We start from the raw sequence: 144,179 nt of genomic DNA, 5'->3' as shown, positions 1-144,179 counted from the left end.
TCATTAAAATGATTATCCAAATACTCATCAGACCAGGGGTTACAAACATGCGGTCGGTGGGCCAAAACTGGCCCGCCAGAGGGTCCAATCTGGTCTGAGGGATGAAATTTACATAGAAGACATTAGACACAGGTTGTAAATAAAAGTAACTCATTCATTAATTCATTTTCCGTAACCGCTACCTTCTTTTAGCTTTAGCTATAAAAGTAACTGATATTCCCATTTTGTCCACTAGGGGTCGCACTGTTTTAAAAAGAGTTGTGGACATAACAGAAGACAGAGGCTCAGAACTACACTGTAGATGGCAACAATGAGCTGAAATTACACTTATTTTACATAAGAAGTTTTACATAATGTTTTGTAAAAGGATATTTTATTAAAAGTGAACATTTCCATAGTGTACTTGTTCTTCTTTGCGCTAAAACGAAGAGAAAAGTTGTTTATAGGTTATTATCTTGTTAAGTTTCTGATTTAGACACTGTGATTTGAGTCAGATATGGAGTCTCACTCAGGTTCAAAGTCATCCTTTTTGGCGTCTTGTTGGAACATTTTCATGGTCTTGGTGCGCGACCAAAATCAGCTACTGTACAACAGATGGAGAGAGAGAGAACGTGCGTTCAAGAGCCTTTCTGGTGCTAAGTTTGCTAAACCCCTGCAACGGACATCTGTGAAGACCAAAAGCTTGTCCCACATGTCCCAAGGAGAGTGTTTGAAGATTGACTATCCAGCATGCAAGATGAATATGATTACATGTCCAGAAGGTCATGCAGAGAGAAAAAAAAAAAAAAGATTGTTTGATTGAATTAATTAAATCAAAGTAATAGCGTTAAACAGCATGTTTGGACATTTAATACAACACAGACCACTCAGCGTGTAGTCCATGAGCTCATGTCGACATTCTTGAGCTAATTGCATAAACATTAATCAAACGTGGATGTGATCGTGCGTGTTTGAATAACGAGGACGGGATGAGCTGAACATTACATCAGCGGCCGATTAGTGAAGTACTGGTTGGATTGGTACTTCAAGCTTTAAAGATGTGTCTTAAACACGAATTATTTGCTTAGAGCAAATAATTATTTCTCAACAGCTGGTGAAGTTCTGTCCAATCGGTTACCACAATATGCCGCGTTTGCTAAATTTGGATATGTCTAATTGTGTTGCTAAACAATTCACAATTCAGTGACAATATGTGAGATGTTTAGTTTGTTGCTTCTCTCAAATGGCCATAAAGTTATCTTAATTATATGTTGTACTACTGGACAGCATTCTATTTGATCCAATTAGACATTAGACTCAACGTGTTTTACCTCAATTTACCTTCCAACAGGTTTTATGCAAGAGGATGCGACAAACAATTCACAATGAGACACAAATGATAACAGAACTCGAGATGCTGGAAATAATAATCACCGAGGAGCAGACGAGGCGGGATTAAAAGGACATTCCACGCGGTAGTCTGATTGAGGTTGTATAGTTACACCCAGTCTTTATTTAATATTTAACAGGGTGTGTGCTGCTGATGTCTGTACTTTGCAAATGTTAACTCAGAAGAAAACATGGGCAGTGACGGCTTCCTCTTGCAGCAGCTCAAACAGACACAGTTACAACTGCGAGAAGCACTAACATTACCTCTAATGCAGGGGTTGTGTTAACCGAATATTTTCCGTCATTGACCGTTTTTTTTTTTTTAAATGTGACGGAAAAATCTGAAGGCCATCCGTCATTTTGACAGATTGCAATTCACACCCCTGACCACTTGGTGGCGAGTGACCTTATTAATTGGCTCTTGTCTCTCATCGCAGTTTTCGTTCCAAACATCACGGAACTTTTGTCGGTGCACGATTTCCTGGTACACCAATTACACACGTCAGAGCTCGGCTAACTATAGACCATAGACATATGTCTATGCAGCTAACGGCTACCAAAATGGAATTTGCATACCACTGAAGCACTTCAACCCTACGGTACCGTCTAAGAGCAGTTTACGCTAGCAGTCCCGTTCTGAGTACGGACAACGTGTCGGGAGCCGAAATTTTTTTTTTTAACCATTTAAAGTCAATATTGTTCTGAAAAAAGTACTTAAAGTTCATGAAACTTTAATGAAAATGAAATGCTATCGAATATGTCTTTATTATCATTTAAAAAAATTAAAGTGACGGGTAAAAATAGTTTTTTATGACCCTGTCAGTCAAAATGACCGACAACGAAAAAGTCTAGGGCAACCTCTGCTCTAATGTAGGTTGACTCCAGGAGGCGATTGCGAATATGCACTGACACAGCAATTTTTAAGTGACATTCATTCATTCATTAATTTTCCTCTGGAGGGTTGCGGGGGTCGGGGGAGGGGCCCGTCTTAGCAGTCATTGGGCAAGAGGCAAAAGTCTAGCCCAAAGCACTAGGTTCAAGATCTCTCCACAAACCGGTGTTCTTCGTGTTGTCCTCCATCGCGCTGTGCTAGAAGGAGCATGAGGTCATGCAGGGCTAACACAGAGAGACAGACAACCATTCACACTCACACCTATGGCCAATTTAGAATCACCAATGAACCCAACGAGCACGTTTTTGGACGGTGGGAGGAAGCTGGAGTACCTGGAGAGAACCCACAAAGAAAGGCCCCAGTCGGCTGATGGACTTAAACCTAGAACCTTAGAAAAAGTCACATTTCCACTGAAAATGTTGGATTTAGAGTTGACAAGTGACACAAACTACATATTTCGGTGGTATATCATAGGTTATCCTCTGCAGTAGGCTTATTTTGAAGGAGCATGCAAGTTATTTTCAAGCGTAGACGGATGACAGAAGAGTTTTCAAAGGTGAACGTGGCGGCATTGGGATGAAAAGCCCTGGGGGGCCAAGTCAACTATAGCTCAGACATGGTCGACAAGGTGTTTTCAAGTTAGACTCAAGCGTTCCTTGCAACGCAACTGGTGCACCAAAAAAATGTCACAGGCCTGGACTTGAGCAAAAACTTCGGAAGACTTCCAGGGAGAAAAGCGTGGCACGGTGGAAGGTAAACAGTGGAGGAAGACACCGTGGAAAAAAGTGTGAGGAGAAAAATGACAGCGATGCAAAGGGAAGGAAACGGTCGGAAAGGCTGAAAGGGAAACGAGAAGAGAGGAGTTGAGCACTCCACGTGATTAATGAAAGGAAGCAGGAGAATTATTAAGATATTAAGGGAGTGGTCTGGGAGGAAACTCAAAATGAGACCGTGTGTCATGTAAACTTGGAGAAAGCGAGAGTGCCGGAGCTTCTGCTGAACTCCAAGAGATGTTCCAGTTGTGCATGGGTGAAATTGCTCATTTACAGGAAATCCCCATGTCTGGAAAGAGACTAGCAGTCAAGAGAGACTGTCCATCATGCTAATTCACTGTTCTCTCTGATCTCACACACTTGAAATCTTCTCACGGGCTTCTACAAATGTCAGATACGCTCTAACTCAAGATACGATTACTCGGTAAGCACTGCCTCAACGATTACGCTTCGTAGGGGACGTTTCCTTTTTCGTCATCTTGACTATTTTGGCACTTTCTAACCCTAAATGGGACTTCTTATGACGACAGACATGCCGGCAGCTGTTTCATGTGGTTGTACAACCACTTGACAAAAACCCAGAATACCTCGTCTGAATGGAATGTCGCACATCCGCCAAGCAGCGTAATGCTCCGAGGGGGGTCGCATTGCCAGCGTCAAATGGGTTCTGGCATTTTGGGCAGCGCAGGTGATGCAGTTCTGTCTTAATTCTGATTCTTTTGGACAACAGCTGCTCGATATTTGTCATGTTTTTCATCACTTGACTTTGGGAGAGATACTTTTAAGAGCCCAGGCCTAGCTGAGTCATGGCATTTCACATGTAGCTCTTGGCCCCCGAAAGGCGGTCAGCTCTCTTCCAGCTGGCCGCGTATAATTCAGCTAATTTGCACCTCCATCATGTGAGAACCTAAACTATACGTATCATGCGGTGCCACGGCTGAAAGAAAAACCAGCATAAAAAAAAAGCACACTTCAGCCTGATCAAAGCCTTTTCTTGCGCAGACATCCATCAGGTTTATTTTCTCATATCACTCCCAATGAGCCTTAATGGCGTCCATGATGGGAGGCGGCAGGGCGAGGGAACTTGATGTATTGCTTTACAGCTCGGTTGCAAGGGAGAAAAAAATATCCCTGCTTTTTCCCATAAGAGGGATGCTAATGCCCATAACTGAAAGCAAATGTGAATTCCCAGAGAATCCGGGGTTTAAGTGTTCCTATGGCTTACGGGAGGGGAAGTCTAGCGCAATGAAATAAGAAGCTGATCTCAAGCTTTTTGGCTGTATCTCGTAATTCTGAAGAGGGCATCCTCCGTGATTTATGGCCAAGAATAAAACCAAGGTTAGCCAGGTCAGTTCTGGTCCCGTGAGTACAATCTAGCCCACGGGGCACAAATCAACGTCAAGGAGCCGGAGAAAACTCGACGGCGCTCACCTGCTTCGGATTTACGGAGGTTAAGGGCTGCAAGAGGCCACCTTCGTGTTAGCATAAGCTGTGAACACAAATGCTGCCGTGCGCGTTGAAGCGATCTGAGGTCATAGCTTGGCAGTAAGCGCGGTGCAGAGGCAGCGGGAGGATCCGAGTGGGTGGGAAGGATGTGCAGTGCGGCCTGGAAACCTTTCCACGGGGAAGCCCCTCTCCCATTTGAAGTTTTCTCAACAATTTCAGTGACTCAGATTGTATCAGAGCCATATGTAAAGCAACAGCAAATATTATGATCCAGGGTACGGCCCATTTGGAAGCAATTTAAGTGCAATTACAATAGCTAATTGTCCTGTAAAAGTACAACAAACGGACTGCTAGCCAAACTCATGAAGAGATCAAGTAGGTCAATATTTTGAGCTCGTTAGTTTGGGTTTGTGCGTTGCTTTAAGGCTTGTAAATGATGTCCACTGCACGAGAATATTTCCATTTCTCTTTCTTTTTTTTTCCGTGAACGTCTTGTACAGTACAATAACTGATGAGGTAGGCAATTTTTAAAGACTGCGAGAAAGGAATTAGGTCTTTATCACCAGTAACTTTACTGTATTTTTCCATGAATAAATGTACTTAGTGGCTGCGTGACAGTTTTGAAATATGAATGTGATGGTAAAACCTTTACAGTTACAAGAGTGCCTCTTGTCATCGGTACGAAAAGCAAAGTCTGGCCATAATAAAAAGCAAACCAGACAGAGGTTGAAAGACTGCGCGAGACAAAGAGCTTTGTGTCTGGGGCCCTTTTATTTCGTCAGTTTGTCTTACATTCAGGTTGGCCTGGTGCCAGACCAGACAACATCTAAAAGAGGAGAACAAAAACTATTATTCTAAAGTTCAGACAGCCTGTGACTATGAAAAAAACAACAACAAAAAAAACAGCGTCCATCAGCTCAGGTGTCACATAAATTCTACATCTGTTTCCACGATACCGCGGCGTTGCAACCGACAACATTATAGAACTATGTCTTACTTAATTTCTCTGTCACCAGAATTTATGGCAGTTGTCAAGGAAGATTTATTCTCTACTCTACGAGAAACACGAATCTATAATTGATGCAAAAGTGACAAGAGTTCAAACATGCAACAGAGCCTAAAAAAATAAACATTCTTTATATGCCCCTAACATTGCTATGAGGTCTTAGTTGTGTCTGAGCATGACAGTAGTGTTTGAACAAGTGATTTTTTCCTTATTCTCTTAAGGCACTCTAAAAGGTCCACTTTTTTTCATACAGTATATTGGAGTTAAGTTAAAACTACCTGGAGCTCAAACACCTGAAAAGACAATCCCTGAAGCAGGATGCGTCAGTCCCTGAGAAAAGTCAACGGAAGGAAGTCTTTCACAAATGTGGCCGGCTACTCGTCTACCCTCCGTTTCATCTTTTTGTTCATTGATTTCTTTTTCCATCTTCTTTTGCCGAGATGGTTGGTGAACAAGTTGTTATATCTCTCATCCTCCTCCTGCTTGTCCTTATCCTCTTTGTACCAGGGTCCCCACACGCCCCCGTTGTACTGAGGGTTGGATCGCAAGTCTATCGCCGGGTAGCGCACCGGCACAGCGGTCCTGTTGTACTGCGCTAGCCGCATTAGCATCTTCTTGACTATATGCGGAAAACGCTGGGACAGGTCCACTCTCTCGTAAGGATCAGCTGTGATGTTGAACAGCCAGATGGACTTGCCCCGGTCCCAGCGGACACGCTCGTTGTGCCAGCGATTGGTTAGCCGCTGGTTGGAGAAGGTCTGCGGGGGCACCCAGTCACTGAAGCCGGGCACACCGGTCAAGAGCTTCCAGTGGCCCACGCGGAGCGCAGCTTGAATTGCTGTGTTCCACAAGCCGTACCCGGCCTTCCACGAACCATTCTTGGCTTTGATGTAAATTGGGTCAATGTTATGAAGGATGTCCTGGCGAGGTGAAGGGCGGCCTTCGCTGATAGCCTCCCAAACATCGTACCCATCCAGATTTAGATCTTCATCTAAAGTTCCTTCTCCTAGGGTCACCAGTGTAGGGAACCAATCAGTAATGTGGACCAAAGATCGACATTTTGTCCCTTTGTTCACCAATAGAGGACTATGGACAAACCCCACTGCCCTGATGCCGCCCTCCCAGTAGGTGGCCTTGCTCCCCCTCAATGGCCAGTTGCTCCCTCCATTATATGGCTGGCCTCCATTGTCTGAGGAGTACACTATGACTGTGTTGTCATAATAACCGTAGCGTTTTAGAGCTACCGTGAGGTTATGGATTGCTTCATCTAGGCAGGAAACCATGGCGGCATATTTGCGGCGGTGCAGGTTCGGTATGCCCTTGTAGCGCTCGAGGTAGCGGGCAGGAACCTGAAGCGGGGAATGAACTGCCTGGTAAGCTAGGTAGAGAAACAAGGGTTGTCTGTGAGGGTCGTGATTGGCTAAAATGCTGATAGCCTTTCGGGTAAACATCACAGTAGAGTAGAGCCCGCGGTCCTGTTCCCAAGCCGCCTCCTCCCCTTCGTACAGGTCATAGCCACACATACCGGGCCCTTCACATTTATAGTGGCTGTAGTAATCCCCACTTCCCAACAGGGATCCAAAGAAAGTGTCAAAGCCACGCTGGGTGGGAAGGCAGCCACGTTTGTAGAAGCCCAGGTGCCACTTCCCCACCATGTGGGTGGAGTAGCCGGCTTGCTTGAGCTTCTGGGGTAGGGTGACGTTGTCCAGGGGGAGGCAGTTGGGTTGGGTGGCTCGGATGATGGAATGTTGAAGGCCTGTATGAATCTGATACCTATAAAAGAAGAGATATGACAGTTATAAGAATGACCCAAAAAAAGGGAACACATAGGAAAACCTGGTGGATTAAACTAGTGCGTCTGTTAAAAAGTCCAAGTGGTGAAAATGACATAATCTTATGCAGAAAATTCTCTGAAAAGCCTGCCTTGGTAGTAATTGCCCAGACTGTCAAAAGTTGCATAACCAGTCCAGAAACTGGGCCAGATGGGATAACAGTCTCTGCTGCATGAATTTACTACTACTACTACAACTACTTCTACTGCTACTGCACAGTCTGACATTTCAATAAGTTAATCTAAACACTGAATATGCTGCCAAGAGAGTATTTGTACTATAAATTGCACACTAATACCTTATTCAGTGCAGGTCTAATTACAGTGGACCCAGTCCAAAGCAAACACATCTGAGGCGACAGAAGGGTGCTTATGGGCTGCCGAGAACTGTGCAGTGTGCAACCAATGACACGCAGTGGAGGTGAGAGGCACAGGATGGTGCAAGTAAAAACAGAGAAGAGACCCGTCACTCAAGGCTCGACAGGAAACGAAGTTGTGACCTGGAGCAAAAGCTGTGGCATTTACAGAAAACTAACATAGGTGTACTAAATGAAAGGCAGAAGCCACAGTACGCACCGGGGACTTTTGATAGGAAGTGAAAATGTAAACACGTGTTTTTGGCACAAAACAACCATATTACATTACATCTGCAGGCATTTAACAGAATTTCTGACTCAGAAGAAACACTCCCCACCCGTTGGAGTTTCAAGACTCTCCCAATCCCAAACCACTACACAATGTCCGTTACTGGGCGATTGAGAACGTCACCAAGGATGAAAGAAATTTACGAAGGAAAGTGACGTAAAGGCTTTCTTAATAAACCCAACAAAGGCAAGTAAAACAATGCCGTTACCGTATTACCATGCATCGATCAAGCATAACATTATGTGCCTCCAAAACTGTTGTGACTCATCAGAGAATGGACATCGGCCTTCTGAGGGTGTCCTGTGATGTCTGGCAACAGAATGTTGTTAGTGGGGGGGCCTTTGAGGGGAGGGGCCTCTGTGGATCATCCCACAGATACTTGATCAGTTTGGGATCTAGTGAATTTGGAGACCAGGTCAACACCTTGTGATGTTCTTCATGCTTTTTTGAGTTGTTCCTAAAGCGTTTTTATGTGTTTGCCTGTGTTAGGCTGCATCCTGCTGGGGATGGATGCTGCCATCAAGGGGTGTTATTGCTAAGGGGTGGGGGTGCCTGGTCTGGTCTAGGTGGGTGGTACATGTCTAAGTAACATCCACATGAATGCCAGATCCAAAAGCTTCCCAGCAGAACATTGAATTGTCACAAGATGGTCATTGTTATTTACTTCTCCTGACAGTGGTTTTAATGTTGTGGCTCATCGGTGTACACTGTAAAACATAACATCTGAAACAGATGATTCCACTCATGAGCAAGGCCAGATATCAAATCCTACACGTTCGGCAAGCATCCAGTCTCTGTATCGTGTCCAGATCTTTTACGCTTGTTTATTGGTTTGGTTTTAGTGGCTTGGTTTATTTTAACTGAGACCTGACCAGAAAACACATTTTTTTGAAAAAATAGGCTTGTTTGCTTTCTTTCTTTCCAAGAGTTAGATGAGAAGGTGGCTCAGTAATTACATATTTTCGTGATTTCTCTGATTCATTATGTTGCCGCCAGTGTTTGGGTTTATCACATTTTGGCTAATTTAATTTAAGGTTTTAAATGTTCAGCTCTGTTTTTGACCAGGGACTCTTCTGAGTTCCTTTTTTGGTGTGACTGGGGAACTGCTTGGAACCGTATCCAAACATTTAGACTAATGCATTGCACATTTTCAAAGGATATACAACCCCCTTTTTTTTGTCAAATAATCAGTTAAAAGCAGTGAGCAGTGGGATCTGACTCTGAAGCAGCCAAGCCAACTTTGTCATTACTGATAACGTTTTTTGGCCCACAAAAAAAGTAGCTCAGCTGGAACTTTGGAAGCGGCTCTTGGAGTACAAAACACAAAAAGCTCTGACTTCATCTCTGTCTCACTCCCCACGTCTGCTTCGAGTGAAAGCAAGACACCCGAGACCCGGGGAACTGACACACCCAGATGCTTCTTCACCTTCTTCCCTCTTCTGAACTTCTCTCGCTCTCTGCTGAGGTTAGGGGGCGTGTAGTCAAACTGTCACCGGGGAGAGGGAGTGAAGATAAGTGTTTGGTTTAGGCTTTCGGCGAGAAGGACTCGGCTGGAGGAGGACCAGAAGGTGGTCAGGCTCGGTGGAACCTCAACCTCCCCGTGGGCAAGATGAAAGTCCTCGAGGGTTTTCACCACCATGTGTTGGGTCGTGTTTCAAACAAAACAATGAACTCGTTGATTTACAGTTCAAATCCTACACTCAATAAAATATGAACCAGACAGGAACATTAACATACAGTATATCCATCTACAACATCCACTCCCCTTACGCCAGCAGCTTGTAACGGAGACATTTTATAAGGGCTTTTATTTCAGTTTGTTGAAATTAACTTGCTCGCCGTGGTTTAAGAATATCCGTGATAAAATAATACTTATGTGAGTGTACATTGATCAGGCATAACATTATGACCACCTTCCTAATATTGTGTAGGTCTGCCTTGTGCCTCCAAAACAGTTGTAACTCATCAGAGAATGGACATGGGCCTTCTGAGGGTGTCCTGTGGTGTCTGGCAACAGGATGCTGTTAGTGGGGGGCCTTTGAGGTGAGGGGCCTCTGTGGATCATCCCACAGATGCTTGATCAGTTTGGGATCTAGCAAATTTGGAGGCCAGGTCAACACCTTGTGTGGTCAACATCCACACCAATGAATGCCAGGTCCAAAAGTTTCCCAGCAGAACATCGTATTGTCACAAGATGGTCAATGTTATTTACGTCACCTGTCAGTAGTCATAATGTTTTGCCTGATTGGTGAAAATCAATCAGCAACATGTGCTTGTAGAGCACCCACACTTTGGCTTCATTACAGTTTTACACGGAAATCAGAAAGACTTGATGTGTAGCAACGCGTCTCCTATGGCGTGTACTGCCAGTAGAACACTAGGTGTTACGTGACCAATCTACACAGCTGGATTTCAAATAGAAGCACATGTGTTTGGTCAGATATGTGTACGTGGACAACTGTAGAAAAGTCAAGACTCCAGCAGCATTTGTAGTACATGGAACAATTTTATTAGACCGACGCGTTTCGGCTCACGGGCTTCATCGCGGTCATCCAGTTCTTCCATATACTTCAAGAGTCTGCTGGAGTCTTGACCTCTCTACAATTTCTTCTTCTCCTCCATGCACCTCGGTAGCAGGTGACGACACAGCAGACATACAGTGCTTTTCTACAGGTCCACGGATGACTGAAAAAGCATCTGAAAAGCCACCTTGCTTTGCAGGTTCTTTGACGGTAAAAACAGACACCACCAGACGCAGCTTTTTGACAAATGCTGAATGCTTCTAAAGTCTAATGAGGTTATGGGAGTTATACATATCCGCCATCTTTATAGTTAAGTTTAATAATCACAGGCTGGATGGGGGGTAGATTCTGCATTTAGCACAGTTCATGATATTTCATCCAACAGCCAATGTACCGACACTACAGATGTTACGGATTTTGTGTAAAGTGTGTCTGCATGAATTTGTCTGACAGCTCACCCCTCACCAATTTCCTCACGGAAACCCTGACCCACGTTATCCCCAGAGTGTTTCAAAGCCAGCTGTAGCTGGTTGGAGGCGCTACGAACGTGCGTCCGGGGCATTTTGTTCCTCTGGAGAAAATTACAACGTCCGTGCCGCATTGTGCTTCGCTAAAACAAAATGCCATCTGGGTTTGATGCGTTCAAAACATTTGGAAAGCAAGTTAGGAAACAGCACTGTTTACAACATGGGCAAACTGATTCCCACAGATCCAAAGCCGGTTCCCAGGACCTTTAACATGTTTAACTTCGCAGCACAATTCTGAATCTGATACCTCTATTCATTGCAAGTCTTTGAGGTCAGGTCAGTGAATTCAGAACGAGACCACACTTGGCCTAATGGGAGCTAAGACAGTCTAGGTTTCATATGGCAATGGGAAGAACTTTTAGTCACTTGGTGGTCTAGGCAGGGGGACCTCTGAAAACCAACTAAAACATTCTGTGGTAGATAAAGAAGGCATTGTTGGTCTGTCATTAGGCACTACAGCGTAGCGTAGCAAACAAAGAAATGGATGGGAGTGAAGGGCATAAGTAAAGACAACATGTGCTTGTGGGTAAGACAACAACATCAACAACAAGATGTTCACAAAGCCTGGCGTAGGAATGTGTTTTGAGAAAAAAAAAATTTGTTTACTCCATCCACCCCTTTGTTAGAACAAAAACACACATAATGTGTAATTTACTCGGTAAAAAAAGAGAGCACTTGTAAAACCCTGTAAAAATCTAACCAGTGTTTCCACAAGATAAATACATGATGAATTTAGCCCTGTTATTTGCCCATAAATGTCTATGAAACGACTTTCTGGATGTGCTATGCTCCATTATCATCCATTTATAGGGAGGGTAATTTCTCCGCTCCTCGCCCTCACTTCATTTCTTTTTATTTGACGCGGAGGTTTCGCGTCAATGCCAAGAAAGCAATGGGAATGAAACGAGCGCTGTGAATCTTAAAAGGGAATAAAAAAAGGAATGAGCAAGCATGGAAAACACACATACGGTACATGTCTGTATGCGCACATTTATTAAGACATGCACAGCACCCTTTAAAAGCCCACTACCACTGCTCATGCAGCTCCTGCACGTTTGTGGTGCACGGTGGTGTTCACATACCAAGAGGTTACAGCCGTGTAATGGTAATGTCATGCTAAGTGCGGCCTGTGATCCCTCCACAAATCAGTCAAAGTAGCCCGAGGTCTGAGGAAAATGCTACAGGGTGGAGAAGAAAGATTTTCAAAGCGTCCCTGTGTTGTGTCTCTTTGACATGTGAAGGGGTTGACAGGGGAACTAGAACTTGATTTTGCAGGTTTTGGGGCACCTGAAGGACACTTCAAGCTCCTTTGTATTTATGAGGCCTTAAAATAATTACTGCACTTAACTATTGCCCTCTGGAGATATCTCCTCCTCCTGATGTCCAACGCGACTGATTTATAAGTTCTTTTAAAACCAAGAATCGTTCGGGCATGAATGGGCAGCCACGGCACAGAGGCCAAAGTTCCGGGGCCAGATATCTCTGCATCCTTTATTTAGCGTGGCGCGAAGCCATGTGCCGATTCTCATAGCAACCTCATTTCCGCATCTTATCACACACCGAACGCCGCTCCCGGAGTGAAACGCAGATTTGTGGGGTCTTAAATGCTGCCACAATCACAATATCTCTCTGGTTTACTTACACAGCCACTGAGCCACAAAGCCAACAAATCACACAAGCCATTAAACTGGAATCACAGAGCGCAGGCAAATCGCCCGAGTCCCACAAGACAAGTGCGTTGGCCCCTGCTCTCAGCCTCTGAGGTTGTGGAGGTTCCCGGGCAGGCCTGCTGCTGCCCAGGCCGGCCGGGGCCTACTAAGTTGTTTCTGTTCCACGTCTTCTTCACATATGGTTCAAATAAGCAGCCTCAACCCGGCGCTCTGCATTTAATCAAAGTCAGCCTTGGAGTAGCCCGTCTTACTTCCCTCTTCCTATCCGGCAGCCTCTTCGTTCACCTTCCTTGCTATCTCTGTAGATTAACTTGTTCCTTGGCCTCTGCGCTCTTAGGTTAGGGTTGTATTTCCATGATGTAACAAATAAATTCTCTCATGTCGGCATCAGCAGCGCCAACATCCACTTGCTCAGACGATCGTTTTGCTCCTAGAGTGCGGAGTGAACAAGGGAAGTGTAGCAGTGACAGGTCATCGAAACGACAAGAAAAGGGTGACTGAGAGGCAATGATGAGTTCAAGATAAGCGTGGATGATAGAGTGGTAGTGACATAAACAATCCTGGCAGTTTAGGCGGATTGAAACCCAGAGGTCTGTAATATAAGTGAGCTGTGTTCAGGGATGTCAGAAGAGCCTTTTGGAATCCAGCTGCTCTCCTTGCTAGAAGTCTGCTCCTCATTGCCCCTGGGCCCCAAAGAGTGTTATTCATCTTTTGTTTGTTGATGGATGGTAGCTCATTCTGTGATGTACGACCTTGATAAAGAAATGTAATTTGGGGGGAAAATCTTGGATCAAGAACATTGACTGCAGCTTTAATACTTAGCTTACAGCCTATTTTACCTTTTAAAGCCAGTTAGAATTTGTTAGCATTACGCCATAACTCACCAAAGGTCAAGTGAAAGGGTGCAAAGTCTTCCGAATTCGGCGACCAATACAAGAGCTGAAACGTTTGTTCATGACGTATGTGACGTGCCAGAGAGTCCACATGCTGGATTTGCCTGGACAGGCAATTTGACATGGCTTGCAAGCTCTGGAACATTCAATCTTTCACGCTCCAGAAGCGTGTTCACTAAATTACAAAGGATCTCCATCATCCCAAGCAAGTGGAAAAGGTTTAAAACTATGGGTTTGACCTTGTCCCGCATACATTTCTGAAAAAAAATCTAACACTTGTTAATTTTAGGTGCTGCCGGGAGGGATCCATGGGAGAGACTGATGGGGCTGGAGAGTCTGGCTCTAAACTTGAAAGGCAGCTCCACCTTTAAGCCTCTAATCTCATCAGTGCAGCTTAAAGAAAGCCAGAGAGGTTGGAATTTTTCTGATGCCATGGGTTTCCCGGGGGCGGACAGCATGGACAGCTGTTGCACCAACAGCTGTACACAACTGCATCTATATATCTGCCCGGTCCCTTTGTCTTCGCCTTCTCGGTTTTCATGATCTCATGTCATGCTGAACAAAGTGCTGTCAACTTACTACGGACTAAATCCTCTACAATATGTTTCGCTGGTGCTTCCAAGGCTGTGAGGCCAGAGCTAGGGAATGACACGAAAATACAATTATCTATGACATCTGCTCACTAGTTCACACTTTACTCTCTGTACACCAACCAGTACAAATATTATGAACATTTACGAATAAATGACTTGGTGCGTCTCTTGAGAATGCCATATGGTTCTTGTAGCTAGCGTGCTAATAGTGTGAGAAATGAGCAGGTGGAAAGAACTGACTGACAAGGGCCGAATCGTTATGCATGGCTGGATCGGAGCTTTTCAAAACCCGCAAGACTCCCCTTGAGCAGTGGCAAGTACCTGCTGATAATGCGTAAGGACAGCAAGCGTCTTCTACAGGATACTGAAATGCTACGTCTAACCCTTTCCTTTGCTAATGCCAGTAGCAGTGTCAGAAAGAGAAGCGAACTAGAGTCAACTTCAAATCAGATCCAACCTGTTGCAATCCATCCCTAATCAGGACTCCCAAAGAGAAAATAAATCTAAAGGGGGGCAAAGGATTGCTTAACAAGTAGTGTGTCAATATTCTCCTAAAAGGTGTCCCAATGCCTGAACCAGAAAAGAAAACAGAACATCACTCTTCAGCTGATCTGCTAGAAATAACGTCATTGTGCACCTTGGTCCAATGTGGTCAAAGGTTCACAGTTAAGCAAATCGTGTTCTACTCTGCTTTAGCCAGAGTCAACAAGTTTTTAAGACATCTTTGGACCAATTTTATCCTACGCGTACATGCCGAACCAAATCCTCAAGTGAGACATGACGAAGGCCTAATCTCTCAGAGGGAGACTGGTGACCCGCTTCTCAGCTGATTCATTCTGTGATACTTTCCAAATGCATAGATCCAGCCCTGTGATACTTGATGGGAAAAGTTGGTGTGAAAGGAGGATGTAGGATTCTTTGAGCATGACTCTGCACTGGCGACTAAGGCTTTCTTTTATGCAGTCTCATTTTGAAACAACAACTTTCCTGCTACAATCACTTTCAGATATCGTAGCGATCAAGGCCATTTATAGTTTAGGAGGGCTGTCAGGAATGGGCTACACTTGCAATAAAAAGGCTTTCAATGGCTGTATGTTCATATTTGATGTGTCGACAGATACAAGGTATTATAGTATCAGACATACTGGAAAGCGGATCAGTCACACCAGCAGAAATCACTGGTTTAGCCCAGGTTTTCCCTGATCCCTTGTTTTCATTCCGCTTTGCATGTGTTGTGTTACAGCTGAGGCGGAGGAGTTAGGGCAAGATACTAATCTGTCTTTCTGGGATTCTGGATTTGAAACAATGCAAATTTGTGGTCTTGCCCCACAAAAATATTCTTGTTAAAATAATCTTAGCGTTACCCCAGAGACAACCGGCCTCGGTAACCTGTCAAGCGAGGAAAACCTGTCGCTCAGGGTGACAGCTGAGCAAAACAGAAAAAAGCAAAGCACTGCAAAGGCAATAAAATTATAATAAAATCTGATTATATGCAGCGAGTGGGCTGTTGAGTTCAGATGTAGGTGGCTGCTATAGTAACCAGTCTAAACAGCATGTAAAAGCTTAATCAGGCTCTAGTGAAGCGCTTATGTTTTGCATTCAGCCCCGCACGGAGTCTGATATTTGTTCCGACAAGCCCGCGCGAGTGCGCCAGGAAGACTTTCAAATAACTTTGTGGGAGCTTTAGCGAGCGTCCAGCTGACAAAGACAGCTGATGTTAACACGCGGACGGATCGCACGCCTTCACTCAAGCCCGACCGCAGACACCAGCGCTCTTTTGCAACCATCCGTCCAGGCCCGAAAGCCTGGAAACTTAATTGAATCTACACCTACATTTCCACATGGATGTCAGCTGAGGGTGGGGGCCCCACTCAGAGAGATGGGAGCAGCTCCGAGAGGCCCGAGGAATGGAGAGGTGGCTGCACTTTTCTCATTATTTTCTCGGACGCCTGCCAAAAAAAATGTGTTGCCCAGCAAGCTTTTCTTTTGCTGAGGAGTGGAACAGATGGTGGAGCTGAGGTGGAAGCCCCGCAGAGCTGCATGTACAGAGAGGGGAAACGACCGATGTGAAACATTCTATAAGCAAACTACAAAGCCAGACCTACACTGACTCCCCGTGATACTGCACGGGTTAACCCTCTAGGGTGAAAACTTAAAATTTTGTATGATTCCTAAGCAGATTTATGGACGTTTATGAAGAACATGCATCTGAAATAGTGGGATCTTCCTGAATCTAAAGTGTATCCGTCAGTCTCCCGTGTCTTGTGAGTTCAGCTTTGAGTTATTACTCCAAAACTGAGTAAACTGCAGCTGTTAACGCCTGTGCAGAAACCCCACAATGCCAATAATCCCTAGCTCCACATGACTTCCATTCAAACAGCTTCTCTCTAGAAATATTTCCCCGTCGGGTCATTATTATGGATGCACCAATCTCACTTTTTGACAAACCAAGTGCATGCAGTTAGGTTTGGGGTAACTGCCAATGCTGAATGTAATATTACAGTTCTAACAATGTCTCTCAGATCAGATGTTGGGGTTTCGTCGATGCCACATGTGTAGGGGTGGCAATGTTTGTGAACTAAAACTGAACGTTTAAAGGGGAATTACCATTTTTTACAACCTGGACCTTATTTCTGGAATAAAATACGATCGTTTACTCACCCATATAACTTTGGTGTCATTTGGAGTCGTTTGGACGATATTTAGATCCGCATATATACATATAGTGGGAGTGAATGGGGCACCGAAACTCCGGACTCAACGGGGAATAGCACTTGCGTATCATAACAAAATATCAGTGAAATGAACGCATTTCGAGGCAGATAATGAGTTATTCAGAGGCTGCATTTCGGTGCCCCATTCACTCCCACTGTATGGATATACGCGGATCTAAATATCGTCTGAACGACAAATAATGAGAAGTTAACATTATGCTGCTGTAAAGTGGTATCGGGTACAGTTCTGTCAGAACGTAAAACCCAGAATCAGACCAGAAGCAGTGTTGGTATCGGTGCCTCCAGAGGCATCATGGTCTTAATCAGTAAGCTGGTGGGGATTTAGGACTTTTGGGATATGCAGGCTTTTTTGAAGGCTTTGCTGTGTGGCCGGTGGTACCAAGCTTTAGCTGTAATTCTGGTCTTCAAACTTTTGAAGAAGCATTGATATGGATTCAAGTCAGCAGGTGACCAATGTCCACTATGCAGCATTAACCACAGCATCACATGACTTGGAAAGTGTTTGTTTTCCAGGTAATTACTGGAAAAAGGTAAACGTATTGCACATTTGAAAAAGCAAAGACAAGTACACTAATGCTAACCAGCCTCCACGGAGAAACCCTGCTTTGATGATACCAAAAAACACTAAAGAAAGGCAACCAGACTTGTAGAGTTTCTCGAATACGCTTCATCCAAGCAGCTTCTTCAGATGAGTGGCGAGACGTCTTCAAGGAACTCCACATCTTGTCTTGTGAGTTTCTGATGGGTAACGCCCACGGGTGTTCCTGCTTGAACCCCCAACTCCTCCATCAGTCCTTTCCTGTAGAACTGAAGACTTGGATGAAACGTCTTCAAGAAACTCCACAAATCCAGTTGCCTCTCTTTAGCGCAGATAATGCGTTATTTAGAGGTTGCGTTTCGGTGCCCCAATCACTCCCACTATATGGATAAATGGTGACGGAACAGAAAATAAGATCATTATTATTATAAACCCCGTCAGGTGGCAGGATTCAGGTGCTCCTAATGCTCACATCATCCACCTGACAGACGTTATCAATCACATCATTCAGTTCCACTTTCTTTTAATGAGTATTACTTTGGAGTTGAATGCATCTAAACTCCAGTCGAATGCATTTAGATTGTTTGAATCCTGCTGAGTGAACTTCCTTGTGGTGCTTTCTATGATGCGCCTCTTTGCTGTCTTTGCACCAAGTATTTGAATGCATCGTGCACATTTTCCTGGCTTGCCCCTTGGACTGGAGTGCAGAAATATGTAGAAGGCTTAGTAACTGTCTCTCTGACAATAATGAACACAACATATATCTAAATGCCTGCACTGTTCCAGCTGATTACAGAGTCGTCTGGGGTTTTCTTTCCATTTCTAATGCAGCTTGACAGAAACGTGGCAGACCACTTGGACCCCTTTAAAAGATCATTTTTAAACTCCATATATGATGGCTGCTTGAGGGCCACAGTAGGGACCCCTAATGCACTTTACCTGCCGGTCATGAGTTGGCTCCTGGACGGGCTGCAGAGGGGCTGCACGTAGTAATTCTCCAGCTTGACTCCCTGCGCTGCCAGCCGGTCCAGCGCCGGGGTTTTGATCTCGGAGCCGTGGTACCCGACGTCCCGGAACCCCTGGTCGTCCACCAGGATGAAAACGATGTGGGGCCGGGAGCTCGCCTTGCCGAACTCGTTCCCTCGGTTGCGCTGCGCGGCGTTCCAGTTTTCCCACGACATCTGAACGCTCCACGTCTTGGAGACGATGAAGCCGAGGAACAGACTCACCGGGACCCACAGCATAAACATGTTTCAGGCGGATCCGGAGCCGGCGGAGGGGTTACTGGCGGAGGTCCGTGTAGCGCGGTGCGTGGTGCACATGTTCAGGGAGAACAGCAACACTTGGAAATCGGGTTCGCATCGCGTTCAGTCTTTTTTTTTTCTTCCAGCAACCGCACAGTCTTCTCTGACAGGAGGAGGAGAAGGGGGGGCAAAAAAAAAAAAAAAAAAAAAAAAGTTAGGACGCAGTCTGTGAATCCACTTGGAGGCGAAATAGCTGCATCTCCCCCAGCTGCTGGTGGATTTTTACGCCACGCACTGCGTCGCCGATCATTCCTCCGGCTGTGTGGTTCCTTGAGTTCCCAGAGCTCCGACGCGCCGTGAAGCAGCTGCTGGGGCCAGTCCACAGCTGATGTCCATCCTGTCACACCGCTTCCAAAAGCGAGACAAGCTCCGAGGACTGAATCCAATCACTGGACGGTGCGTTCCGGAGGAGGCAGGTCCATGTGCGCAGACCCCCGCTCACTGCGCTGCACGGTGCTGCGTTCACAAGCTGCTCGTAACACCCCTCCCCACCTCCCCACTCCCTGCTCCTGGCTTTGGTGGGAGTGATTGATTTCCATTAAAATGTGTTACGCTTGCTTGTCTTGCATGTTCGAGCTTCGCCGTGCAGAGTGATGACTGTATTTCTGGGAAGAACTGCTGTCCTTTGGCTATTTTATTTATCCCGTGAGGAACTCGGTATCCAGTAGCAACCGTACACAGAGACAGAAGGAACTACAGTCAGCAGAAAGAGGCCAATATAATATAAAATGTATAATATCGTGCACAATAAATCAGTTTACAGACAGTATTTGAGTATGTATGACACTATACAAGAGTATACACACCGATCAGCCACAACATTAAGACCACTGACAGGAGAAGTAAATCTCATGGACCATCTTGTGACAATACAATGTTCTGCTGGGAAACTTTTGGACCTGGCATTCATTGGTGTGGATGTTACTTAGACATGTAGCACCCACCTAGACCAGACCAGGCACCCCCACCCCATAGCAATGATACTCCTTGATGGCAGCAGCGTAACGGTTTAGGAACAACTCAAAAAACATGAAGAACATCACAAGGTGTTGACCTGGCCTCCAAATTCACTAGATCCCAAACTGATCAAGTATCTGTGGGATGATCCACAGAGGACCCTCCCCTCAAAGTTCCCCCACTAACAACATTGTGTTGCCAGACACCACAGGACACCCTCAGAAGGCCCATGTCCATTCTCTGATGAGTCGCAACTGTTTTGGAGGCACAAGGGAGGCCTACACAATATTAGAAAGGTGGTCACAATGTTATGCCTGATTGGTGTACATTGTATTAATGCAGTGGAATTAACCATATAGTTGCTCTCATTGATGTTTCTTCTACTATCCAACAGAAGTCTAAAATGTTGGATAAATCAAGACCCGTTCTTTAAGGATGAGACAACCATTTCAAATGCACAACTAATTGATGCAGCCATGCTACTTCCACAGTCACTATCTAGTAAACCAAGTTTATGGCATGTGAAATTCATTTTCCCAACACCTCTTCGAGGCAGCAACCTCAGCTGCTGACTTCTCCATCAGCAGGTTTTCACTGATCACGGGCCGTGTCATTAGATTACAGACGGCGCTGGTTGAATCTCACGACTACCGTCTTTCCACACGCTGTAGTTTTTAGCTGCGACCCCTCAGCGGACAGAGCAATTTGTTTTTCTATTCTGGATTTACACTCATGAAACCGGGCATGTGATTTATGCGCTGGCCCCGGAGAAGAAGAACATAAATTACAAAAACAGAGCAGGAGAGATACATTTCACATCCTTACATGGGGGATGAGGGAAGCTAAGGTTGCATGGACAACCAATACGCAAGGCTTTGGGACAGTTATCCCACGCTGGTCAAAAGAAAGAGTGAATAAAGAGGGAAACAGAGCACAAGTTAGCATGATTCTAAAGGTCAGTTGCATTTTGGCAAATTGGGGAAGTCACATGATAGTTTCCTACATAGCATTGCAGACTTCACTGACCTGTGACATGGTAGCTTTGTGTCAAAGGTCAATTTTATGCAAACGTTCAAAAAGCAAGCTGAAACGAGAGCAACTGGACTTAACAGACATTCCATCCAAGTAGCTTAGTCAGTGAAAGAGGCAAATCCGTGGGTGAAACTCATCAAAAATGAATGAACGAAGGAAGACACCGTAACCGACGTATGTAGCCTACGCCGGTGCAAGACGTTTATACTTGTGCGCTCGTCAGTCTGGCTCGCTCTGTAATACGCCACCCAAACACTAGTCGGCGCTGTGCCTTTTTTTGCCAGTCAGGTTAATTTTTGTTTGTACTTCCTGCTTCACTTTCAACAACGGCGACTGGAACTTTCACTGGAATTTTGCCGAAGTTGGGTTGAACAAATGTTAACCTTTCCTCGATGTGCTCCATCTTTATTGATCCAAAACAATCAATTCGGACAAAGAGGACCAACCAGAGATCTTGCGGTCTGCGTCGCTGTGACGCGTAGTTACATTTCTGAGGAGGTGCACGTCCGGCTGTGGCATTAGGGTCTACGTAGGGTCCGGGCTACGCCATCAAAGAGGTGTAATCCATGCATTATGCATTAGTAGCATGATGCAAATTCCTATGCTAGCTTGGTATGTGATTTGCAAAGAGGAGTATGATCCTTTGCTACCACACTAAAGAAACCAGACTTTAATTAAGAAAAGTTAAAAGCCATGAAAATGAACAATGACTCCAAGTTCCGTACATGCAGACCCAGACCATACGTAAGTCAATTTTAGTTTGCCTTTGCTGTTGTTGGGTTTGATGTTTCCTTACTTTTAATATGGTATCTCTATAATCTCATCTTATCCATCTTATCTCACCCAGGTCACGATGGATGTCAAAAAAGCTAAAACGAAGGAAACTGGACTCAAACAAGTCAAACAAACAAATTCACGTCATCACTAGAAAGTAGTCGCTGACCATGGGCATTTTTAAACCGTGCAGCTCATAAATTAATTCAGGGGAAAACTATTTGAATATATACTCTGTCGGCAAAGGATCATTTTTGAGTCCTGCCGCAGAACAAGTTGAAGAAAGCTCCTCAGAAATGGTAGAGCACCTCCACTAAAGCCCCAGAAAGGTGGCAAGTTTGCAGGTACATGTGCGGCCTGTGTGTAAATATGGAAAAATCTTAAAAGGTAAATTTAGCCCCAAACGCCTTGCAGCCATGAACAGGCCTGAGTGTTTCCAAATTTCTGACTTTATCTCATTCAAGGTGTTTGTTGACTCAAGCGTTTGCCGATGCAGATGCAGCTCCTACCTGGTTATGATCTATCACTGCCCATATTAGGCTGCGACATAAAGAGGCCTGCTGTGAGCCACTGAATTGGGCAGGAGGTGTCTAGAGGGGGTCTGTACAGTGCTGCCGTGAAAGACCCTCACATGCTGTAACTGTCGAGGCATGCATGCACAGCGCGCGCACAAACACACCCAGCAACCCAGCGGCACGAAGACACGAATAAATTTAATGGTTAGAAAACAAAGTTGACAGATCGTTGCGTCCAGAGCAAACAGCATGCAACGAGGGTGTCTCCAGCATGTCTGCGCAGGTCACCAGAACGGGCTCCAGTTTATGAATCATTACGGCGCACGGTGGAATAAGATGCAATCATTTCCTCCTTCTTCTTTCTCCGGGAGAGTAACTGAGTCAAATCCAGTTCACAAAATGAGAACTCTGCACAGTAGGAGAGGTACAGTTCCTTAGTCATGCTATCACAAAGGGCCGGATATCATTCAGAAACAATTTGGCCCACTCCAAGCTGTGACCACAGGCTCTCTGGATGAGCTCATTCTCATCGCCACCCATCGCTGCTCCAAAAGGCTGTAGCACGGCATACAAGGAACCGGGCACGGATTAAGAGTAAGTGAGTACCAACGGAAGCCCGGGCCCCGGCTTTTTCCAAGAAATCCTTTGTTTGGATGGTTGCGTAAAACAGCGGGTAGGTGCCCACATAGGGGCACACCCCTACCCACATTCAACACACAAAGAGTACAAGCTGACACTCGGGAGAGGAAATGCCCTGCTTTCAGTGCATACCTGAGAGTTATCCACCAGGCTTGGTTGGGGGGTGGGGGGGGTGCTTAGCTATAGCTTAATAAAATTCCAGAGAAAAGCAATTAGTTATGCTATGTGAAACTGTGTCAGGGTAATGGAGACAACTCTGCGCCTCCAATGGCTTTTTTCCACATCTGGGGTTTTGCAAGAGTTGCAAGGTTTTTGTGGGATTGAAGTATTCATACCCCCCAGATGGGGTATACTCAATTTGGTGAAACTGACGTTTTTTGGTTGCGATGTCAGATGGTTTAAGCTGTGTTTCCTGCAGATCACAGTTTTCTAACATCCAATATATTGGCCTCAGCCTCAACTGTACTTTGCCTCCATGGTTGTGCTTGTTACTCTATCTCTACTTCATCAGTTCCCTCAATCATATTATGACTGAGCTATAAACCTCATTGGTTTTGTTGCCGTTGAGTTGGTTCTGAGATGTAAATGTCTGTCTACACCGATCAGGCATAACATTACGTCCTTCCTAATATCGTGCAGGTTTCCCTTGTACCTCCAAAACAGTTGTGACTCATCAGAGAATGGACATGGGCCTTCTGAGGGTGTCCTGTGGTGTCTGGGAACAGGATGTTGATAGTGGGGGGCCTTTGAGGGGAGGGGCCTCTGTGGATCATCCCACAGATACTTGATCAGTTTGGGATCTTGTGAATTTGGAGGTCATGTCAACACCTTGTGATGTTCTTCAGGTTTTTCCTAAAGTGTGAGTCGTTCCTAATGCCTTTTGTGTGTGTTCCTGTGTCAGGCTGCATCCTGCTGGGGATGGCTGCTACCATCAAGGAGTGTCATTGCTATGAGGTGGGGGTGCCTGGTCTGGTCCAGGTGGGTGCTACATGTCTAAGTAACATCCACACCAATGAACATTGAATTGTCACAAGATGGTCAATGCTATTTAATTCTCCTGTCAGTGGTTTTAATGTTGTGGCTGACTGGTGTATTCTGTATAGAGCCAAATGCAACACTTCCTCCCACTGTGCAGCGATGAAGCTAAAATATTTATTTACTCCATTCGTTTAAACCAGTGCAGTTAAATGACCCCAGAGTGTACAAAGAGTCAGTACTGAAGTGTTGACATGGGGATTATAGATTATCCACATGATCTGTAGCACTCTCGTGGGTTATTGTGTCAGACATTCCAGAGTAAGATGAGAGGGGCGCAGATAGAGCCTACATAGCTGCAGTACAGTACCTGGTGCCTCAGAGTAGATAACCCCTGATTATCTGATAGAAGGGGAATGTCAGCTATGCTGATGCATTAGTCTTGGGTTTTAGCCCATCTAAAGCCATGTAAGGCACTGTTACTCATCTGAAGACAATCCAGTGTTCAGAAAATATCAACCTGCACTGTGTCTGTCTGTGTGTCTCTCTCTCCAGGAACTCCTTGTTTTAAACCATCTCTAGCCTAACACAAACCATTTGCTTTGCGGAATTTGCTGCAGCACCACCCAGCCTGGAATGATGCCATATTCAAAAGAAGCAAAAAGAGATTGTGGTAAATTAAATCCATCCAGTCAGGGATATAAAGGATGGAAAGTCTTAATGCTCATATACTGTTAGTCATTTAATGCTTTAAGACCCTTGGCTGATCAGCTACTCAGCAATGAGGGTGGACAAAGCGATTATTAAGTGGTACTTAGACTGAAGCTCTCCATAAAGCATGTTAATCTGTACTGGATCCAAAGCTTGGCCGTGTTGAAGACTTGTGGGCCACCAGCAGATCACAATTTTTTAATTTATCTAGCACTGTCTGCCATCGAGTATTTTGTCCTCGACCTCAACTGTACTAGGCTAGTTTGCAAAAGCTAGCAAGCTAGCATGCTCAACCTAGCCGCAGAAAGGGAGTACTTGATAAACAAGAAAGCTAACACGGTGGCCATGCATTACTTTCCCGTTAAACCAGCATGGTTTGTTACTATGATGCGACTTCATACATCAGTTTGTCACAATTTCAATCACAAGACGACTGAGTTACAAAACTGTCGTATTCCAAAATGGATTGAAATCTTGGTCGTGTTGAAGAAGTGACAGAAATTTGCAGGGACGCCTTCCGATTTGGGGTACTGATCTGCTATTGCAGCAGGTATATTGTGCCAGATGATGTAGTAGTCTGTATTTTAAAAACAGTAAAGGTCCATAACTTTCTCCTTGAATATTCAAGCAACGATTGGCCCCATGTTATAATCACCTCTTCTCATTTTTTATTGATTTAATTACTTCATGTACTACTTGGAGTACATGAATCTGGAGACACTGACTGCTTGGACATGCTTGTCGTCTTAACTGACTTTCAGTTATACGTATCACCAAAAGATTGTCGCAACTCATCTTGAATAAATCTGAAATCTTCTCCTACAATTATGCTGAGATTTTAGTTAGAGCACCAAGTTTGAGCATAAATGGAAGTGCTAACTTCTGTTTTTCTTTCGGTAACATGACTGGAACTCAACCATAACTTACTTCTCGTGAAGCATTTGTTGTCTCAGACATTCCTGTGACTGTAAATACCACGATCAGTGAACTCTGAAAGGAAAATCTCTCTTGAGACAAGGGATGTCAGATGGTTTAAGTTGTGTTTCCTGCAGAAATGTAATATCCTATTTGAGATGTTGCAGCTGTATCATCCAAACATTTTAATGGCTATGTTCATCCCTTTGGTATTCCAGGAAACCAGACATACTTCTCAGTGCGTGCCATCTTCAAGCCCTGTTTGATATTAGGCCGAATTCATCGCTGAGTCAATGTCTCCGAGCTGCTCTGTCCATGAACCTAAAGCATCACATTTCCATTGCCGTGTTTCACGATTTGCGTGAGGTCCTGCTACTGAAAAGTTTTGTTTAGCCCGCTCCAAACATGTCTACCGATACCAGCATTACAATCAACTCTGTTTGATCAGTCTGTCAAAAACGCATCATTCCAGCCCTGGGCTTTGTGTATATGCTTATTTGTAATCAGTGATTTTGCTCCGATGTTTGTTTTGGATGACAAAAGGTTTTTCCTTTGCAGTTCAAGTTTGCGCAATCTTTTCCTGATTAGAGACCGGTGCTCCTTGACTCTACGGTTGCAAGAGCGTCCTGCAGAACCTCGGATGATAACTTAAGGTTCTTGGAGACTTCCTTTTGGACAAAACAGCATTGTCTTGCGCTGAACTCGACTTAACAGCTTGTTCCAAAATATGTATCATGTCCCCACGTCATGACACGCACACAACAAACAACTGTTCATGGTAGAGATTAATTAGAGATTAATTAGGGTTTGTCACTTTTTAAAAACAAAAAAAAATACATGGCTATTTAACCACAACTAACTATTACCTAGTTGGTTGTAGATTAATCATTTCGAGGTGCAACAGGAATGAGAAAACTACATGATTCACAGTTTCAGCACCGTGAACCAACTCACTGGTATTTAGAAGATTTATAAAACGTCTGTACTTATCAATTAGGCAAAAAAAATATAGAAACACTGTAAATCTAACTTTTAGATGCAGTGTTGGCTCTCTGCTTCTTCCCCGCTGAGCGCCGTCTCACTCAGAACCACAGCCAGTCTTGCAGACCATCTGGAAACAACTTATTCCTCCCTTACACCCATCTAGTGAGTCAGCCGATGCCCCCCTCTACCACCACCAACTGAAGGCAATGTGATCTCTTGACCTTCAAGCAGATCCACTCCAAATAAAATGTCTGGTGGGTGTTAAAAGTCGTAATGAGCAGCAGGCTGCTCCCAACAAAGAGCGATTAGGAAAAAACAACAGCAAAGCGCTCCACAGCAAATTAGCAGCCAGCTCCGGCTCCTGGCTTTTTATGGGCCTGACTGGGCAGAAACAGGCTGTTTTGCTAACATTTCATGTCTACCGGCAATTTTAGTTGAACAATAACTTACACAGTTTTAGACAAAGGAGAGCATTGTGAAGGAGATTACGAATTTCAGCATGTCTTCAATTTTTTTTTATTAACTGGATACAGTAACGGCAGCGGGTCAGAGGCTGAAGCTAGATGTGGACGGTCAAAGCGATCTCAAAATGATATACCCTTTATCGTCTCCATCGCATCCACAGCCCTAACCTCCTGCCGACTGCTTTGTCTGCATGTCAGACATGCCCCGGCAGAGAAGGCACACGCAGCGGAGAGAATAGACCCTGTTTGTTCCTGCTTGGCTGAGTTCGAGCACGCCGATCTCCCCAGATAGAATCACTGTCTGTTTGACGTTGATTATTCCGCTGAGGTGAATGAGAACAAACATTCTCGCCTGTCACCACATAGTGGATGCCTGAAAAAAAAAACAAGGTTTGGGACAGACTCAGGACGTTCAGACACTCTTTAAAGGTGTTCATGGAGAATAAGGGACGTCCTAGTTAGTAATAACTCACCATGACTTCTTTTCTAAAATGACAAAGTACTCAGTGAGCATGGGACGGTCTTCCCTTTTCTTTCTCTTTTTTTATAATCAAGATTTAGATTTAATTGTCCCTTCATGTTATTGTGAACAAAATATATATTTGAACTCAGGAATGGTGTAGCACAAATTATGGGGCTGAAGACCTCCCAATCTGCTCTCAAAAAGTCACCACTTATTTATCTTTAGCAGTATTTTGATAATTCCCGAATAAGTAATTTGCAATTGGGTAAATAAGCAGAAGGTATCTTAAATATAGTTTAAAGTATAAGTATAAGTTTAAATCCAGGTGTACATTGTAAATTCCTACTGCACTATTGATATCCATTCAATATTGTTATGTTGCTTTAAGATGTCAAAGTCAAGGAAAGGGTAGAATAATATCAACAGGTCCAATTCCATTTATTTCTTAATGGAATTAAATGTTTCAAGGTCCCTCCCGGTGCGAGTAACCTTCACACATTCAAATCAGCGCAATCAAAAGGAAGACGAAAGATCTCTGGACTCCCCTGCGCCCCATGCCTCTGCAAAACCTTGAACTGAAATCGCAAACCACATAAGCAGCAACAAAGACAGCCGTGAGGACAGCCTCCTTGATGGCCGCCTTGACACCTTGAGTGAGTGCAGATGAGTGGGAGATAAGGACAAAGTGTTGAGAAAAGTTGAACCCTCCAGACAAACCGGTCGCCCCTGAGGTTTGTTGAAGGAAAGGTATGCACGCTAAGTGGACACTCTTGATTTTCAGATGCAACACAGCTGGAGCGAGAGAGGACCTGCAGCACGGGGCACCGAGGCCAAGGGCAGAGGCAGACGAAACTCACTGTGAAGCAGATGGAGCATTTCAAAACGAATACCTGAGGTTCATCCAATCGCGGGATGTTACAAGATCATGAGGCAGGTGTCTCTTTTTTTTTTCATTTTTTTTTTCATTTGTCACGTGTGGAAGTAAGCTCTGCAAGAGGGGAGGATTCAAGACTCAACTATCTGTTTTTAACTATCCAGATTTTGAGATCAGTCTTTAGTTTTAGAGTTAACCATTTGCATCTAATGAATGGGACCATGACAATTGTGCAAAGTGTTTTACAGCATCCACCGTGCATCCTACCTACCTACATCTTAGCCTGCCTTAGCCTCACTTTTCATCACTCGAACTCTGAATCTGTGTTCTGCACTTGGGTCCATTTTGCCCTCTCTTGTGACATGTTTTAATGAGCTTGCACAAACATTCATTCATTTTCTGTAACCGCTTGTCCTTTGGAGGATCGCGGGGGAGGGCTGGAGCCTTTCCCAGCTGTCATTGGGCAAGAAGCGGGGTACACCCTGGACAGGTCACTAGTCCATCGCAGGACTAACACAGAAAGACAGACAACCACACTCACACACACAGCCAATTTAGAATCACCAATTAACCTAACAAGCATGTCTTTGGACGGTGGGAGGAAGCCAGAGTACCCAGAGAGAACCCATGCAGGCCTGAATAAACAGATCTCTCAAAAACCTTTGTGGCTATGTAATTCGAAATGAGTGATGTATTGTTTGCATCCACCAACCCTTTAGCATAAATATGAATGAATATGATGGGCAGAAGACGAGGGTGCAAGAGGGGATAGACTGCAAGATGCAGAGTCGTTGGAAGGGGAAGTCAACAGGAGTCTGATTCAAGGACCAACCTAAATCTAACCTTTGACCCCAATATGTCTGGCCAGACATTCACACAGAATAGTCCTCTTGTGTCAAAGAAAAACACAGGTGAGCTAACATTAGCGCCAAACACCTTTCTCACAGCTACATTATGTCATGACAAAGCGGCTGCAACCCAACGCCGCCGAGTTTTGAGCCGAGATGACTGGATAATGAATAGGTTAGTGCCCCGGCCAGGTAAATCACTTCCACGGACGCAACATAATATCTATTAGTGTTAGCTTCTGTTATTAATCCACTGTGGTTTCTGCTGGCCCACGTGCACAGCTGGTCCCCGGTGCAGAGCTCGGCTAGCGTGGACGCAGCCTAATGTGTTATTCAGCTGGCTCAGGTGACTGTATCAACAAGACCTGTTTTTGCTCGGCACACTTTCAGTTAAGCACGACTCGCGCTTTCACCTAAACAGCCCCCCCTGCCCCATCACGCTGGAAAACCATCTGAGAGAGACCCACACTCAAGCGCTCAAGTGCACCTAGGTGGATATCTAACGTCCGTGGGGTATTGTGAAATTTTAGCATCCACCAGAAGAATAAAACCGTGACATAAATTTACAGGTGGAGTTCACTCTTGAGGCTTAACTGATGACTCTGGCATCAGGTCAGTGTTTTTCTTTTGGCCTGAAGCCACATTCCGGTGGCCTCTGCAGAAAACTTTACTGCCCTCTTTTTATCACAGTTTCCCTTAAAATAACATATAAACATGATGTAAAGCCAGTGCTAAAGGGCAAAAACAAAGCAAGATGCTAGGTCCATTCTGAGATTGGGGAATGTGCTGCAGCTCCATGAGGGTCTGGAGGTCCGGTTGAACTCTTGCATGCAGGACAGGCACGTTCTTTTGTGCTCATGCAGAGTCTAAAGTAAAAGTCATGCCGCTGAGTTCAAAGTAGAATCTGTTCAATGCACAACAAGTTTATTTCTTAATGTCCGCATAGGTGCAGGACTTACTTCAGGAGTAAACATTCATTGTCAGTGTAGGAAGTTGCTGAACTTCAAGCATGTCGTATCAGGTGCGCCGGAGAGATTGCAGCCGACATCAAGCCACAAGAACAGCTTCTTCCTTTCCGTGACTGGACAAGCATCCCATCAGAACACCTCTAGACGCCACTCGAAGTAAAACCACACGCATTTTGTCACTTAATTAAGACTTTTTCTGCACATCCATGAATAATCCTTGCAGTTCCATAAACATTTAGGTCTGCCACAGATCAGGTTTGTCTCTGCACATATCACCGCTTCATGGTGAGTGCCAACGTATCTCTTTATTCCAGACACTGATCCATGCTGTTGCTATAAGCTAATCAGCACTGTTCACTTTGTCTGTGGTCATAATGTTCTGGCACATTTGTGTAATATACCAAGCCACAGAAGCAGCAACAAAGAGAGCCATGATGACAGACATACAGATCCAGGGTATTGCATCCCAAATTGACTTGCTGGTTCAGCGATAGGGTTGCAAGTCCCCATCTTGTTCTGCACACTCCCTTGCACTTACTCAGAATTCTCCATTGTACATACAAATATGACACAAACCAGAACCAAAGAGAGACAGCAGAGAAATGAAAAACAAAGAATAAAATAACGCAATCTCAGCAACAGCGACAACAACAACAAAGAAAAACTTATTAGAAGCATTCTCAGGAAGTGATGAATGCTCGTAACACCATAAGCGTGTGAACGGCTGCGTGTGCGTGGGGATGACACAAGGAAAGATGAGTCAACGGGGATGATCAGAAAAACCTCTGCGACATCTGCTTTCGTCACCCTTTAACCTCCCCCACTGAGGAACAATCCGTCTTCTGTCTTGGTTGCTAATCCCGCTCCTTCTCCAGATGCACACCCACAAGGCACACATCCTACCGCATTCTCACCAACACATTGATCTTATTTACTGGGGTGGAGCAGCGGTAAGGAGTAAGGGGTTTCTGTCTGCGCCAAGCTGGTGATCTCAAGCCAGCACACAGCGCTTGGCACATCCTAACGCCCATAACTTCACATGCGAACAATGAGAGTTGCAGAACCATAGGTGTGTTGCCGTCCCTGATGACGTTGTGTGACCTTGCTCATTTCATTTACCCATCAAAATTTTCATTAAGTTTTCTCTTTGTCATTGTTAGTTTTATGGTTAAATGTCACGCTGATTGTATTTGTAAAAGACAAGATTCCAATTCTTTGCCGTCAAGTGAGGTTTCTTCTGCTCCGCCATTGGGGAATTGTTTCTGCAACTACAACCCCCGATCTGCCCCGGTCCCAAAAGCAGAGGTGCATCAGAGTTGGTTTGTGTAAATGCTGTTACCACATAGTAAATTTTTATCATTCCTGTGGCACAGCGTGAAGTGGCTGAGCTGTGCAGCTCTACCGTGATGCATGACTGGGAATGGAGCTTTGAGGCTGTCATCCAGTGTCACTCTCGTTGAAGGTGTTGAGATGTGGGGGCCATATTTCTATTTTTTTTTTTCAAAGCTCCTCAGTTTCCCCTCACAGTTTCCCTCCACACTAGCAGTTCTTTAAATCTCTATGAGTTTCCAGGCTCGACAATACGAGTAACACAAGTAGCTACACGTGTTTTGCAGTTTCCATCGTTAACTCCACACCGTTGACCTCCACACACTTCCTGTTTGCGAACCAGAGTTCCCTCTGTGGGTCAAAGGTTCCACCCCTGGGCAGATGTTGATGGGTTCTCCTGTTGGGTGAGCACGCATTCTTTCTTCATCTCCTCGTAGAGTTCATCCAGGTTCCCCAGCAGCCAGGGAGCCTAAACATAAACCTGGTCTCAAAGGGAGTGGGGTGCAAACGGAAACAAGGGTAGAAGATAATAGCAAAATTTCACCGCTGACTTCACCCAGGACCCTATGAAAACGGATAAACATAAAGGTTGCATTTTTTAAATTTACATTTTCTGATTCAAAGTTTTGTTTAAAAGGAATCGTAATTTTTGAGGAGACTTAGTTATAATGTGACCAGTGATTCAAAATCCATTCATTCATTCATTCATCTTCCGTAACCATTTGTCCTGTGAAGGGTCACGGGATTCAAAATCCAAAGATATTCAATTTACTGTCATGTATGTCAAGGAAGAAGAGAACACAATGACGTGGAACTAGTAAATGTTTTGTTTGACATAAACACTTATTTAATTGTTAAAATGCCCCATTAATCAACTGCTGAATGGAATAAACTGTTCAGACTCCTGTGATGCTGGGAGAAACAAAGCTATGTTGCTTTCTCAATCTACTAGCAATCTTCTAACTAAAATATTTATTTAAAAAAATAAAGTTTGCCGACCACAGTTGGAGCCACAAATTGCCGTATAAACACTGCAGGGAGGCATTCTATCTTGTGCTAACATTTCTTATGCTCACAGATTAGCATCCACAGCTGCAAAACAATGCAAACCGCAGGGTGATCGAGAACCACTTGGTTCCCTTGAGCCTTCTGAGAGTTATGCTATGTTTTGATTTATGTTCTCATTCAAGAAGATGGCACAAGCGCACAGAATTAATGCTTAGACCAAACTCAGCATGTGCAGGCGACATGCACAGATCCTTATAATACAATGTAATTGCGAGGTGTATATGTACGTCTTAGATATACCTGTCCAGAAACAAACAATCAATCAACGTTGGTGATTACCTGGTAAACATTAGGGGCACTTAGGTGTGGTACAGGGAACTTTTTCATGGAACTGCCCGTGTTTCCCCTGGAGGACCATGGGTCTAAATTTAGTTCCTGGAAGTTTAAGGAGGGAGTTGGCTGGTTCTGAATGTCCCTGATTGGTCAGTTTTTCCCTGTAAAATTATTATTTCTGATTTACTGGCAGTCAAGTCAAGACAATGGGCATACGCAATGTTGTGGAAATTTTCACCGGAACAGGCCCCAGGTTGTCACTTTCAGCCTTCCTGGTGGTAACAACTTCGACTACTGAGAACTACAAGTTTAACCAATCTATGTCAAGTCCCGCACAGCAGTGTTTCAGGGCAAAAATACCTACCCCATGGTGGATATGTTTTCATCTACCCTTTAAAAGCCTGTAAGTTTCTGACAGTGGAAAAGGCCCTATTGTGTGGGCCTTTTCCACTGCATTCGGAACTTCAAGGCTCATTGGGCTTTTGGCCTGTTGTGAAAACCCAAATCACAATGTACTGGATGAACTTGTACCCCTGGGAAAAATCTACCCCATATCTAAAGCACTCCCCGATGACAGTGGCCTGTCCCAGCAATACAATGCGCCTCACCATCCCAGGCTCAAGGGACAAAGAGTCCAACGTATTCGTCTGGCCTCCAAAGATCCTAATTTGATCCGCGGGATGCACCGGAATAGGTCCAATCGAGTGAGGACACACCCAGCGACACAGACGACCTAAAGGATTCACTGCCAACATCCGAATGCTAGACTCCACAGGACACCGGAGGTCCGTAGTCCATGCCCCAATGGCTCTGAGCTGTTTTGGCAGCACAAGATGGGCTTACACAATAGTAGGCATGTGGTTTTAATGTGGTAGCTGGGCTGTAGTTACATATCTCATAACTGATACTGCATATTGTCTTTGCTAAGTGGAACGTCAGCTCATCTGACATTAAAAATTGTGTTCAGCGATGCGCGTATACAAAGGTTGGGATGTTTTGCAAGTGTGGGCTAAACCACCAAGCCATTTCATGACATGTAACACATCTCATCCTACCACTAATCACAGATTGGAGTCTGTGATGGAATGTTTTATAGCAATTAGCGTAAGTACAATTAGATTGTGGAGTTAGCAATAAAAAAATACTATAGCATAGTATATCAACTCCAGAGAGAGGGTGTGTCGCTTTTCAGCCTTTCTGGGCTTTCTCACATTCTTTCAAGGATATCAGTCTTTAATTTAAAAGAGCGCTCCCCCCAAACAAATGTGTGGAGTCTAACCTACAAAGCAACAGGTGGATGTGTGCCTAACCATTTTTAATACACACCAGGGGCTGTACAGACCTACTCGTCTAGTCAGCACTTTAAGCGCCATGTCGACTAGTCATGTTGACTGTCACGTGACAATGACAACATGGAAGACAGGTGAGGAGCCCAGTGGGTTATTGCAGGAAACTAGCTGTTCATCAAGTGCGGTTCACTAAAGATGAAGCACATGTTACTGTGACATGTCAGTCCTGAAATACAACAAAAGTACAACTGCAATGGACATTCATCTGAGAAGACATCTGCTAACGCTAGCAGAGGAACGGTCCAAATCCTCTGGACAGAAGTCAGTTAACGACGTCATCAAACACCCTGCGCTAACAGAGAGAAGGAGGCTGCACATCAGCAATATGATGACATCAACCTTTAGCTGCAGAACACGAAGAAGGCTTCAGAGAAATACCAGCTACACTATCCCATCTTCCAAAACATTATGGAGTACTATTAAATACTATTGATGGTGCTGAGTTGCTGCCTGTTCTTATACAGGCTGTACATATCTGCAGCACGCAGTATGTACGTAGCACATGAGCCGTCTGTTCTCAGCATATGTATTCAGGTCAAGAATATAGACTTCATAGTTGCAAAGCATTACTTTCCACTGTGCTTCTATTAGCGACGTCATCAGAGACAAGTTGGTGTCAACTTTCACCACATAACAGTCGACTTAAGTCATCAATGTACATATGTACACTGCAAAGGTTGCTAGAAACGTTATCAGCGAGTCATTCAGTGGCGGCGGGGGCAGACCAGCCTGGTGAACCTCACTGCTGCTGGACCTCAGAGATCGTGGTGTCCACAGCAGCGGCTTGTTCCCTTGGGGCGCATCCATTTTCACCGCCTCCCACCTCCTCCACTCCTGCCAGGGCTGCACAGAGGCTCTGTTGTGTCGCACCAAAACAAGTCATGCAGCTCCAGACTTCAGAGGTGGAGAGTGACCAAAACACAGAAAGCTGAATTTGAGCATGCACTGTAAAAATCAGTCTGCTGTTAAACTATATTCATAGTATGTGACTTTGAATACGGAAATGTGAATCTTGCAAATGAAAAGGTAATGTAAGAAGTTGTAAAATGGATACCAGCATGACTGTACAATGACATTCTTCCTTTGCCGTCCACGCAAACAATACAAAAAAAATCTAAGCTAAATCTAAATGAGTTTAGTCCGTGATTATAGACTCCTGTCAGTCTGATGGCAGTGGGGGAAAAGGAAATGTTCTTACTGCCACTATTAAACATAGCCCTGAGTTCTACTGTTGATTTTCTTTGATTTGATTTCACCAAACGTTTACGTGATCACCGATCAAGATCAATCAGAATTTTTTCCGACCACATTTCTTCCTGTAAGATGCTGGTTCCAGTTTTTAATAATGCGTTGGACAGTAACCCAGTTTTAGTAGTTTCTTCAGTCTCCTTAGATGTTTTCTCTGCTTGGTGCATGCCAATGATTTGACCCTTCTCAAACAGACTAACATCTTTTCCACGACCACGGGATGTGTCTTTAGACATGGTTGTTTAAGAAATGAGAAGCTACTCATTGCATCAGTTGGTGTTCAATAACTTGTTGCCAGCTGAAAGATAATCACCCATGCAGTAATTATCCAATAGGAGGCTCGTACCTATTTGCTTAGTTAAATCCAGGTGGCAACTTTTTTTTTTTTTAGCCAGGCGGTGTATTTGCATCAGAAATTACCCTGTCAGATCTCTATAAAAGTTTTTTTCTGTCGTGTACCGCATGTTAGCCGGTAAAACATGTGACACAAGTACATGTATGTGTCCGTTTGTAATCCTCCCACAAAATAAGTGGGTTAAAGATTTGTTTTTAATTAAAAAAATGATCCGTCTGAACACAACCATATATATATTTTTTGTGTGAATTTACTCAAGAAGTGGGTCAGTCCAGCCTCAGGGTGCGGTGGTGTGGATGACTGATACATCTACGGTTGAGGGTGCAAGGTAGTGGGGGTAATTACACCCCCTAGCCCCCCTCCTCTTTTTAATAACGTCCAAAACCGAGCTCGCACAAAGGAAGCCCACAGAGGACCTGCCGAGCTATTTTTAGCCACCCCGGCGCGCGCTGCTCCACGTTGGGGATGTGTCAGTCGTTTTTTTGCGACTGCAGAGAGTGTGTATGGATATGTATGGATGTGTTGTGTGTGTGTGTGTGTGTCGGCCTGGTCGCTCTGACACAAATAAATGAGCAGTGTTCCAACACTGACTTTCTTTCACCATACATGAACCGTGCTGAAAAGAGCTTTTTCACCGCTGCTCGCTTTCTGGCACTGGATACACAACACTGCAATGATAACATGTGTGCATGTGCCTCAGATTATCATGGACCTATGGATATGTGGTAGAGACGTAGAGACACACACTGGAGGTAAACACCTTCTCGGTTGCGGTACATTTATGTAAACCTTATCTCACACTAGATTTATACCAGTAGAACATTGGCTTACTTTTTAAAACATAAATTCAGTGTATGCTAAGTGTTGTTTCTGGTGGTTTACTTTCCAAGAATAAATGTCTGAGTTTTCGGGAGTATGAGGAAAAATGGCCAATATTATTATTAGGTCAGTTATGATGAAATATGTTTGAGACCCAGGTGTGTTAGGTCCAATAACTGAAGTTGTAAAGGCTCATTTAAGTTACTGCGGGACTAGACGCCGTAACCTACGTACGTAGCCTACGCCTGTGCGAGCCATTTATACTTCTGTAAAAACACCACCCAAATGCTGTCAGCGCTGCGTCTTTTTTGCCAGTCAGGTTAAGTTTTGTTTCTACTTCCTGCTTGACTTTCCACTTCCTGCTTCACTTTCAACAATGGTGAAACTTGTGTTCTATCTTTATTGATTTAAATCAATCAGTTCAAAAATTGCGGAGATGGCTGTTAGAGAATAATTCGACTTCCCTATAGATAGTTTGTGTAGTTAATGTTAGATTACTGCTGGCGTCAGTTATCTGCCCTATTTTCTCTCTGAGGAACATGCCAAGGCCATGGTCCCTCTTTGGCGTCTTCAGTCTCACTCTCTGGCTGTCTACAGACACAGCTGTAGAGTTAGATGATAACGCCCTCCGTCACTGGAGGACACTTTGTATTTCCTAGCTGGTGTGAATGCTTATCTTCCTGTTTATGTACTATAGCCAATTGGACGTTAACACATCTCCCCTTTGCTGCCTCGGCCCACCTTTCTAGTATATGAATCTGAGCTTTACTGTTTGTCCCTCAGAATTGAGGTGGACTCATGCACTTATGTTGTGATGACGAAGCTTCGGTTCTCCTCGATCGAGCCTACTCCTCGATCGAGTATAAATAAACTCCTTCAGCATAAGACATACAGGACTCTGGTACTTCTTCTTCTTAATAGGCATCACCACAAATTCCTCCCTAACAATGGCGAAGCAGTCGGAAATACTAAACCAGAAACACGCTACTACCAAGTGGACCTATCACGACTCTTGCGGTCTGCGTCGCCGTGGCGGGTAGTTATATTTCTGTGGAAACGCACGTCAGGCTATGGCATATAGGGTCTGTATAGGGTCTGGGCTGTCGCCGCAGCTACGGTGTCAAATTGACGGTTGACGGAGGTATAAACCTTGCATAAGACTATCTTTACCCACACTCAGTCACACCTAGGAATTTCCATAGTTACAGTTTCGCATTTGGCCACATTCTCAATCAACCAATCATATCTTTGCTGAAAATCTTTAAAGAAAAGCGCTAATGACCCTTCTTTACCCCTCATTCACCTCCAGGCTTCTCATCCACAGCTTGCGTCAAGCTCATCAGAGTCCACTCCTCGTTTCATCCAGCTCTCCAGTGTTATTATATCAGGATATGGACTTCCATGAGTTTCCGTTTTGGACTTTTATTCAGTTTGGGTTTTCTTGTATGAGTCTTAATGTTGTAATTTATAAAGATCTCTGTACCTGTGTTGTTATTTTTTTCCATCAGTTTTACTTCCCCAATGCTTTCCCACCTGTGTAAATGTTAGCTCCGCCCTTATTGGTCTCACCTGTGTTGTGTTCCCTCATTAGCTCTCTGTATATATATATGGTTCTCTCTCTTCTCTTGGTTAGTTTGCCTCTCTCATACTGTTTGACTGTTTCCCTTAATGTGTTCCTCCAAGATTTCCTTAAGTGCTTTCCTTCCTTTCATGTTTTTCTGATTCTTTTTGGTTTGCGTATTTTTGTATTTACCTTTGTTATCCTCTCTTTAAATATATCCTGCTTTGGCTTTGCTGTGCTCTTTGTTCTTTCTTTTATTTTGGGAACGTGCCTCTTTGTGTATCTTGCATCATGGTCCTTCTGCTTTCTTGCAGCTTCTATCAATCTTTTTTTGTTAGGGAAAGTTTGTCTAGAGCATTATTAAAGATCTGTTGGGCTCATCGAGTCGTTTGGGAGGGCTTTGTGATCTGGTGATGGACAGCCTTGAACATCATCTGAGTGGATTTTGTTTCCAAGAAAACATCTGATTGATTGTAGGACTACTCAATGTGCACAGGGGTATTTTTGGGTTAAACATGACCCACAATGAAATCCAAATGTAGAGTTACCAGGCTCATATTTTGATAAGAACCGAGTCCAGATATACCAGATCAGCAAATGTAAGCAGTTTTATTCATTATTTATTGATTGCTGCATTTGCCCATGCAGCAAATTGCCCACCAATGTATACCAGAAGCAAACAGGGCTTCCATCTGCGGTCTTGGCTGTTTCTTTGCAAATCCTGCTCAAGTCTCAAACCTTGTGTGCTGCTTTTATTGACTGTAAAATGCTACATGTGACTTCGTTAAAACGGAGACAGAGTCATAGCTGAGACTCAGATGTCGCTAATGCTCTATGACAATTTGCAGTCCAGCTCTTCCTCGTGCAGCTAATGCTAAAAGTCTGTGTCATAGTGAACCCAGATGTTGCGCAACATGTCCAAGGGTAAAACGCTTAAAAACTGGGTGCAGGCTGACATGTGACAAGAGGGCAACAGCAGCATTGATTTACTTATAGAGGTGTTTTAATGCTTTGTAGAAAGATCATGGAGGGACTTTTTCTTTAATAAAACAAGCTTCACGTATCCACCAAATGGCATTTATCATGATCTTAAATGCTCTTTTTCTTTCAAAGCATGACTTCACTGGTTGCTGTTAAGGGCCGCACAATGCTGTCTGAAGCTCTGCCACATAAGCATCACTCCATGTTCCACCAAAGCTACTATTAAATGTCAGAGGCTGCAGTAATCCACATGCAGGCAGCGTGGCTAAACAGAGCCAGCTGAGTCTGTTTCTGTGCCCTCGCGGTTGCGTCAGCGCTCCGGGGACGGAAGAAGGACAGATGTGCCAGAAGAGCCCGAGAAACTCCACATTCTCCTGCCTCCAAATTTCCCCCTTCCCTTCGCTTTCCGCATGTGCTCCTTCTTTTGCTCATCCAGTCCGTGCTTCCTCTGGTTTGTCTGTCCATGCCCTCAGAGCTCAACAGATGTCTTTGTCGTGAAACGTTTATCGCAGTCGTTAACAGAACGCCGTGCTGAATGTATAAATCGGCTTCGCTAGCCCCGGGGGGAAAAATGTGCTGATATACTAAACGCATGACCGTGCAAAGGGGGAAATATGATGAGTAGGGATGATGGAAAAGATGCAGTAGATGGTGAAGTAGGAAAAAAACAAAAAAATGCAGCCTTGCAAAAAAAAAAAGTAAAAAAGACAATGCAATTCATTGGATTGGGTATATTACAGATATCCACAGTGGATACCACTCTGTTGCAGCAGCCAAGGCCCTTCATAACACAGTGGAAACTCTTAAAGAGTATAAAAACACTTCACTGCTGCTGGCTGAATATTTTACTGAAGATTATGTAATTTTTAATCAAGCGAAAGAGGAAAAAAATCAGTTTGCACCCAAATAAGTGCCTCTTTTATGGAAAAATAAGCTCTGTGAGATGCTTTGGAAGAAGAAAGATTAAAAAAAACAAAAAAGAAAACACCAGTGAGATGTTTTGGCGTCAAGGAATGTGGGTTGGACCGTAGAACTGTCGCTTCAGTATCATCATCCTCTTCATCACCAGGGAGGAGGAACCTTTCTGACAACATTTAATGTTCAGGCGATGCGCTTGGGTTTCGTAATCAATCCAGACATTCTTGTCAAGTCCACACAAAATGTACCAAATTGATTGGACACATTTTACCACTTAGCTCGGTGTAAGCGTTGATAGCGACATGAGTACTGACAACTCACAGATACTTTGTGAGGATGAGAGAGGCTCTGTTTTCGGCTCTTCCAAGAGTGCTTCATACCAACAATTCCTAATGTCAAGGTTTAGTATAAAATGTGCCAGAAGTGGTGAACAGTAAAAGACGTGGTGCTTTGCGGAAAACATTCAGGGCTTAAGCACCATATGCCCGACCCTGGTTCCACCAGTGATGCAAGGATAAAAAAAAATGTGCAAGTCCTGGAGATTGGTGCATGGCTTGTTAATGGGTGGCCTGCAGGAAAACACAAAACCCCTGCACTGATACTGCACTCAACCACTAACAATGAGTATACAAAGAGAAGCTTTTGTTTGCTCTAATTGTCCACGGCTTTAAAAGTGCCCAGATTTTCTAAAAGGATCAGAATTACCCAACAGCGGAACTGGGAAAGCTGCAAAGTTGCTGAAAGTGTTGTCACCGCCTGGAACGTGCAACTACTTTCGTTACATTTCACAGATTTCAAGAAGACTCTCCAGAGTTTTGTACATTTGTACTTTAGAAGATTTAAAAGGGACAAGTGGTTTCAGGGGCAGTGGAACAAAGCGCGGCAACTTTTCATGCTTCCTTCAACTTTAGATGTGGTCTGTAAGAGCTAAATAGCACGCTGGACCCTCAATCCTTCTAAATATCTAACATTAACCTCTGGCCAAATCCACCCCGATCAGGCATAACATTATGACCTAATATTGTGTAGGTCTCCCTTTTGCCTCCAAAACAGTTGTGACTCATCAGAGAATGGGCCTTCTGAGGGTGTCCTGTGGTGTCTGGCCTTTGAGAGGAGGAGCCTCTGTGGATCATCCCACAGATACTTGATCAGTTTGGGATCTAGTGAATTTAGAGGCCAGGTCAACACCTTGCGGTGTTCTTCATGTGTGCCTGTGTCAGGCTGCATCCTGCTGGGGATGGCTGCTGCCATCAAGGAGTGTCATTACTATTGGGGTGGGGGTGCCTGGTCTGGTCTAGGTGGGTGCTACATGTCTATGTAACATCCACACCAATGAATGCCAGGTCCAAAAGTTTCTCACCAAAACACTGAATTGTCACAAGATGGTAAATGTTATTTACTTCTCCTGTCATAATGTTATGCCTGATCGGTGTAAATCTAATCCTGAAATCTAAATATTCTGTCATCCTCTCTTGACCTTGTTTGTGTCTTTTTTTTTATATGTTTGACCAGATCCCAGCACTAGTTTCCCAATAAAGTTAAAAACTTGTAAAAAGTCCTCAGACATGATTTCATCCTTCAGTCTTTTGCTTGGAAGGGTGCACACACCGAATACACCTTGAATAGACGACAGCTGTCCAATCAATCTGCACGGACTCCTCTTTCCGTTGCCAAAGGAGCAGAGCGGGCGGGCAGGAAAGTTGAGGTCAAGTGTCGGTGGCTGAGGATGAGTTGTTCTGGGAATCTTGCAGTGGAGGGATTGTGTTGCGGGTTGAGAGAGAACGGGGTGAAGAAAAATGTGGGGAAGAAAGAGCAGACGGGTAAATGCTGAACGGACAACATATGAAGACCTTCAGGCTACGAAAAAGCAACTGGTTTCAGATGATTCTCAACTGAAGCTACAAACTGGTAGTTGTCACCTGTGTGACCATAGACTGTATAGATATGGACAATGTGTTGCCACTTCCTTGCATTGGCCAAACTGATGCTATTTTCCCGGGGATACGGGCAGCGCCATCTTGTGAGTTTGGAACCAGAGTTTGATTAGTACAGTCCAAGAGGAGTCACACACGACCACACTTCCAGCAGACTCAGTCTTGTTTTCATTTATTTAATACCACACTCTGCTCTACCTCGACAAGTTACAAAGAAATATTGGATTATACACTGTACTTGTTTGTTTGTTTTACTCTCAACTCTCACAGGACACTTTACAGAGCGGTTGGCATTTTGCAGATTCCCATGACGCACTGCACACTGAGAAGTCGTACCCTATGTAGGAGCGTTGAGGCCCCCAAACCATGAAATTCTTGTGTCTTGACAATTTACTTAATCTGAAATGTTCTTTAAATGTCCTCTCGATTTCTTTTAGTCAAAATGTCGAGCTGTATAAAGGATTATCCAAACCACCAGAAATGGGGCAAAAGCTGTTGTGGAGACTTCTTTGGTAAGCTCCCACGTTCCTGGCTTCATCTGGGCAACGCCTGACTCTGCAAAGCCAAAACTCTGGGAAACAGGTGGAGGATTTGGGGGTGGGGGGGGCTGAGACAGGCTTCAGGACAGAAATGGGCAGCTGGCAACCTGTGTACTCACCTTTAACTCAAGGCAGACGAACCCTGAACTATGTATAACTTTGAACCTTAAAATCCAAATTTAAACTAGTGACAGTGCCGTTTTCATGAATGATGAAACTAGGTGTAGTAGACGAAATAATATGTTTTGTACTTGGCTATTGATATGTTTATATCTGCTGTAAAGTTGGGCATTTTAACATGGAGGTCTATGGAGATTGACTTGCTTTGGGAATCTGTGTTTAAATTGGCCATAGTTTAGTTTTCACCTTTTCAAATGCACAGTAGCTGACTTTGAACTTATTTCTGAACTGTGAATCTGATTTTGCATTTCTTTACCGTCTCATTAACATTTAAACCTCGTTTTGACTTAATGTTTATAGTTCACATCTCTTGGCAGCCATGGTGGTAAACATACTGCCGTTTAGCTGAAACACAGGGCTTCTCATATTTAAAGATGCATATTGTGCAGCTTTACGACTGCCACACTGTTTTTTTGTTTGTTTTTTTAGAGAGCAATAAAACCCACTCCGTCCCTCGGTGGTGACCGTTTCTGAACCCTAACAATCCTTGAAGGGATGTGTACACGCGTAGGGAGGAGTCACTCTACATGGATGTGTTGCAGGTGGCCTGACAACGACTAAGTAACATGTGCTCTCATCCCACCCAACCCTCAATTAGACCTTGTTTACTCTGGAGGGGCTATCTGTCCATGGCTGAGGCCTGCATGTTTAGATAGTCTCTAATGGGGCTGCAAGCTTTCGTATAAACTGACTTGTAAAAGGAAGGAACTCTGTGTATTTATGAGACAAACGCAACCGGGGACTTTACGAGGAAATACTTTTTAGAGGTTCAAAGTGATGAACTTGAGGTGCCTGGAGTAAATACACACGCTGAGAGGTTGAGCTTTACTCTGGCCAGAGAGGAGGACGGTTAATTCTTGAGACGTAAAGTTGTACCAGTTTGTCTCGAGGCTGTAGATGGTCAGAAATCAATTCTAAATACAGTTGGCGCGTTCATCCGCCAGAATGCAGGAATATGTGTGTGCCTGCGTGTGAACGACATGTGAAAAGTCATTTGCAGAGCTCCAGCTGTTGCAGACGAACCGCCAGGGAACGCGAGGCGCGGGGCCAAGACGACTGAGCGCTGCTGCACGCCCTTCGCCCTTCGTTTCCAAGTAGGACAAACTCGGCACCTACGGGACAGGAATGCGTGGCGAACGCCTTGTTACACTGCGGCACTTCATCGCATTCTGCGCCGCGGATGTTTGATAGACAGACATGCACATGAAGCAAACGTCAGTCCGTAAAAACTGCACAAGTCTGCACACATGAGGCTACGAAAGCATTCACGGAGGGAGCACAGAGCTTCTTGATCAACGACTAAAACTCCATCAGCATCGTCGACTTTTTCGTTTTTGCCCTGGAGTTCACCTCTAGGGCAGCGTACAGGCCGGGCTGCCTTCTGATTGATGGAGCTGGTTGGATTACACCTTACCGGTAAAGATCTGCAGGCCAGCTGTAAAAGTACACCGTGATCTCCCCGCTGTGGGATAAATAAATAAAGGATTATCTTAACGAACCAATAAATTGACCTGCAGTCTTTCATTTCAGCCAGAAAATGTGTAAAAAAATGCAGGCTCGGCAAGAGGTTCATTTTTGAAAATTTATAGCTATGTTAAGAGTGAACTAAAACAAGGTATGCTGTAGGAAGTAGTAGTTTCTCGGTCAGATCCACTTCTTGCTCCTCTCTCTTGTCCAAATATGGTAAAAAATAAAAGTTGGCGAGTTCTTAAAACGCCAAAATCTTCAGAAATGCAGTCCAAAAGCAAGGGATGACATCAAAAAAGATGACTTCATGGCATAAATCGGGGTCCACCATCATATTTGGCGCTGGCTTTCCTGAAAACCCAGTGTCTGTTGGTGTGGTGCTGCCGCCAGATTCCTCAGTTCTCCAAGGAAGCCCGCCTTGAGGGTTTGATCCCTTTTTTATATGCGGCGAACCAGCGAAAAGATATTTCATAACGCCAGGCCAATTCTCGAGAGGGCCGGGTGCCAGCGGTGTCTGTTTATGAAGCATAATTGTGGTGCTGTGGTCGTAGAGCTGTTGGCGGAGAGCAGAGTTCTGTTATGTTGACACCAGTCGGGTTTCACGCCGCAGAAATGGGATCACGGCCCACTCTGAGAGAGTCGTAGGCCGTGCCGAAGCTGGTGAGAGGGTTTACAGCTACAGCTTTCTGTAAACTCATTAGATTACTGTTTGCATGTCTGTACATTTACAGCCTGTATGCGCGACTAATTGCTGTAATCGCAGAGTCTGTAATTCAAAGCAGGCGTTTCGTGTTGATTACTCATTGTGTCACGTCTGACTGCAGCAGATTTGAGTCGTTCATTAAAAGTGTCAAATGGGACCTTTTTTGTCCCCCACCGTTGGAAACTGTCATTGGAAACTTAAGTTACGAAAGAGTTTGTAGTTTCGTTTAGGGGCAGCGGCGTACCTAGCCCACGGTCGGAGATTTGCCGGGACATTGCCGTTGGCTGGTGTCTGTGGTTTTGGGGGTGCATCCCACAACATTCCCGCTATGGGACCGTTTTTGGTGGCTTTTCAGCTGAGCTGGCATGTTGAATCCTAATCCTAATTTTGTCAATGTAGAGGCCAATCTTCAGGAAACGAGGCCAGTGTCTCTATCTGGCTGGCCTTAGGCAGATGGGTCCCTCCATATGAGCCGGGTTCTGCTCAAGGTTTCTTCCTCTTAAAAGGTATGAAAACCGTTTCCTGCCACCGTCGCCTTCAGGCTTGCTCTGGGGGTTTCAGGCCGGGTTTTGTAAAGCATCTTGAGACGATTTATATTGTTATTGACGCTATATAAGTAAAATTGAATTGAAGATTGAAGCTCGTCTGGGTTTCTTCTGTAGAAAGGACACCTCTACAGTCGGGTTGAGTTTGTGCATACAGCATACTGTAAACCCAATTTGCTTCCAAAGAACAACTCATTTGAGCTTGAAAATCCCTTTATACACACCAGAAAGTCCTTCTCCTGGGCCGAGCTTTACATTACCCCCCACCCCCCCTTTTTAAACCATCCATTGTCAAAATCTACTGGTGTCAGGCACCAGCAGCCGCCTTCCCGACAGTATGTTTATGCGCGTTTACATTCCTCGAGCCTGACCTCACTATAGATACCATTATGTTTAGATCTTTGCTCAGCTGCTTTTGTTAAAAAAAAAAAGCTTTTTTCCAATTAAGCCTTCTTAAACTTAAAACGTTCTGTGGTTATAGTGCGTATTGAACGTTCAGCCACATAAATCAGCCGTGAAAGAACAAAATGTGGAAAAAAAATGCAATCAAATGTGAAATACAAATTAGATTATTATTTTTTTTTTTTTAAATTAGCATACAAAAACGCAGACTGAAGAATGTGCAGATGTTCACATAAATAAAACGGCTAGTGAACGTGGACGGTTCACAGATGTGCAAAAGGATAACACCTTCTCACAGTGTGATGTGTAGCGTCCGTGGGGAGGATAGAGTGTCGGCGGGAGTCTGGGGGCCTCGCCGGCGAGGCCAGCTGCAGCCGGGAAAGAAACTGTTCTTCACGGGCCGCAGCCTTTTTTCCAAAGGTTTCTAAGGGTTTATGGCCCGTGGTTGGAGTTAAACATCTTTCAGTCTCACCTTAGGGTCCTGGAGGGGTGCAGGTCCTGGATGGGTTGCGGATTGTAGACCGACTGCAGCGGCTGGCACACTTTGCAGCAGCAGAGGTGTTACTAGATGGTGAAGGCGATTCAGGTGATTGGACTCCAGGATTGCCGTGCAGAAGTGTGAAGCATGAAGCCAAGTAGCAACTATCGATTGAGGCAAAACCTAAACTAGAGGCACCTGCAATAAAAGTGAGTCTCTAAATGACTTCCACTCCAAAAGTGTTCTCATCTCCTCTTAATAAATACTAAGTCAATTACCTCATCCATGCCCACAAAAAATACATATTCCTTTGTTATAATGTTATTATTAAAGATAAAATAAATTAGTATGAAGTAGATGATTACCATTGTGTAATCTTGTCAAATTATAGTCCAGGATTTAGTCTTTTAACTTTGTATTAGCAGTTTTATTGTTTGTCAAATTCGGACCTTTATTGTATTTTGTTCTCGTCTTTCCTGTTTCTTTCGTTCTTTTTATGTTCAAACTAAAACTGCAAAACAAAAAGTGTGCCCGAATACTGAGAAAAGAATTCTTCCGCCCTCTGGTGTCGCGAAATGTTAAACGCGGCCTCGCACGTCATCAACTGTGCGCCGAACTCTTTCCCGCATGCGCACAACGGCGCAGCTGACTGAATTTCAAACTGAACGGCGGGTAGTCGTGGAAGCTTGCGGAGAGACAACACAACAGAGGGTTCATTGTCGAGAAGTTGACCGAAAAAGGGGAGCGAAAATGACCAGCACTTTGAAAGGAATTACCCTCAAAGGAAGCGCCGAGCTTGTGGCCGAATTTTTCTGTAAGTATTTACGTTTGTTTTTTGTTTTTTTCTCCTCTTTTGTTAGCCTTTTTGAACTCCCCTCGACGCGCAGTGCTAACATGCTACTGCTGGGCCTCTATCTCTTTCTCTCTGTGTAGCTTGAGTACACACGCGATGACAAGCCGGTGCTTCACTGAAAGAAAATATTTCGTTGAGGGCATTTTAAAGGATTAAAACTAAACATTTTATAACAGCACACAACCTTTCAAACTCAATTTGTTTGGGCGAAAATATTACTTTTTTAAGCGAGAACGTGTTCGCAGTCGAGTGCACCGCCCACCACGGACTGCGCATGCGTAAAATGTAAACCGGAGAAAGAGTTATGTGTACAGTTTAAATTATGTTTTACGTTTGACACTGTCTGTGTATTAAAATGCCACGAATGCCGAATTCACCAGCTGTAGTTTGCAAGTAGTTTGCACATTTATTGTATTAAAATTGGGCTTAAACCGTCTAAGAGTAGCTCATAATACTTTACGATGCTCTGTTCTTCCCTAGTTTCTGCTTTTCCATCTTAACCTGACCCCGTCTGAATCCATCTTTTCCCTCCTCAGCGTTCGGCATCAACAGCATCCTGTACCAGCGGGGCATCTATCCCCCGGAGACGTTCACCAGAGTCACCCACTATGACATGAGCCTCCAGCTCACCACCGACTCCAAGCTGAAGAACTACCTGACCAACGTGGTGACTCAGCTCAAAGGTAGCCTCGAGTTTCCTCCCTTGCGTTTCGAGAGGAGAAAGTGACGGCAACTGAAACAGGAAGCGTTTATGTGGCTGGGGCCGATTTGACATCTGTACCTTTTGTGTTTAAGTCTAGGGATGAAACGATATATAAATTATTTTCTTGCTGCCATCCTACAGTAACAGAACATATGAAAAATGAAAAACTACATCTAGATTCATGGATTTCCTACACTTCAACATCCTCCGTTTATTGTAATCTTCCCCACAGTTGTAATGTTTTGTTTTTCATAAACGCTAATAAATTACCGGTTACTCACCCTAAACCACACAAACATCTTTAGGATGAGAGGTGAAAGGCCTTTAAGAACCACAAAGAAGTTGCTTTCTGTTCAATCACTCAGGATCAACCACAGATTAAGATTCAACTTGACTGACTTGAACCTGTAATGCCAAATATGAAACCTGAAACCACGTTATTGCTGCATTTCATCCAATACTGATGTGTCTACGCTAGGTAGAGGGTGACACGGGAACCAATTGTCGCTCCCATCCCATCCCGAGCCCACAAAAATACGACCGTCGTATCCCAATCACGTGACTGAAAAAATCCTGAGAGAAAGACTCCCAAATCCCGTCCCGCCCCCTATGTTGTCTAAAGTTATCAGGCTCTGTTGCCCAACTCCCAACTTGCCCCCCTGTAGCAAGTTTGGTTAATCGCGATCAAATCACTGAGGTTGCCTCGGAAATTTAGGCTACACTTAGGCTATACATGCGGCATGTTTTAATTTAATCTCCGGCTCCGCCCTGCCCTGCTCCCGTTGATTATTTTCTCTATCACGTTACCAACAGTGAAATTGACTCCCGTACCGCGGGACTCCCGCAGGAATACCGTGACCCGCAGGTGTCTCGAAAAATTGTCACCCTCTAACGCTGGACTGCAGTTTTATATTTTTTTTTTGCACCCTAGGCTGTTTGCTCGGACATATTAGAGTCAGACTGTATACCACTGTATCGTTGTTTATATGCATTAGCCCTCAGTCCCTTGAGACACTCAACGCGTGTTGAGTTGAAGGGCGACGTTGCGTTTGGGGCGCCCTTTCACACCGTCCGCTGTGCGTCTGTTCGCTGCGTTGCAGAGTGGCTGTTTGAGTGCACGGTGCAGAAGCTGGTGTTGGTGATCACGTGTCTGGAAACCAACGAGGTGCTGGAGAGATGGCAGTTTGACATCGAGTGCGACAAGTCGGCCAAGGAGAGCAGGTCAGCTCCTCTACTCTTTGCCAGTCCTGGACCTTAAAAAAGTGCTCGACTGTAAACACCCAGACACACCGCACCTATATTGAAGAACTGGCAGCGACGAAGGCAGACTGTCAAACAACTGCGTGTGTCTTATCCAGTAGCATCAGTACAAAGGGAAAGAAGGAAATCACTAGTCTTTGAATACAAAGTATAATAAAGGTTAAAATAAAAGTCTGCATGCACATACATACTGCACCATGTGACAATAAATAACATCACACCAGCAGGTGGCAGTAGTCTGCATAGTAATTCAACCTAGGAAGAGCTGCAAACTGTTGTAGGGATCAAGCTTCAGCTGAAATATGCTGTTCAGTTGGTCGACACATGAAGGGGCGTGACTAGCACCAACACTGTGGGACACAACGGCCACAGGCGGTCACATCCCAGCCTTGAGCGCTCTTCAGTTCAGATGATTTATGACCGTTTATGATAAACTACAGTATTTGAACCTGTGCAGCAGTTCTCTTATGTTTAAAAGTGTCCCGTTTCCAAAATATATGGACACAACAGTATGTCTTCAGTGAGCCGTTTTCATTCCTGCTGGCCTATGAGTGTTGAATGATATTTTTTTTTCCTGTGCTACCCAGCGCTCCCAGGGAGAAGTCCATTAAGACCATTCAGGATGAGATCCGCTCCGTCATCAGACAGATAACAGCCACAGTTACTTTCCTACCGCTGCTTGAGACGCCATGTGAGTTAACAGTTATTACCGGTTCCCTTTCAAACGACAACCTATAACTGGTTCTGGGTTAGGGGCTGATCATTTATAAACCCCTCCCTTTCCAGGTGCGTTTGACCTCCTGATCTACACGGACAAAGACCTGGTGGTCCCGGACAAGTGGGAGGAGTCTGGGCCGCAGATTATCGACCAGTCGGAGGAGGTGCGCCTACGCTCCTTCACCACCTCCATCCACAAGGTGAACAGCATGGTGGCGTACAAGCGGACCGACTCTGTTTAAACCAAACGAGCTGTGTATAGCAACCAACCACTGCCCCCCCCCCCCCTCCTCCTCGTATATAAACTTGTAGGTTTTACATTGCTCTGTCCTACCTCACAGTCTGCGTCTGATGACCCCTTTTTTTCCTTTCACGACCTTCGCATTGTCCCATTTGTTTATCTGGGATGGATGTGAAGACAACCTGCTCTACACTGATGTAAATATTTCTCCTAAGCAGTATTTGTCTGTTCCTTTAGTGCTTTCCCTTTCTTTCAAGTTGTCAACCTCTGTTTTAGAAGATAGTGGTTTATATGTTCAACTTTTAAAAAAACAAATGTCATAAATGTCTTTTTTTTGCTTTATTCCTGAAAGTTTCCTGTTGTGAATTTACTACGTTTGACCACAAGGTGGCAGCGCAGCACAAACCTGCGCAGTAGCACACACACAAATAATAGAACAATACTCAGAGGACATTAAAAATAGGCATTATTCTTTAATAGGACATACCATTTACTCAGCTCACAGTGATCAGTGGTGTCAACAGATGAAGATGTAAAAATCGTAGCGGTACCATATCAGCATATTACATTGTCACCTGCATGAGATACTAACAAGTATAATCTAAAAAAAAAATAAATCTCTCATTCTTGTTCAGTACAACAAAAAATCTGAGTCAACCCAGAGATCTGAGCTGTGAGGATAATAGATGTTTGAACAAAGCACACGGGTTAGGCTACGGGGACATATATTACAGTCCTGGAGACAAAGTACAAAACATAACCACTGAGCATCTACAAAAGTGCTTCGGTTAAGATGAGCATGTTGCTCTTTGAAAATGGCACCGGGCACCGTACTATAGATTTGATCTAAATTAATGAAAAGTAATATTTTTTTTAATCATAAAACATTCTAGATGTATATTTTAAAGGAGGTGGTCATGTCCTCATAATGATCTTACCACGGACCAGATTCTCAGGATGGTCTGGGATGGTCGGTTCATTATTTCCCTGTAAGACGTGTTGCGAAGGCGGCTGCTGCACTGATCTGTTTTGCCGTGATTCAAAATGCCTTTTTTTAGTTTGCGACCCCTAATCAAAGGTTAACAGGTTACGGTATCCGACTATCATACCTGCTCCGGGCTCCAGAGTACCAGAGTGGGCAAAGTACAAATACTCTTGAGGATATCATCTTGTTTAATAAATCTTTCATCGGGTATTTACTGATTCTAAGTTGTAATTCTGTCCGAATCAGACTAGCTCTAGGTAATATCAATATTTCTTTGAAGCAATGCATTAAAAAAACATTTGAGAGTACAGAAAACCTCGAATTGGCTACAGAAATTGTACTAATACCCAATAGTAATGTGCACATGTCAAGCTCTTCCAAGAAGTGATAGCTCTACCACTTATAGTTCCATCTGAATTATTTGTAAAGGCCTTTTATATATATTTTACAAAAGCAGGAAGTGTAGACAGACGTTTGTTTAATTGGCCTTTACCCATTTGTTTTTAGTGGGCACTCAGGTTTTCGTCTTGTATGTTAGGAACATTTGCTGGATCAGACTGACGTGGTTACAGCAAATTCAGACTCTAAGCCCAAAAAGAGATCAAACACCTGCACTCACCACTCACCTTTTATTTAGTCCAAACTGACACAGGGGGACATTGTTTAATGGCTGGGTGCTTTTTAGCTGAGCGTCAATCAACGTATTGCCAGTAGATGACCCAAGTGTAGACTGAATATTATGATGGACATCAGGACAACTCCCCAAAACAGTCCCTGAAAACATTGGGTCACTGTGACAAATGTATGGCATTCTTGGTGGGTTATGAAGTCCATAAGAAGGTCACAGTTTCTTGTATATCAGACTTGTGTTGACAGGTGCTTTGGTAGTTAAAGGTATGTTTTGGTGCTCCAGAAATTTAAACACCACAACATCTGCAACTGATGCTAAACGCAGTACTGAGTAGGGGTGACCTTTAAAAGTTACTGTTTGTTGTTTACCACCAATGGTAATGAGATGCAGGATTAAATGTCCATGGGGAAGGTTAATAACTTGTTTTGGTTGCGTGTCAGTACGTTTTTTTTATGCTTGGAGTCTAATTTGAATAACGTGTCCAGCATACACCAATCAGGCATAACATTACGGCCACCAACAGGAGAAGTAAATGACATTGACCATCTTGTGACAGTTCAATGTTCAGCTGGGAAACTTTTGGACCTGGCATTCATTCATGTGGATATTACTTAGACATGTAGCACCCACCTAGACCAGACCAGACACCCCCACCCCATAGCAATGATACTCCTTGATGGCAGCAACCATCCCCAGCAGAAGGCCCGTGTCCATTCTCTGACGAGTCACAACTGGTTTGGAGGCACAATGGAGACCTACACGATATTAGGAAGGCGGTCATGATGTTATGTCTGATTGGTGTATAGGCATTAGGAATTTTCTTTCTGCACCCTGGGAGAAATTTGGAGCCTAAGCTTGCTTAAGGCACCTCAAACTTATGCAAACCTATGACCTCACAGTCCCAAAGCTGCTTCTCTAACAACTACTCCATGGCTTATGCTGTGTACACAATAGACCCAGGGAAAAGCAACAGGCTACAAGTTCTTTTCAACGGAAGCAGGCACAACTGTTTTGGAGGCACATGGAGAAAATGAAACCTTTACCTTTCAAGTCAGATTTTTACAGAAATAGAAACTATCTGAGCTAGATTACGCCCACACTGGTGTACATCGCATCTTGGCTGGCTTTGAGAGTTTGGTCTATTAGTTTGACGTTAAATGAGCAAATCACAACACTGTCTACTCAGGATATCAACGATTAAACAGAAGCATTACTCTGTCACTCTATATAAACAGCCATTAGTCAAGGAGAGGCATTAATGGATGCAGAGAGATGTTGATAAATGAAAATATTTTTGTCTTTTAATTGGTGAATTGGTCCTATTTTATCACAACAAGGCAGTGGAAACATCTAGACCCATTTCCCCCTTTTGAAACTGCAGGTCTAGTCTTTGGCTCTTTTTACATTGTGAGAAAGAAGAAAAAAAAAATAATCCTCTAATTTCCAGATAACACAATACAGTACATTTCCAGATGTCATCTAAAAGAGTCATTCCTAACAAAAGGTCCTTCGAAAAAAAGAAAAGAAAAACAGAGATGGGAAGTATGAAAACTACATTTCCTATATAAAGAATTGTGTGCTCTTGACGAGGATGACCTTACAATATAGAAACTCTAATAAATATATAAAACAAAAATAAATATGCAATAGTTAAGACAATGAGTGAAATGTATGAAAGCCTCAAACCCATGAAGGTTGTGTGCCCGTGAACAAAGACATTTAACAAACGTATCAGATTATTAGGTTAAAGTATATAGTAAGTACAATATCTTGATCTCACGGGAATGGTGCTGATCTCTAACGACCTACGTCTACCCATTCAGTGTTGCCCTAAAGTCCGCTACCCGTGACAGATAGCGTGGGTGAGACTTCAACATGAAAGCCACTCTGTGCAAAAATAAAAATGTCTATGGTAATAAATATAGCTTAGTGCTGACTCTGTTACTACCTCTGGTGAGTGACAGGAAAGAGCGGTGACGGGGGGAAGACGGGTCTCGCAAAATCTGACGAAGCGAGCATGACCTCAGAAACAAGGATTTCATAACACAACACGTCCTTCCTTCCTTTTCGGTTTGTAGTAGAGTTAAATTAAGCTAACAGCGTAGATTAAGGCTGTATATTGGTCAATTTAGCTATGTTTCTGTCATGATACGTACTGACTGAAACGATTGAGACCTGGGAAGATGGCGAACTTGCTACATCAAAGTCTATCAAGGCTATAAGGGGCAGTCAGGCCACCTCCTAGGTCTGGACTGAACTATCTCAAGGTCTATGACCTGCCATGAAATGTGTACATTCATGGTCTCCAGAGTCAGAGGATGAACCCTAATGACTTCAGTGATGCCTTTAGGTTTTCTGCGGCAAATTCTTTGGTCAACAACCAAATGTTTGCAATAGCAATGGTATTCCAATCATCAGCATGTGTTCCGTGCTACTTAGCAAATGGAATCATGCTCAAATAAGATAAACAAGGTAAGCATGATGCCATGCCATACTATTGTGCCCCAGACGTTAGCATGTTAACATTGCAATACATTTAGCTCAATTTGAACATGGCTGCATTTTCAGATCTGAGCAAATCCCATGTCAGGCGAGTACTTAATTATTAAACAAACCTATGTAACCTCACTGTGGGACTTGAACCTGCTTTGAGCTAAAGTCAGTTATATCTGCCCTTTCACTTTCAGACCACCACTATCTTTTTGTGGTTTTTCTGGGTCACTTTCAGTGCACACACAACGTGTTATTTGTCCGTTGTGGGTATCATGCCAAGTTCATGAAATTTTGTGAAAACCGACTAAAACAGGGAGAAGCAAAGGGCTTTGTGTTGGTCGAATGCCGAACCGGCGTTGGGATCAGACCAAGCCGTTGACCGACCCCTTCTCGCATTCCTCGGCCAAGCGCTTCCAGTGCTGCCGGTTTATTTGACATCCTTCCAGCAACGGTGAGCAATACTCCGACATGCCAGTCAAAGTCTGCGACAGCAACAAAGACATTTCAGTAAGTGGGGAATATTGCAACGGGTCGTTTTTCCAGTTATTCATCAGGTACACTGGTTGAAAGAGAGACAGAAACCGCAGTGGAAGGATTACCTCATATAACTGTATACAGATGGCATCTATGAAGGACACCTGCATGCTGGGTATTTTATCTCTTTTCTCCCGATTCATCAGGTCCTAAAGTGAAACAAATGAGAAACATGACATGTAAACTACATAAGATGAGTACTAAATTAATAGTTTGAAGCTCTCAACGGACACAAATCCAAGAGAAACCCCAAACTTTGCCACAACCTACAGGTTCTTTCCAGGTTCAGATTGGGCCTTTGAAGGTTGATTAGTAAAGCTTAAATGGTCAACAAAAAGTTTGCCCTCTTATTCTCTAGGAGGACGAAATGATCAGGCATATTGGTTTGGATGTCAATGAGACAGTGCAGCTCATTGAGGGGGGCCCATTTTGACAAGTCAAAGTCTGAAATGCAAAATCGCCAGACATAAAGAACTTTTTCCAAAACACCAGACAACCTCCTAAGATTTGTCTCTGTCACAAGTCAGTGTTTACCAAACAGTTCCCTGCTTTGGTTTAGCAATATCCAATGCTGTGATTCTTCCAGAAAGAGTTTTAGATTATTTAGAGCTTTGGAGCTAGAACACATATAAGCAATAAAGAAAAAATTAAGTTTAGCTGTTTTGACCAAATACAAATTTTTAAATGATCAAAGGTACTCAGTTTAACATTGTGAATATTCAGATTGTTTTGATGGTGTGATGGAAGAATTTTTAGGAACCCTCGAAATGAGCAAATATCTGAATTTAGAGTCTAAAAGCGTCATTTGATTTGAAGCAGAACCACATTAACATTACAAACTAGAGGACCCAAAACAGATCCCTGTGGGACACCATCAGATTATGTTATAAGAAGAGGGTTTCTCGTGTATCATGCGAAGTAAAACCTGGAGTGATACAAAGTACTCACAATCGGCTCAATGTTCAACTCTCGCCTCTCCTTATCGCCCTGCTCAAAGAACTCCGTGGCCACCAGCTCAGCAATCTGCGTTAGAAGGAAGGGAGGCCGGTGAGTTGTAATCTCAAACCAAACACGGACAGAGTTTTTAGTTCAAGAAAAACTAAAATGACAAAAAAAGATAACACATTCTACACGAGTGACTGAGGACAGCACCGATATATTTCAAAGTAATCTTTTACAATTTCCTGATGTGGACTTGACTCTGACTCTCATGCCAACTGAGCTGTGCAGATCACATGGCTCTATTTAACTTTATAATTAAGCTTGGGAGCTCTGGCATATTTTTGCTAGTTTGGATTTCAGCAGAGGCATGCTAATGAACATCCTAGAAGGTTGATTCTGTGAGGAATGTTTGGAAATCCCAGACTCGACACCGTCAAAACTGAATATTTAAAACAAGATAGACTGAGAATATGCGAAGGGCGCATGTGGCAGCTGGATGGAAAAGAAAGAAATCAGAAAAACTAACACGGGGAGAAACAAAAAGAGGTATGAATACGAAAAGAGACACAATAAGTTAATGGTCTCTGTCTGTTTGCAGTAGGTAAATAAGATCTGACTACAGCCCCAGGCTCCAATCACCATCCCTGTGTGCATGTGTGTGATGAAGCCAACTGAAGGTCTTGATTGAGTCAGTAATCAAGACCCAGTAGAGTGGAGCTGCAGGGAGAGGCAGCCAGAGAGAGTGAGCTTATTATAGCTGACAAAAACCAACAGTACGCATGAGGCAGACGTTAACTGCTGAGGCTAAGTGACTTTGTCTTTATTTACTTAATCCCACACGAGCCAAAACAACAAAGGTCTTATTACACAGCAGAGGCAGTTAGCGCCAAGTCAGGAAAAACTGCAGTATGGTCATTACACTTCCAACAACAGCAACAAAGACCTACCACTGAATTTTATGAAAGTATTTCAGAATGTTGGTTTTGGAGGACGATGGCGTACGTGCCATATACGGAGCTGCTTAAAGGTTTTTGTACCCTTCAGGAGTTTCTACATTTTTTTTGCATAGAAATTACTTAAAACATCAGCGGATTATTACCCAAGTCCTGAAAGTAGACAAAGAGAAACCAAATCAAAGTAATGAAACCAAACTATACTTGTGAAATTGTTTATTTGGGGAAAAATGAGCCAATAGTACGTATCAGAGAATTGCAAAAGTAAGTGTCAAATCAATGTAATGGGAGTCGCTCTGTGCCCTATTTTAAAAAACAGAGATTTGTCAGGAGCTTTCTGAGGAGCAGTTCAGTTGGGTCATACTAAAGAATGTTCATTTACTTTTGGCAACTCACAGATTTGTAGAAATTATTTATTTTCTTGAATAAATAAATGCACAAATATAATATTTCTATTTTTATTTCTTTGATTGGGGTTCTCTTTGTCCACAGACAGGATCCTCTGATGTTTTGAGTCATTCTCTGGAAGAAATGTAGAAAATTCTGAAGGCCCCAAAAACCTTTAGGTGGCACTGTACATTCATCATCTGTTTGGGTTTGGTTTATTCATCATCTAAGTTACACCCTAATCTGGTTGTAGTAGTAGTCTCATGTTGTCAGAAGTCAGAAATTACTTTTGTAAATAAAATACATTCACGGTATAGTGATTACGGGTAAAATTTTGAAAGTGTGACATGCATCTTTAAAACAAAATTTACAATGAAACCAGCAACAACAACAAATAAACCTGAGTAATTTGTACAGATATGCAATTAATCCTGGACACAGTCATGTAAAATCATAGTGTCCATAGTGGTGTTGCTCATACCAGACTTGTTTCAAGAAAGGCCTGCAGCTTATCCCTAACCCTTTGCTATGCTAATGTGTTAGCATGCCATTGCAATAAGACGTTGATTTAGTCAATTTCACACAGTAAAAGCATCCAAATAGACAACCCCCTGAAAAGTTAGCTGTCTATAGTTGACGATAGCTAAAATTAAAAAGTACGTCTTTGCAGAAGATTTCTCCCTTTTATACCGGGAAATGAGAAACACAGTTTGTTAATGAGGAGCCAGCAATTGTTCGTGTCGTGCTTTCTTTTTTCTTTTAAAAGCCTAACTAGGGACGGGAGTTGGAAACTAGCATTAGCTATAATCTCTGTATGCAGAACATCAGTCACATTGACTTGTTTGTAACGAGTGGAAGTGTTACTATGTTAACCTGCATTGTCCCTATCAAATAAACTAAATTAAATTAAATTAAATAGTGGCGTGGCTGATACTGGCAGCCTCGTTTCGAAAAAAGCCTGATAGAGAAAGGTGTTGGACCAAGAGGACAGTGTAGGGTTGTCTCTCAACATGAGACAAGGTAGACAATATAAATTGCAGCATCAATTGTTCACATTAGAAGTGCTCGTTTGAACAGTTTATATATTGAAAATATTGATTAGTGCAGCTTTAACCATCCTTCTCCACCCACTCTTTCCTACGCTAATGTGTTAGCATGCATTTTCAGTTGAACTGGCAACTTAAGACATTGATTTGGTCAATTGTACACCATTAAGGCATCTAAATGCACAACCCCTGATAAATTAGTTGTCTATAATTAGTGCATCCTTGCAGAAGACAAAGGGAATAACACAATTTGTTAATGAGGAGCCAGCAATTGTTCATGTCCATAGTGGCTTTGCCGATATTGGCAGCCTTGTTTGGAGAAAAGCCTGACAAAGAAAGGTGTAATGACTGGGTTGGACCAAGAGGCCAGCATAGGTTTTAGAGTCCTTCAGAGTAAACTGTGTTCTATAGTTGTTCACATTAGAGGTAGTCATTTGGTCAATACACATATTAAGAATATTGATTAGTTCAGCACAAACCCCCGAAAAGTACGTTGTCTATAGTTGAGTATAGCTAAACGTGCGTCTTTGCAGAAGACAAGAAGACAAAGGGAATCGTTTTTTCCTTTCGTATTGCAAAATGACAAGCACAATTTGTTAATGAGGAGCCAGCAATTGTTCATGTACGTGAGAATAAATTAGCATGCGTGCATGTTTTCCGCCCCGAGTGTTATTTTAGACGTGTCATCTGAGGACAGGGGGCACAGCTGCTTTTATTAATGAGCACCCACGTACATGCACATGCAGAATGCGTCCCCGTCTGAAGCTACCCCTGCGCCCGGGATTTCTAATGAGGAGCAGACTAACGAAGGTCAGCGGGGAGATGAATCAGCGGGAGGTTGGGGGGGAGGGGCAACGGCGAAACAAACGAGAGCGAGCGAAGAGGAAGGAGGGAGAGTTTGGAAATAAACAGAGTGAGAAATTGGGGAATAGAAGATGAAAGAGGGACTGCGGGCATAAACTTTTTATTGCCACATCCCAATCAGAGGCCTCGCAGCAAGTGCTTCTCATTAACAAAACTTGATGCGACACCGCTGAAAAATTCAATATGGTTGAGTATTATGTTTTATAATGTTGTGTTGATGCTCGAAAACACTACAATTTTTAGTTTATAATTTTCTCAGACTGTGCAAAATGTAGTGCTATGACGTTGCTACAGGTACTGATTATGACCTTATGAAAAAGTTAACTTTTTAGTTCATTCTTAAGTGCGGTTTATATCTCTGCGGAACGTAGAGGTGATAACCTACGTACGTAACCTATGTACGTAACCCACGTACGTCATCTATGCCTGTGCGAGCCATTTATACTTGTACCTCGTCAGTCTGGCTCGCTCTGTAAAAACACCACCCAAACGCTAGTTCGCTCTATGTCTTATTTTGCCAGTCGGGTTAATTTTTGTTTCTACTTCCTGCTTCACTTTCAATAATGGCGACTAAAACTTTCGTCAAAATTTTGCCGAAGACATGTCCTACAAGTGTTTGTATCTCTGAACCTCCTCAGGTAACCTTTCCTCAATGTGTTCCACCTTTATTGATCAAAAACAATGAATTTGAAAATTGCAGAGATGGAGAAGCAGTCGGATTAAACAATGGCGACTGAAACGTTTGTCGAAATTTCTACGAAGACGAGTCATACGGAGAGGAGTCTCTGAACCTTCTCAGTTAACCTTTCCTTGATGCGTTCCATCTTTATTGATCCAAAACAATCAACTTGAAAATTGCATAGATGGAGAAGCAGCTGGAAAAAAGCGGAAACACGCTACTACCAAGCTGACCAATCACAGCTCTTGCAGTCTACGTCGCCGTGACGTGTAGTTACATTTCTGGAGGTGCACGTCAGGCTGCGGTGTTAGGGTCTAAGGGGGGTCTGGACTTAGCATCAAATTGACGCAGAAGTATAAACTGCACATTAGTGTGTTCTTTATGGTGATGAAATTAAATGACAAATAAATGCACTGTGGTAAATTGTATTCACATAGCTTCTTCTCTATCTCTCATTTGCCTATTGATTCACACAAGCACACACACATTCAAACGCACTGGGAGCAGCTTGGGGTTCATTGTCTTGCTCAAGGACACATGTGGTCCACTGTGAATTGAAACGGATGCTTTCAATGCAATTTTAAAGAGATCCTTTTGAAATCTCTTTTATGTGTGCTTTGCTGGAGTGTGTTGGGGCCATAGAAAAAAATAAATCTTCTAGACCCTTGGGCCGACCCTGACACTCACAATGCAACCCATGCAGCAGAACCAGACATTTAATCTTTTCTTCTTACACACATTTCTCTACCCTGATGCTTACAAATCAAACTCTGAGCGGTTGGTTGAAACGGAGGTCTGCAGCCTGGCTAGCTCACTGGGTAACGCATGAGATCTAGGTGGTTTAGGCTTCTGCGTCAATTTGATGCCGTAACTGTAGCGTCAGCCCAGACCCTACACAGACCTTAACGCCGTAGCCTGACGTGCACCTCCCCAGAAATGTAACTACGCGTCAGGTTGACGCAAACCACAAGAGCTGTGATTGCTCCGCTTGGTAGTTGCACATTTCCGCTTTAGTGTTTCCGGCTGATTGTCCATCTCTGCGATTTTCAAACTTATTGTTTTTGATCAATAAAGATGGAACTCATCCAGACTCATCTTCAGCGAAATTTTGACGAAAGTTTCCGTCGCCGTTGTTGAAAGTGAAGCAGGAAGTCGAAAAAAAATTAACCCGACTGGCAAAGAAGACACAGCGCCAACTAGCATTTTTACAGAGCGAGCCAGACTGACAAGCGCACAAATATAAATGGCGTAGGCTACGTGCGCAGGCCACAGCGTATATGTCCCGCAGTACCTTAAATGAGCCTTTAAACTTAGGGTTGTAGGTTCAAGTTGTGGCATAGTTAGCAACTTAGGACCAAAGAGTCACAGGTTTGCCTTCTCTCCATCCATGGCGTAGGTGCCTTAAGCAAGCACCTAACCCCTTAATTTGCTCTCCGGGACCTACGCCTTATTTATTTGTAGTGATGGGTACATTACAATTGCAGCGAAGAGGCAGCGGAGATGAGGAGCAGCCTGTAGATGTCTATAGATGTCTGGCAAACTTCTTTCTTACCCCTTTAATTGACCAGATTCTTCTCAGCAACTACAATACTCAAGTGCTGCTTACTGATGCAGTCGGTTGCAGTGATACAAGTACTTCTGCTTTTGACTTTAGCTGACAATATTCCCCAATTAACTTAAACAGGAATTTAAATACTCTTATATTATGGCAGTTTCACTTTTATTCAAGCAAAGCATCTAAAATAGTGATTTTCAACCACTTGGCTCTTGTATGTGCCCAGTGCCTGACAGTAGTCTCAGAATATTGTTCCACTGTGTCTAATTAAAGGTATCATACTGGTACTGCCACTGATTGCCTCGCAGTTGGAAGTTATTTTTAATGGTATATGAGGATGAATGGCATCCTATGGCTTATGGGGAAGGAGGAAAACAAGTTGTTATGACCCCTACAGGGACCAAGCCATAAATAATGGCGGATCAAGGGAGCTGTATGCCAGGGAAGGACACAAATGCAGCACAACCTACATAGCTAGATAAAGAATGACGTTTAAAAAAATAAAAGTTTTTACCCTTTTTTGTACAGGCCAAGGCTTGGTGATGGCCGAGATGTCGCACGCAGTCATCAGCATTGACCTGAAAGGAGGGGGGACACAGTGATACGCATTAATCTCCACAGATCATTGTCAGTGAATTTGCGGTGCTGGAAAGTTTAATTGAACTTAAATTAGTCTGACTTCAAAAATCATTTTCATTTTCATAGCATAGCGTCTACGGTACAGTCTTACAAGGAACACTTCAACGGAGATGTGTCCAGAACATGAGTGGGCTTGGTTTAGCAGCTTTTTGTGCAGACCTCACCTACAGAGTGTGAATGTTTCTCTGTTAATGTGCTCCCATTTCACCATCGCTCTCTGAATGACTGGCGCTCAGTGTTAGGTCGCTTCCACTAAATTAGGACTGGTTACAGGTTCTCTTAATAATTCTCGACACATTGGTTCTATCTAGAATAACCGCGATCAAGGACACGTCATCAACGGGGGAGAAGTAAACTGTAGAAACAAGATTACAGATCGCACCAATCACCAGACAACTTTTTGTTACAGGAACTATAAATATCAATATAAACTCACTGGCACACTCGCAAAAACAAATGCATTCTGATATGACTGTCCTGCAATACAATAAAATACAACACAATAGCTTTGTGAAGGTTATGGTTTTGAGCATTTTTTTTATTTTTTTCAAATAACTGAGGGAGCTGTTGATTCAGCTGTGTTTTCATTGTGGAGGCTGTGGTTTGTTGTGCTGTGTTGTACCCGACGGCACATGTTTGGCAACTCCTTTGACCCCCAAAATAAGGACTTTAGTGTTGAATTCAATCCAATTGCTGACACTGTTTCAACATGAAATGAACATTAAAACAGTCATTAAGGAGGATGTAGTGCAGGACTGATGTATTTGAATGCATTCGTTTTCACTAGTGTACCTAATAAACTGGCTCGTGAAAGTATAGAAATATGGAAACCTGGATCCAAATCCTTTCTTTTAGGAAAGGGTTTTCCAGATTTCAGAAATATTAGGTTTACAAGGGTACTTCCAAAGCCTGTCCACTAGCGATATGCTCAAGTCAATGTAAATGCTCCTAGTCAAGTTGACAACCTAAACCTGCCATATCTGGCAACTGGCATTGCAGGCACTGACCATCTTGTGACAGTTCAATGTTCTGCTGGGAAACTTTTGGACCTGGCATTCATTGGTGTGGATGTTACTTAAACATGTAGCACCCACCTAGACCAGGCCAGGCACCCCCACCCCATAGCAATAACACTCCTTGATGGCAGCAGCCATCCTCAGCTGGATGCAGCTCAAGAAAAAACATGAAGAACAGCACAAGGTTTTGACCTGGCCTCCAAATTCACTAGATCTCAAACTGATCAAGTATCTGTGGGATAATCCACAGAGGCCCCTCCCCTCAAAGGCCCCCCCACTAACAACATTCTGTTGCCAGACACCACAGGACACCCTCAGAAGGCCCATGTTCATTCTCTGATGAGTCGCAACTGTTTTGGAGGCACAAGGGAGACCTACACAATATTAGGAAGGTGGTCATAATGTTATACCTAATCGGGGTAAATATTAATATTTACATGTTTGGTTCCCCGTAATTCCAGGTGTTATCCTAATCATGTCCTGACTCCGCAAGGGTCCCAAAATGTTGAAGCATTTCTTTAAAATGAAAGCAGATCTCCAGTAGCTGACATGCTACAGTGTGATGGCACAAGTGTGTTAGAGATCCATTACTCACCTCAGTAAGTCTCTGTGATGTTCGTCCTCCCAGACAAACTGGCTGTTCTTGGTGAGCTCAAAGAACTCCCCTCGCCTCCTGACAACACACACACACACAGTGACCCAGCGGGTAATTATCCTCATATGTAACCCACTTAGCCCCCCAACCACCCACCGTCTAGACTAAAAGAGAGATGAGATAAGAGCTTAAATCACTGAGGAAGATGAATGGAAAGAAGTGAAAGAAGAAAGTATAGATACCTGCCATTAGTCTGAAAAACATTTCATCCCTGTTTATGAAATGTATGTATCCATGAAAATATGGCCATGGATACACTCAAAGAATATATATATATATATATATATATATATATATATATATATATATATAAATATATAATAAATGTGTTCCATACGGTGGTGCTTAGACGTATTTGTGCCCTTCAGGATTTTCCAAACACATGAACCAGAAATATTATACTTGTGTGTTTACTTATTCAAGGTAAAGTATCATTTGCACATATCTCTGAGTTCCAAAAGTATGTGAACCCTTGTTTTGGGTCAAGCATGTGGCGTGACCACACCACAATAACGGGTTGCGGTGCCTTTTTCGTCTCCAAACTTGACACCTTGACACATATTTAAACCACATAATTCTGCGTTGGTCTCATCTGTCCACGAAACATTTCCCCAACAGCCTTCTGGTTTGTCCATGTGATGTTTGGCAAACTGCGGACGGAGATCTCCGCCATGCACAACACGGTTGTTCAGTGTTCTCCTGATGGTGGATTCACGAAAATGGACCAATGTGAGAAAGGCCTTTAGCTGCTTAGAAGTTACCCTGGGTTCCTTTGTGACCTTTCGGACGATTACCAAAGTCTTGGTTTTGGTTTGATCTCCGTTGGTTGACCACGCCACTGTTTGTTCACAATCTGTCTGGATTCCAAACTTTTTAGGTTTTGTAGCATTTTCCAACTAACAAACTCTTTTTCAGAGATCTTCACAAAGCTTCTTTGTCCGTGGCTTTGAAATTAGCTTGTAATCCTAGTTGTGCACTTACTTTTGCAACTCACAGATATGTAATATTAGCTAATTTTCCTGAATAAACAAATACACAAGTATAAGATTTCTGTTTCATTGGTTTCATTGGGTGGCACAGTGTTGTAGTGGTCAGTGTTGATGCCTTGCAGCAAGAAGGTCTTGGGTTCGACCGGCCGACTGGGGCTTCTCTGTGTGGAGTTTGCATGGGTTCTCTCCGGGTACTCCGGCTTCCTCCCACCGTCCAGAGACATGCTTGTTAAGTTAATTGGTGATTCTAAATTAGTCGTGGATGTGAGTGTGAATGGTTGTTTGTCTTCCTGTGTTAGCCCTGCGATAGACTGGCAACCAGTTCAGGGTATACCCCGCCTCTCGCTCGATGACAGGACAAGCGGTTACAGACGATGAATGAATGAATTGTTTGATTGGTTTATCTACTTTCAGGACTTTCAGAAATGTAGAAAAATCCAAAGGGAACATAAAACTGACACCGTACATTGTTTGGACAAGCTGTTAGCTTTGCTGCGCCAGTAGTGTAATTAAAAACACTTTTGAATGCTGGCGGCTTCAGTCAAAACACCATTTTTCTTCTTCCTCCTCTCTAACCCTCCGCACGCACACTTCCATCTGGGCTTGACGTCTGGCACCTACTTCATGTACAGGGCGAGGTCGGTGGCCAGAATAGCCCTCTCTATCATCTTCAGAGTGGCTCTGTACTCGTCCAGGGAGAGGCCGCTCAAGATCTGGTTTCCCTGGAGAGACGGAGAGAGAGAGAAAGGAAGAGAGGAAAGTACAGGAATAGCTCCACATGTTAATATCTTTGATTTACACTTCTGCGGAGTTGATACAGTGCATGGAAATTTGCATGTGTTTGTGTTTACGCAGGATGAGATAGCAACTCCCTGAGGAGTAGATACTGTAGATGCTAATAGTGCTGACCGCAGTTTGCGCAGGGACAGACCACCAAGGTGTTGCCACGGCGACACTCGGGCGGCAAAGTAAATAAATCGCACAAGTAAATCTAGTTCTCAAGCGTTATGTGCATGCGTGTTTGCATAATCACCCCGCGTCCTTTCCACCTGGAGTGTCGTCTGGAGAGTGTCCGCGCATTAATGCTCATCAGGCTGCGCGTTTTACAAGGTTAGCAGCGACGCATGCGTGCCCTTTCTGTGTGTGTGTGTCCGGCAGCGGCGGGGTTAAGTGGTGCGGTGGAGTCGGGGAGTGTATTTAGAGTTTGTTTTGAGGCCATAAAGATCAGAGCAGGCTGCAATTCATTGTATTTTATTGGGCCATCAGAGAGTTCTGCGATAGGCGAGCAGCTGGAAAATGAGCAGAATAGGCGTAATAAATAAGACTGAGGGATCCAGGAAACTGCAAAAAGCGGGCAACAGCATTAAGGCCTTTCAAATGATGCCATCGAGCGGCGTTATCGTATGCAGAGAGGCATGGCAGCCTCAAGTGGAAATGATTTGTGCTGCGACCCAGTTTAAACGTGAGGTTTCGAAGAACTCTCATCCTGATTGCATTTACAATAACACTAATTATATGAAGGCGTACACTTGAGATGCTTTGTTATAAGTCACTTAAGGTCGGGTTCATCCATTTACAAAATTACAGGAAGTTTCGATCAGGTGTTGAGATATTAGTCTCTACTTGGAAGTGAACGGAATTTCATTTGTGGTGTTCACAGAATTTGCAGTTTCTCTCTGGAACTACTTCCCAGAATCAGCCCTATTAAATCAGAAGCTGGTGTGTTTGGTGGATTGTTCGGGGAAAAGGTTCGGTCAAACACAAAGGAAGTAGAAGAAAAGCAAGGTGCAATAGTGGATTTATGCTATGCTATGTTGACACTACGCGCAACGACCTAACGCAAAGCATGGCCAGGTGTTCCAAGGGCTCATTGACATTATGTGATCATCTGTTTAAAAACGAACTGGTCAAATAACCCTGCATATGATTGGCTGATGCATTACCGTGTCATGGTGTGGTTGAAAAGGACACTTTGATGCGTAGCTATCCAAAAAAAATGCTAAAGAAAGGCAACTGGACTTGTAGAGAAGCTTTAATTAGGAACATCTGTGGGTTGTCTGCTACCCATCAGAAACTCGCTTGACTAGTGCATTTGATTTGTAGCGTCTGTCACGGGCCAACAAGTGTCGGCCGTCAGTTTGAAGCGCCACACTGCTTGCCTCTATCAAAAATAACTTGCAGTCTATTTGTTTTTTCCCGGGTCTAATGTGAACGCAGCATAAGCCATGGAGTAGTTGTTGGAGAAGCAGCTCTCGGACTGTCATAGGTTTGCACCCCACCCATGTCTAGGGCTGAGGTGCCTTGAGCAAGCTCTTAGGTTCCAAACTGCTCCCTGGGCAATCATTTCCATAAAATTCTAATTATTATTATGACACTGATTGGGTGTAGGTCTCCCTTGTTGCCTCCAAAACAGTTGTGACCCATCAGAGAATGGGCATGGGCCTTCTGAACTTGTCCTGTGTCTGGCAGCAGAATGGACCCAATGCCTTTGGGTCCTATGGGTTGAGGGGAGGGTTTGGGAGTTTGGGATGTAGTGAATTTGCAGGCCAGGTCAAGACCTTGTGATGTTCTTCACGTTCTTTTGAGTTGTTCCTAAACCGTTTTCTTGTGTGGGTGCCTGGTCTGATCTAGGTTGGTCGTACAAGTCTAACATCCACATGAATGAATGCCAGGTCCAAAGGTTTCCCAGCAGAATTGTCACAAGATGGTCAATGTTAGGGCAGCTCTTCAAGCTACTTGACTGAAATTGCTGGTTCCACTGTTTGCTGGGCTCGGCCAGGCTTTGTGAGTCAGATTGTTGTCGGGTGGGAAGCCAGTGAGGGATAATGTCGGTCCTGAACTCGAGGGGAAATGAGTCTAGATTAGCTGTCACGTCGTGGCTCCCAGGGCTTACGCTTTTGACATTACACATAAAAATGTATTACTTTATGTGCTCGATGTTTTTATTGGATTATGGGCACGCTATTACATTACCAGCTTTTATTACTTTTTTTTTTATTACATTATAGGAAGTTATTCAATTATCGGTTTCTACTGTGATCTTTTGGCAGTGCTGAAAGGAATTCTGTCTTCCACAACAGAAAAAATAAGCCTAACCACCCCACGAATTAGAGCTGGGAACATAAATGGGCAGGATGTGGGTATCTAAATCTTGCTACAGTAGTGCACAATGTGGAGCCTCGTAAACGGCACAGACTTTTGAAATCGTTTCTGAGGCTGGCTGGGAGCCACGCAGGGACACCACGAGAGGACGGAGATGGAGCCTCTTGACTGAGCCTGCCAAGCGCTCAGCTGCCGAGCGCGGGATTCGCGGCAGATGTGAAATGCCAACTAATGCCATGTTTTGCATAACTGTAATGAAGTTCAGATCCGGGCCTCCGTCTTCCTGCTCCTACACTTACATTAGCGGTGACGGTGGCAGCTCGTCCTTTGCATGTAACAGAGATTGGTGTGCCGATATTCAAATTGCTATATATCTTTGTAACGATCGGTTTGCCGAAAACAAAACTGAATCTTAAAGCATTCAAATTTCATTTTTAGGACTTAGAAGTGTAAAATTAGTGGGAAAGGCCTGTGTGCTGTCATAACATTTGCAGAGAGACTACAATCCTGGAACTATGTCAGCAGTGCATGCCAAACAACTCTGATATACACGACGCCATTCGCATGTTTATGCAAGTCTGTTTAAAATCACAGCAGCACTGATACACACCTCAGACTATAAACTAGAGTGTTACTGCGCTCGGTGAACACATCTGGACAGGTGTTTTCAGACTCTTAAAGTTTGGATCTGGAGTTTGTCATTGAAATGTATCGCTGGTCAAAACACACAAACACAGATTGCAACCCGCCAATGTCCAATAACACTGATGCCAAAGGCCGTGCAAGTGCAGACACTGTCATTGCTCAGTAGTGCTTTAACGTACACTGATCAGGCATAACATTAAGACCACTGACAGGAAAAGTAAATAACATTGACCATCTTGTGACAATTCAGTGTTCTGCTTGGAAACTTTTGGACCTGGCATTCATTCATGTTGATGTTACTTAGATACGTACCACCCACCTAGACCAGACCAGGCACCCCCGCCCCATAGCAATGACACTCCTTGATGGCAGCAGCCCGACACACAAAAACGGTTTAGGAACAACTCAAAAAAACATGAAGAACAGCACAAAGTGTTGACCTGGCCTCCAAATTCACTAGATCCCAAACTGATCAAGTCTCTGTGGGATGATCCACAGACGCCCCTCCCCCGAACCACCATGGTGGACACCACAGGACACCTTAAGAGGGCCCGTGTCCATTCTCTGATGAGTCACCAGTCTGCTTTGGAGGCACAACATTAGGAAGGTGGTCCTAACGCTATGCCTGATCGGTTTATGTTCCTTACTCTAACCTTAAATACTTGGTTACATACCTTGTCATATATCCCCAGAGAGAGAAGAAGACATATGTTTCCAACAAAGCGAAAAGAGTTACAAAAAGAATAAGAACAAAATATTGGCCTATAGGTTCTTTTCAAATTTAAACCAGTGATATAAACACTCTTGATATAGATCTTCAAAAAATGGGTTTTAAAGATACAATAAGAAAGCATAATGTATTGTGAAAAAAGCTTATGTCAAAGCTAATGACCCTTTACTGTATATTGGTCTAGCTGGCTCAATGGTTTAGCTATTATACATTGTTTACAGCCATTAAAACTGCTTTTTGCAGCTTTGTGTTATAATAAGAGGAGTTCTACGGGATACAAAGGTATGACTCCATGCTGCAGTGGAAAACCAATAGCCCCTGATCTGAACCAACAACGACAACAGCACCCACCCAGCCACTATCATCCGTCCCCTCACAACACCCGCTGCTCACTGGACAATGTAAGCTACCATTTAGGCCTAATGTTTCTTCTAATTCGGCAGTTGCTAAGTATAGGGTTGGTGCAGAGAGAAGAAAGCCTCCTACGCATGTGTGAGCGAGTTAGAGAACCTACAGGGCTGTTGAGGATCATGAGGCACTGGTCGAAGTGGTGATGCTCCATGGTGGAGTGGCAGTACAGCTGGGCCAGTGGGTGGTCACTCCTGGAACGACACACAGGGTGAATACAGTGCTCCCACACACACTACTGTACCACACACCTGCAGTATGAGACTCTCCTGTTGCACCTCTGTATGTAGGAGTTGTTGACTCCTCTGTGGTCCATGTCGTGGCAGAGCGTTGCAATCATCAGAGCCAAAACCTCCAGATCGTTCAGATTTTTCTGTCAGGAGATGGATGGTAGATTAAAAAGAGGGAATATATCTGAGCTGTGACAGCAGTTGAACAGATCCCAATCTGCAGCCGCAGTCGAGCCAAATTAAATAGCTGGGTACACACATTGTTGTCGTAACTCTCGACACACTGTGGGCAGAGTGGGCTTGGAGCGGACTGCAAGGCTGCATATGACACATCAGCTTTCATATCATATCGACGAGTGGTGCTCCGGGAACATAGCTGACGCCGATGTGTTCAGGTATTTGGTAGCGTTTCATGCAGAAATAATTGTTTTGTATCATGGAAACCATGAGTGCTCGGTGTGTCCCAAACCATTTTTCGCTCTCGGCAGCGTAGGCGACTGTTAACATTTTATCCATTCAGCTCATTTAGTGTGAATCACTTTCAGAAACCCAGCATCACTCGGCTTTATTTAGTTGTTATTTGTTTGTTATAGTTGTTCAAGTTTATGACGTGGTTGCACGGTAATTCATATGTGCGCAGGAGCCGTGGTCGTTTGAAATCAGTCATGCCGTCCTCTTCACAACACCCATGTCGAGTTTTTCTTGTTCATTACCAGGGTTTGGGGTCTAATTTAATCAAGGCTTTTCTAATGTCTGACCTCGGAAGTGTGCTTGGTTCCTCTGTCATTCATCACAGTGAAATGCTATTGACTGAAGCCTATTGCCAGCTGCATGTTAGATGGTAACTGGTCTTGTATTTATGTGGTGCTTTTCTACCTGATGGTACTAAAATCACTTTACAATTACATCGACACGTCTACCCATTCATTCCATAGACTGTATATAAATATGGACAATGTGTCTCCACTTCCTTGCATTGGCCAAACTGACGCTAGTTTCCCGGGGATACGGGCGGTGCCATCTTGCGACTCTGCCACCACCAGTTAAAAGGAAATGTTGGATTATACACTGTACTTACTTTTTTTTTATAACTCTCACAGTCCCACGGGACCACTTTACACAATGGTTGGCGTGGCAACTGCTGGTCGCCATTAAGTCACATCCTGTTTCTACAGCATCAAATCACTTACTAAAACAAAAACTTATCCAAACGTACGTAAAATGACAGAAACCATCCTTGAAAAAACAGTATTTCACGTGTATTTTAGTGTTTTGGTTTGGCCCAAGTCCCGCCCACTAACAAGGAGGGGGTGGAGCTTATGACCTGTACTGCAGCCAGCCACCAGGGGGAGCTCTACTTGCTTTGGCTTCAATTTTGAAGAGCAATTCCACCGTCCAGCTTTATACTTTATACACACATTCATACATTGGGAGCAACTCGGGGACCAGGGTCTTTGTCCAGGGCACTTCGGCATATGGCCCATGCACCAGGGATTGAACCGCTAACACTCTGGTCCTCGTACAACCTGCTCCACCTAGTGAGCCTCACACATAGGATACAGATTATATGTTTTGGAAATAATTTTCATTAAAACCTGGTTGGATTTGTAGCTGTGTGGAAAACAAAGGTGCATCATTACGTCTCCCTGATAAAAAGCATCATTCACGACTGCTCTCACCTGTAGGCGTCCTGACTTGAGGAGTGCAAACATGCACTGTGATGTGTTGAAGGCGTGTCTCCAGTTGTGATAGGCCACGCTCTTCCTGTAGTTCTTCTTAACGCTCAGAACCCACTGACATAAACTCTGCACAAGAGAGAACGGAGAAAAGATGAATTGAACCTCTTTAAGCCACTTGGATGGAAGATAATGGAGAAGAATTTGCTGTCAGCTCCAAAGGACCTCCCCCAACCCCCACTCTCCCACTCACTATGAAGTGTGTATGTGTTACTCGGTAAATACATTGAGGTAATTTGACGTTTATTGTGTAGTTCAGTTTGACAAAAGTTTGACTTCTGAACCTTTTCTGTACCTTCAAGTTGCTGAGTTTTCTGTTGTCGTGTTGGCTTTTCGTCATTTCCTGTTTTATTTTGAAATGGTCCCTCACCATGTGTCTTTCAGTTACCTGCACTTCCTGTATGATAGCTCCTCCCCAATTGGTCTCACCTGTGTCTTGTTCCATCATTAGTTCTCAGTCTGTATATATAACCCTGCCGCTACCTTTGTCAGTTTGTCTGTATTTTTCCTTGTGGTTCTTTGCCTGTGTTCCTTGTTCTTGCGTTAGTCTTGTATTATTTAGATAGCCCTGCTTCTCTCTGCAGCTATTCATGTTACCTTAACTGTAAGTTTCATTAAACTGAACGTCCTTATTTAATCCAGCCTTGCTCCGCTGTGTGCGTCCCACATTTGGGTTCTACCTCCAGGCTACATATTGCCACAGGAGCCCTTCTCTAAGACGGCGCCTAAATATACATGATGTAGCTCTGGCCTTAAAAGCTGCTATTTCTCATATGCTACATCTACTTTGACTACAGGTCATGCAAACTTTACGGTCATTGTAAAGACTCTGCAGGTTTTGTCACTTTGAACGTCATTTTTCATGCTCTAGTGTAGTCATTTGATCCTTATTAATACACAAATATTGATCAGAGCCACTGCCCCCTTGTAAAACACATGCATTAATAATGTGCTTTTGCGGTGCATACAGTATTAAACAAATGTGAAATCAGAGATAAGAGATCCGGCTTTCTCCAGGAAAGGGATTTCTTCGAGGTAGTGAATTAGAAGAACCTGACTCCTCCTGGAGAATGCAGCTTTCTCCGATAGATATAGTGGAGTACTGGTAACTGGTGTGCTGATTGGCTTGTTGCATTTGGAAAAAGAGGTGTAACATTAACACAAGTGCCTGCAGAAACCCGGGAAGTTGTCACTGGCGGAGACGTAATTACAATTATCAACGCGGCAAACGGTAGCCGACGACCAAAACCTTGCATTACTGGAGCGACAAATCAACACTATTAATGCTTAACGTCGTGAAGGAGCACAACAACCCTTAAATAACCCAAGTGCAGGCACATTTCCGCAGCTGAAATACCAGGAGTACAAAGAAAAAGCAAATTTTGACGTGCACAGGGACTTTGCTGTCAGGCCGTTTGACATTTCTGACAGTGAAGACTCACCCTGCCAGCAAATCAGTGCTCTCTGCTTTATTAGCCTGTTGCTACATGGCGAGTTAAGCTAATTCAATCGGAGGCATCACAAGAACCCCAAACCATTATTCAACTAATCACATCACGGCTCATTTTCTCCATAGGGATCATTATAATTTGATCTCAGATTAGAATGAATGAGTTTACGACATTAAATATCTCAGAAGTAATTAAATAATAAGATGTTGTGCGGTACGTCTCCCAGGGCGCGATGCTTTAGGGTGGCCGGTGTGTCAGCTCTCGGTGTGAATGTCAAACTGACAGCCTGCGCTGCTGGAGGGCCCTAATTTCCTCCAATCAAAGCTCCTCTTTGTGAGGCCTCTCTCCGCAGGCACTCCGGAGGTCAGCCGCCGACGCACAATCACCTCTTCACGAGGAGAGCGCTCCGAGGAGGAGAGCCAAACCCGCCGGGCGAGCGGCCGATGCTGGCGCCGAGCGGGAGTCAGGCGAGGAGAGCGCCGGGGTCTGACAGGCGGCGGTAATGGAGGGGAGAGAGTGTGTGAGTGATTTTCGGAGGGGAAGTGTTTTAGGTGCATGGCACTGTTGAGTGTGTGTGTGTGGTCTCTGAGTTAAGGATGCAGGCAAACACACAAATATTAACTCAGATGTAAATGCATTCACTCATCAACCAACACACTCATGTTCTAATGGTCTAATGCTGCTGACGAGAAGCAGGTTGTTTTGTGTAATTTATAATGCAGGAAGCTGCTCTTCTCTTCAAGCTAAAGTGTTGTCTGTAGTGTCTGTTTCCTTGATACTTGTCTAAAAATAAAAGGTGGTAAAGTGGTGATGTTTTCCAAATACTTCATGGATGTTTTGTGTCACATATACCCATAGCCCTGAATCTGGCTCCCACCACCTTTACCAAAAAGAACAAAACAATAGACGCCAAATATAAGCTAATGGTCTAAAACAGAGGTGCCCACACTTTTTTTAGCTAGCGGGCAACTTTAACAATGAACAAGACAAAGTAATCTAGTGATACAGAAAATACCCTACCCTAAATCACATTAATTGTTGCTACAGTGTTAAAAGCTCTATCCATCTGTTTTTATTATTCTAAGAAGAAAAACTGCTGCACAGCATCTTTAGAAAAATAGCGCTGTCCCTTTAAGAAAGATGGTAGTCTTGAGTTGTTGATGTTGTGCATGGCTAAAGCGTCTAAAACTTTTTTTCAATGGCATGCAATCTACCTGCACTACCTTAGCGATCTACCGGTCGATTGCGAACGACGTATTGGGCACCCCTTATTTCAAAAAGTTAACAGAAGTTAACATATTGCGATTTTCTTTTTTATAACTTTAAACATAACACTATCCAGCCACTTTTCATAAATAATGAAATAAATACCTTTTCCGCCCCTCGAAAGTACCAAAAAACCTTCTTGATTTAGTCTTCATTCAGTCTGGGTTCCGTATATTACCACTGATTCCAACAGAGGCATTACAAAGGAGAGTTAAACCAATCAAGGAATCCTGGAACCACAGGTCTCCAATCGTGTTGTTGCACTGGTTATATAACACAAGGTTATATTCTGGGTCCTGTGTTATTTGCCTTGCATTTGCTTTCTCCTTGGACATAGGGAGTTTTAAACGTGATATTACGTGTGTTATTTTGTAAAGACATGATTTTATAAATGCAATTGAAATGGATTAAAAGTGTCTACAGCTTAATTTTAATAAAACATGCTCTTGATTGACCTTTTGCGCATCTTTTAATCTCTAATCATAAAACCTGTTCTCACTTTTGACCAAGCATCACAGGTGTTTGATTCACACTTCAATTTTTAAACTGAATTATATTTCTCAGCTCAAGCTCCTGAGTCAGCTTGTTGAATAGAGATTTTTTTTCTCACCCACTTTGAAAATACATAAAATATATGAATGTATTTTCCTGTTTTCCCATTTGACTTTTCAGATCATTGGACCATACTTTAGTTAAAATTGTGGCCTTCTCTTCTCTCTACGTGCTATCGCAGCTCAATTTTCCTTTTTCAGGTTCTTTTGATAGCCTGCCACATCCTCCTGAAATTGGTCCACAGGCAGGAACGTTCCAAGAAAAGTGTTTTTTCTTGTCTCTCTCCCATTGGAATTAACAGTTGTGGGAACTATAGATATCTTTAAAATTCGACAACTCCAAGCACGAGTTAGAGGTCATCAGTTATATGGAACAGCAAGTGTCTCTCAAGACATTATATTTATTGTCTGGGGCAACAAACGAAGCAAAGCTAATGATCATCTGTCCCGTATTTGTAAAGACAGCTTGCTGTGGACCAAAGTGGGCAGATGAAGCGAGACAGAATGGGATTTACTTGCATAACGGTCCAGATCAGTTCTCACCGTGTACTTCATCTGGAAGTTCTGGACCAGGTTGAGGTCGACAAACATGCGAATGGTAGCCAGCGTGGTTTCGGTGTCCGACAAGTCGAAGTCACTGAAGCTGAAATCCAAAAGACGCAGCGACTGGGCTGACGGAACTGTGGACACCTTGAAACGCACACAACACAAATATACAAATATTAGGGAATGCCACAGAATCAGCACATTAATACTGATAACAGATTGCCAGTTTTGATAAATGCATAGTTTAGATTGACAGTAAATGCATTGTAATCACTTCCCAGATTCTTAATCCAATTTCCTATTTCTGCTACAGTTACATAACCAACTTTAACTACACATTTATGAGGTTTTTCTGTGCTATAATGTGACGCACATACTGCAAGTTGAGGCCTCTTGGGTGGAACGTAACCGAAAAATCAAGCCGGTGTCCTAGATACCGAAGTGACACATCCTCCTTTGAGCACCCAAGGGAGGCTACTTAATCAGGCTATGCTGTTAGTTCAACCACTTCATCATAAGGAGAGGAGAAAAGAACAGGACCTTTACGGACGGTCATGTAGTGTCATTGTTAAGGCTGGGGGATGGGAGGGCAAGGCTGCACTGATTGGTTCCTATTTGGAGGGCTGCCACGGAGTTCAGTCAGGAACCAGGGTCTCTGGGTTAGATGGTATAATGAGTTACTGAACAAAATCATAAGACAGTCTGCCTGCTAAGGTTGATTCTTTAATTCTTTTGGCAGCTTTTTGTACGAAGCCGGAGACAAATTTATACAGGCAGTTTTGATGTTTTTATTTAGTATCTTTTGTAGCACTTACATCAGTTATTGTATTCAGTGATTTGGCTATAAATCATCTGAACCAACCTGGTACACCTGTGAGATAATTGTAAATGGGCTGAGGGAAGCTGAGTTGGTCTGGGGCATAGACTGTATATAAACATGGACAATGCGTCCCTGCTTCCTTGCACTGGCCAAACTGACGCTATTTTCCTGGGATATGGGCAGCACCATCTTACGTCTTTTGAGCCAAGGACTGTATTGCAGTCTGTGCAGTACAGTCCGAGAGTGGAGTGATGCCCCGCCCACACATCCGCCAAACTCACTCGAGTTTTTGTTTAATTAATACTACGCTCTGCTCCACCAATTACAAGGAAATGTTGGATTATACATTGTACTTCTTCTTCAAACTGGCCCAAATCACTAGCATATAGGCTATTTAAAGGACCTGGATTATATGGATAATGTCGCACCTGCTAAAGGTGGGGCTAACTGTAGCTACTTTATATACATCTGGACAGCTTAAAGGGGAAATGAAGCACTCAGTCAAGTAAACAGCATTTGGTAAATGGACTTCCACTCTTATCAGCAATATATAAGACACACTGCCCCAGAACTGGAGTACTGATGCGCTGGTTAGCGGCACAGAATTATAATAATAATTTAAAGTTTATGAATTATAACAACATTTTGTGTGAGTAATTTAGATCTGCAAAGTAAATAATAATATAATTCAATTTATATCTATATCTTCTTTGAGGTTTAGTTTTGAAATCTGTTGTTCTTCTGAGAACCAGCGATGTCACTGGTTGCTGAATTACTGTCTGCTTCTGGGAATCAAGTGTTGGGTACTATAGACGCTGCTCAGAGTCCACTATTTCCACCTACTGCTTATTTCCCAACAATGCCAGTGCATCTTTTAACATGAGTGCAGATGATGTTGTGGACTTTAATTGTAACTTCTATAAGCATATCACATTTTGCTTGAAATAATAGCTGGATATCAAAAGGTGGATGCCTCATGTCATCCAAATCCACCGTTCAAGGTTAATAAATGCTACTTCAACTCATTTCGTGCTATGCTGGACAAAAAAATTGCACCGTGTGTGCAGTTAGGTTTTGTGAGGAAATCGCCCGTGTGGAGCTGCTATTCTGGCCCTTTCCTGCTGATGTTGATGCGGTGTTGTGTTACATCGCTGCTTCTCATCTGCGCAAGCTTCCTCTGACCCTGAGGGACGGCATCTGCTCGCATTTACAGCTGTGTTTTGGACAGACCGTGTGTGGGAGCGTGTCAGTGTGTGTATTGTTGTAGGAATAAATTTGGATTTACCGCGGTTACCTGGAGTTCCCGCGATTCTTCCTCTGCCGCGGAGGCGTGGTACGACAAGACCTGGAACACACACACAAAAGAGAGATAATGATTGATCATTATTGATATATCTGCATCATTTCAGTGGCATGTGGCTTTAATTTGAACAACAGTAGAGGATATGTCCCTTCATTAACCCTCATGTTTCTAATTTTTGATGACAGGGTTAACACGGTGGTTCACTGTGCCCTGAGCAAAGCAAAGGAGGAAGTGATCGTCAGCTGTGTCTGAGAGGAGGCGTCACCCTCTGACACCCTGAAGCTGACAGCTCTGCGTATTGTATGTGTGTGCGACTTAGAGGGCTGAATGGAAAGTGTCACTGTGGATTGCGAGTGTGTTTGCGTTTGTGTGTGCAGGCTTGGTTATAACGGATCAGGGCTTTTCAGTCTGTGTTGCACAGAGGATTGAGGCAGGAAACTGCTTCTACCGCGCCTCATCACTGTCACTCAAACGCCTGCAAATAACTCTATCACACACACTGTGCTTGTCTTTGTTTTCAAGGCCACCGCACTGCAGTCTCACGCACTGGCGCCCCGTTCAGAGCTGGTATTAACACGTGTCCAGAGTGATCTGATCACAAGTGGCCAGATGAAAGCACAAGCGTAAACACAAGGGATACGCTGAAGACGCGTTTAAGGTCCAATCGTTTCACATTTGGAGGTGGTCTGTGGCGCTTGTCGCCCCATTCCTTTAGTAATGTGAACACACAATATGACCTGGCCACATTTACGTACCGCCTACTCAGGTAATGACCTTGTGCATATGTGAGTATTGCTGCATTTATATTTTAGAAAAGAACATTAACACATTATATAGCTAAACTGATAAATAAATCCAAATACAAAACATCGGCATGTGGATAATTAGCCATGCCAACAGCCATGCCAAAATCTAAGAGTTTTCCCTTTCCCTGCTGTAAACAGCACAGCACTTCACCATACTTCCAGGGTTGAAGTTATAACGTCACATTTATGCGGGTCTTTTAACAAACTAATGTCTGCGTGGTAATAAATAAAAAAAGAAAATGACAAAGAATGTGCATTCAGTGAGTGCACAACAAACAGCACTGTTCTTGGTTCTGAAACAGCCGAACATAGCGATCCACTGGTTTGATCCGTTACTTGCGTGCAATTGTGAACAGACCACTCAGGATGTGTCTAAATCCACGTCTGAATGAAGCCCAGTGGCGAGTTTGCAGTTTGCAGCCACCTGAACGGCCGCTTTTGCTAGCGATCAAGAGGGGCTATCACGTTAGCCTAAAAAAATGGGACGTTCTCGCAAGTGTTCAGTTTGGCAGTGAGGCAGCTGTTGAGACATTACTTGCAAGACACAGAGGACTCCGTAGAAGAGGACTCTCTGCCTAGGTAGCTAGATAGATATGAAGGACTCATTCTAAGTTAATGAAGGCTAATTATGAACAAACGCATTCTTCCATAATCTTCCGCATTTTACCAAAAACTATTAACGGAAAAAAATAAAAAATATGATGGTTAATTATAAATTCAGGATTGGACTCAATGTTGCCAATATGGTGATTGGTGAAACAGTACGTGGTTGGCTTAGCTTGGTGCAACACAATGAGGCAAAACAGACATTTACTGTGAAGTACTTCAGGATATAGACGCCGTAACCTACGTATGTAGCCTATGCTGGTGCAAGCCATTTATGCTTATGCTAGTGTGGCTGTAGACTCTTACTCTTGCTCTCTATTCCTGGAACAAAGGACCTCAATACCATATTCTTCATCTTAGATTTGGCAACATTGCCCAAGGTCTTCTTAATACTCTACAATAGCCCCACATGCGTGATTGTATATGAATGTAAAAGGCTGACCTCCAGAGTGACCTCCTGCTTGGCCATGGCCCTCTCCACCGTTTCGTACATCTGAGTGTTCTGGATACCGAGGCCACAGAAGACGGCAAACGCCTCCAGGAACTGCTCGTCGTTTCTGTTGAAGGCCTTCACGCTGCCGGACGCTTCATCCATCTTGTTGACCAGCTGACATACCCCTACCACGGACACACGCAAACACATACTCCTATAGAAAACTTCAGACCAAGTTACATGCCGGGGTTCGGTAAAACATGCTTTTTTTGCCATGAAATTGGAACAGTGTGTGCTCGTGGAGAGGAGTCAAGGACATGGGATAATACAATACAGCAGAAGACCTCCGACAAAGACCTGGAACTTGTGAGGGCACGCTGACCCTGAAGCACGCTGTTAGTAATTTGGAGCAGTCTGAGATTTGTCTGTAATTCTCTTGCACTCACCTGGGACTAGTCTTGTCAATGCACTATTCCATTATTTCCGTGAGGTTTTATTTTCCCCTTTTAAAAAATTGTGAATTTTTGTGATTTACGTTCATCTCATTGCTTAGGATTGATGAACAAAGTAGAGAACGCAACAAGTTGTAAAGACAAAGAGCACGGACCACATTGAGAATACAATGAGTGGCTAATTGAAATGAATAATTCCTTTTAACACAATAAATAACAATCCTTTGACACTAAGATTGCGGGAATAAAAGGACTCTGAAAACTCTGTTACTCGTTTTGCTCTAGGCTACATTACTTGCTATGTGTCTATGGTAAGCAGTCTTAGGTAAGTGGCTGGTCGCATTATCATAAAACAAGATACAACTATCAGTCTTTGTTCACACCTGGACACAAATGTCTTCTATAAATGGAAGTGGAAGAAAATATTACACCTATATCAAAAAAAGTTATAGAAAGGCAACTGGACTTGTAGAGTTTCTTGAAGACGTTTCATCCAAGAATCTCCTTCAGACACTAGTCTTGCAAATATCTAGTCGTCAACAGACACTAGTCACTCACAGATGTTCCTATTTAAACACCAAAGTCCTTCAGAACCGAAGAAGCTACTTGGATGAAATGTCTTCCAGAAACTCTGCATGTCCAGTTGCCTTTCTTTAGCGTTTCTGGATATACCATGACCTGGAAGACTGAGAACCTTCACAGACCTCTAACGCTACTAATGCATTCATGAAGCAAAACATAAGCCGCTCGGTATGAATCTGTTAGAGGTGAAAGAAGAACATGTCATTGTCACACAACTAAGCCGGGGCTTTTGATCTTCCTCATTAGCATTACTTAAACATTGAAGGAGAGGCTACGAGGACCTGTTTTGTTTGATCACCGAGGGGCATCCACGATCATTAGCCATCTTCATTGCCAACTAACGGAGCTGCTATCAGCTAATTATGCCGACGGTAACTGCTTTGACGGATGGAGCGGCAGGACTGTAAAAGGCTGATAATGCTGTGAAGGCTCAATGCATTCTCAGGCGTAGGGTTTAAGATTATTAAAGCCTCTAGCCCCCCGGTGCTACTTTCAGCTGGTTTGGACCTATACATTTATACTAATGTTTCCTAAAATGAGAGGATGATTGCGCTTTCACCTAAATTTAACTTTTTTTTGATAGCAGCATACTGCAAAGCAACAGTCTACCGCTAATTACATTGGCCTTGATGTTGTCTCACTCTTTGGTGCTTCAAAGGGAACTCTAACAAAGAAGAAAAAGAAGAGAAAGATCCTACCTATGACTTTGTCCTTCTTGCCGTTCCTGATGGGGGTGCAGAGTAAACTTTTGATCTGGTTGCTGGCGTGATCTGGGTTTTCACTCTGTCAGGGAACAGGAGGGATAATTACTCACCCTGGGAACAAACTGGAAAAAGAAAAGGGAAAGAAGGGAGTACAGACCGTCCAGGGAAAGCGCTGGTCCTTGGTCACGTCGCCGATGTTGAGAGGCTGCATGGTGTTCTTAACATACTGAGCGTACATGTAGTTAATCTGGCTGACGTCGCGGTCCCTGAGAAGAAACACGCACAACAACAGAAAGAGCTTGAGAATGAATGGTGCATAAGGGCAGGTCAAAGGAGTTAACCTCTTAGAGGCTGCTGGACATGGTGGTTGCTCTTTGCTGCAGCTCAGAATGCTTAACATGAAGGGCAACTATCTAAACAGTATATATTAAAGTGCATATATAGAAAGTATCCTCATGTCATGGCTGTGGCCTCTGCACCATCTGACTGTTTCTGAACCTGTAGCGTTCTCCTTTGCCCATGCTACACTTCATTGACTTCATTAACTTTCCACTGGTGGTAGCTTCGGTCAAAAATGCTTGTTCAAAAATACGTCCACCAACACAAGGGAACAAACACAAACCTACAAAACAGCAAGCATTTCTTGTTTTGAGGGAATTGAGTACATACAGTTGCCAGGCTTGCCAACACCTAGCTGGAGACCAGTTGGTTTTGTCAAGAAATGGTTCCAGCATGCAGCTTTACCCAGGGTGAACCTGATTAGATATGTCTTAGTATCCTTTAGAAGTGTTGGTAGGCACATTTGAACTCTGACACATCTTTGGAGAAAGATCCACAGACTAGTAGTGTGTTATAATCAAAATGTACCTGTCAATAAAGTGTGCACAAACTGCAGTTCAAACACACCTTTTTTAGTCAATTGGTTTGGATTTATACCCTTTCAGAGTTAGCTGCTAGCTGCAGAATACAATGGAGCGTTTATTAGCTTGACCAAAAACATAGCTAAAAGGACAGTAAGCACATAAATTAACCAGACAGACACGAACAGGACTCTGATGGATGCATAAATAGGCAATTGTTTGGCAACTGTGGTGGCTTACACACCTCATGCTGACTTGACCTTTTATTTGTTTGGGACGGAATTTAAATTGTTGATAGAGGAAAAGACAACCACACACCAGGAAAAAGAAATGTGTGGTCGGTGAATGTGAGAGGAATCCTGTAGAGGGGGGGTTGCTAGGTGCTGGAGCCAAACCCAGCTGCCATCGGACAAGAGAGGTGACCAGTCCATCTCAGGGCCACTGAACAACCATTCACACTGACAGCCAATCTGGAATCACTAATATATCTACAAGTACATGTCAAACTTGCTGAAATGTCTGGGCTACCAGCAGCTTTGACCCCAGAACCTTCTTCTGCAGCAAATACACGGCTCAGGCATAACATTATGACCGCCTTCCTAATACTGTCTAGGTCTCCATTGTGCCACCACAACACTCATCAGAGAATGGACATGGGTCTTCTGAGGGTGTCCTGTGGTGTTTGGCAACAGAATGTTGTTAGTGGGGGGCCTTTGAGGGAAAAGGCCTCTGTGGATCCTCCAAAGAGACTTGATCAGTTTGGAATCTAGTGAAGTTGGAGGCCAGGTCAACACCTTGTGCTGTTCTTGATGTTTTTTTGAGTTTTTTTGTGGCGGTCCTTGGTTTCATTCTAGCAAACCCCGCTTCCTTTAGCTCTAGGCTAACAGCACCGAGTAACTACACGCCTCCTGGTCAATGGGAGAAGTGCGACCCGGTAGCTGCACCTGAGTCCACCGCGTCCTGGCTCGGGCCCATGAGCTCAAGCCGTCAGTCACGTCTGTCAGCGCTTAATAAGCCTGTTTGTTATCTTTACTTGCTCCAAGTCCAACCACAGAGTCAGCTATAATTCTGCATGATAGATGATGGAAAATGGATATGTAAACATAACATGGGGTTAAAGTGAAAGCCAGTGGATTTTGGCCGTAGAGCTGCGGTGAGATGGTGTGTGTGTGTGTGGGAGAGAATAGGAGAGTACGTTAGTAGATGACAGAAAAGACGTTAAATAGAAACCATGTGTCAGAGAGTGAAGAAAAAGGCAGAGGCAGATAGAGTAAATGGAAGTCAAGTACAACTTTTGTCTGCTCGCGCCTTACTTAATTGTCGGTAATTTTGTTAAATGCAACTTTATACATCCCCTTAACCACGTGACAGTGGAAAATATTCTCACTCCATTATATTTATTTGATATTTTTAGATACTAAATTACTTTTCAGATTCAGATTTCCAACGCAAAACACGTGAGCAGCTGATAAAATGCGATGCAGCGGTTCAGTGGCAGCTGGTTAATACGCAGCAGCGGTGTGCAATATAGGAAAAAAAGTCTACTTTTTCCATTTACAGCAAAGGAAATGTGCATCTACTGTGCATCGGCAACCAAACGATTGTGTCTGCAGAGGCTGCAGGTCTTTGTATTCTGGAAAAACCCACTTTCATCGATTTATTGTTAATTTATTTGTGTGTTGACTTGTGATTGGACAGTTGTTGGTGCCAGTGGTTTAATGGCCCATGAGAGGAGAACTAGTGCCACCAGGTTTTTACCTCAACACACCACCTCTTAGTATTCACAGCAGCGAATGGAAATTTACGTTAAATTTGCACGACACAGGTTGACGGCAACCCAGCTGTTAAGTGTTAAAGCCCAACAATACACTACATGTACACCGATCAGGCATAACATTACAACCTAAGGCCTTTGGGTCTTGTGGGTTGAGGGGTGGGGCTTCTGAGGGTGTCCTGTGATGTCTGGCCACAGAATGTTGTTTGTGGGGGGCCTTTGAGGGGAGGGGCCTTTGTAGATCATCCCACAGATACTTGATCACTTTGGGATCTAGTGAATTTGGAGGCCAGGTCAACACCTTGTGCTGTTCTTCAAGTTTTATGAAGCATACCTAAAGCATTTTGTGTGTTTTCCTGCTGGGGATGGCTGCTGTCACCAAGGAGTGTCATTGCTATGGGGTGGGGGTGCCTGGTCGGGTCTCGGTGGGTGCTACATGTCTAATTAACATCCACACCAATGAATACCAGGTCCTCTTGCATCTCACATTTGTAGTTCTGCATCAACAGGTTTTTCAGACTTCAATATGCCCAAGTCTACTTGAGTAAAAGATCAGCATATTTCTTCCAGCAAGTATGTCAGTGTGTGTGTGTGTGTATGTGTGTGTCATGTTATGCTTTCCAACATCAAAACCATGCCAGGAGTTTCATATTGGATAACTCAGGCTTCGGGCTAATTACAACAATGTGTTCCGTCCAGACCGACCTCAGCTCAGACGTACACGCACATACACAAACACGCTTCAGATGGACGCGCTCCACAGTACATGCATTTATTCTCGACTTTTTTTATTTGCCCAAACACGCTAAAAATCCACATTTCCTCTCCCCCCCCACTGCTCTGTGATTGACTCAAATGAGGCCACAGAATAGCAACCAGCGACCGCTAAAAACCGTGACGGCGCAGCTCTGGTTTTCAATTCAGGGGCACAATCAAAGCGCATATCCAGAGAAACTTAATTGCCCCACTTTGTCTACTTGAAGCGCTCCGCCTGCCAGTCCCGCGAGCCGGATCGACGTGGGTTCGGCCCGACTGCTTCGCTTTCTGCTTCGCCTCGACAGATGCTGCATTGTTACTGAGCCTCAGTCCGGGGTTAATGTCACTATAAAAAGCCTCCTGCGGTTCCACCCGGTCAAAGCTAACATCCTGCAGGGGCCCTCCCCTCCCACGCTGGCCCAGTTGGAGATGGCCGGTTCTGCCGTGTCGCAGCTCTCCCAGAGGAAATACAGCACATGCACACAGCAGCATTTAAAGGGAGTTATTAGATTAGGAGAAAGTGCGTTGAGAGCAGCTGGCTGTAAAGAAAACAAAACAGACCCTATGGAAGACAGGACAAGACGAGACATCTGGCTTGTGTCTACAGTCCTGTCTTTTTCTATTCTCCCTTTCTTTTGTTTGCACACAAAATAAACCATAGCTGTAATATAGAGAATAGCCACTCACTGGGTCTAAAATGTGCAGACCCAAGAATATGATGATGAATCTGCTTTTTGAAAACTCTCTAGATCTCTCAGGTCCATTTGTTTCACTAATGTGAAAGGGTCACAAACCACGCTTTCCATCAGGTTTTATTGACTTTATGTCCTTTTTGCCGTATCTCTGCCAGGAGCAGGTATTGGTCAGAAAATAAGTCAATAAAACCCAACAGTAAAAAAAAAAATAACAAAAAAATAGGCCCAAACCCAAACTGTGAGCATTCTGCTTCTCTGGCTTTTTGACTGTTCATTTATGTTAAATTCAGTAAAAATCCATATATGCAGAAGCCAGAGCCTGAAACCCCCAGAGCAAGCGGCGCATATGATACGACAACCCTTTTCCGTTCGCCCTTTTGGATGTGTGTTTAAAAGACAAAGCCGGCATTGTTTGCCGTTCTACAATTATTCATGTATTCTTTGTTGAATATACAAGAAAAGCTGCTAAACCCGCACAACTCCATCCAGTGTAAAAAAGCACTGACCCTCAACAAATGTGTTACCTGTAAAGAAAAGACTGGGAATCGTGGTAGACTGCAGGGCTAAGACCATGTCACCATATAGCCCCGGCTCATGGTTGGATGTCTATGTTGCTTGGTATTCCGCTTACCTCTCATGCACTCTCTAATAAAGGCAAGGCTGACTTGATTTATTTTTTTGGCCAATACATTTCTTTTAACTCCCTTCCCAAAACTCTGTGTCACCTTTAAGCGTGGTTTATACTTCTGTGGGAGGTAGACGTACCTAGCCTACGCCCTTGCGTAGACACTAGTCAGCGTTGTGTCTTCTTTGTCAGTCGGGTTCATTTTTGTTTCTACTTCCTGCTTCACGTTCAACAATGGCGACTGAAACTTTCGACGAAATTTCGCCAAAGATGAGTCGTACAAATGTTTGTATCTCCGAACCTCATAAGTTAACCTTTCCGCGATGTGTTTCATCTTTATTGATCCAAAACAATCAACTTGAAAACTGAGGAGATGGAGAAGCAGCAGGAAATACTAAAGCAGAAACAGGCTACTACCAAGCGGACCAGTTACAGGTCTTGCAGTCTGCATCACCATGACACGTAGCAGACCCTAACCCTACGGCGTTAGGGTCTGTGTAGGGTCTGGGCTGATTCCGTAGCTACGGCGTCAAGTTGACGCAGAAGTACAAACCGTGCATTAGTTCTTGTTTCATTGGTTTCTTCATCTACTAGCAACCGTAGCATGTATCTTATGTAGTTTAGGTGGACCACAGTGACCGATCAAAATGAACTAAAAGACCCAACACATAACAAAGACAAAGACACTTCTATGAACATACACAATGCACACATAACAGCACACACAAACACACACACACTCACAATCCAATTCTGTTGCTTGGGCTGAGATTAAGATTGAATTTTAGACGCTGCATAGCAACTGTGGAGGCCAGGCCACCCTAGAGACCAGCGGGCCTGTGGAGGAGGGAGGGAGAAGGATTTCTATCTGATTGAATCTCAAATCAGATTAGAGTTCATTCACTCCTCCCGGCTGGAGCGCGACTCAACGTCAGGAGGGATCTGTGGCTGTGGCCTCGTTCTAGCCTTTGCCTCTCATCCGGTGGATCTACTCACCCCGACTGCAAATCGTTTGGTTCTCTGATGGGCTGCTCTGTTTCCGCCGCGTTTGGCCACTTCTTTTACCTGTTACTACCGCACAAAAGGATGCTGTATTGTCGACGAGACCTTATCATTTCTAGGGAACTCAAACTAGAAAGGATTTGTGTCCTAGTGTGAGTTACAACCTTTGGGTTTGGGAATGGCACTACGCCAAGCAAGTCCGTTAACTGACTAGCTTTTCCTGAGCTTTCAGTTACATCTACTAAATCTCTTTGTCAATGAGTCCTTTGAGAAGTAGTTGAAATCTACTCAAGAAAAAGCCAGTTTTGTCTTTCTTGTTGTTAAAAATTAATTAATTTCTCAAATAAATTGTTCTTTGATTACTTACTGCATGTGCACATTTTCAGTTACAACCTGATACAATATGTAAATATTCTTTGTACCTTTAACATATGTAGTTTCTCTTTGTCTTACCTTATTCAATGTTTTGTATTTTGCACTGTTGTTCTCTGCCACTGTAACACCTTAATTACCCCATGGGGATAAATAAAGTCTTGTCTCGTCTTAGCTTAGCTTAGCTTAGCTTATCATACTTAATTTGTTTTACAGTACAATATCTGCTTCTGCAACTAAACCCTAATATCATGGTTATGTTCAAATTCAAAGAATTTGACGAATGCCGGAAAGACCATTTGAATTAATTGCTAATCTTTTCTAGCCTGGGTGTTCCCATACTGCTTTGCGCGCGATTTCATTCTCGCTGCAAAAGCAGTCTGGAAACCATCGCCCATATTTTCTCCTGAGATAGGGAACCAATCACAGAACGGGGGGGGGCAGCAAGACGATGACGACGTCTATGCGCGACACCGAAGCTTGTAGCAGTAGTGTGTTAATCCAACATGGCAGCGGACCTAACGTTACCGTTCGATGCAGCCTTAGACAGTGTTTTAAGTAGCTTAGAGCGCAAGTTTATTTAAAAAAAAAAGAGCAACGTTTGGCGTTGAAAGACTTCATTGCCAAGAAGGATGTGTTTGCTCTGCTACCAACAGGCTTTGGTTATGAATCGCGCGCAAGGCAGCATGGGAATTACCAGGCGCATTTGATAGACATTCGTAGCGCCCAATAAACGGATCTAGGCATTTGTAAAACCACGCCTCAAATACGAGAAAATAAACACGTAGTTTCCAGACCAGCATCTCATTGAGATGTGCAGTCACGTCAGCCAGGCTAAATCTTTTCAGTATTTAACCAAGACTTAAATTTTTCCCCAACTTTAACCATGACTTTTAATACACAAAACTTAAACAGCGCATACGACAATGTATGGGAAGCCTGGTCCACTGAGTCAAAGTCCTTTGCTCTCTACGGCCGACTAGCCTGGCCACAACTGCCTGAGACATTTGCTCAGTATAAAGGGTTTTGTATGATGAATTCTTATCTAAATATTAAAGTCACCAGATCTTTTTATGTCTCTGATGAATTACCTCACTTGAGGTTGAGAAAGACAAGGCAAGGTGGGATCAGTTGCAGAAGTAGAAATACAGGTGGATGTTTTCCTGGAGAAGTTAAGGGGTCGCATTTACTCAAAAACTGCCATTAGTACTTGCATTAAAAATATGAAGACATGTGCATAAAGAATCCTGTCAAGCTATGGCCAGACTGTGTAATCTTAGGGAGGTGGTATGATTGTTCAGAATGTCTGTTACGGAAAGTTACAAAGTTCTCTGATGCATCCCCATAATTACACTGAAAGGTTGTGAGCAGACCGGGGTTGGACGCTGTTTGACTGTCTGATTAGGGCTTTATCTGAAGCATACTAAAAGCCATGTCCTGGATTGGAAAAAACAGCTAAATAAATTTTCAGCAATCACATTTGTTCCAAAGTTCCTTGCTAGGTCTACTTCTGGGCATTTTACCTTGTGTTGCACAATTCATAGTGGTACAGATGAACCAGCTATGTTCCATTTGGCTGCTCGGGGGCTTCTTGTTAGCCTAATGTGTAGCATTTAATTTAAAGGAGACAGGGTTGACCTAACACATAAAACCTGAGTGTCTTATGATTGTTTTGTGAAACAAAAAGAGAGAATTTCTTGTGCTGCAGGGACCTTACAGCACATCTCCATCCACTGCAGCGTGACTTCTTCCCCACATATGCAACTAATAGAGCTGTCACATGTAATAACCGTGCACGCTGACCTAAAAACAACTGTCTGTTCGTGACGGACGATTGTTGGAAACGTCTCGGACTGCCTCCAAGACAGTAAAAAGCCCGAATCCATCACGATTAACAGGTTGTGATCGAGGAGCTGTCGTCTCAACTCTAAAGACGGCGTATCGAGCCAAAAGGGCCCAGCTAATGAGAACAAGAGCTTTGTGCCGAAAGCCTGCGATTGAATGTCTGGGAGTTGGCAGGTGAGGGAGGCAGATTACCTCAAAAAAAAAAAAAAAGACCCAGAGGGACTGCAAATCAGCTCAGCAAACTTATACAAACGTACTGGAATGAGGTACTCTCTGTCGTCTTTTATGTTTGAATTAAAAGTGACTTAATGGGAACAATAAGACTTTCATTGCTGCCAAAACATTGCGTACATTAGTGTGACGTATATCTCCCATTTTGTTTGATAATGAATATGTGGGCAAATGCCAGTTACTCATACGTCATCCGAGGGCCTTTTGAGAGAGTAGGAAAGGGTAGTTTGCAAATTCAAGGAAACATTAGCTGCAATAACCGGTGGAAACAGCTGGAGTACGCCTCAAAGCCAATCTGCTGGACTTCTGATTTAATAACGGGCTTCAACTGAGGTTGATCCTCTTACCTTTTGGGGGCATCAAGAACTTCGCCGAGCTCCTCGTATTCCATGTAAAAGACACTGGAGAAGGAGTTCTGCAACGAGAATAAAAGTTGGTTTATCATATGGTCTGTGATATGACAGACTGAGCAGGGTGGTTAAGACTTGATGAGGCGACATGGGCTGTTGGGAACAAGAATACATTCAGGTTCTGTGTAGTCTTTCCGTGCTTTGCTGTAGGTCCACCCTGTGTGTTTCCTGGCCATATCAACTTCCGCATTCCCTTCAATTAAGCCATTACAACTAAACCCGATGTCCAAATACCCCAAGTTAAGCAGCAGTACTGTGCACACTGCCCAAAACACATCTCCAAGCACGGACAAAAGGGACATTGATCTATTATCCGTCAAGCCTTGCCAGAAGGAGAGTTTATTTCGACATTCCATTGCTCCTATTGCCTTCTCCCCCCCTTATAGGGACTTGTTTTCTCTCAACCTGCACTCCCATCCCCTCTCAAAGGATCATTTTTCCATTTTTAAGAGGTGAGGACAGGATGTTAAAGATGGACGAGGCTTCTTCGTTTTGGAAACACTCGCCCCCCTGCTATCGCGTGCAGAAACGAGCACCTTCACTCTGTTGCATTAGTTCGCCGTGATCTATCTAGGCGAAGGTAATAAAGCTGTTTTAAACAAAAAAAAATAAAAAAGACAAAAAAAATAAAAAGAACCCAGCAATGTTTTGACATTTATTGGGGTCTCTGGCAAGGGGAATGGTTTATAACAGGATGACGTGAGATAAGAGATTTTTTTTTGTGTGTGTGTGTGTAGAATACACCCGGGACAAATCAAGTCTGTCTTCTTATACTCTTTGGAGGCATCAGTCAAAGCTTTACAAGTCCAGAAAGATATTCATTGGAGGTTATAGAGGAGGGGGGCTTGCTTGAACACTGTTAGCATACAATGAAGAGGATTGTGAGAGGGTTCCCAGCTAAACGTACGGCACAGGATGAGTTTCCATCAACTCAAAACACAACTTCCAAAGCAAAGAAAGTATGACCTCGAGGTGAAGAGTTCCACAGTGTGTTGCATGTCTAAAAATTTTAGCTTCTGATAGTTTGACCACCACTGGGAGATGGCACATCCAGAGCGCACACTATAGCCAAGGAATCAGTACTTCCCTTTGCTATCGATATAGCCTAAACGATGGTTGACGAAGCAACAGCAAGCTAAAAGCACTGTTCTGGAACCAGTGGTTTAGGTAATGGTGATTTTTCATCTTTAACTAACATTTGAGCCATGGTAACAGTGTCGCGCTAATGATTGCAATGTGGTTTGGTTGGCCAGTCGCTTTACGACTTGGTCACAAATGGAAATATCTCAGCAACTATAGGATGAATGGCCATGACCAACTTTGGTCGACCCTTGACTAGGCTGCCTACAAATACGCCCAAAGGATTAGCTGTAATACGTTTACTATCACCCTTGAAACAATCATGGTCAGATGGATGACCAAATACTTGAGAGGCCATTCCCATGTGCCTCAACTTCAACGCCAGTGTGCTACCTCTCTTAGCGTAGCATTCCTTTAGATTGCACACCTCCCGGACTCATAGAGTACAAGGAGAGTAGGAACTGCTGACACAACTCACTAATTCGGCGGTGCTTGGCCTAAGGGCTGAAATCAGTTTATCTCATTAAAAGTCTTCACACTATACCATACATGTTGCTTGAGCCTTTAAAAGGTTGCATGCTAGAGATGTTTTGCTGTTGTCAGGATTTATCCTTACTTCCCTGACCTGCATGCATGGTCTTTAGCCTTTAGTCTGAACTGCTTTCACTTCCCTAAACGTAACCAAATCACAAGGGCTTCAGTTTATACAAGAAACACGAGTAATAAAACAGTCAAAGCTCTGGTTTTGGAGAGTGATACACAATTGCCTGTTTTGTTGTAAAGTTAGGAGGACTTGTTGAGGAAAGTTAAGGTCTGAGAATAGAAAACAGCGCGTGGTTTAACAGCTGCAGATTGGTACAACATGTACACTCTGCACACACACTCACTGTAATATGTTTCAGGAGACCCCGGGACAGTTCCAGGTTTATTTCTACTGGGTAGAGTTAAACAACACAGAGGGACGAAAAAACTCCCGAGCGGTGAGTCAGATGTCAAACCCTATCGCGTTTCATACACTCAAACAAACACCCACATCCATGCACGCACTCCATAGCAAATGGCAGCACTCTCAGACAAAGGCAGGCATCGCATGCTGGCGAAATACACACTGTGGTGCACACACGCATGAATGCATAACATTGCATTACGTAACATTACACGAATATGCATGCCCAAGCAAAACACTAACAAGGAATTGATTTAGAAGCACGTACATATGCAAACACATCTCACACACTGAGCATGTTAGATATACTGATATGCACATATGCACACGCATAGCGCCGGCACCAAAGAGATGCCACACACGGCAGTAAAATGAAGTGAGCCAGCGCAGGCCAACGTCTTAAAAACCTCTTGTATTATTGTCGGGACGGTCGGTGTCAAAACCAGCCCTGCCATTTACTAGACTTCCTACAGGAAAGCCCCCTTTCCTAGAGGGAAAGGTCGCGGTAAAAACCACAGACCCGTGGGTCCCACTTGAGAAATTACAGACACGTAAACGCTGACACCTGTATACAGAGGGCCGTCTGGCGAGATAAGGCCAGTAAAAGTCCCTAATCTCAGAGTAAATGTTTGGTAAGGAAAGAGAGAAGGGTAAAAAGAGAAAAGAGAAAAGGGGGGAGCGTATAAAAGACATGGAGACAGCTGGTCTGGCAACCCTGAGGTCATGAGAGGGACACACACACACACAGACAGAGGCTTAAATCTATGCAGCTTGGCGCACGCATGGAACAAATCAGTGGCTTGTATTATAAAACGTCAGTTCAACTGATACGTAAGATGATTTTGGGTGAAGTGGTTTAAACATATTCATCTCTTTCTTGGGATGGACTTTCCTCCAAACCATTTGGCCCAAAGTGTCACAAGTATCTGTCCGCCTGCTCAGATTTGTTGTACGCAGAGCAGTGCTCCTCACAATGGCAGCGCTAACGTGCTAATTTTTAGATGCAATCTTAGCTCAGCATTAGCATGTTAACATTTGCTTTCTTTTTCAGCGTTTCATTGAAGTTTGCTACAAATTCGTTTGACAATTATATGAAATATGGCATCGAGTGTAATATTTCTACTAGCCTGGATGCCAGACCAACTTCCTTGTCTACTTTTTTATTTTAGAAAGTTGGTCTAGAACTGCTCTGCTTGGAAGTGATTGTACTCCGGCAAAGATCTGCCAGGCTGATCATGTGACGGGCTTTATATAGGGATTGGCAGATGGTTAACAGCGGCGCAGTTACAGTTGGAGAAACAAGCTGTTACCACATCTGTTGATAACAGCTATTTATAGCAAAATAACTCTAAATGACGAACGATTAACGCCGATTAAGGCATTTGTCGAAGATTGCTTTATGCCATATAAATTTTATTGCTTTGATTGGTTGTAAGACTACCCAATTGCTTGCAGAGATACACTTTTCTCTGTATCAGTTGAAACATGATCCACGATGAAATGGAGTATTACCAGACTTCCGATGAGAGCTTCCGGAAGTGATTCTGAAGAGCTTCTGAAAAATGCGCAGAACCCGGTTTGACATCAGTTCTCGTTTAAAACAAGACGCTTCATCTCAATTCGACTAACGGGGTTTTTATAAATACCAGGGAAAGTTAAACACCGGTGTCCTGTAACCTAATACAAACCACTTCAGCAGCATAGCAGTTAACCCAGACCTAAACCCAAATATTAAATGGTGAATTGGTACTTTGCGAGACCGATATTTACAGTAAGTTGACGTTGTTGGGCTTGGTGGCAAGGCCGGAAGTGTCTGGGTGCAGATCTGTGAGCCAAGTGCAAGGATGTAGGCATGTGATGGATAAACTTACACTGTCTGCGCGTCAAAATACTTAAAATGACAGGGAACTAAGATGTCCTACAGGTCTGAAGAACGACAAAGTTAAACATTTGATTTCATCTCTGCACATGAAACACTGTAAACGACATATTGCGGCCAACCCAACGACCACACATCAGCTGGTAAATGGACATTAATGGACACTGGAGTTGACATTTTATGGCATTACAATAACAAACCATACGCTAGGAGTATTTATACCCTGACAGTCAGAACACCAGACCTGTCAGATACATTATTTTTTGTTGGAACGCTCATAGTTGTGGGTAATAAACGTGTCGAAGTGTTAGTCAAACTATCTTCAAGAGTAGCTTGTTGCTACGTTCAGGCCTGCGAAGTGTAAGTGAGTGTGTGCGGGACACATTTTCTCAAGCAGATGAGACACATACACAAACCGGACCTTATGTAAACTACTACACTCTGCGAAACAAGGTTCTTCAAGGGTCACGGGAGAGCCTGCATGACGGCTACGTGTTCCCACTACGAAGTAACAGACACCAGCATTAACACAAAAAGATCCTGCACAGCAGCAACCACAGTGGTGGGACGTCTCTTGAGTGTTTCCTGTAGTAATTTATACAAGCTGTATTGTTAAAAGGCAATCTGTTGGACCCTTTTGAACCTTGAAACAACATGAATAGTCTCGTGTCCTCAAAAGCCATTAAATATAAAGGATTTAAGAGCAGAATGTCTAAGGGAAGGTGTACATGTATGCAGATGATACTGTGATATACGTAAGAGTAAAGATACCCATGTGACAAAATGACTATGGCATCAAAAGCAATATTTGACAAAACAATCTGGTCTTAAAGGGGAGCTACCCCGGAGGATGATAACAGGTAACTCCGGACTCAACGAGGAATAGCACTAGCGTATCATAACAAAATATTGATAAAATGAACGAGTTTCGCGGCAGATAATGCGTTATTTAGAGGCTGCGTTTCGGTGCCCCAGTCAGTCCCACTATATGGATATACGCAGATCTAAATATCTCCTGAACGACTCCAAATGACGCAAAAGTTATGTGGGTGAGTAAACGATCGTATTTTATGCCAGAAATAAGGTCCAGGTTGTAAAAAACGGTCATTGCCCTTTAAGGTCCATTCAGCAGCTGTTCTGAAGCTTTCAATCATTTTGAAATTAGCAAGTTCAGCTGTCAACTGATGCTTCTCCAGGCAAACTTTCTTACATAACTTAGCATAAGTCTTTTCCCTAAACACGTGTTGTTATATTACAAATAGTGTAAGTGTCTAACTGAACTGAAATAAATGGCAAAACTATAAAAAAACACTGTAAAATTAATGTCAAATCTATTCATCATTGACTCTCAGTTTGAAATTTGAGCCATATAAAAATATCAGTATATTATATGCTTGCATGAGAAAGCATTTTGCCAAAGGAGTCCATTAGACATCACCATAACCATGTAATATGTTAAATAAGGCACGTTTTAAGGCATCAGTAAAATCTTAATAAGCCTATTACTAATGACCTCAGTTGTATTTAACCAGTGGTCTGTGCAATACCCTAACAGTTGATAATTGGGAACACCTAAATAAAATAATTGCAACGGTTTTCTTACAACAAACAGTGATTCAGCCATGGGTGGGTCCAAGAAATGAATATTTTCAGTTAAAACAATGGTTGTCGAGCCATGCCTCGATCTGAAAAAGCCAGTGCCCAGAAGTTTCCTTTCGCACAACAAAATCGGAGGGCTCCTTAATTAGCCCTGCTCTGACTGAGAGAGCCTTGTGGAGCCCTCCATTTGCTGGGTGGACAGGCTCATTACATGTATAAATTAGCTCTGTCATTTTCTCCTCTCCAAATCGCCCCCCAAAAACACTGCCTTCCTTTCAAAGTGCTGCTGTTTGCGGCCCAAAATTACGGCAGCGCTCTTAACTCGCTGTCATCATCTTGACCGCCTTGCAATCCCACCCTGCTCAGCCTGTGAACACAGCGAGCTCGTAGAGAGTCTGTTTTTGTGATTTCTGCTGTGATAAAGTATATTCCATGCCTTGAGGAAAGTTTTATTTTAAACCATCTGTGTTTCGAAGCCTTTTTCAGTAAACGGCAAAACAAAACTTAATGTCTAACTACGAAGTTTGACCTTGTCCGGGTGGTCATCAACCCATTAGGTGTAGCAACCGCAGGTGAAAGCTCAAGAAAATAACTAGTACTTCAACCTTGAACTGCTTCATGTTTCAGGAAGAAAACAGGAAGTGCATTCACCTGGAGCAAACAACTAATAGTAAGGAAGAACATTTCACTGCATCTCGAGGCCGACAAAACCGAACCAACTCATTGACTAACGGAACCACTTGCTAAGGAAGGCTATGAGATGAAGCTCTAGGAAGTTCCAACAAATGTAAATGGAAGTCGACCTTGAATGTTTGCATGTTCTCCCTGTATCCGCATGGGATTTTTCCCCGGTTCTCCAGCTTCCTCCCACCATCCAAAGACATGCTTGCCTTAGAATGGGTGATCCTAAATTGGCCGTGCATGTGAGTGTGAATGGTTGTCTGTCTTTCTGTGTTGGCCCTGTGTTAGACTGGAGACCTGTCCAGTGTGTACCCTGCCTCTTGCCCAATGTTAGACGGCATAGGCTCCAGTCCCGCCGCGACCCTCTAGGACAGGGGTGTCGAACTCATTTTAGTTCAGGGGCCACATACAGCCCAGCTTGATGCCAAGGGGGCCAGACCAATAACACAATAGCATATTTACCTATAAATAACAACAACTCCAAATGTTTCCCTTTGTTTTAGTGCAAAGAAGAACATTATGAAAATGTTTACATTTAATGGAAATGCATTTTCTTTTTAGTTCTAGGTCTCAGTGTTGTGTTATGCCCACAACTCTTACTAAATCAGTGTGAACCCTAGGAATAGCAATTACTTTTATTGGAAAAATTGCAGTTAATGTCTTCAATGTAATTTTTGCAATTCGCAAATTCATCCCGCGGGCCAGATTAAACTCTCTGGAGGGCCAGTTTTGGCCCCCGGGCCGTATGTTTGACACGTATGCTCTAGGACAAGCGGTAATAGATAATAAATGAATGAATAAAGCAAGTATTATTCACTACTTTCTTTAAACGATTGGACTCAGAGTTAAGAAAAAATAGGGAATGTTAAAATGGAGTTAATGTGTAGCCTGAACTGGCTAAATCTGCATTTCAGTTGCTTTGGAAAATGTAGCTCACATTACTTACTTAAATTCCAGTCTGCCGGGACAAAGCATGAACCCTCAAGAGGATTGTTTTAAAAATCCAAAACAATTAGTAAAAGAAGTTGTTTTCTTTGTGAATAGCCACCATGCAGATAAAGCTATTAGATTTGATAACAAAATTTTTTTCGGTGGAATACAATCATTTCCTGCTAGCGACGTTAACACCGCAGAGCTAGGGTGGTGGCATTAACTGATGTTGCAGCAACCAACGCAGCACAATGTTTTCTGTTGTAATGTGATTCTTCCTTGCACCGTGGACAAACAGAGCACTGGAAACCCCCGGAGCAATGCAGGCCAGTGACAGGCTTTAAACCTCCTGATCTTTGGATCAAATGTGTTGTCCGCTGAAGGTAAAATACAAATTGTAGAGTGGAGTTTCTGTACGGCCACGGGCTGAGATATGTTTTTTTTTTTTTTTTTTGTCACTGCACCTGCTGAGATGTGGAAAATACTGCAACCGAGCTTGTGTATCACTCTCACTCAGTGTATGACAGTTAATTTGTGGCTGGCCTCCCTTCCCCCCCTGTGATTTCTTGTTTTCTGTGTGTCAGTGGACTGGACGCCCCTCAGGAGGACAAGCCAAAACAAATGTAAATGCCCACAGAGGAGCCTGAACACTGGGCTGAGTCAGTAAAGCGAAAGAGACGGTATAGAATGTATTTACATTAAAACAGGGCCAGCTACTGAGCCTTCTCCTCAGTACATTAAGCTCCTTGACTTGCAGAACAGAACGTCTGCATTTCCACTCGCAATCTGAGGCGTCGGAGGTCTGTCTGCCATAATTCATTATGTTCTTGAAAGCTGCTATTCATTTCCTTCTGTCAAACTTCTCAACCACAAGCGAAACACAACAGCTTTCGTTTAGATTTTCCATAAATATATGTGTACAGCCCTGCTTTTGAATGAGCAGCTCATTAAATGCTCAATAATCAACTGGTTCCAGTCTTGATGAAGGCTTCACTAAAATATACGGCACATCAAAAGCTAAGAAATGTGTCAAAGTTAGGTAAAATGCATCTATATTTTGGAGTTTTCTTTGTTTCAGGTAATTGCATAGCTGCCTTTTTCAGAGTACTCTCGCTGCTCTCTAGCTCGGTGCAGCCAGAGTCCATTCCCATCAGGATATGAGTCTCGCTACACACCATTTGGGTTCCATCATGGGGCGTGTTTCAACCAATCCAGAGAAAAAGTACCTTTGCATGCAAATGGATAGTCTTACAACCAATTGAAGACATTTTGTTGTGAACAAATTCAACTCCACGGCGCTCAAATGTGATGTCCGCGACTTCGGCGCTGTTCCAACACTGCTTAAAGCCCACCCTCTCTGCAGGAGTATAATCAGCTCCCAGTGACTCCAGACCAATTTTCCATCGTCAACATTTAGTGGGCAGGGGAAGTTGGGTTAGCTGCTCTCAAAATCAAATTTAAACATCAATTTTAGTCATTTACAACAGCAAATCCCCACCAAGCCTTAAGAAAGTTTGTTTAAATTCTAAAAACCTTAATATATTGACTGTTTTTTTTATATTTCTATTTGAATTTGAACTGTATGATTAAGCAAAAAATTCTAATAAAATGTATTAAAATTAAAGATTGCATTGCATAAGAGTTTCCAATCTTAAATATGAGAAACCATTAAAACAATCTATCCTGAAAACAAGACCGGCTTTTATATTGAGATGACAAAAACATTAGAGTAGTTAAAAAAAAAAAAAAACAATTGCAAGGAAATCCAAGGCTTTTGGAAGTAATAAAAATATTCCTGAGTCCAGAATAATCACAAGCCGCTGGAGAAAGACTGCAAAAGACTGTCTTTGAGGCAAGGTGGCACAGCAGAAATTGTCAAGATGTCAAGAGGATTCTTGAAGTAATATCTTATGTTACTTCTGCGATGGCTGTCACTTCCAACAATAAAGATGTTAATTTCACCTGCGGCTTCACAAAATCCAGCTGAGAAGTTGTGGATATTGCATTATTATTTTTTTAATCCTCAGTAGGCTCCTGCGTATTGTACTAAAAACCTTTAAAAACAAACTCAACCTTTGCAAACCCTCTGTGACTGACTTCAAAGCAGACTGCGTTTGTGCTTAACAGTTAAGCCTGCGATGATTGGTTCGTTTACCTCAATATATCAACACCCAGCTCCGTTCCCTCACACCCGTGTAACGTCCATCACAATGTCTCACTTCGCTTTATCTTCCCTTTCCTGCTCGATGCATTTGTCATTTTTTTTTTTTTTTAATTTCAGTTTTGACATCTTATTCTCCGGAGACTCTTGCATAACGGATGCACACAGCGGCTCCGAGACATGTTCACTCTTTATACTTTGTGGCACAGAATCATTAATTATTCACTACTTATCTATATCATAGTGACAGGCTGAAGTGCCAACTCATAGTTTTCTCTCTGAGATGAAAAAAAGGTGGATATTTACTGTAGTTTATGCTGCATGCAAAAAAAAAGAAAATAATAAAAATGTGGCGGGTATATCACATGCACAGTGAATTCTAATGACAGTTTCCTAAAGTAATGTGCTGCATTTCATACAGTCAATAGAGTCCTAGTGATCTGTCCGTGCAACTCTTTCATTCATGGCCACTTAAGGATGAATTGTAGTCATTTTTATGAACTCCTGACTTTTCTAACAGAATCAAACAAAAAATGTGCCCAGTACTTTGATTCATGCTTGGCAAATTACTGTGACACTGGCCCAGACCCTTGTGTTTGATGGCTACCAACTAATAGCTAAGTCAAGCATTGCCAATGTTAGTATTTTCTCCATTAGCATGTTAGCATTTAGAATCAGGATGAATTGTAGCAACTTAGACCAACAACTTTTCTAGCACAATCAAATAAAATTTGGTTCACGTTCGGCAAATAACTGCAACTCAGCCTCAGACACTACTCAAACATTACCATGTTAGTATTTTCCCCATTAGCATGTTAGCATTTAGCTTAGAGCAGTCCTTGCATGTCAGTAGCACCACAGCCATTCAATGTGCATCCATTTCAGGCATACAGAAAACTATAGTCCATAGCAGGAAAGCTTGGGAATGTGCACCAAAGCCCTACTGCTGTGCAACTGTTATTGCCCTTGAACCTCTTGTTTAATCATTAGCCTCATTGTGTAACTGAGGTGAATGTGTATTGTAACTAAAGCGAGTTTGAATTGGGTGTTTAAGGAATTTAACATGATTAAAGAAGTTTAAATGACATACAGTATTAACCGCTTGCCACTGACAAGGGAGAGATTCAAACCATTCTTCAAAGACATGGGCTCATGTTGTTAACCTGATCATGTGACCACGCACTTCCAAGGGATTACCGGCATTCCCTCATATAAACTGAGCAAACAAGAAAGGTGCTATATGATGCTGGAATTAGGGGTAGCACTAAACACCTCTGTTTGATCTTGTGACAATCATTTACACGGTTTGAAACAGAAGTGGTATATTTAGCATTGGCCTGAGCACTGTTTGGGAGTCTTTCATCATGTGTTGTAAAGAAACTCATAAATCAAGTGGATTCACATTATCTATTATACTTTTAATTTAGTGCAAACTCAGCCTACACTGCACCGCTGATCTACTGCAACCAAACAACTTATCAAAAAAGCAGTTTACAGTCTTTCAATATGGACTTGAAGCTCTAAATACCCCAACGTGAGCATGCCGTGTGTGCATTCGACTGTGTGTGCTGACCATTGAGTCCTCGTCCGCGATGAAGACAGTGCAAGCCTGGGCCTGCATGAACGACAGGATTGTCCCCGCGATCTTCCTCAGCAAAACCTCCAAACACTGCTGCTCCTCAAAGATCAAACTGGCCAGGTCCAACAGCACCTGCAAACGCGCAAACACACACACGTCATGTACTGTACACACCTGCGCCTTTGTATGCGCAAACCGACGGAAACACGCTTTCACGCCCACCTGATTGCGCCTGTTTTCCAGCTGTGACGTCTCGTACAGCTGCGCGTTGTGCAGCACGATGCCCGAGAAGGCCAAGTAGGCCGAGAAGTCCTGTTGAGGAGGAACAGAGCAACATCTGAGCACCACGCGGAAGGAACAAAGAGGGGTGGGGGGGGAAAGGGTCGGACTACTGCGTGGAAAAAAGATAAATCAGAAAGGAAGTGAACACAGAGAGATGACAGATGAAATGAGGAAGGACACGTAGAGGTAGAGGAAGATGGATTGGGGTAAAGGAAGGCAGTTTTATATGCAGCATATCTGATGGCTGCGGTCAGGACAGTTCACAGTATTTTTCCGTTAACACGTGTCAGTCAGTTTGTCCAGTTCTTCACGTAATAAGTAACAAATCTTGACTTTCTGAATTTAAATCGAAAGTGAAACATAAGACCTTACTAACTTTTTCATCCTGCTCTGTGAAGGCACCGTTCTCCCCGCATTTCTTGTTGATAGCTTGAGCCACTCCAACTACCTGTGATGGGTGAAAATACACAGAAAGCATTGGTCATTCAAAGTAGTGCATAAAGAAACATTGACCACCTTCCTAATATTGTGTAGGTCTCCCTTGTGCCTCCAAAACAGTTGTGACTCATCAGAGAATGGACATGGACCTTCTGAGGGTGTCCTGAGGTGTCTGGCAACACAATGTCTTTGGGTCCTATTGGTTAAGGGGAGGGGCCTCTGTGGCTCATCCCACAGATACTTGATCAGTTTGGGATCTAGTGAATTTGGAGGCCAGGTCAACACCTTGTGCTGTTCTTCATGTGTGCCTATCATTATCATTGCTATGGGGTGGGGTGCCTGGTCTGGTCTAGGTGGGTGCTAGGAGGCCATGTATAGTGATTCCCAAGATGAATTTGATTCCTACGCAGATTAAAGGTCTGCTGACCTTTTCTCCACAACCACCATTAGGGTTGACCTTTGTATTTCTTTTGTCTTTAGAACTACTGTGTATTAAGTTCTTCGGTTTATGGCCAAACATCCGCAAATAACATCCCTATCAGCCATAGATGTATATTGTGTTACAAGCCAATCAGCAAATGTCAGCAAATGTCAGCATGCTTAACTAAATAACTGTACTGAATAACTCCTAACAGACTTTCAAGGCCGACTTCAAACTCACCAAGTCATGTCACTTGGAGCAACACTCTTAGCCTTAAGGGTAAATGTAAAGGGGGTAATGTCTTAATTGCTGCAGCTTCTTACCTGCACCTGGAATATGCAGGTTATACAATGCAGCTTATTATGCATGAGTCACCTTTTGGCTTCTACTAAAGAAGTCACCTATACCTGGTATTGAGGCAGAGATTAGTGAAAACCTAAGACAGAAAGTTCAAATTTAATTGGTCTGCCACCGAGCTTCTGTCAGGGCTACAGCTGGTCTAAGTACATTCTGTCCAGCTCTCAGTGGAAACGTGCAAAGACTCTGGGGACATTCAAAGACTATAGCACACATTAGTACAGTACATATAGTAACCGCAGCTGTCAAAAGGTTTTGCTAAGCAGATTATCGGACTTGGAGGCAAGTAGAGACAGACAGTCTCAGGTTTTATTGCCGCACCACACTTGGAAAAAAAAGAACAACAGCATGACACTGTTCATCTCACGATGACCTTCTGGCTAAGGTGAAAAAAACAAACAAACAAAAAAAAGCAAAGTTTCTAAAATGTCAAAGTGTTCGTTTTAATTAGGCTTTCAAAACTAAGTGTCCCGCTGGTCCATAGAGCAGCTGTGGCTCAGCAGGTAGAGCAGGTCAGCGGTTTGATCCCTGGCACATGGACCGCATGCCAAAGTGTCCTTGCGCGAGACACTGAACCCCAGTACCTGACACTGGTGTGTGAATGTGTGTGTGAACGAGTGGGGAAGATGTGACAATGGGAACGTGCAAAGTGTTACAGAAATACAACTGTTTCGCAACTTACCATTCCCCTTTTTTAGTTTGAGTTTAACTGGTCTTTGGTTAACATCAGCAGCATTGGTCCTAAAGAGCTTTATTTGATATGCAATGTTCCAGTGTGTGTTTATCTCACCTCTTCTCTGTGGTTCTTGATCGGCAGACAAAGGATACTCTGGGTTTTGTAGCCTGTGATCAAGTCGACCTCTGCGTTGAACCTGGGGTCCTGTGGAAACAAGGAACACACAAATATTTCTGGAACTGAAATTTGCTTCTTGTCAGTCGTATACTGTCAGTGCCTTTTATCACTCGTATTGTTAGTGCATACCTACAGTCTCAAGACCTCATCTGTATTCAGACCCTCAACGGCCAGCTCAACCACCTACACTCGCAACAACTAGAGGGTCCAATTTGCATTAGGAAGCTGCTATTCTGTACCACCTGAACTGTAATGAATCTTCTCTTTGTTACTCACATACTGGAACTAAGGGAACTGCTGACATAGATTTGTACTTTGCTTGTGAAGGGCTAAGAAATAACTTCACAAACCAGAGATTGAACCCATTGATTGTTCGCTATTTTCTTCTATTATCGTGTGCTCTGTTAATAGCTGCCTGTAGCTGTATACTGATGAAGGCCATGTTGGCTTGGCAGCTTTGTTCACACCAATGCCTCTTTTCTAAAGTGCTTAATGGAAAGACTGATCCTTTTATGCTGGTTTGTGTAATGTTGAGCGAATGGAAAGGAGACACAATAGCAGAAGTAGGAAACCTAAGTATTCCAGGCACCCCTGGGGAGCCCATTTCAAGAGGCACCGAGTGTTTGACTAAGGAGAGGGTAGCATGCATTCAAAGCCGAGAAAAGGGCTGGTGGTGTACAATAGTTCAATTTATAGGGAAATACACAATGCTCTTTGATATAATTTGATGGTTTTGTGATCATGGCATCACACCAACATAGAAGGTATGCTGCATACCCTAGTCTATGCCGTAGTCTACGCCCAGAGCTGCTGGAGCAAACACATCGCAACAACAGTGATTGGTCCTACACACCATCTACTCTTTTCTGCATTACATTTTAAAGGGAGCTGTGGTGTAGTGGTTAGAGATGCAGCTTTGAGAGGGAAGGGTTCCCAGGTTTGAATCCCCCTACGTCCATGGGTGAAGTGCCATTAGCAAGCATTTGCTAATGGAACCCCAGGGAGCAAGTGACAGCCTACTGTTGGACGGGTGAGATTATATTATCATTAGCTCCAACTACAACAAATGAAGTTAAATAACTGAGGTTCAGGAACAGGACCACGCCTCAAACACCCAATTACTCGCACCTGCCTATATAGACGCACCTAACCTCTCCTCGAACGTTTGACTCAGTTCTCAAACCCCTCCATCCCGACCCTCTCTGTTCTCTCTTCTCCTTTACAATCTCTTTGCAGGAACTGGGGGTCAAGGAGCCGACGCCTCCAGAGATATGCCCCCACCCTGAATCTCTCTCCCAGGGTTCCTACGTCCAGTCGTCCAAGGATCATCATCAGTCGATACTCAGTTCTCTTTTCCTTCCCCTCGACCCCTCGATCCCTCGACCCCTCGACCCTTCCGTTCGATCTCCTATCTTTCCCTTCTCTTTAACCTGGTCAAATAAACTTCTTTGAATATCGAGAGGCGTGGTTCTTGTTAGCGAAGAGCAATTTAGTTAAAGTCACCCTGGTTTGAAGTACAGAACGAAAGTCCACACAGCGCCATGGAAATCAAGCCAACTAGCGCTTCAGCAGCTTAATTACAGAACAACAAGCGGCTGCCGATGCCAGGACCTCATACCACTTGCAGTCGACCGTGTTTTAATTTTTTTTCACATAATGTTTGTGCCGTGTGATCAAGGAACACTCTGCTGGCCCGCATCTGATCTTCGCCTCGAGCCTCCCCGCTTCAATCCAGCTGCTTCTCATCCTTACATCCTTTACATGAACGCATGCAGCTGTCAGCATTATGCAACGCAAAAAATTCCACTCATCTCCCTGAACGCGCCTCGCATAGCTTTAATTTTGTTAGTGTTGGGTATCAGTCAAGAAGAGGCCAACGCCTTTGTCGGTTAAAGAGCGACGAGTAGCTTCTGAAGGCTCAATTAGGTGCTGGTGGATGGATACATGTTTTATTTAGAGGACTGTTCTCCTGTTCAACTCTTCCACCCACCGGCTGACCTTTAAACACTCAGCTTCTCTCCGTCCAGTCCCATTATCCTCCAGACTGTGTTTGCGTGTGAATACAGCCGTGACTAAAGGAGGAACACTCCAGTGATTTTCCAGTAACACTCAATAGATTCTTTATTGTATTATAAAAAGGCTCCCTTTTCTTGTGTCACCGCATGATTTCTGCACATATTGCATTCCAGGGTTCTCAATAGCTGTGTACTGTACACTGCAGAGGCATTTCAGCTATTCTGTTATTACATGGCAGACACACACTGTACACAGTGGTAACAATGGGATCTCTACCACTGTTTTCAGTGACTCAGACCAGCAACCTCTTGCAGATCTTTGTTGCAGCTAGCTACACAGCTATTTGAGCTAATGCTAGCTTCATAAGTCGCTAAGTTTACTTGCATTTCACTGGTCTTAGTGGATACTGAACCACAAGATGGTGTGAAATGTCATATCTCAATCTTATCTCTGGCTTTACATGGTCTATCACGCTCCAACAAAAAGAGTTTTAAACTGCTCTTTCGAGTTGACAGCATGGTGGCCTCCATGTGACCTAGTTTTAAAGAACATCACACGATCAACTAGCAAAGGTTAAAATAATAGTGCATATCCACCAATAATCTTTCAGGCATGCCCCATGAGGTACCCAGATATTCTGCACGCTTCTGCAAAATTGGGCCATTGAGCATTACAACCTCAACTGAGCAGGTGGAGAGCTGATGCCACCAGACGATTTCCCATTGAGTAGACAAATGGGATGAAATAAACTAATCACAGAGGCCGTCTAGACTTTCTAAATGTTAATGGGGCAATTGCATAAAAGTCTAGAATAATTTGAAGAGATTTATGGTGCTGAGAAAAACAAATTGGCCATTGTACACCTTCTCCATGTCAATGCAAAGCTCAATAGGTCAGCCGCCCCTTGTAATAGCTGCTTCGCTATGATTTGACAGTCACTGTTCAGAAGAGGACTGGCAATAAATTTGCATTGGATTGAGTCACAACGCTACCAGGAAAGATGTTTAACGTGAAAAGACTTCGAGTGGCTTGAATTGCATAACCTCTCCTTTGTTCCTGTTGTTGTTTCTATTCATATAGAAGGTTGAACGGTGCATTTTCTAAAGAATTTTGATCTTTCAAAAACCATTTCCCAGTGACTAAGTCTGGCGCAGCTCAACGCAACCTTTAAGTACAGCATGCTACACTCCAGAGCGAGAAACCTTTTAGCTGTCAAAGTTTACATACGCAATTTTGCGTCAAATTCCAAGAAAATGTGGCCGGATCAACTGAAATCAAAGCAGAACTCAGTAAACGATAGATAAGTCCTGTATTTCCTTCCCACAAGATTCCCATTTGGATGCAGCACAGTGGAGGCATTGATAAGGTCACCACCCCCCGAGCCACTTCGCAGATTGCTTTGGCTGCAACTGTTGCCAGACACATAGTTAGTCTAGCCCATGGAGGGATGTGCTACTATAAACAGACAGAGGGGGGTTGTTTCTCGCAGTGCTACTGAAATCAGTGTAATCTTGAGCAGACCAATGGGAAGCTAAAGATCCAATCAGAGGGTTGGGGAGTCCCTCAGATTACACAGGGGGACTTCCTGGAAGCATATCACATTCCACAGTAGCACACGGACATACAAGCACATGATGTGCAGCAGACACACTAAAATAATCTAGATAAACAATGTGCAGATACACGCCAATATTGATTTGCACAGATGTATTTTTATGAGCACACAAAACCAGAACTGTGCACACACACACACACGACAACAACAACAACAATGCGGGCCGTTGCCAAATACTAACACACTCCCACACAAACTAAAGTGTGCACTCATCTGGAACTCATACACTTTTCATTTCATCTGGCATATTCATACACCCATTGATTATGCACAAATACAAAAATGCAAAGATGTGCACACACTCGAAAACACACTCGAACTCTCAAGTGCACTTAATAGGTGCACACTCACACACACACAGACGCACACAAAACGAGCTAACTGGAGACAGGTGGACCATCCCATCAACCACTTTTGTCCTCTATTTGTCATTTGTTTCTCTGCCATCATCATCTTCGGGTTGGCAGGCAACCAGATGGCAGAGCTATGATGGTACACAGCACTCTTAAATCTTCTTTAGAAACATATTTTAATGGACGCAATGAATCAGAAAGTCTAATTTGTTTGGTTTTCGAACAAACTCGTGCTCAAGGATGCATGGAGCAGTAGGGCGGGAGTCCCAGGTACACAAAGTCAGTTTCAAGGCACTGTACCAGACAATAGTAGAGGCACTACTTTAAAACAAAGCACCTTTCACAATGTTAGAAATTCAAGATCAAACGTTGCTACATCTACAAACTAATACATTGGAATATGTCATGAAATGAGGATTAACATACTGACAAAGGCTCACATTCGGCGAAAGTCAGAGGTTATCCACTAGCACTAGCACGGTCCAAATCCTATCGACAGCTGTTAAAAACTATATAAGCTAAATATATCGACAGCACACAGTATTGATAATGTGATAATGTGTTCTATTGTGTTCTATTCGTTTACATTGTTGCTGTGCTTGTAGAGCACGTTTTTTTGTCCTTGATGTCAGTGAATGCACCACACAAGAGCCGCATATTAGCAGTGTCAGACTGACGGTGTTTATGGTGTTGACGTGGGTTACGGCCGTCAGCAGCCTACGCAGCTTCCTTTGTGTGAGACACTACAGTATGTATTCAGGTCAAGAATATTGACTTCATTGTTGCAAAGCATTGCTTTCTACTGGGTTTTTATTCGTGACGTCTTCAGAGACAAGTCGGAATCGACTTTTACCACACGTACAAACGGACTCAAAACTCTGTGCAACCTCTTTGAAAACGTCTTCAGTCTCCTGTTTGTCAGGATTCATTTTATGCTAATCAATAGCCTCTTTATGTCATGAAGATGAAGATGTTTCTTTAAATTGTGAGTGCACTTTAACAATCAATCAATCAATCTGCTGAGGATGAAGGGGGTCAGATTACACAAACCCATGTGGTCTATATCAATCTGGTTACGGAAGCTGTAAAAGCTGTCAATATTGGATGGAAATGAAACGCACGGACTAAATATAAATACGCACGGCGTAAATATAACCTAATTCTCCAGGTGTTTAATGCACATCTGACATTTGACAGTTGAAATGTCATCTGTCTGATCATAAACGCTACTACCTGTAACCTGTTAATATTGATATATTTTACTTCATAGTGACCAAAGACTGTATAAAGATGGACGACAGAACCGCTCCTCAAAAGTGAAGTCAAAGCAAGTAGAGCTCCCCCTGGTGTCTGGCTGCAGTATAGGTCATAAGCTCCACCTCCTCCATGTTAGTGGATGGGACTTGGGCCAAACTAAAACACTAAAATACACGTCAAATCTGTCATTTTAGGTAGTTAATATAATGTTGATATATGTTCAAATGTCAATGTTTTGGATAAGTTTCGTTTAAGTTAGTTATTTGACGCTATAGAAACAGGATGTGACATAATGGCGACCAGCAGCGTCAGTTTGACCAATGCAAAGAAGTGGGGACGCATTGTCCATATTTATATACAGTCTATGATAGTGACAATTTAATAATGTATACATCTCGGTAAACCTAATGTCAGCCTCCGTTCCCGATCCCTGCTACTATTCCTGCATCACTGGTGCACTTTGCTCCAAATAGCGCAGAAAAACGGGAGAAGAAGCAGTGATGTCATTGCACTCGTTTCTAATATCGCTCCTGTGCTTTCAGGACCTTCAGTGGAAACAGCTGCCGACACCTTGAAACAAGACAGAGTATCGAGAACAGGACACGCTCGATGACAGAATTTCCTTCATCGACTGATTTATGCTGGAAAAGGTGGAAGTGTATAATTCCACAGACTATATTTTATGCGCCGAATACAAATACTGCTTCCACACTGCAGTTCGTTGCCGAGGGATATATTTTTCGACACGAGATTCAATGCACACACACGCTTGGCCACATGCTCAACTTTACACGCACACCAAAAAACAATATAACGCACTGATAAACTCACATGCACATATAATAGTCAATCTATTTCCATCCTATCCGTACTCGAATCTCACTATCTGAAGTGTATCGCATGTTACCAGAAGACTGGAGGACACGGTTACAAATAAAAGCTGAGAAGCAGACAGAGGAGTTAAAGGTCACTGGTTCAATCTGCAGAGGTCACGGCGCTGAAATTCAATCTGCAACTACAAACTTACTCAATGGCCGTTTAAGACTAACTCGCCTATCTTATTCATGCAGACAACCGATATATCAAAGAATAGTTATTATCATTTAGGAAGCATCTGAGCAAGAGGAACTTAAATATTTTTGTTGATTAGCTGCTATCACCAACTTCCGTTTCACTTCCATTTCAACATGAACATTAATAGCACCACCTGATCTAATGTTTGTATGTGAATGTTCTGATTTTCTTGATTTTTCCTTGGCAACACGCTTAAAAAGTCAGACTGGTTCAGCCATTGATAGTCGTTGATTTTAGAGGAAGAGAAACCAGATCGATCAGGTCATCACGATGAAGCGGTCATGGGTTAAAATGTCACCAGATACTCTGCAGCTACGAACTTAAAGAGAGAAATAAGGACATTGTGTGTGTGTGTGTGTGTACGGGTACGGATGAACCCTCCAGAGAAGCACTTTGACCCGCTTGCCCTTCTTTGGTTCCTCCCTTACTCACTCCTGTCTGTGCCCTGTCAGCAGGAACCGTGGAATACACCCAGAGCGCAACACACTGCAAACTACCTCATTACAGGTTCCAGCGACATCCATGGTGACCCTGGTAGTAGTTAAATTTAGAATAACTGCCTCAGTCAACTAGTTGAATTGGAGTCTGCTGCATGTCCATCTGGACTGATAAAACACTGTATATGTAGTGTACATTATTAAAATGATCAGGTCGGTATCAGGCTTCAGCCAAGCCCGATCTTTTGCAGTTACTTATTTTAGGTCTGCCCTAAACCAAAACCACATCCCTGTAGCGTCAAAGCATCTTAATCTTCTTCTGTTTTAGTGGCTAGTGTCAAAAGTGCCAAAAAAACCAACAAAGAAGTAGAAGAAGACCCAAACTCACATGACTAAACACAAAGAACTTTGCTCTGGAAAAGGTATCTGTACTTTACTTGAGTATTTCTTTTTCTGACGACTTTTTACTTTTACTCCCTACATTTGTACACAAATATCTGTACTTTCTACTCCTTACATTGGAAAAACAGGCTCGTTACTTTTTTAACCTCCACGGATGACAAGACGTAAAAGAAGTGACATGATCGGACATGACTAGAGCATTGGACTAGAGAAGGAAAGTCGACGATGCGTTTCGCTTCCTGGGTTCTTCTTCTTCTACTGTTTTGAACAGGCAGCCTGTTGATTAGTTTGAGCTCTGCTGCCACCTAGTGACTGGAGGCTTGTTTATCGTTCAAGCATCAATAAAGACACTAATACTGAAAGTCCACCTGACCCCACTATTTGAGAAGTACTGGTCTAATGTGAAAAAAACAAATTCATGTATGGTGTGGTTTGTGTTGCTATTATTAGCTTTTTGAGATTTTTTAGAAGCTAGTTTACAACATTAGCAATGCTATGGGAACACATTGTTTTGATAGTATAGCTAACACTAGCTAGCAGTTTTAAAACAACAACCCAGTAACCTAACCCTCAATTTATTATTAAAAATTATCCAGATGCTCATGCAGGACATCTGGTCAATTCAGTCTAGATTATTCTGCTAGAACTTTTTCATTTTGCAAAATTATCAACGGATGAATTGTTTCATTAATGGCAAAATAATTTTTACTTTTTACTTAAGTACATTTCAGAGCCTGTACTTTCTTACTTTTACTTGGGTAAAGGTGTTGAATCAGTACTTTTACTTTTACCAGAGTATTTTTTTACACAAGTATCCATACTTTTACTTAAATACAGAATGTGAATACTTTTGCCACCTCTGTGTAGTAGAGAACACAGGTTTTCTGGAGCCAAAGTATGAGCTACCCTCTCCTCGCCGCATGAGCTTCCTATTTATTGGACCTAATACAGTTGCACTGTGCACACGCAATCTAAGAAAAAGGGTTTCCAGGTTAGGAAATTCTGTTATTTAAGATTGGATCGGACAATGCTGAATATTAAAAGATCGGTATCAGATCAGAGGGCAAAAACATCCCTAATGTTAAGAAAAATAGTGATTTTGCACAACATTATGTCAAAGTCAAGTAGACCATTAGACATTTCTATAAAAATATTGTCATATTTAAAGTATAATTTGTTGAGTAAGGGAACTTTTGATCTTTGACTCTTTGGCTAAATCCTCACCTCGTAAGCATTCTTGATATTGAGCGGTTGTCCCGTGGCGGCTACGTGTCCCACGATGCCTTTGTTCCACTCGAGTCTGATGCAGTTACTGGATGACTCCTCCAGCGTGGATCCCTCGGCCACGTCGAAGAGCCGGCTGACCAGGAACTTCCTGTTGGAGCTGTCCTCGCCCACCTGGGACCACACAGCCACACAAATTATGCGGTCACGCAATTAAAACAGGAAGATGAAACGGCATGTTATATTACAGTGACTGAGGATGTAGCCTCTTTACTGCATAAACAGATCACTGGTTGATTTAATGCACTGCTGTCATGCTATCGTGGCTAAAAATGGATTGTTATTGTGAAAACGCACAATCTCCAGGCAAACGTAGAGGAACAGGAACATTTATACCAATAGATTTACTAAATATATAACTAAACTAAATTATTTTGTGTAGTAATGAGAAGGTTTTATATATGCAACAGATTCAATCAAAAGTCCATAGCCATTCTAGCAACGCTGTGCGACAGTCCTACACAGAAATAATGTGAGCTGGATGCTAACAACCTAGCTGCAGTATCATACATGACTAAATGATAACATGCACACATGCTAACTTTCCAACTATGACAATGCTTCATGCATTAGAAGTTTCGTGTGTAACCTTGCTAATATTTGCTAGATATTTGACCATAAAGTCAGTTTTGGAAAAACTGAAATGTTCACAGTTTGTCCACCATTACCTTTCACCTACATTTGTCTGACGTCAAATCCAACACCCTATGTGGACTTTAAAATATGACTCTGTTGTAACTTTGAATTTGAATTGGACTCCTGTCGTTTACACACTCTGATTAACAGATTCCTAACATTTCAATCATATTTCTTGCTAAAAGAATGCAGATCGTTTTGGTGAGTCAATACTGATCTTGCAACCAGATATGTTTATGCAAGCACACACCTCATCCTGAGAATATGTTTAAAATATGAATGAACCATTGAACGATACAACTACCTCTTTCTTTCTAAGAACAATCTAAGGCCGTGCAGAGCTGGAGCTAGGAGCTAATTAGCTTAGCTTAGCTTAGCTTAGCAGGGAAAACAATGGTGCCTTCAAATGGGGTTTTCCGTGTTCATGAGAAAAAGCCATATGAACCCAGGAACTGCGGCATGCTGTTTTTAGAAATGGCAGGGGTCATGGAAGTTGAAGGAGTGAGAAATTTGTTCTTGTTGTCGAGGAGAGCAAGAACAAGAACAAAGAGCTCCTCAAGAGCTCCAGCCGAAGCCAGCCCATGTTTTGCTTTGTTCAGATTTCAAAGAATGCACCAGTCATTTTCTCAAGGTTACAAATGAACTGGTGTTTTCTGTGTGACTTCATATTCATATTTCTCAAACAGTTAAACCATTGCACGCCCCTTTACAGAACTCATAGAGTGAAGTAGTAATCAGGGATTTACACTAATCTTCCTTCATAAAAGTGAAATAACATACTACTGTGTGTAGTAGGACTGTATGTGCAGCTAATTCTTAGTGCATTTGCAGGGCACTTGATTTATATGACGACAGCACACTTAAATTTTCCTGCAGAAGCTATTGAATAAACCATTTCATTCACTATTTTGGGATCTTACTGGTTTTTCTAGCCGTACAAGGACATTAAGTTTCATGGTGCTTGTGTTACAGAGCATACTGTATATCCTCCTGTCTCTTATCCTCCTTCCACTCCAGTTAAAGCAGTTAGAAAGATGGCTCGAAGCACACCCATTTCCGTTCCTACCAGAAACAGTGAATAGCGGTCTGCGACGATCAGCTCATTGATGTGGAGGAAGATCTTGTGGCAGAGTGCTGTCACATCCAGATGACTCGACACGTCCTTCACCAGCTCCAGCAGCCTGGCGCAGCGGTCACCCCCGCTACCACCTCCATTGCTGCCTCCCCCACCAACACCACCCTCACCCATCACGGAGCCCCGGAGAGGGACTGATTGGCGGTCGGCGTCACTCAGAAACGTCAGAGAGCCCTCAGAGTCTTTGACAACGATGGGCCTGAGCGGGCGGTCGAACTCCGAAGCCGAGATTTTGCGAGTAGGGGTGCCGGGGACCGGGCTGGAAACAGTGGCCGGGGAGGGGCAACGGTTGTCCAGGAGGTTTAGGGTGGGTGGGAGGATGGTTAAGGCAGAAGTGGGGCAAGGGTCTGTGGTGGACTGGTGGATCCGCTGCTGTGGAGGATTTTCTTTGGAGGCCGATGGCTGGATGGTTTGGACGCGCTCAGAAAACCAGGCATTCACCATCTCCCTGTTGAAACAGACGGGAAAATGTCTTTGATATAGGCATTCTGTATCTGTACTAACTTTTACATAGTGTTAAGTGTAAGACATGACTGTGCAGGTTGACCCAGGCTACGAAATTATCTCTGAACCACCAGTCTGGACTTTGGAGGAGCCCAGCGGTTTAAGGCAGCAAGACGTTAGCAGCAGATCTAACTTTTCTTTTAAGCTGTAAGTTGAAGCCACTGCAAACCAGATTTGTTCCAGCACATCCAGCAACACCGTGTGGTCAACGGTCACAGCCCCTCCTGGGGCCAATGACAATTGGTACTCACCAGTCCCAATGGGAGTAGAGATGCTCTAACTCCGCTGTTTGGCCATAGCCTTTCGGCCATTGTCAAAGTCTGTCAGGTCTTTACATGTGCCCATTTCTCATACATCCAGCACACTGACTGCACTGTTGTTACCAGATAAACAGCATTACTCAGTTGCGTAGCAGCACCTTTTCTATCTCTGCATTTAACCCATACATTCGTACACACAAGGAGCACACAGGCAGCCAAATGAATGCCAACCTGGGAGTAGCTCCTGGGGTAAGGTACCTTGCTCGAATGAACTCCAGCCATGGATTCGCAAACATCTAATCCACAAGTTCCCCTTCCCCACAAGTCCATACATAGACGTTGTCAAAACAGAGTATACACTGAAGGTATAGACACCACACTGGTTGCCAGGTAGGATATGATTGGAGCTGCAATAGGAGCTGCAAATACAACTGAAAAGACTAAATAGTACTATAGTTTTCTCCATCTATACATATGATCTTGACTAACTTTTGTGGTAATGACAATGACTGATTATTGAATAATGAAGCTCATTTAACTAAATAAATAAGTCCATTGTCTGTTATGTTCATATTTATGTCACCACACACAGCTGGACTGCCTTCCAATGAATCCAGCTGACCCAGACTAAAACAAAGAGGCTGACATGGTCTCCCACGATCGGAGCTCCGATCCATAATGTGATGATAAAGGGATGACATGACGATGACGTCACCCGGAAACACAGAGGTCATTGAGACACTTCGATCCAAATAAGTTTTCAAAAATAATAATCCAAATAATATATTTTCCCGACCAAATTTAACAGTCCCTTCTCGGAGACATGGCCTCAAAGGGGGTTTTATTGAGGTCAGGGTCACAGTGCTGTCAAACCAAAGAGCACATTCAGCATAGCATGGAGAAGCACAGTGTAGTGTTTTGCACTAAACAGACTCTTCACCGTGTTTCCAGGATAAAATTAAGAGTAGACTGATTTTTAACAACAATACGACAAAATGAGCGACGTTGGACGGTTACTGACAACTGTAGCATCCTAGTTAGCTGCTTTCTGCTCTGAAACTGATGCCGTGCTTTAGCATATAACTTTTTCCGCACAGTGTCCATGAATGAGTGGGATGGAAGATGATCTAGCAGGAAACTGGTAATACCGGACTGGTTAAATAATGTGCAGCGGACCACAGTGCCCAAGAGTTTGCCAATATCAGCTAACATAGCCTTCATAAGCTGCTGGTCGTGCTAAGCTAAGTTAGGATGCGTTAACAGAACTCCTGACTGTATTGCACGGAGGAAAGTCGCGTTTTTACTTCACGTGAAACCAATGTTTCAATTGCAAGTAGAAGAATGTGTTGGACAATGAATTTGAATCCAAATGAGCTTTGCTTGCTTGAGCTGGAGGCAAATTTATCTGCACGTACCTCCGCCGCCTGCAAGCCATGTCCTCTCCAACAATTTCTGCACAATCTGTACGTCTGAAAAACTTTTCATTATACGATGACAGAACCTAAAAATCTATCTTTCAGCCTTTGAGCTGCACATAACAAGCAGCTCAAAAGAAATGTAACACAAGTGAGCATGGGGAAAAAAAGTGAAGGTATAGAAGAGATGATCACAAAAGACACACGCAATTCCTTACAAGGAGCGCAGACTAGCATTAAATCTGAAATGAAATACACCGATCAGCCACAACATTAAAACCACTGACTGGAGAAGTAAACCTAGACCAGACCAGGCTCCTCCACCCCATAGCAATGAAACTACTTGATGGCAGCAGCCATCCCCAGCAGGATGCAGCCTGACACAGACACACACGGCCCCCCCACTAACAACATTGTGTTGCCGGACACCACAGGACAACCTCAGAAGGCCCATGTCCAGTCTCTGATGAGTCACAACTGTTTTGGAGGCACAAGGGAGACCTACACAATATTAGGAAGTTGGTCATAATGTTATGCCTGATCGGTGTACACAGTGATGTCAAACACCAGTGATAGAGGAAGCAAAAATATAACAATGATTATATTCTTAACAGTCGTCATTACATTATATAATCCCCAGGCTACGTATCAGACTGTTTTTATGTAGTGTGTGTGGGTCATAACGCCTTGTTGTGTCTAATGTGGCTATTTATCTAGTGGAACAAATATAATGCGAGTGAGTGTGTGTGTGTCAGACAGGGTGCATGTTTGTGTGCAAACAATAAAATTTAATGCGATTACGGAGATTCTCTCTAATCAGCCAACACATTGTCTGATCGTCCCACCCACGCACACTTCAAGCGTGCACTCTGCTTCACCTCGAGCTCTCAAACGGGCCAAAGGTCACGTGACTCATTCGGGTTCTCGTCCCGGGATTTAAGAGGCCTCTGCTCACCTGAGCGGAAGGGCCTAACTGTGGCATCTCAAGGCCCGGATCCAGGCTGATACAACTTGTGACAGCAGCGTGTCAGAGCCGGTCAGGTTGAGTCCTCCTTACTCCATCTCCCGTTGAGCTGCCGGCCTCCCCACAGGGCCGACCCTAATGCATCCAGGGGAGGTGTGGCTGAATCAATACCTCTCTAGAAGAAATGCCTCTCAACCAGAATGGCAGAACGGCAGAACGGCTGATGTGTGCAAACCCTCCTGCACCGAACTTTCTCGCTTTCACAAAGCCGTCAAGGGGTAGGGACGTATGTCTTCCGACAACGCTTTTTATGGAAATATTCCAGGATGTAGACGGGATGTTTCGCGAGCTAAGTGAAGCCACCATGGTGGTTTGAGTGGATAAATGGGTCTGAAGGGGTTTGTCGCTAAAACAAATAAAGACCCAAAGTGTCTTGTCAAAAGCGCTGCCAGGCTGACGACATACCCAGATACGCCTTACATAGCTGCCAGTGCTTGGGGAAAGCCTGATTTGGGATCTGTGTGTGCGTAACAAATTAAATGGCTAATTTGCCCCGAGCCGCGCTCTCCGAGGTCTGAAGCAGGCAACAGAAATAAAGTGCTTTCATTTATGGCACAGGCGCCCTTAAGGAAGGCTCGTATAATTATCACCAAGGACCCATTCAGCGGTAAGTACTCAGAATTAAACAGAATCGCTGGCCTCAGTAAAAGTTAATGATTAAAGGGCCCTGTGCAACTCTCTCTACGAGCTGTTGCTGATTGAGAAGTGGAAATTAAATCATGATGAGCTGCACTGCAGCGGCTCTGACATCCAGAGCCCTGCAGGTAGACGTCCCTAGCCCTAGCCCTAGCCCTAGCCCTCTGTTTACCTCCACCACTGGAGAAGATGTTTACTGTTATAGAGAGGATCAGTCCTGCTTGAGTAGAGACGTAAAGTATCACACAAACAATCTAAAACTAACAAAGGGAGCAGTGATTGACAGCCTGGCTGCACACAAAAAGACTTTATTTGCAGAGAATCCCGCAGGAAACTACTCTCCTATTCCCCAGGCTGCACGCAAACTGACCCCCCCACCCTGCCCCAGCGTTACCTTGACGCCTTCCTGATAAAGTAGGAGTGGGCGAACTCCAAGTGGTCGTCCAGCCACGCTTCCATCCTCTCGCTTTCCGGAGAACAGCCGTCCTCCATGGCGCAAAGGCGACGACAGCCGAGTCTCCACACCGTGCGCTCCGGTTACCGTCTACATCTATGCGCGGGGAGGGGGGGAGGTGGGGAGGTTGGGGGGGGGGGACCCGGTACCGAGTAACGTGCGCGGAGAAAGAGAGGAGGGGAGAGGGAGAGAGAAAGAGAGAGAGAGAGAGGGAGGGAGAGAGGCTCAAAGAGAGAGCTCCTCGCAGACCGGTCGCTCGGTTAGGACGCGCGGATCATAGAGCGGTATCTGTGCGCTTCCTAGTTGGTGAAGCGACTATAGGAGAGAGAGAGAGGGAGAGAGAGAGAGAGAGAGAGGGAGAGAGAAAGAGAGAGAGAGATAATGGAATACTATTATTGTAATAGAGAAATGCCTACCACACTATTGGCACAATGCACGCACCAGCGATGGAAAGTGCTGCGGTCCATGAGAATATAATGACAGATTCGATTTAATTCACTTTTAACATCTATTTATTTTATTGGCATTGGCCTGTTAATACATCAGTATGAGCATTAGAGGGGATTTTCAGCGGTTTTACAGCTGGAATTAATATGGAATTTGTATTCACACAACAGAGCTGGTTAAAAAAATGGAAATGCAAGATGCACACCGATCAGCCACAACATTAAAACCACTGACAAGAGAAGTTAATAACATCTAGTGACAATACAATGTTCTGCTGGGAAACTTTTGGACCTGGCCTCCAAATTCACTAGATCCCAAACTGATCAAGTATCGGAGGGATGATCCACAGAGGCCCCTCCCCTCAACCCATAGGACCCAAAGGCCCCCAAACTAACAACATCCTGTTGCCAGACACCACAGGACACCCTCAGAAGGCCCATGTCCATTCTGTGATGAGTCACAACTGTTTTGGAGGCAACAAGGGAGACCTATGCAATATTAGAAAGGTGGTCATAATGTTATGCCTGATTGTCAATCAAAACAGCAACTCATCAGTCCCGCAGGCTGAAAGGTCAACTCCCTCAGCTCTTCCTGCTAACCCAAGCGAGCCTCAGAAAAGTTGCGGTAACATCGGATCAAGCAACATTGCTCCTGCTTTACATTTGATTTAAACTGGATCAAACTGGGACTTCCTAACACTGTAGATTAGATGTCAGGATCTAGATAACGTATCTAGACACAAACTGGACGTTTATATCAGTTGTGAATGACAATCAAGGGACTTGGGGGGGAATGTTGCTGGAAAAAGAAGTTGTAGGTTAGGGAAAGTTGGCCTGGAGTCACTCAATTTGGGAACTGATCCAGCAAAGATCTCCCAAACCAATCCAGTCATTCAGGCGAACATTAACTGTTCTTACTTTCCCTGTTCAGTCATTTCCCTGTCAATATCTTTACAACAGTGTCATCAAGTTTGATGGCAGGCATTTTGTTGATAACATTTATGGCAATGTCCCCGTTGCTCTTCTTTCTATCGTCACATAAAAACAAACAATCTGATTGGCTCGGCGGGTTTTTGGAACATATTGAGCATAACTGGTTGCCAAAAGTTAGTCTGGAAGTTGGTCTGGCTTCCATGCTAGGACAAAGGAGTAACAGCAACGTAGTCATACACCTCAGCTGAGCACCATGGATTCAAATTCACCTACGACAAAACTACTGGTGGGGGTGGATGTGGTTGAAATAAGCCACATAATGAAATCCAATCACTTTGCTGCCATGTCTATTAAATGTGGAGCGTTGCATTGCGGGATTGTTGACAGGACGCCACTTGTTTTGTTTGATCACATCACTTTGGATTACACTAAAGGATGACTGTGCAGTATTAACAGATGCACAAATACAATAGCTTAGGGTTCCTATCATACTACTAAACAGTTCACAGTGCATGGGGAGGAACTTTGGGCACAACCCATATCTTCGTATTTCTCCAGATGTCTTCACTTCCTCCTTGTGGTTGCCGCCCCTGATTGTAAGCTCCGCCCTGATGTATTTCACCTGTGTCTCATTGCTCCTCTTGTATTTAGCCTCTGTTTTCCCTTCCCACTTTTCGATTGTTTCCTTCAGAAGAGATACAAGATTTTTAGTCTGTGTCCAGCTCCTGCATGTTCTGCCTTGACAACATTTATTTATTACACTTTCCTCGCCTGGTAAATGGCAATGCCCTTTCGACTTCCACAACGAAAGCATCTCGGATCTCAGGTAACCCAACTACGACCACTTGGACGCCATAGGATTTATTCCATGCCAGCCGAGCTTATGATCGCTAGTGTCTCACAACTTGTGCAGCTACAGACACCTTAGCCTTGGTGTGTTGCTACAGCAAATTAAAGTAACAGGAGCGCCGCAATACACTGGACAAATGCTGAAGAATGTAATGCAAGGGTCCTAACAGGAATAAACAGAACTCATGCTGTGAGACACCGACCAAGTTTGCGTCCGATGCCTATTTATCCGGACATTTCCATTTACGTGCACACATTAATTCCAGAAAGAAACATATGGCTCCAGTTTCTCAGTAAGAAGTAGACTCAAACAAGGCCCAGCCAGAACCATATAAACACACAAAACATATCATGTCTCAGAATACACTCACGGATTGTATATATCAGCGGAAATGATCAGCTTTTGAAAAGCTGCAACTCAGAACGGACGTCAATGGGGAAAACTGAGAGATATCTTTGCCAGGAGGAGATACTTCATGAATCCCGCCTGCACACTTTAATTAAGATGTTAATTCAATTTTACGATAAACCTTAGCTGTAATTAACTTTTCAATTACCCCGTGAACCACATATCTGGGGATGTTGGGGGTGGGGAAGTGGTGAGTAGGGGAACTGGGGATTTTATTGACAAATTCTAATGGCTTTCAGCTTCTGTGTCTGCACTCGCTGCTCTCCGGTGTCCTCCCCGCCTGGACACTTGGCCCCCCGCCGGTGGTGTCACCTTACCAGCAGATGGTGGCTGGTCGTCCCGAGGGGAGCGCACCCCAACCCCCCCTAAGAGTCTCCCGCCGCCCCTGAAGCACAGGCAGCCAATCATGGCGGACGGTCGAACCTCTTGTCAGGCTAATGGGAAGCCAGGCAAAGAGGGGGAGCGGGAGGGGGCACGTAAACAGATGCAGCTTCTTTGCAATTCTTGTGGAGCGTGCACTACCTCCACATTGTTTCATTTCATCTTCCATCACATTTTCTACGATGTTTCCTGTAGCACCCACCTAGACCAGACCAGACTCCCCCCACCCCATAGCAATGACACTCCTTGACGGCAGCAGCCATCCCCAGCAGGATGCAGCCTGACAAACGCTTTAGGAACAACTCAAAAAAACCCAAAAAACATGAAGAACGGCACAAGAGGTTGACCTGACCTCCAAATTCACTAGATCCCAAACTGATCAAGTATCTGTGCGATGATCCACAAAGGACCGTCGACTAAATTAGATTCTGCGCTGAAGCAACTGACTGTTCACACTGATCTTATACATGTGTTGTCATTAAACCTAAGCAGTTTCGTCAATGTGCCTCATGTAGCAACTCTTAACAGGCAGCATCCTATATGTACAAGCTTATAAAAGTATGTGTTTTTTAAGCATGCCCTTTTCTATGTTATAATATTTAACACCTTTCAGGTATCAACAATCACCACTGCACCTCTCTACTAGACACACATCCACAAAGAGAAGTCCCTCGGGCTCTTTGACACCTGAACTTGTTTTTTATGTGTTTCAGGGCCGAGCTGGTCACAACTTGTCCGTAAGACTCAACTGCCTCTGACAGTTGTCATAGCAGGCCTGTCGCTTGGTGAAATTTACAATAGTGGAAGTGGTAGACAGACGCTGTGCCAGCAGGTGCTGCACAAAAAAAACAACAACACAATGCTGCATCTAAGAGGAACCTCAGGTACAATGTTTCGCTGTCGTTCCCCACTCGACTTCTCTTTGTCCATCCCCTGTGGTCAGATCAGAGCTGACATAATTGAAAGGCTGTCTCTGAGTGTGTGTGTGGTTTGTGTGTGAGAGAGAGAGCTGAGAGAGAGCTGTCTGGACGCATGTTTGTGAGCTGCAATGAAATGTTATTTTCACACCATTTATTCAGGGTTTTCCTCACAGTGTTGGACAAGATGAAAAATAATCCTCTCCTTAGACTCTACGAATTCAGTCAGTCCACCAGAATACATAAGAGTGTGGGTGCACATGGGTTGGTCACAGGCTGGTATGTTTTTGGTTCAGCAAAGACGACAATAGAAATTAACAAATTAACGTTTGTGTAATTCAGTTTGAACTTTCAATGGTCTAGTCACTCAGAAACAACAACAGTAAGAAACAACAATATAATAAGAGTGTAGTATAAAAAATAATAGTATCGAATAAAAATGTCCGAGAGCAGCAAACATAAATCATCATGATAACTAATCATTAACAACATTAGTGCAGTTTCAGCTTCTCTCCTTTTCTCAACACTAAGATCTCGAGGCTCATTTAAAGTACCGCTGGACGTAGATGTCCGTAACCTACGTACGTAGCCTCTGTAACAACTCCACCCAAACACTAATCGGCGCTGTGTCTTTTTTGCCAGTCAGGTTAATTTTTGTTTCCACTTCCTGCTTCACTTTCAACAATGGCGACTGAAACTTTCGCTGAAATTTCGCCATGGACGTCAAGACGAGTCATACAAATGTTCTCCAAACCACCTTGAGTTAACCTTTTCTCGATATGGTCCAATCACAGCTCTTGCGGGTCTGCGTCACCATTACATTTCTGACCACGGCGTCGAATTGACACGGATGTGTAGACGACGCATTAGTCATCTTGTTTGGATTAACTTCAAATGGTCACTGGACAAACTGTTGCTTTCGGGTTCCTCAGTGTGAGCTCAACATGGTGGTCAATTGACTGACCTGTACAACGTGAGCATGCTCACACATTAATGATCACACATTCTGGCAGAAGAATTCAAATATAGTTGATATAAAATAAACCTTTCCATCTATTACGGCTGGACGTAACAACACGCTGAAGCTTCAGCTGGCACACTGTGAAAACGTTGGCTCCAGGAGTGCGAGTATGCTGACATAAATGGACATAAACGGAGAGTAACTGTTTGGAACACAGAGTGTTCTGCCCCAAACTTAAAAGCAACGTTACAGCCTTAAATGGAACCAGCGTGATGGTAGAACGGTGCTGAACTTTGACCAGCTAAGTCCTCCAAAGTAAATGACAAAATATGTTTATAGTTTGTTTGGCCTCCAGAACGATCTGATGCCGCCTTCTTTCCCACATTGTTTCGCGGTGCTTCATATGTTGATTTTAAAGCTTTGTCTAGAAGTAGGGGATTACCCTGGAATGGTAAACAAGGTGTCAGTAAACCTGCCGCAGTCTCCGATCCCAGCAAACAACTCAGTGAGTGCTAGCTAATTGCTGCAGACAGAAGTCATGCTCAGAACTATGCAAGAAGATCCATGCCATTGATAAATCTGAATTGTCTGATAAAGCCCAGCCTTACCGTCGTCATCAGGAAAACATTCCAGGTTGTTGCGTTCCCCCGGCAGTGTGCGGAAAAGATGTCTAAAGGTGTCGCTTCCTCATCAAACAACACGCAGTAAAAACCTCTGCTGGATAACGCAAAGAGGTCACTGCTGTAAACCCGTCTGTCTGAGCGGCTATCAGGTAACCTACAAGCAATTTCCATACACAGTCCCAGAGCAGAGGCACAAACGCGCACAGTATCAAATGCAAATCACATTTGACTATGTTCTGTTCTCGTGCAGTATACAAATGATTCCCAAGAGGTTCGTGTCCTATCAGCCAGTATTTGTTCCATAAAAACTACACTTAGCAGAAGAGAGTCACTCGAGCGAGTCTGAATCCTTCTAAAGGGCAACAAAGAAAAACGTATTTGGACAAGTGTGTCAAACTTAGAGGAACGTACCCATCGTTAATGCGACAAACTACACCTGTGGTTACTCTGGTATGGGAGCCCGTGTGACGTTTAGCGAACTTAATGCACCCAATATAAATGGACCAAGATCTGTTTAGTTAAAAGCAGCAACAACAAAAAGAACAAACGCGACTGAGAAGAGCTCCATGGTAAAGTCTGGGATCATGTTTGCCAAAGGAAATGCCCAGAAAGACAGCAAGCTTTTGGAGATGTGTGTTAATGATGGTGAGTCAAAGTTGAACCTGCGAGGCTCTGAAGGAATGACTCCATCCAGACAGCGAGGAGGAGGGCAGTAAAAAAGAAAAAGGAATGTCAAAACTGACAGGGATTGTGATAGGTGAATTTGTATGCAGTGACGAAATGGTGTAAGAAGCCAGCTTAAAGAAATCTGGCCAACTAGGTTGAGTCTTGTTCAGAGAATCTCATAGAGCGCCTATGAGATCATAGGGAGCAAAAAAAAATAAAAACGTCAGCTTGTGTGGATGAACTGAAAGCTTTGTTGGATGAAAAACACCACAGCTATTACAGAACCTGACTGAATCCATGCCCAGCTAAATGACGGTGCGCCGGATACTGAAACACTGTAACTGAGTTGTTAGGTGAAGTCACTGTGAGGTGTCCAAGTACACGTGTGCTGTTCGATGTGTCATCTCAAACCATAAACACTGCAGGATTATTTTAAGGGATTATCTCATACTCTATGGTCATATGTTTCATTTGTAGATTCTTGCATGTTATTCAAATTACACATCATATAAAATAACGCACATACACACATTACGTAACGGCATGCAAGCAAAGACATGTGATTCACAAGTAATGTCTCTCTCACACATATTTGTATGGCTGTCTTCTGTCTTTGTGAGGACATTCGCATTCCCTGGCTCTGTGCCCTTAGCATCACTGCTAAGCACTGAACTCTAATCCCAATGATCACCCTTACATAATTCTAACCTTTTCCCTAAAACCACGTCTTAAACCCCAGAGAGCTCTGTGAAGGGGTGCGACAATGTGAGGACCGGCCAAAATGTCCTCGCTCACATGGTCCAAAATCTTTCCTGTGTCCCCAGAAGGTTAGTTGCACTAGTACACACACACACACACACACACACACACACACACACAGAGTGAGCATGGATAAAAGGTGGGCATATTTCTGCTCATTCTTCGCTGTGTCTGTAGACTTTGCCCTCTGGCTTTTCCGCCTGGAGCCGCTCAGTAAACAAGTCTGGAACACGAAAGGAGGAAATAAAAATTGAACTGGGCTATCAGCCATAGCTGAACAAGACTCGACTATCTGTCTGCCATCAGGGCTTGGACACTGATGTTGTCAAAAGAGACCCTTCTGATGTTTAAACACGGCTGCTTTCTGGGCTGATTAAAAAAAAATATATTAAAAATCTTTACTGAAAACTACCACTTTAGATTGAATCTGCAACTAATAGAGCCAAAACTCTGACTGTCCTGCAGAACAATACGCCATATAGGCTGACCCTGCCAGGAGCAGTAAGCCTCAAAAATCTTCAGTTGAGGAGATAAAAGCCTTCTTTTCAGCATCACCTCAGATCCTGAAAACAGGGCTGTTTGTTAGCAGAGCTATGTTTAATGGCTTCCCTCCATCCAGCAAATGTTTGAGGAAACACAGACGCATGTCTGCACAGTGTCAGCACAGAGCGGGGACAACAGGAATAAATCTCACAAGAGGAGAGCGAGAACACTGCTCCGTTTTTAGCTCAGATTCACTAGTTGTGCTCAGACGTGACTGTGGTGCTCTGAGTAGTATACAAGAAAAGTGACAAATGGAAAGAAATGGGCATAATCTGCTCTTTTTCTGTTGTGGAACTGTCGGGAACTGAGCGCCGCGGTAGTGTCTTGCTTGAACTAACGGGCATACTCTCTCAACAAACACCACTTTCTTGGTGTGTAAACACAGCAGCCTGGGAGAGTCTGAATATAGAAGATGAATGTAGGGGTCAGTGCCGATGCTCCCAGCCCTCACAAGAAAAACACATTTTCCTGAGCAGCTACAAGGAGACAAAAGAAAATCACTCTGTTTGAAGAGAAATCGTTGTGACTGCTGTGACTTTGGCATCCTCGCGGTGTGACAGTAAAGGGCAAAAATAGACGACAAAGATAAAGGGAGATAAAATTAATTCAGAAGTAACTTTCATTTGCGCTTTGGCTACAACTGGAATAACTAACGGCTATGGCTGGTCTTGATTTCCCCTCCCATTTGATGGATATGGCTCATTTACTTGTTTTCCTACCCTGATTTGGCCAGGGCATCCTGAAATGGGTTTCAGCCTCCATAGACATTGGAGTTATTGTTTTCCTGAAGCCTTACCAGCAGCTAGCTACCCAGCTCAGAAAACACAACATATGCAAAATGACATTTGACGACTTTGGGAGGTGTATTTCCGCTTTTGTTTTTTCATCTGGCAACACATCCAGCCTTAAGGACGGACTGGTCTGTCCACTTATTGCACAGAATAGAAAGGAAATGTCTACTGCAAGGGAAAAGTTTGAGACCAGACACATTTTCTAATTTCCGTACTGTCTGTATTTCTGAAGGTGTTCAAGTCCAGTGAACAACCATGTTGGCGTCATTTGTGCAGAGCCAAAGCTAAACAATGGTCAACGTAAGTAAGAGAAGACTTTGAGCTGCAGGCTAGGCACGTTTGGTTTCAGTAAGAAAGCCACTGATAAAGTGTTTTAAGGTGGCAAAATCATAAAAAAAAAAGTCTTGCCTGGAATATGGAGCACACCAGTGGCCTACTAAAGACCGGCAACTGCTATTACAAATAAAAATCAGACATGTTTGGTTTTTGCAGGCCATTGACGATTGTTCCTGTGTATGTGGAAGCAAATGTCAAGCAAGGTATTATAAGCTGGGTCTCATTTGCCTGCATTCAGATTTGGTGACTTACTCAGACTGACTCGCACCCTAGACCAAAGGACCACCACAATATTTTGCAGAGCCATGCAACACCCTTTGGTCCACGCCACGTTGGTCAAGGGTTCTTCCTACAGCAAGTGAAAGAACCAGCATACATACATCCAGACGCTGTCAAAAGAACCTTTAGAAGAACAACATTTACTGTTCCCGGGAGGTGGGCAGTTTCCAGAGTGATTCATAAAAGTGACCCTACCGTCCTAGGCCTGCTTCTCTAACCGCTAGACCACTGAAAGTAAACCAAAGTCCAAAAATTCCATGATTGAGTCGATAAAGATCTCAAACCTGAGAACCTCCAAGCATTGTCTCTGTTTTATGAAAATGCCCCTAGCAACATGTTTCCCATTCACAAAACAAAGCCTTCAAGTGGCTGAAATAAATACAGAAAGAGGAAAAGGGGAAAACCATACCCGGATCGCTTGCTTAACCTCACCGCGTCATTTTCAAGCCTAAATCCGACCAGACATCAGTCACAACAGTGTCATCGCACAACTTTTTAAACATTTCCAGTTGCTGTTTATAATAAATGCTCTGAATGTACATGTCTCTCCCTGAGTCACAAATGGAACATCTTTCAGTGAACTTTGCAACCTTTTCCTCAGTCAGCAGAGATTTGGAGTGATGCTGAGATTGATTGCCTCTCCACCCCCACGGAAGATAAATGGTCCATGATGATGACAGGCACCCGGGTGAAACATTATCATCCATCTGAGTGGCTTCTAAGCTTCGTGATGAGAGTTATGCAGATGAGCTCAGTGTCAAGGCTGTATTGATGAGAAGAGTTTTTCCATCTCGGCTGCATCGCCCCAAGTTCACGACGCAACGCTGGCGCGAGTCTCAGCTTTGGGATGTGTTACAGTAGATAGATCGACACTGGTGTAATTTCCTTGGAGATGGAGATGTCAGATGTCTGCTGGGGAGCGAGCACTAATAGCTAAGAGAGTTGACACTGCTAATTTATCAGCAGACTCCTTTCGAGCGTTCAAGTATCGAAGAGAAACCCACGGTTCCAAGCACATTTGTTTGAGGGAACAGCGCATTGCCAACGTCCCCTCTGGAAATTCAAACAAGGCAATAAAAGAAAGATTAAATTCTATGCTCCATCTGGAAAGAACGTTTGCGTCACCTTGAAAACTTTAAACGGTAATGAAGTGAGATTCCTGCTTGGGTAGAATACAGCACTTTTCATTACTGCGGAATCAAGCAAAAGGGTCAACGTGTTCCCTGGAACGAAAGGGAGAACAAACCATTTTCGGTCATCTCGGTTTTGAGAAGAAGAGGCAGCTGGATTGGACTTTTCTTTCCTGGAGCTTGCACTACATTTTAAACAATTTTAGCATTGAACCGAAACACTTCTGATTCTATCCGATGTCATATTGGTGCAACGTTTGCCAAAAAAGCTGATGTACATAACCCTTTGGATTGCCAACCTTTAAGCACAGCATACAGTTAGAGACAGAAATAATACATATACATACATACAGCTACTGCAACTATGCGAAGCAACAATGGCGTCCTTCCTACCATGCGTCTCCCAGAAGACCCTGGCTCTCTGCTTCACGCTTGGGAATGCTCTCAGTTCCCCGTTCGTCTATCTCGCATAAAAGATGCTTGTCCTGATCTCAATTACCGTCCAGATTTATGGCGGTTTCCACAGTCATAATGGCCCCCATAACTCAGCAATGATAGCCTTACAGTAGACGTTCCCATCTGGAACACATCTATCAGTTTGCAAGGTAATGCATATAGATTTCCCCTCGCATTTTACGGCATTGTTTGTCAATGACCTCATTCTGAACTTTGTGTTTTGTTAGGTAATTGCAGAGAGGAGCCGTCCACCTTTTCCTAATTTGGCAGGAGGATATTTGGTTGATAGTTTGTTTTCGGAGGATAATGTAACAGCGCGGTGGGGTAACGTCCTGGGACAGAGACACATAATTCATCTTGGCAGCTGTTGTTGTTAGAGTGAGCATACACTGGAGGTGTGCCACAGAGAGATGTCGGTAAGCTTTGACTGTAGTTTTTAGAAACGCGTGCTGACGTTTGCCCAAAAGAAGAATTGATTGCTTTAGCATATAGCACTTAGAGGTACAGTTGGGTTCTGTTGCTAAAACCAGATCCACTAATGCCAGCAAATTTGCTTTTGAACTTTTTTATCTCTCCTCAGCCTTTTATTAATAACATGCTGTTGTCTGTACACAGAAACAAATAAATCAGTTTAGACTAATCAGCCCAATTTTTAATATCTCATAGCTGCGTGCAACATTTTCTAAACTGAATTCAATTCAAAAGCCTTCGGTATCTGCAAGGAAATTTGATTTGCTCTGATAAAACACTCTTGATGCCCAGGCCATATCCATGGCTCTGTTGGCACTGAATACAGTAAAAAGCTTACTAAATGTTATAGATCTGGATGTGATTATAGCATCCTGTGAATCACTCTAATGGCATAAATTCTGTTTAGTTGAACATTTTCCAAGGAAATTGATGCTGTCTGTGTTTTGCTCATTCAGCCCATCCACATCTACATCCGATGGTATCATTCTTGATAATACCATTGGAGCGTCCTAGAGATTTTTCTTTTACTTGCCAGGAGTTTTCAGGACTTGTCCTCTGGACTGTCCTCTGGACTGTCCCCTGGACTTTAATGTGTATACTTAAGGACAAAATGCATCACACCATTGTAGTATGCAAATTGTTTCCTTACAATGTTGTTAACTGATGCAAAATAATTAGTTGTTCACTGTTTAATTGGCATTAGTGATTTAATTGACTAGAAGTAAATTTTACAGTACACGCGATACACGGCCATTGTCTGTAAATGTATTGTAGATTTGCTGTAGTTCCAGGTTGTGACAGCAGGTGAACGTCTTACTGTTTACAGGTCGGAAGTTACAGGTGTGTTTACTTAGCCTGGCTCCGCCTGCCTACGTACTTCCGCTCATTTGCATTCCCTACAGTACTCCGTCTGGAATAGCTTGATCCGCTAACGTTTACTCCGGCCAACTGGTTGGCGGACCAATCAGCGAACAGAGGGCGGGTCTGAGAGCGATTACGTTTCAGTTGCGCGCCGAGTTTGAAATGTTTACACGAACGGAGACGGATATACTCGAAGCCATTCGCTCCGTTGTGGATATGCTTCCTGGCATTACAGCACTTTTATTCCAATTTCGCGTCCTTAATTGCAATGGGGGATGGTAGAGTAGCGATTTGTTTACTTGTTGCGTTCTTGAAAGCGGAAGTACGAGGCAGCAGAGCCTGAAGGCTCCGGCGCATAACATACGTCATTACCAAACGTTAGTGATTGGTTAAAGGAACTCCTATGATTTTAAACCTCAAACTGTGCCCTCCCACCAGGAAATAAACGATTGCCAATGGAGCTAGGCCAGACTCTCTGCGAAGTCAGAGAGTCTGGTATCCAGGCTAGTGTTTACTGGTGTCCACATGAGAGACATGAAAAATAATGCCTTTGAAAAATGTCACCTACTGAATTGTACTCAATGGTGATCCTTGATTGTAGGGGGGCCCAGACGAAGAGGTTTGTGCTCTATCCCCGAGTCCAAACGAGTGAAATCCTTGTCCAAGGTAGATAGAGGGGGCTTCTAGGAGTGGTTGTTGATGAACTGTGGGGCCTACATAGGTTTAAGCAGGTCTAAGGTTGTTTTATCACAGGTTCACAACCAATTGCTCAGTTTGCCAATCTTGATGGTGCACCACTGATCAAAATGAAGGTGTCTGACGGCCTAGCTAGCAATCAGAGGCTCACGCTAATGGTAGAATTTTTAAAACAGACCAGGAAGTGGGTGTCAAGCAGTCAGCCAGAGAGTCGCTGTAGCTGCTAAAGATGCTAACATTAAGGTAGCAGCAGGACTCAGCACGACTACATGCCCGCCAATAACGTTATAACTGAAGAGATCAAAGTTCAATGTGACAACATTGCTGTGAGTATAAGGAGAAAGGCTGGAATGATAAAGTTGGTGCAACAATAGCGTGTTTGTGGTCGTCTCTTCTAGCTAGCAGCTGCAGTGAACAAGTGAATCCATCGTGTGGACCAGAGTTGAAATGATTCAGGTACGCTGTACAGAGATTAGCAACGTTACAGGTTATTTACTTCAGCTTCAGCTCATTTGTTGTGTGGATTTAATTAGGATATTTTGCTTCTTAAAAGAAGATTTAAACTGATTTATGATTTTAAGGGTGTGGCGTTTACCTTATGTTTCCTTTAAATTACTATTGCAACTGACTTGATTTCATAGTAAGAACTAAGCATTGCATTGTTGGCATCGCTGACCAATCAAGTGGCAACAAAACAGTCTCAGCTCAAGATCCATTTACTCTGGAGCACAGTCCTGCCCACATCTGGACAGACGACAAGAATTTTTCAGTTGCCTGCGTTCGAGCGTGTCCAGGTGCACAGCAAACCCTATGAGGAACACGGAGAATAACAGATGGAAATATTTGCCACAGTAAACCAACACAAAAGAACTGCTGATTCATCCGAAGCCTCACTACTGTACAGTCTCTGAGACTCAACCTGAGTCACTATTAAAAAAGAAAAAGGAAAATCACCCAAAGCGGCCAAAGATAATTAGTCAGAATAAAAAAGTATAAACAAAATATCTATTTATCAGGTTATCAGAAGTATTTGTTTATATATGTTAGTGTCTGTGTGTGTCTTGCGTGAGCATGTCCATGGAAATATCACCCTGTGGAAACACTACAGGGGAAAGGAAATCAGCGCTGAGCGGAAACACACTCATTAAAGCTGTTTGTGTGTATGAGTGCGCTTCGTGTGAAGCCCCAGGGTTGTGCTCTCAGATGGTGTTTGTCATACATACTGCACACACACACGCACCGTCTGTCCCATGATGCACCTGTGTCTACATAGGCCTGATCAGTACATACGCTCCCTGGTCAATAATTACAGCACATGAGTCAAGTCAGGGGTGAATTGAGGCACGGAGCGGGTAGTACGTAGCAACCTGGATTCAGCTGAGAAGAGAAGGGCCGTTCGGTGGCTAGGAATGAAATTTTAATTTAGAGTAAAATTCCTGAATTTGTCACCCCCAAGTGGGAGCAACCCAAAATTGTGATTTATTTATTTATTTTTTTAAAAAACATTACACAGTTTTATTCAAGTTATATTCACATAAAGTAGCTTTACAAATGCCATGACCAAGAGACCTGCATATTTAAGCTAATCAAGCTAATGTCTAATATGTCTTTAAGTCTACTAAAGTTTTGTCATTGTCACTAGCAAAACACCTCAAGAAACAACATCAGTACTGGAAGATTCTGCACCATAACCCAATACCTCCACGTCTAGTGTCAACGCAGGAAGAAGTGTGGCTTTTATGTAAAATAAGATAATCCTGCAATTAATATTTATATGCCTTTTTATTCATTAACTCTAACCTGAAATTTGAAAGTTTTCTGTGACCCTGTTTGGTTTTCCTTGTGTTTCGTGTTTTTATTTAGTAAAGTTTTCCTTGGTGTTTCTTGTCTTGTTTTACTTCCTGTGTTTTCCCCCCTCTTTGATTGTTGGATTGGTTTCTCCTTGTGTGCTCCGCCCCCTCATTAGTTTCACCTGTGTCACGTTAACCCCTCCCCCCCATGGGTGAATATATAGCCCAGTCTGTTGCTCTGTTCTCAGTCAAGTTGTCTGTGATGTTCCCCCTGTTTGTCTGACACTCTTGCTTCCTTTTGTTTCCTTAGTTCTTGTCTTGGTTTTGGTCCTCATCTGTTTTTGGAGTTGTGTTTTTGGATACACTGCCTTTCCTGCAGTGCCTTTTTCTTCCTTAGCTTATTAGGGTATTTTTCGTTAAAGTTTTATTAAATTGTGTTTCCAACTTCTGCCTCCCCTTTGTGTCCCAGAAACCTGGCATAACCATCAATGTCTTTCAACAACAGCAAAAGTACACCACACATATAGAAAGTATAGAAAGTTTTTGCTAACATTAGCCACCACATGCTAGTGGTCACACCAGACACAGAAGCATCAAAACCCATGAGTGCAGCAAAACGAGCAAGGGTGTATTTTATTGGTTTTATTATACCAATGGTCAAATAAATGTCCAAAACCTCACCCATAAAAATGACTCAGAACATCAGCATCTAAAAGTAGACAAAGAGGTCCCAGTTAAACAAATTAATATACTTATTCAAGAACATGAATCATTTGTACATTTTCTGAGTTCTGAGATGTTGGTGGGTTTCCTCACATTAACTGCTTGCTTCAGGTACTTTTACAACATTTCTATTGGATTTAGGTCAGGACATTGACTTGGTCATGCCAAAACATTAATTTTGTTGTTCTTTTGTAGAGTGATTTGTGTGCTTGAGGCCATTGTCTTGCTTAAGGACCAAGAGAATCTGTTAAAGTTTTGCGTACTTTTTAGGTACTTCTTGCGTACTTCTACAAAAAAGTAGAAAATTCTGAAAGGTGCAAAAGTTATCCTAATCATCATTTTAAACATTTAGCTGATCCTCCATGTACAACGTGTTGGCCACGAGCGGACACAGTTGATTGCAGGAAGTCTGATGTGGCTTTACATAAGGAAGGGCAGGCAGATCTGACAGGATTCAGTTACTCTTTCACCGGACACTTTATTGGATGTGAGGTCACATAGATCACTTTAATCTTGGGCTGATCACTCAGATTTCTGATAAAACTGTCATCCTCTTAGATAGATTGTTGTTCATTCTTACTGAAGGGTGTTGATGTAACACAGTCTGGCCGCTCCCTGCCCCACTTGCCTGCTCTCTAACCTTAATACAATCAAGTCTCGCTGCAGAATACATCTAGTCAACTAATCCAACATTAGGATGTAAAGGCATATGTTTCATTCCAGCCCCGTCTCACAGGAGATCATGAAATAGTTGCAAAATTCATCACAAATTCTCATGCCTGGACAGAAATTTGGAAAATTAATCTCAAATGACTGTAACTTTTGAATAAGAATAATAAGAATTAGACGTTTTTATTGAAAAAACAACAAATGCAGTTTAGCAGTTCACTCTGGTTCAGCAGCAATTAAAAATAAAAGATACAGACAGAATGATAAAATACTAACAAAATTAACAACGGTGCAATTTTTTATAGTGCAGGTGGACTAGGGAATAAGCATGGGGGCTATTGCACTACAGTCTATGGGGAGAGGGCCGTTGGGGTGAGAGATTTAACAGCTTGAGGGTAGAAGCTGTTTTTCAGTCTGTTGGTTCTGGATTTGATAACTCTGCGTCTTTTGCCAGAAGGCAGTGCGGTGTATGGTCTATATCCAGGGTGGGTGTAGTCCCTGGATATGTGACTTGGCTTTTTTTCTGGGGTTGGCCAGTGTAAATGTCTCAGAGGCACTATTGAAACAATTTATGATTTTATACCCAGTTCCATGGCAGTGACCCTGCACGCACAACACTGGTATCCATGTGCACCGTTATAGCGGAGTAGACTGCTTCAAAGTTGGACCCCAACAATTACAACAAAATCATTACTCGTCTACTCATTGCCAACTTGTCATAAACAAAACAAAACAGGTCTGCCGCGGTCCCTTCATGTTCCCACTCAACACTAAATTGCGGCATTCATCGCATCAGCTTTTAATGATCGCTCCGTGTGGAAAACACTTACTGAATCCCTTCCTCTCCAGCGCAAGGTGAATTAAAAACCATCAGATGATCATTAGTTGCTTAGAAACGGGGGAAGAACTGTTGCCTGAGACAACCACTGGCTGACATGCATTCGCCCATATTTTGGCTGTGATATCTGAGAAACCTATGAGGAATAGGGACACAAAGTTGTCCTGTACTACATAATACATGGGATATATCTAATAAAGTCTACTTTAAAAGTCAACACTGGCAGTCACATTGCGGTCTGGGACATATTGCGCCTTGATAGACAGCTAGTGACCTGCGACGGCACCAGCCTGTCTCTCGCCTTTAATTATATGCATGACTTTAAGTTACATAATACAGTTCAAACTAGTGAGTTACACAATCATACAATTGTCATGAATGAAGAAATTAAAAGAGACCAAACCATTTTTTTTAGAAAATGTGAGGTGTATAAATAAATGAATCCTTGTGCAGCAATAACAGCAACTGAACATTTCCGGTAACTGCTGATCTGTCGTCTACAGACTCTTGGAGGAAGTTTAAGCCCATTTCTCAGTACAAAACCGCTTTAATTCTGAGATGTTCGTGGGTGTCCTCACATGAACTGTTGGCTTCAGGTCCTTCTGCTGTGAAGTTTGGTATTTTATCATGGAGGTGTTTTTTTGCACTTCCGTACTGGTTTAATTTTCCACCCTCGAGGATGCTTCCTCTTTAGGATAGCTAAAATCGTGCTATCACGCAAATACACCCCAAAATTATTAATATCCAAAAAAATAAACAAATTAATAATGCATTGCTAGCCAGACACTGTATTTGTAGTTCTGACAAAGTAATATGGACTTGTTCCACACAGCTAAAGCATCATTCGAAATTTTTTAAATCTCTCAAAATGAAAATGACCTGATTTTAAGATCCATTGGGACTTGATTTACAAATCAAAGCAGTTGCAATCCAGTCAAAATCAGTTAATAATAGGTTGACCGTAAGTCTGCATGAAATTTACCTAGATCCAAGAAAATGGATTTGTATTTGCCATGTCATAGACTAAGGTAAACGTTAACTAATATTGATCTCTGTGGAATGCGGCTACACTATCATTACACTTACAGTGCATGCAGAACAACCTTGAAAGGCAGTCCACTTTTGATGTGTAGGGAAGGTCAAGAAATATCTCATCTTTTGAGGATTATCTGCTAACAAGTACTGAAACCATCAGATAATCTGTCCATTCGCTTTGAGGGGAACTGGACTTCAGTCTGTAAAGCAGAGAGCAAGGACACACCCCAAGGCCACTAATGACAAACTAATATACTGTTTCAGCCTGCTGATATTCTCGTTGTTTTGCTGGGATAGGTCTTACTTCTGGAATCACCTCCTCTCAGCATGAAATTGAACTATAATGACAGTGGAGCCCGAATTTGTTCCCTTCCCACATTTTTTCCGCTATTAGTCACGATCTTTGCACATGAGGTATAAGTTAATGGGCAAAAAGTGTCTTACATTAGTGTAGTGTAGGCAGCAGAAGGCTCAAGAAGAGCAGAAGAAGACCATGTCAACTCTTAAATGTGTTGGATTTCTAGCTAGCTTGTCGTCCTACCCAAACTGCTAATACTGTACAAGTCATAACTCTTATATCGAATATTCCAATATAACTGAATTGACACATCACAAACGCAGAAGGCCAAAACACGTGCTTTATTCCTTGCTGCAGAGTTTTTAGCCTGGTTGCTAGCATGTTAGCATAGAACCCACAATAGCTAACACTTTGTAATCTCAGTGATTACATGTTTCTTTGCTACCCCCAAGTGGCCAAAAACATCTACTGTGCAGCTTTAAAGTACAAACTGATTATTAACAGATCACAGTTTTTAAAAAAATCATCTATTAAAAAGTTGGTTTTAAGACGTTGCCTTGTTGAGAAAGCTCACCGCACGGCCACAAAGGAAATAAGCCATCACAGACAGGTTTCCCTGGCATTTTATTAGATGAAAATATACACCCATGCACTCTATTCCCCTCAGTGGGCTCCTGTGCTCCATGTCTGCTTGGCTAACCGGATTAGCCCCGGTGTGGCAGCTTGCTGATGAATAGCTAGCGCTAGGTGTTAGGTAACGTGTTGGGAGAAAGCCGGTACTGGGAATTCATCATAATCATCACCACCCGGGGAGGTCTGTTCTGGATGCTGACGCTCAGGCGGGTGGCACTCGGCTGGGGAGGGGTGGGCTGGCAGAAACAACACATAGGTTGTTTTCAAAAGGGAAGGAAGTTTTTTTTTTTCTTCTTAATTCCAAAACCAAATCACTGGTATTGACTTATAAACCCACCAACCTGCTGTATGTTCATATACATGTCCTGTTGAGCCTAGGATACCAGATGCACATTTCTGAAGCAAAAACTGCATTTTTAAAAGACAGTCAGTAGTTCATTCAGATCCTAACCCTGGAAGAAAAAGTGGATGACGCAAACTATATTTTGTGAAATTATACATTTACGGACGATCTTCAACTTCAACCTGTCCACCAGATGACAATGTCCCAGTAAACCATGAGAGTGAATCAGTCTGCACAAAAGAAGGGCCTCATCTAAGTTGTTGTTTCCCACTGCAAAGGGAAAATAGGAACAGGCTATTCCAGCATCAGACTACAAATTGTTGTGATTTAAGTGGGGCTAATTTCCGAAACTGCATTCGTCCAAATTACCAAAAAGTTGCCGAAGCAGTGAACCTGCAATTTTGGAGGCTCTGGCCATTCGCCCAAGTTGCTCGGATAATACGTTGGCATCGTAGTCTGTGTATTTGTGGTAAATTCTCAGGCATCACATTACCAGGCTTCACGCACAGTGCAACGAGCAGTTCCATGTGCCGCAGGAATGTTTAGCCAAAGGTGGCACAGCTGTGAGTTTGTCCTCAAACAAGGACACCAACAGTGCTGAGAGGCTCAGCTGGCTCCAGCACACATTACGGGTCGGCCACAGAGTCAATAAAGGGAAGCTAATGTGTGGCTGTAACTGAGTGATGGCCTAGTCAACACTGTTTATAATGTCTTGTTTGTGTGGTGAGCCAACTACTTAGCACACACAGGCATGTATTGACACATGATAACGGGATGTGGTAGGTCCAGTACAACATTACTTTACTGTTTACAAATTTGAATTCAAATGAATGATGACATTTCAAAAGCTCTGAGACACTAATAAATTGGAAATTTTGGAGTCTTTTAGCTCATTGTTTTGGTTTGATTTAACATAAGGGTTCAGTTGTCTTTAACTGTTGTCATCAACCACCAGCAGTAGAGATATGCCTCTAGCTAATGAGCTCTAATGAGTCAAATGTAGACCCACAACACTTGCTCAACACCAAAAGGCTGGTCAGCAGCTAGTGTAACGCCGCTTTAAGCTAAATGATGAGCTGTTTATGTACATGCTGGACAAACAGACAAGAGCATGTTGGCATTATTGACATTATTGCTTATAACATAGAGAGCCCAAGTCATACCGTCACATCCAGGCTAGCCAACGTTCCACTAGCTTCAATAACTCAACACAAACGCTTGATCTTGAGGGTTATTGTCCCTAAGTTAGGTGATTGCACCTCAGCCATGGACATAGGGGGAAGGGTCCCAGAGCCACTTCTCCAACCACTAACCGCTAGACCACAGCTCCCCCAAAAGCAACCCACACCTCCAAAGAGACCGAAGCCTTAACCCAGCACCTTAGACCAGTTGGCCGCACTACCGACACAACTGACAATATAACAATATATTTTTGGGCAGAAAGTTGGTCTGGAGCCTCTCCGTTGGGAACTCATTGTGCTCAGGCAAAGATCTGCTGAGCCAAACAAATTGTCTGGGTTGGTTTTATGTGGACATAGAAAGAAGAGTAACAGCGATGTATTCATATACATCGTCCGAGCGCCATGGAGTTGAATTTGTTAACAATAAAATGGATCTGATTGGTTGTAAGACTACCCAAAGGTGTGCAAGTAATTACTTTTCTCTGTATTGGCTGGAACACATAATGAAATCCAAATGGAGTGTTGCCAGGCTAGACTTGTAGGAGAAAACACTGACTTTTTGATAAACTGAAGTAGTCTGTTTGATACCATTATGATGCATACCTTGTATTATTTAAGTTTTCAACCCAACAGAAGGTGAACTCTGCATGAAATCTGAACACAAACTTTGCAGTGTAAGACTGCACAGAGACGAGCAGCTTATGTAAGGCCTTTGTTATCTGGTTGAACCTGGTCGAGCACATGTCTGGAGCTCCCTTATTATCAGTGATCTACAGCAGGTGCGGCTGTAAATCCTCGTCCCCAGCACCCAAGAGACAGCTCTGGCCACGGCCGTAATAAGCAATCAAATGATTCAACCCTTCCTCCCCCGGACCTGATTCTGTTTATTCTCCCCCATTCACAGATTTATTGAATCAATTTCCCAGCTCACATAAACGTCGAGGCGCCGACCGGCTGACACTTCCCCTCTGCAGCGGAAACGCGTCCTAGATTCTACACATCCAAGCCAGCTGGTCAGACTCCGTCCTACTATCACGCCTCCTGATAGGTACCATCGAGAACACGGTCTGCTCAGTGTAAGTCACGTTTTGGACAAGTGTTCCATCAAAGCTTTTTCGAAAGCTGATGTCAAAACATCGGGAGGTGTTGAGGTGTGAAACAGAGGTGTGAGAACTCAATATTTGTCCTCCTGAGTATTCATGTCAAAACGTGGGTGGAAGTCGGGACTGTCTAGCACAGTCTGTTACATTTACTGAATCTCAAGATGAGTCAAATGAAGCGTAGAGCAGCTTTTCCCCATCTGTTCACTTCATTCCCGTCCCTCCTTCTCTTTCCCCAGACCCCAGTTTTTCTTCTACATCTCATCTAATTGTTTGAGGTTTATTTTTAACCAAGTATGGCTTGGAATAGCTCACATCCTGAAATGGAAATTTGGGATGAACACAATGGGAACTTGGCTCCGACACTGTCACCCCCGCGGGGAATAAGTGACTCATGTAACCTCGACTGAAACGACTACAGCCACACCAAAAGAAGATAGAAAAAAGTGGGGGGGCTGAGGGAAAGAGAAAAGAGGAAATGTCAACCAAATAACAAAAACACGGATTTATGTTAACACTTGTCCACATCCAAACTTCACTGGCTGCCTGTAAATCTTTGATCTTACTTTTTTTTTTCCCTTTCTTTTTTTCATTATGCAATTGTCGTTCTCTGAGTGATGAAAAGCACATGGCCTTTTGCTTACATGTTCCCATTATAAAGTAATAACTTCCAAGCGGGGCTTGCAGACCTGATCCAAATCTAGCCGAAGAGCAGGGCCATTTATCAAACCGTTACACCCCAGCAGGGGTTTTCGCCCGCTGGAGAAAGAGCGAATATATCCCTCTGTAAACACATATGACTGACTGCGCTGTTTATATCCAATCAGGGGTCAGAAATGTAGCTGGCCCCCAATCACAGCAGAGGACGATCAGTGTATTTGTAATAGATGAATGCTGGCAATGCAAAATGCAGCTATTTATTATACAATTCTTGGTATTAGTTGTACAAATTGGTCAACTAGTCAGTCCATAACAACATGGACGCCTCCTAGAAGACCGCTGAGGAGCCCAGTGGGTTATTGCAGCAAACAAGTAGCGGTTCATCAAGTGTGTGGAAATACTTCACTAACAATGAAGCCCATACTATTGTGACATCAGTCCTGAAATACAATAAAAGTACTACTGCAATGCATCTGAAAAGGCATCCGCTAACGCTAGCAGAGGAACGGTCCAAAACAACTTCACCAAACGCCCTGATATAGATATCAGACCTTTAGCTGCAGTACACGGAGAAAGCTTCAGAGAAATACAGAACCCAGCTCCACTGTCTTACAACACGCTGTGGAGTGCCTTTAAATGCTATTGGTGGTGCTGAGGTGCTGCCTGTTCTTATACAGGCTATACATATGAGAGCACAGTATGTAGTGCATGAGCTGTCTGTTCTCAACATATGTATTCAGGTCAAGAACATAGATTTCATTACTGCAAAGCATTGTTTCTACTGTGTTTTTATTAGTGGCTTCATCAGTGACTAGTCTGTGTCAGCTTGACTTTCCCCACAAAAAAATCTGAACTCGTACAAACGTTTAAAGTGGCATATGTTGTTTTTCTACCACTAGGGAGCGGTAAAACAAGCCGGGAAAACATGTTCTGTTATTTTATAAAATTATGACATATTCACACATCTAGCTAAAAAATGTCCTCGGCCATCAAAAAGAAATAAACGGTTTCTCTGCCGCGTTTTCAGTCAGAGCTCTCCAATATTTTTACAATAACAATGACTGTGATTATTATACATGCTGTGAGATGTGTCAGAAAAATGCAGGGAGTTCTTCAGTTCCCCTCAGCACTACTAATATTTTTCGATAACCGTAATGGTTTAAAGGCCCATGACTTTGTTTGTCTCTGAAGGTTCTCAGTCATCCAGGTCATGGTATACCTAAAAAAGCGTTTTAAAAACAGGCAACTGGACTTGTAGAGTTTTTTTTGAGAAACAACGCTTTTTTGGACATAACTTTGTTTGTTTTCTCAGGGCTCTAAATCACCGCTGCTTTCAGAGGTAGAAGATCTCAGGAGTTGGCGGACACAAACAGAACACAGAGTGAATGCTAATGTTGTTCTGCATCACCTGAATGTGTCGGGAATTCCCATATCAAATTATTGAGGCTATGACAAGTCAGCGCCGTTGTGATAACCCAGAGCTGGTGGCAGATTACACGTTAGAGAAGCAGCTTCTGTGTGTAGACGAACGGGTGAATGCAAAGAAAGTATTTCCCCAAGTGGGATCAATACATTTTTAAAAAAATTTGGCGAAGGTTTAACTGGGTAAATATATATATATATAAGACCCCATCTTAGCATTTCCACAACGTTGGCTGCAACTGCGTGTAGCAAGATTCATTAAAAGTAACTCGTTTTTGGGTGGCTAACTGCTACAAGCATGCCTTCCTCTATGAGATAGTTACTAACTTTTGCTAATGAGGTTAAATGAGAACATAACGAGTTACATGAACATACAGTTGGTTGTTAGTACTGAGACAGCTATCGTATAATACGTCATTAATCCATTAGCGCACTTTTAAATCATAAACACGGAGCTAAACGTTCATTTTGGTGAGCGCTAATTTGGTGGCCGCAGAGCTTTGAGTTAGCCTAAAATGAAATTCCAGCTAAGCCGCTGATGTTTTGAACTCCTAATGAGCTTCCAGCGGTTTAGCTGCAGAGACAGTTTCTGTTTTGCGCAATTTCGCCCCTCCACCGCGCCTACCATATCTTCAGAGCTAAAAACAGAAATAGATGCTACATTCCATCCACAGGCCGGATCGCTTGCAAAGAACTCAGCAGATAAACATCTGCGATCCATCTCTCGTGTGGTGAAAACAAAGCAAAACGGCCACTTGAGATATTTCCACTATGAAGCGGCGGGCCAAATTTGCAGAATAAGAGAGGAGAGAGGGGAGAAGACAGACGCCTTATATAGTCCGAAACAAACCCAAGCTCACACTCAGGTAGCCAGCAACTCGAGATGTTAACCTCTCCGAAGCTGATAAGCCAGCAGAAGTGATGAGATGACTCAGAGGCTAAGAGGGAAAAAAATGTCAGGAATCCCGAGCTCAGAGGGGGGAAAGCATGGTTGGTGTTTCTTTGTGCTAAGCAGTGTAAGACAGAAAGAGTCAGATAATAAAAAAAAGAAAAAAAGAAGAAACCAAAAAGGCACAGGGGACAGATGATAGAGGACAGAAACATACAAAAGTCAAACTAACCAGTTCGCAAGCCAGACTCTCCACTTCCACTCAGCTGACCCAGCCAATCACAACAGTGAGCCCTTGAAAAAGGAGCGGGAGGAGGCCAAAGGTGAGGATTTCCCCTTCAAACTTTGTCCCCAAGTTCCTGGACTCGGTTCAGATTCAGCCCACAAGTCCCACGACCTTCGCTGGGACTGGTGCCGTGTGATGCAGGACTGTGGGATCTGCGCCGAGAAGTGACGGCATGCGTTTATTTATGTTAGCCTCTGTGGGCGGCAGTGGTAACACATGAAAAATCATCCGAAAAGGGGGTGGAGGGGGAGGGCTGTCAGAGCGGGGAGAGTTGACGCGGAGGCTGGCGCTCCTTTTTTAATGAAGCGGCGCTACCGGGGGATAAATAGTCGAGGATATGCGAATGAAAACAAGAGTGACTCGGTGCTTTTTGCCAGCACTTGACATTTCCCTGTGTGACAGCAGTGCTCTCGAGATATATATTTTGTGAAGTGCTACTTTCCTTTCAGTGCAATGTGAAAGGAATTGCACTCACATTGTTCCGTTACGTAGTCAATTATAGCAACAACTTGAGATATTGCTCAAATGGCACACAGTCTGGGTGCTCCGCTTCCCCACGGCCCGCAAGTATCACACACAAACTTTTCCTCTTCCTTGGAAAAAAAGCACGGTACTCTCCTTCCCCTCATCACTTTTCGTACTCACCCCATGGCGGTAGGAAGAAGTAGTCCTTCTGCACGTGCACTGATGGCGTCCACTACAGGGGGTATCCTCTGAGGGCTTCTCCGCACTGTTTCCCCCCTCTTGCTTCTCTTTCTTGGGCTTCAGTGGTATCCTTTACTTGGAACTGAAAGGGAAAGATAATAACACTAATAATAATGAAGAGAACATGAGTGAGGGAAGCAGAGATGGGATCATAATATTTGCTCCCAGTGTATCTCGCCAGGGACCCTGCAAGCCTCCAGAGACACATCACTATCCCCTCCAATCATCCCTCCTTTTCCCTCCCCTTCTCCTCCTCCTCCTCCTTCTCCTCTACAGCCCGGAGACTGTGCAGGCCTGCTGGGAGGCAGTACACGCTGGGACCCCCCTCTTCTGCCCACCCATTCTCATGGCAGGATTCGGGACACTTGAAACTAGCAGTTTCGCTGCTTTGGCGGCAGACTCATCCATACCTAGGGATCATAGTCGCTGGGCTCGCCTTGCATCCCAAGTGGATATCAGGCTTAGATTAGATGACTAGACTGAAAACAAGAAGCACTCTCATCGGATGACCGGCAGTGAGAAGATGGGAAGGAAACTGTTCAATCGGGAATAGTTATTTGAAGGTTTTCTGAAACCTTTTAGGTACCTTCAGTCTTTTAAATTACATACTCCACTAGGCTTTGAATCTAATTTATTCTCGCTAGTATTCAGGTGTTTTGCTCATTTTAGTCTCCTATACGCTTCCTCTGGGCTAGAAAACATGAAATCTCTGATCAGTGTTATGGCTCAGACACATCTTTGTGGAGGGGCACACATCAATGTGCTTGTACAGTCAGTTCGAAACATTTGTTCAGTCACTTCGTCCTTTGACTGTCTGCAAACTATGCCACTATTACGGAGCAGTTCATACTCCAAAAGATTACATAAAAGTTGATGTGCCAACCTCCTAAAGCAATGATAGCTTCCTCCATCAAGAAAGCTTGCCGTATTAGTAGTCTCAAAGTTAACTAAGAATCGCCCAAATTACTTGCCTTGCAAATGATTCTACAAATTTTACCAAGAAAACACTTCTTTAAAGTCTTGTGCAACTATGCCTTTACACAGACGATGTTCAGTTATACTTTCCAGTGTAACCTGGCGATCTAGGCTGTTTCAAGTCCTTGCTCAGTTTAAATCTCGGCTGGCTAAAAGCTCTATAAGTGGGCTAAAGATGGGAATGGGGAAAAGTTTGATACACTATTGTGTAATATTCTGCGTGGCACGGCAAGTGTTTATTATTCAGATTTCACATATAAATTCAAATCCTCCGTCCACTAGCCGGTGCTGTTGCCCTGTTTGTATTTGTGCCATTGGACTTTAGGGTTTTTAGGGCTGGCCAGTCTATCTATCTATGTATATCTGCTTGATTAATCCTATTTTGCGGCAACAAACACTTTATATTATGGATGAATAGCTGTTGATGAATAGCTGACAGGATTTTAATTTCAGTTAATTTTTTAGGATACTGGATTAGTCTTCTCCAGTTCATATCTCAGATCCTCAGCATCAAGCCTAATTTCGACTTTCAGATTTGTTGACGGAACATTGCTCTTCATAGGAAAATCTTTGAGGCTCATTAAAGCATTTTCCATGTAAGACCTTTCCCATACAATGGTATTTTCCCATCGAATTACTTAATGACTTTCTTTGAAAGTAATTTGTTTGTTGAATGTTCAGTAAATAAACTGTGCTTGACTCATTTTTACCGCATCGGTTGCTGAGAAACTTTCCCGAGGCCTCACAAATTAGTCAGAGCACTGGGGACATCCAACTGGAGCCAAGAGCGAGGCAACCATCAAAGTCAGTCGGTTATATAAGTTATATAAAAGGTGAAAAATTTTAAAGTTTTGTTAAACTTGAGTTTAGGTCAAAGGTGTTCTTGCATTTCAATCCACACTGTTCTGGAAAGTTTGACAAAAAAGTCAATTGTGTTTCTGACCTTACGTTACAAATATAGATTGTTGCGTGAAAAGATAAAAAACTGAGTTAGTTTCTTTCCGTCGACAGTCCTGAGGCCTGATAGTGTCGATCTTAAGCTATAATTCATTACAATGTTATGTAAAATGCAAGAAAACATTTAGACTCTACACTGTAAAACGTACACTGTAAGGTTGAATTGAGTCAACCAAATATTGGGGAAATCAAAGTGGTACCTTTATTACTCTAGTTAATGTAACCAATGTATTTTTTACAGTGTTGGTGAGGCCAGTTTGCTGATAGCCACAGCTGGGATCCAGAGAGCAGCATGAATGAAACAGCTGATGCCAAACCGCTAATTGGAGTTACTTACTGCTACACACTGTCAACACTTTAGAGTGA

The 144,179-nt window shown here is 43.4% G+C and overlaps 3 protein-coding genes across 10 annotated transcripts; 1 reads left to right on the top strand and 2 right to left on the bottom strand.

Moving 5' to 3' along the window:
• Positions 1 to 5,037: 5,037 nt before the first annotated feature.
• arsj (arylsulfatase family, member J) lies at positions 5,038 to 18,833 on the bottom strand. The gene is made up of 2 exons (XM_084547369.1): positions 18,379 to 18,833; positions 5,038 to 7,258 (listed from the first exon to the last, which is right to left on the bottom strand). The coding sequence occupies exons 1-2, from the start codon at positions 18,687 to 18,689 to the stop codon at positions 5,860 to 5,862; spliced, it is 1,710 nt and encodes a 569-aa protein (XP_084403495.1). The 5' UTR covers positions 18,690 to 18,833; the 3' UTR covers positions 5,038 to 5,859.
• A 27,858-nt stretch (positions 18,834 to 46,691) lies between these two features.
• On the top strand, positions 46,692 to 50,103 carry mad2l1 (MAD2 mitotic arrest deficient-like 1 (yeast)). Its single transcript, XM_084546058.1, has 5 exons — positions 46,692 to 46,825; positions 47,401 to 47,547; positions 48,668 to 48,788; positions 49,415 to 49,518; positions 49,614 to 50,103. The coding sequence occupies exons 1-5, from the start codon at positions 46,762 to 46,764 to the stop codon at positions 49,784 to 49,786; spliced, it is 609 nt and encodes a 202-aa protein (XP_084402184.1). The 5' UTR covers positions 46,692 to 46,761; the 3' UTR covers positions 49,787 to 50,103.
• Positions 50,104 to 53,812: 3,709 nt separating this feature from the next.
• pde5ab (phosphodiesterase 5A, cGMP-specific, b) lies at positions 53,813 to 141,978 on the bottom strand. 8 transcript variants are annotated; one of them, XM_084545987.1, is made up of 22 exons: positions 141,822 to 141,978; positions 112,441 to 112,957; positions 110,679 to 110,852; positions 102,238 to 102,327; positions 100,608 to 100,679; positions 100,172 to 100,261; positions 99,944 to 100,081; positions 89,032 to 89,099; positions 80,682 to 80,790; positions 80,519 to 80,603; positions 78,796 to 78,971; positions 76,924 to 76,983; positions 74,816 to 74,962; positions 70,948 to 71,073; positions 69,317 to 69,411; positions 69,145 to 69,232; positions 64,775 to 64,875; positions 63,105 to 63,182; positions 61,369 to 61,432; positions 55,377 to 55,451; positions 54,494 to 54,577; positions 53,813 to 54,376 (listed from the first exon to the last, which is right to left on the bottom strand). In XM_084545987.1, exons 1-22 carry the CDS (start codon positions 141,824 to 141,826, stop codon positions 54,257 to 54,259), a joined length of 2,562 nt encoding a protein of 853 aa, XP_084402113.1. In that variant the 5' UTR covers positions 141,827 to 141,978; the 3' UTR covers positions 53,813 to 54,256. The 8 variants fall into 8 exon arrangements, with proteins under 8 accessions (XP_084402113.1, XP_084402114.1, XP_084402115.1 ...); XM_084545988.1 differs by having other exon boundaries at positions 76,933 to 76,983; XM_084545989.1 differs by lacking the exon at positions 141,822 to 141,978 and adding an exon at positions 116,743 to 116,869 and having other exon boundaries at positions 54,143 to 54,376.
• Positions 141,979 to 144,179: the final 2,201 nt, after the last annotated feature.

Source organism: Chelon labrosus, assembly GCF_963514085.1.
Source record: "Chelon labrosus genome assembly, chromosome: 1".
NCBI lineage: Eukaryota > Metazoa > Chordata > Actinopteri > Mugiliformes > Mugilidae > Chelon > Chelon labrosus.
The sequence above is the reverse complement of the archived record's forward strand: the minus strand, read 5'-3'. Positions and strand labels throughout refer to the sequence as shown.

Excerpts from the sequence above, each read along its gene's own strand:
- arsj (XM_084547369.1), bottom strand. The coding sequence starts at position 18,689 with ATGTTTATGCTGTGGGTCCCGGTGAGTCTGTTCCTCGGCTTCATCGTC. Across the intron at positions 7,259-18,378 it reads AGCCAACTCATGACCGGCAG|GTATCAGATTCATACAGGCC; the intron begins GTAAAGTGCATT and ends CTTCTTTTATAG.
- mad2l1 (XM_084546058.1), top strand. The coding sequence starts at position 46,762 with ATGACCAGCACTTTGAAAGGAATTACCCTCAAAGGAAGCGCCGAGCTT. Across the intron at positions 46,826-47,400 it reads GCTTGTGGCCGAATTTTTCT|CGTTCGGCATCAACAGCATC; the intron begins GTAAGTATTTAC and ends TTCCCTCCTCAG. Across the intron at positions 47,548-48,667 it reads CGTGGTGACTCAGCTCAAAG|AGTGGCTGTTTGAGTGCACG; the intron begins GTAGCCTCGAGT and ends GCTGCGTTGCAG.
- pde5ab (XM_084545982.1), bottom strand. Across the intron at positions 74,963-76,932 it reads AAGAATCGCGGGAACTCCAG|GTGTCCACAGTTCCGTCAGC; the intron begins GTAACCGCGGTA and ends GTGCGTTTCAAG. Across the intron at positions 69,233-69,316 it reads AACAACTCCTACATACAGAG|GAGTGACCACCCACTGGCCC; the intron begins GTGCAACAGGAG and ends GTGTCGTTCCAG.